Source organism: Carassius auratus, chromosome 34, assembly GCF_003368295.1.
Source record: "Carassius auratus strain Wakin chromosome 34, ASM336829v1, whole genome shotgun sequence".
In the NCBI taxonomy this organism is placed as follows: Eukaryota; Metazoa; Chordata; class Actinopteri; order Cypriniformes; family Cyprinidae; genus Carassius; species Carassius auratus.
In genome coordinates this window covers 2,284,719-2,428,897 of record NC_039276.1, presented here as the reverse complement: position 1 = coordinate 2,428,897, position 144,179 = coordinate 2,284,719, and the positions used below count along the sequence as shown (strand labels likewise).

Below are 144,179 nucleotides of genomic sequence, written 5' to 3'. Positions count from 1 at the left end.
ATATTAGGACACATTTTTACATTTAACTGATGTGTGAATATATTGGCTCTTTTAATGGATTTAATCTCTCATCCAATCAGATGTTTCAGTCTGAACTGTTTTTTAGACAAAGAAATGCAAGATAGTGTTTACTGTGGCTGGACTGTTGATACATTTGCTGTGTATTTTTCCTTCTTTTACTTCAGATTCATTTAAACTCGCTGCTGACACTGAATTCAGTCATCAATGATGCTGCACTGTGGAAGTGTTTAGAAAAATCATAGTAAAGATGGAGTCGGGCTGTTGACCTTAGAAGCTTTCATGATCTGACCAGGTCACATTCTTGCAGGTAATGGAGTTTAGACTCTGGGTGTGTGGGGTTTTAATGGGCAAAAAAGGAAACATGGACACACAACAGACACATGCCATTGAGGGAATGTTTGAAGAAAACTGTCACACATTCTTTATATCAACAGAGAAACAGCATTTACAGCATTTATGGTATAATTACATGGTAACATTGTTTTCTGTGGTGTAAGCCTCACAAATGCTGTCAATAGAGCACGAACAGAACCAGAACATTCCTTTAAAACAAATGTGTCCCATTTGCTGAATTATATTTTCTGTTTGGATGAAGCACAAGGTTAAGTGTTGTTATTGTTAACTAAAACTATTTAAAATGTATTTTTTTTTTTCATAAAGCTGAAATAAAATAAAATGTAAACATTAGATGAAAGACTTAAATGGAAATGAGAAATGTTGCCTTGGTATCAAACTGAAATGAAGTGCTGAAATTACTAAAACCAGAACTGAGATAAAAATACAGTCTAAATAAAAAATCTAAAATTAATACAAATAATGGAAAAATATATATATAAATAAATACTAACACATACTAAAATGAAAATGTAAACTGAAAATGTAAACATAAAAGCCAATTAAAATATTAATACATTTAATAACAGTATAGAAAAGCTAAAATAACACTGGAATTTATTTAATTTTCTGGTAACACTTTAGAATAAGGTTCCATTAGTTAATGTTAGTTAACTACTTTCGTTAACATGAACTAAGCAAGAACAATCCTTCTACAGCATTTATAAGTCTTAGTTCATGTTAATTTCAACATTTACTAATGCATTATTTAAATCAAAAGTTGTGCTTGTTAACATTAGTTAATGCACTGTGAATAACCATGAACTAACAATGAATAACTGTATTTTCATTAACTAACATTAACGAAGATGAATAAATACAGTAATAAATGTATTATTCATTGTTTGTTCATGTTAATTAATACATTAACTAACATTAACTAATGGAACCTTATTCTAAAGTGTTACCAATTTTCTTTATCACATGGCTTTGAAGTAGTTCCAGGTTTGTGACCGTGGTATTAATTTAGAATTTACTATTACACCAGACATTTTTTCACTAACCTACTGTTACATAATCATAATAACTTAATAATACTTAATGCTTTAGTCCCAGATTCTGAATCAGATTTTTATTTTTTTATGCAATTTTATTAAGGTAAAGGTCCATGTAAGTGTTGAACAGCCAGCTTGACAGGACTGTAAAGAAACCTGTTACATGGTGGTGAAAATTTGAGGGAGTTTCAGTTGTGTGAGTTTCTTTCGTAAATGTCTGCAGCATTCATCTCGTGGATTTTCTGATGGGTTGAACTGAACCCAGTGACAAGCAGGAGTGATTTACACATTGATTCAAGATTCAAGATTTTTATTCATCACATACACAGTTATATAGCGCATATATAACCAGCAGTGAAATGTGAGTCAGGGCCGCTCCATGGACAGTGCAATTATTAAAGAATAAAACAAAGATGAAAATATAGCTATGAAAGAATGAAATAAAAGTAAACAATAAAAATCTAAGAATAAAATTTAAAAAAGGTTGAGACTGTCAGTGTGTCAATGTGAGGTAGTGAATGATGAATATCTTACTGATACAGAGAATATTAAGTGGAGACATGAAGATGTTAAGAGGCTGGTTTGAGTTTAGGAGCCGAAGTCTCTCGGTTTTTGCCATCAGGCTACAGAAGCGCTAACCAGATGGCAGCAAAGTGAAAAGATGGTTACTGGGGTGGATGGAGTCCTTGATGATTTTAACACTCTCTGCAGGGCTTTGCAGTCTTGACTGGAGCTGTTCCCATACCACACTGAGATATACTGAGTCAAAACATTGTCCTGCTCCTCTTAACTGCTCTTTTTTTCAGGATTATGCACCATTTAGAGCTGAATTGTAAATTTTAAATTCAAAATAAATTCTTATTGCAGATGTAGAATTTCTATTCAAATTTGAATGTAAGTAGAATTGAAATATAAATTAACTAATTTTGAACTAGAACAGTGTTTGTCAAGAGAAACTTTGAATGAGTACAGTAGATGAAGGAACACATCATCTTGAAGTCCACATTTAATCTCATTGCAGTCTAAGCAAAACAACTGAAACAAGCCCTGGTTTGTTTTTGTTTTTTTTCCCCAGGTGAGTTTTACTAAACATCTGCCCGGCTGATGTCTCACAGACAATAGCTGACGTACGACGAATAAGCGTCAGGCTTAAATCGATCGTGCTAGTGCATGCCAGGACCAGTTGCGTTTCCACTGTCACTTTCGGGGCTTGATCGTGCCTCGCCGGGGCTTCCTCGGGGGCAACGGCCAGGGTTTTTTGGTCCGATTAAAACCTTGGGCCAGAGCGGGCAAGCTGGGGCTAGAGGAGTGGTTCTGAAAAAAGGCGGAGTTTCTCCGTGTCTAGAGAGCGTCAGCGCGGATCATTTCAGAAAGATAACAGCTTTAACACCAGCATTAAAGACTTTTTAAAATAAGTTGAGCTCAAAACTCACTCTTAGTCAGCAGCAAGTGTTTGAAATAACTCGATCCGATGTGGATTACAATCACTTAACAAGGCAGAAATATTTATAAGCGATGTAAAAGACTATGAACACTAAACATTAACGTTACCATAGTAAACATGGTAAATGCAACCACTTGGAGAAATCAGACGTCAGCTTCTTATTCTCTATCACAATTGTGTATTTATTTAGTAACATATTTTATCTGTCGCCTTGTCTGAGAGTTTAGCTCCACGTAGCCTATCATAGAAATATAATAATATTTTATGTTCGGGAGCTCTTATAAAAATAGAGATATTACCATTCATTCTAAATGTGACTACAAATAAACAGAAACAGACTCAACTGAATAAGCAGGCTATTTTCATAAGCGTTAAAAATAAATCAATAAAATATAAATACATTTATTTCTGTGTTAATAATTTTGAGTCCTGATAAATTAATTCATTATGCTCAATGTATCACGTATTCTATAGTAAAACATTGATACTTTTGAATTTAAATGTTTAACAAAGCATGCAAACAAACGGCCACTTTTATCATTTTTGTTTTGTGATCGTGCATGTTTCAGTGATTTATTTCTAAGTTTTCTGATAACTACTTTTTGTTGGTGAAATGATGGGGTTTCTTGACATTGTTCCTGAGAAGCGTAAAGGGCGTGTTTTAGTTTTAGTTTCAGCAAGGCTTCACAAAGCCAGTGGCACTTAGTTCAGAAACACACATTCTTCAACCACTGCAGTCTGATACTGGGAGGCCTGTAGGTACACACACACAAACACACAAACACACACACAGACACACACACACGCACACTCACACACACACACACACACACACAAACCAGGAGTAGGCAAAACTCAGAATTTAAGAACTGGGTCCTTTTGAATTCATGAGTGTGAATTTGAATTGAATTGACCACATTATACAGCATGAATTGTTATTTGAGTAGGATTAGAATGACAGAAAGAGGAATACATATATATATATATATTTTTGCAACTGAAAAAAAATAAAATAAAATGTTTGGCTCACTTTTGAAGATTTCAAAGTTATTTGGAGCATTCTAGGCAATAAAGTGTTCCTCATGGTGCAAAAAAGTTATCTTGTGCTCACCAAAGTTGCAATAATTTGATCAAAAAATAATGGAAAAACAGTAATATTGTGAAATATTATTACAATTTAAAATACCTGTTTTCTATTCGTATATATTTTAAGATGTAATTTATTCCTTTGATCGAAGCTGAATTTTCAGCATCATTACTCACATGATCCTTCAGAAATCATTCTAATATGCTGATTTGCTAATCAAGAGAAAAAAAAATCTGATTATTATTGATGCTTAAAACAGTTGTGCTGTGTTATATTTTTGTGGAAACTGTGATTAATTTTATTGTTCAGGATTCTTTGATGAATATAAACTGTTTTACTAAAATAAATTAATAAATAAATAAAACAGCACATTGTTATTTCATTGTAATTCCCTCTGTTTTTTAAATTGGAGTTGTGCATATTGTTTTCCCGACTCAGTTAAATTCACAAATTAAACAGGAATTTAAAAAAAGGTTCTCAATTGAGTTGTGAATGGCTCACGACCCGTCACACACACACTCACACTCACACTGAGCCATTTAATGCCATCAGATGGTGTGTTAAGTGAGCCTGTGCTAATCACACACGGCTGGCATAAAGGGGACTGTGTCTATGCTGAGAGACATACTGCTGCTGATGTTACTGCCAACTGCTCTCTTTCCCTCCCTCCGTCTCTCTCTATATTCTCCTGATTTTCCCAAGGGACACCCTGCTGAGAAAACGACGGGGCATCATCTCTCACTCTCTCTCTCTCTCTCTCTCTCTCTCTCTGGCTGGAGCCCATCCAGCTCCCTCTCGCTCCTGGAGGAGGTCAGACATGACCATCAGCAACAGATCTTCAGTCTCCCAACACCAAATCAGTCATTTGATTGTTCTTTACAACACACCAGCCAGGTTAACATAATTTAAATATTTCCTCCTACACTTTGAGGTATGAAATCTGACATTATAAGACAAACAAAATTGCCCTCTCCTTTCAAATCTCCTTCTCTATTCCACCAAGGATTAATGCATGGAAAGTTGGATGTGCATGTGATATAAAAAAAAAAAAACATAATAAGGATGCTTAAGCAGCAAAAACTGTTTTCAACATTACTATTAATCAGATATGTTTCTTGAGCAACAAATCTGCATATTTGTAATGATGCAGAATAATTGTGACTAATGCAACTGCCAAAGCATGTAATGATATCAGTTAAAGTATGTAATTGATTCACACCCCTTATATATTAATTTGATTTATGTTTATTTAAATACAAATTATTCATGGTATTTCAGACATTACTATCATCTAATGTTTCTGGAAGTACCCATATATGTATGATAAAATGTTAATGCAATTCATACTGAAAAAAAATAAATTATGGACAGTTTTATTTCATTTGCAATTCTCTCTCGTTAAAATTGGAATTTGTATATATGGTTTACGGGTTCATTTTAAATTACAGACTAAATTTTTTTTTTAGAAAATAAAATATTATTGTTATATTATTATATATAATTAAAACAATCAAAAGCAGTGCCGTTTCTAGGCAAAGGCAAGTTAGGTGTTCGTCTAGTGTGCCACCAGCTGAAGGAGCACCAATGAACGCTCACACTGGCACTACATTGCTACATTCGAGCATGGTTGTGATAAAGAGTGGCATGGTCACACTGAAATATTACTGGCATCCCCACTGGATCCACCAACATCACTGGGCTAGATGTATGCATGTATGCCATTGGATCAGAGCACTGTCAATTGCTGCCTGATTGTTGCATGCAAAGTTTGCATTTGGAGTGCTTATCAATGCCATTAGATCAATGGGCTCTGTCGGTGCTTTTCGGTGGACGGCACGACACTCCTCCGCCATCCGGTGGACTGTGACGGCTCCTCCGGTTTTGGGCAGCCGGCAGGAGTCCCCCGTTCCCTTCTCCTCCGGATTCGTTCACTGATGGCAGCAGGCTCCGCCCCCCTGGCGAACGGCGGCGACTCCTCCGCTCTTTCACGGACCGCAGCCACCCCTCCACATCACGGGCGGCTGGCAACGGCTCGTCCGTCCCCGGCAACTCACTCCAGCCCACCGCCTCGAGCGTCCATGGCGGCACACTTCCTCGCCTGCTCGATGGCACTGTGGGTTCACCCCAGTGGCGAGGGATCTTCAGCAGCGCGTCCCTCCTTCCTCCCGGGCTTTTGGCACCAATGTAACAATAAAAACTCCATAATTATTGGAAAGAAGGAGGCGGGAACCGGCGGACAATCAAATTAGACTTTAATAACAAAATAAAGACAACACAGCATGACAGCCCCTCACTGTCGCGCAGAAACAAAAACCAAACACCACTAAAATCCAGGCCTGGTCCTCTCTCGTCCTTCACTGTCGACGTCCCTGTTTTAAATCCTTCCATCTCCTCCGTGGGACTCGAGACCGGTGGGTCGAGCAGGTGTTGCTCATTTCCAATCACTCCACCTGCCTCGCCCCGTTCCCACAGTTCTCGGCCCGCCCCACTCGCCACATATTGGTACAGTAAATAAAGTGCACAAAATCTGTATTTTGTTTAAAAATAACGGTTCGGTAAGTACCTCGGTTTTAAATTCACGGTTTGGTTCATTTTCGGTACAGAAAGGGAAAGAAATGCAAACATTATACTATAGGATGTTTATTAATATAAACTTTTTTTACAATTTGTTAACATTTTTTTAAATACTTTTTAATAAAATATATATAAAATAACAAAAGAATAAGAAATAAAATATTGCTGCAAAGTTCTCCACTAAATAAAATACTCATATAATAAAATATAGTGAAAAATATAAATAAATAACTATGATTACAGTGCAGCATTACCAATCCCAGCTTGTAGGCCTGCTCATATTTAAATATATATATACATTTTTCCAGTGTAAAGTGCAGCATCAACAGTTTGAGTTTTTAGACCTGCTCAGATTTCGTTATTGCGTTTTACCGATCGGAATTAAGAGCAAAGGTCTGTTTAAATGCCAACGGGAGCTGCGTTTGAATTACAATCGTTTTTTTCCTAGTTGTAGTGATGTTCACACTCGCGTGATGCCTTTTGAAAACTTTAGAATCAGCTGCAGGGCTGGATTTGCGCTGAATGTGGAGACTTCCGCCACTTAATATTTTTTTGGGGAAACACTAAAATGTACCTATGTTCCGCACACAAAATATTGCATTCGGTCATTCAGTACACACGTGCACCGTACCGAAAGCCCCGTCGAAACGGTCCGGTACAAATACACACACCGTTACACCCCTAATATATAAATATATATAAATAGGGATTTTGACTAGGGCATCAAATTGGCTCAAAACGACCCTGATCAAACGCATCTGATTGTTTTAAGACTTTAGCATTACATCTGACTCTTGTTGCAGCATTTGCATTATCACAGACATGATTAAGTCTGTAAATAATCATGTTTCTTTTCACTAACTGGCAGTGTAGAAGTTTCTGGAAGCCAGCCAGGTCCTGTTCTCAGTCCAAATCAAATGTTATCGTCCTGTTATTGTTAGCAGAAGATGTCTCACTTTTGTGTGGCATGTTTAATTCCCAGCTAATTACCGTCTGCATGAGAAGATCCGCACTCATAGGAAGAGACAAAAGATTCATGTTTTTAACTGATGCCACACAGAAACGACTAGCTTTTGGCAGAATAGCACACAGAATCATCATTGAACAGCGGTGAATACGAACCACTGCATGTGTGATGGTGAAAATAATTAGCTATTTAAAGACAAAAGCATGATTAAATGTGTCTGATCTGAGATATTAGCCTTTACAATATGCCTCAAGAGCAGCTTAACATTCCCTTTGGCTGGGATTGCTGTCGCAGGCTCAGGTTTGCTTGTCAGTGAGAGTAGAGGTGAACCTCACCAATAAATATGTATGTGAGTTTGGAATCCAGCACTCACTGAGGTCATTGGGGCCCTTGTTCCTCTCTGCTGTCTTTGACAGCTAAGTACATATGCTAACTCTATTTATATGCCTCCTTTTTGCCACCACCTCACAAACAGCAAGTAAATGAAGAGGATTAACTGCTAATTTATCACAAATCTTTCGATTAGAGAAGTCAGAAGGGGTAGTTTAATAGTAATTTTGGTGCTGGAAGCTTCTCTGTAGCGTTAACTTCCTGAGCTACTCATACTGTAATTAATCTACTGACAAGCTGCTACTCTTTGAGAAAACATTAAAGTTAACAGAGAACAAAAGCAGCTAACTACTTTTGTTGATTTTATTCTCAGGATGACAATACCTGTTTAACATGGAAACATATTATTTGCAAGTTTTTATCTCAGAATTAGTTTTTTTTTTTTATAACTCGCAGTTCTAACCTTTTTTTGGAATTCTGAGTTTATCACAGAACTTTTTTTTATTTCTCGCAGTTCTAACTAATTCTAAGTTTACATTTCACAATTATGACTTTTTCAAATGAATCAGTGAATATTTTCTTCAAATTAATCAAAAGGAATCAAATGAATCACTGAATTGTTTCTTTGACTGTTAATCGTTATTTTGATCACTGAATCATTGTTGATCTGAGCAAAATTGTATTAAAATGAACAGGTTTTTGGGTTTGAGCTGGAGTTTAATTTTAACAGTAAAAATGTTGTTACTTAAAATAAATGTAAAATAAATAATAAAATAAATTATATATAGGCTGTGTGTGTATGTGTGTTAAATTCAAGTTTTTAAATTAATTTAAACATTTAATTTCAGTTATTTTATTTCAACATACATTACATTTGCATTTTATTTCAAAATAATTTTGCTACTTGATAACTGACTGGTACTAAAATAACTAAAGCTAAAATAAATATTAATAAAAATATATGCGTGTTTAAAAATAATACAAATAAAATTACTTAAACTAAAATCTGTAATAGTATCTCAATTAAAGTAAAATATCTGCCTGAAACTCTACGGCTGTTTTAATATCAAATTGTGGTCATATTTTTCCAGACTGAAGAAAATGTTGAAAGAATTCACTTTAAAAATGTTTAACTTGTTTATTGCTAGTAAATTTAACAAATTGTGAAGAAATGGCAAGTAAAACTTAATTAAATTTTGAAGTAAAAATACTGAAATAGTGTAATCTATTTACAATCTCATGACTAGATGTTGCGTTAGCTAAACAGAAGAATATATGAGCATCAATATGCAGGAGAATAGGCCTGTGCAATTAATCGCATGTGATTGTCATGTGCATGTGCATCTTGTAGTTTTCTGACAAGCTACACAATATCGTGTTCATTATTGCAGACTCGATATGCGATAATGAACGCGATATTGCCTAACTTTCAGTGAAGTACGGCTCTGTGTATTAAATGCCACTCTATCTGAAAGCAGGTGATGGAGATTTACTACTAATCATGGAACCGGCTTTGTTGACAAAATGCACTTGACAATCACATGCAATTAATTGCACAGGCCTATTCTCCTGCATATTGATGCTCATATATTTTCAGGTGCATATGGTGCCGTGGCTTCAGGTTTCATGTCTTAGGACATGTCATTTCCTAAAACGCTGCTGGAACCGCTGTCATTTATAAACACGTGTGTTATTGAGACACCACTTGCTAGCTAACGTGTCCTCGTAGCGCTGACATCAAGGCCCTGAATCATCCCTCACCAGTGTTGTGGGTAACGCGTTACAAAGTAACGCGTTAGAGTACTCTAATTACTTTTTTCCTGAAATGTGTAATTTAACGCGTTAGTTTCGTGCGTAAGTAATCAGTAACTTCGTTATTTTTTTAAAAAAGTAATCCGTTATTTTAAGGAAAGGAAAATCCCGACTGCAGCCTGCTTTTTGTCAGACAGTAGGCCTAGGTCTACTGTGCCACCTGCGGATGTATCAGCGGAGCCGAAGCTCTGTAATCGTAAAGTCAATGGCTGTGATACGTCTGTGCCCTGCGCCTGACCCTGTGTGTGTGTGGGTTTTTTTTTTTTTTTCGAACTCCCGGCAAGATAGCAGAGAGGACAGCGTTTGGTTTATGGAAGTACGCACATTATTTTCAATTTGTCAACGAAAAAGAAAAGAACATAACGGTAAAATGCACACTCTGCTTTGGTGAAAAGCTTCTGTCGACCGCCAAAAATTCTACCTCAAATTAAACGCTACGTTTTAATCACTACTTTGAAGAGTAAATGTAAGAGGACTGTGTTAAAGCGAATTTAGGCTTTTGACTGTGAGTGACACTTTAATAATAATTAGTTCGGCTATTAAGCGATTTGTCATTTGCCTGTGTGGCAGTGAAGGATTTAATTCGGTTTGTTTTCATTTTTGTCTGACAGGCAGCTGTTAATTTCTGTTAGATCATTGGCTGGCTGGTTGTTCATCATTTCTAAATGGATTTAAATCTGCAAGCCTGTTTAAGGTTGTGTTTACAAGTAAGCATACTTGTACTTTGATAACTGCATTATTTAAAGTTAAAGAAAAATCAGGAGTTATCTTGTGGTGCTCATAATATACAGTAGCCTCGGCTACCCGGGCTGGGTAATGTTAGGTGCGAATTTTGATTAATAATATGTTCTGTGATAATAAATAAATAAAACGCCATGTGGAATAGCCGATTGCTGACTGTCTTTCCTGTTATTGTTATCCTGCTGTGTTAATTTAGTCGGATGACTGACGTTATTCATTGTCGGGAGTCACGACTTCTAGGTGCATTTAAAGGGGCCGGGGGCTGTGTCTGTCATGTGTGAGCCGCTGCGAACTGCTTTTAATTTTTGGTAACGCATGAGTACTCTAACGCATTACTTTTATGAATAGGTAACGCTGTATCATAACTGATTACTTTTAATTGATGGTAACGTTGTAACCTAACTAACTACTTTCCAAAGTAACTATACCCAACACTGTCCCTCACATAGACAATACTGCTACTAATTTGCACAAACTGTCCTGCAGAGCTTTCTCCCTTTCCATTTCTTTTTTCTCTTTCTTCACGTTTATGATGAAGAGCATAGCAGACGCTTATAAAGATGTGGAAACTAAAGGGGGTGAATGGACTCGATCTTCTTCCGGAGCTGTTTAGAGCTCTGGAAACAAGGTGAAACGTCCAGCGGCTGTCCACTGAGATATTTATTATAGGCAGCTCTGGGAAAGCATTAAAAGTGTTGGATCTGAAGTTGTGACAGTTCAAGGGAACCCTGGTGTGTTAACATATTCAAAATGGCCCATGACAAGGTCAGGCCTAAAATATGTTGTCAGTCTAGGCAGCCGTACAGGACTACTGCACATTTTATTTGATTCGATCATGACACTGTGGCTTTCTTTTCATCTCTTTTTTTTTTTCTGAGATAGATTCAGAGAAGCTTTTTAGAAATATACATACACTTATATACATACACATCAAGGACAGCATTAGCAGCTCTAGTGGTGCTAAAGTAAAATTATGTATTAACAAGACTAGGTGGACTTCAGATATAGCAAATAGGAAATACAATAATATTTATGCCAGTACAAAATATAGCCATTTTGAGATTATCAGCATTATTTAATTATACATTAGCTGTCTATAGTGGATGGATTATGCAAAATGTCTTTTCTTTTTTTTATATACATATTTTAAGGGAATTTCATTTTTTAAATGGTATTTTTATTAGATTTTGATGTACTATTTGAAAAATAACATAAAATAATATATAAATAAATTTATAATAACACTACTACTGCTACTACTATTAATAATAATAATAATAATAATAATAGTAATAATAATAATAATAATAATAATAATAATAATAATAATAATAATAAACATAAAATATGTTTTAGTTTAATTACAACGTATACATGTACTTCTCAACAACGATAATTAATTTCAAAGCTTATATCTCGTGTACATATATGATCAAAATTAAATACACATGATTTAATAAATAAATAAATAACTTCAGGTCAAACAATATATTTTTTCCACAAAAAAAAATAAAATAAAATAATACAAATACATAATTAAATAATAATAATAAATTAAAATAATGAAATAATAGAAAAAAATAAAAATTTGGCGTTCATTTTTATATTTAATAAAGATAATACGTAAGTGGAAACTGTGAAAATGGAAATAGCAAAAAAAAAGTTTCATTAAAAAAAGTTAGAATTTTGTGCAATAAACTGTTTACTTCACTAAAATGTCATACTACAGCAATAGTTATATTTTACATTGTCGATTTTATTTTTATTTGACATGCTCATGTTTATTCAAATCACAGATTCTTTATCCAAAGCGACATTCAAGCTGTAGTATACCTTTTATCAGTTCATGCACTCCCAGAGAACTAAACCCATGACTTTGACGTTGCTAGTGGAGGATAAGTAGTTCACTTCCCAGAAAAGATTGCAACCACAGTCTTATAATTTTATCTTTTTTTTTCTGATGTGCTTCAGATCAGCATTTGTAATGCTATTAATGCTAGTGCTGGTTAAATTCAAGGCTTCAAGTTCTTCATTGAAATATATTTATGTTTTTTTTATATGGACAAGAAAAAATGTGTACTTTTGGACCAAGACCGCTTAAAAAGAATGTCTGATCACTACTGTCTGTATGTTCACCGCCATTGCTTTGTCTTTCATTCTCATTTCACAGGAAAACACAGCATTCACCTCCAGCGTGCAGATAAATCTACGGCGTCTACATCAAAGCCTCATGATTTAGCCAGTCTTTCCTTGCCTGTCTTTCCCGCAAAGCTTAGACTTGATCTCGCGACATAATGCATCCAGCATCCTATATATTGAGAACTACTATTGGCTCGGGCTGGTGCTGATTGACCTGCATTCTGGAATGGCCTCTCTCTGGGCGTCTCCACCTGGGGCCTGCTGCTGTCAGAGAGGACGGCCGCCGCGCTGGATTGATGACAGTCATTCAGTGATGAAGCTGTATTCATCATCCCTGTCCAGAGCTGCACTGGCCAGATGGAGTGTGACCATCCATCCACTGCCAGGGACACATCTGTTCCTCGTGTTGCTTAGAGTACTAACAAGTCACTGGCTCCCTCAAAAGCCAGCCGATGTCAGGCTCAGAGAGAAGGGGTGGAGGAGGGAGCCAGAAAGAAATCCGACCTGGTTTCTCAATGCTTTTTCATCTTGCTTGAGCTCTGATTGCTCAATCAGATTCTACTGGCTTTATTGGCATGGCTGGAAAAGCTTTAGTATGCACTCTTAGGCTACACAAGCATTTCAAAGTTTGGGGTTGCTGAGGTTTTTAATGTTTTTGAAAGAAGTCTCCAAGGCTGCTTTTATTTGATCAAAAAAGCAGTAAAATTATTGTAATATTATTGTAATTTAAAATAGCTGTTTTCTATTTGCATATATTTTAAAATCTAATGTATTGCTGGGATGCATTACTCAAGTCTTCAGTGTCACATGATCCTTCAGAAATAATTATAATATGCTAATTTGCTAATAATTACTATTATTTATTTATTTACTTTTTTAATTAATATTAAGCAGCAAACTAACATATTGGAATGATTTAAATAATGATGGAATAAATCACCATGTCATTTTTTCCCCTCTTTTTTTTCCAGATTTTATTATTTTGTTTCAATTTGATTTAATTTGTATTTATATTTTTGTACAGACTATATAAATAAATAATCAAACATATATATTTCATAATATTTAAGCAATTATATGCACACAAACACACATCATTCAGTTTGATTTTCAGTGAAAAAAAAAGCAAAGTTAATTTTTTTAATTTCTGATACATTTTAGTAGAAAATATAGAAATAAACAAACATAATTTCAATGAATAGGACATATATATATATATATATATATACACAGTGCTTTAAGTGGGCCGTACGGGTACGTTCATTTTGGACATCTGTTTTAATAGAAGTTTTAATCCTTTGCCTTCACTGCCGCTTTTGGAGTATGGAGCGTGAATCATTTGAACCAGTTTGGAAGTTCGGAGGGGGAACACGAATCATTTGAATCAATTCGAGAGTTCGGAGCGGGTTCGCGAATCATTTGAGTCAGTTTGGGAGTTCGGAGCGGGATCGCGAATCATTTGAATCAGTTCGGGAGTGCGGAGCGGGTTCGCGAATCATTGAGTCAGTTTGGGGATCGCAAATCATTTGAATCAATTTGGGAGTTCAGAGCGGCTTCACGGATCATTTGAATCAATTCGAAAGTTCGTATAGGGTTCGCGAATCATTTGAATCAGTTTGGGAGTTAGTAGCGGGTTTGCGAGTCATTTGAGTCAGTTCGGGAGTTCGGAGCTGCTTCACGGATCATTTGAATCAATTCGAGAGTTCGGAGCGGGTTCGCGAATCATTTGAGTCAGTTTGGGAGTTCGGAGCGGGATCGCGAATCATTTGAATCAGTTCGGGAGTTCGTGGCGGGTTCGCGAATCATTTGAGTCAGTTTGGGAGTTCGGAGCGGGATCGCGAATCATTTGAATCAGTTCGGGAGTTCGTGGCGGGTTCGCGAATCATTTGAGTCAGTTTGGGGATCGCGAATTATTTGAATCAGTTCGGGAGTTCGGTGTGTGATTCATTTGAGTCAGTTCGGGAGTTCGGAGCTGGTTCGCGAATCATTTGAGTTAGTTTGGAAGTTTGAATGCAGTAATGCAGTAGCTCTTTCTTAAGGGTATTTTTTTCAAAATCCTTTTGCACATTTTATTTATGTTCAGTAATTCTTTCTAGCTCAAGAAAATCCATATATATATGATTTTTACTAGATTTTGGTTTCTTTTTTATAAATCTATAGGCCTATATGTTTATATTTAAAGATGTGTATAAAAATCCTTCAATTAAACACTGTTTAGTCAAAATTCACTTAAAATGTTTGCAAACAGAAACTGTAACTGCACTATTGGTATGGATTTATTTATTTATTTTCAGCTATGTATTTTTTTTATAAACCGTACAAACACGTACAGTATGTGTATTTGCATCCATCTTTTAATGTGTTTTGTGGTATCCGCCTTTGTAATCACTGGCACACAATGAGGCGTTTCTGGCACAGAGTACTTCTTTTTTAAGGCTGACAAGGACAAGATCAGTACTTGGAGAGACAGACAGAGCAGCGTTTTCTTCTTCTTTTCTTGGCTGACAGACAGGCACCACACAAAGAGACAGCAGCAGAGTCCACCTCTAATCTCTGTCAATCTGTCTCTCTCTCTCTCTCTCTCTCTCTCTCGCTCTCTCTCTCTCTCTCTCCACTAGATACTCTACACTAATTCCCACACAGTGATTACAGTTATTATCATACCGAAGCAACACAATAAACACAGCCACATCAAGAGATACGTTGACTGTCTGCGTAAGCGAGAGTCAGACAGAGTTTGTTTTGCTTTCTGTTTTTTTCCTCCTTCTTTTTTTTCTACAGAAGGGAAGGTCAAGGATTTTCTGCTTAACAATTTCAATATGCCTCTTCAGCTTTGCTCATTAGAATTCAGACTATTGCTGGAAGAAAAATGTAAACAAACCATTCATACCTGCGTATGCTGCTTGTTTTTGCTGCAGAATTGTAGATTTTATCCGTCTATTCCTGAACGTACATATATAAACACACCATTTAGCAGACAATGTAAAGTGCAATTCAACCAGATAACTTTTCTAATTTGAGTTTTCTAATTATTATGTTTTGATTAAAGTTCATGATTTGTACCTTTTTTTTTTTTTGGAATAAAGTGCAATCATGCAAACTTATAATAATCCAGAAATGTGTGTTAAGTTTGCAAATATGAATGTGACTGTATGTTGACTTCAGATGATGATGAATGGCAGGGCTTCTGTTTGTTTTAATACATTTTATTTCAAATTATTATTATTATTATTATTATTATTAATACCCTGACAGCCACTGTTACTATGAACTGTCATTTTATTGACAAAAACTTGGTAAAGTTTGTGTAAAAGTTTGTGTCTCACTGGAAAGATAAGCGCAAATGTTTTTGAAACAACATGAGGGTGAGCCTACAGTTTAAACTTTATGTATTTTTGTTTTAGGGTCACCTATTCCTTACTAATATTAGAAATGATCAGAACTTTCCTGCACGTAATATAGTCATAGGATGTTTATGTTTGCAACGGGGTGCATTAATTGTGAAGTCACAGGTTATATATGTGTGCAATGTCTTTGTACTCAGAATTTAGAGTCAGAGCATTACATACAAGAACAATATCCTTGTTGATCCTGGAACAACATTCATATCAACCAATCAGAACTGAGGGTAACTTTCCAGCAAATATCTGTTTTAGGCTTGGGCTCAGGGTTATGTGCTTCCACTCCCTTGTTAATCGACTATCATTTCCCACTGATTTTGGGAGTACATTATGGGTAAGTTTGGTTTAGGGCTAGGGATTGGGTTAAGTCTATATTTTTGGACAGTTATGTTGATCCAGGATCAACAAAAGATGTTGATCCAGGAAAATGTCTTATTGGCAAAATCACACGACCATAATGTGTGATATCTCTACTTTGGTCTGATTCCGTGCAGGATCATTGCAGACAGAAGACCGTGTGAGTTCATTAGGTGCCCAGGAAACTGAAGGAGGCTCTGGAGAGAGCAGCAGGAACTTCTTCACTGTCTTAAGACTCAATCCTAATCACCTCACTATAGTGTGACGGACAGAAACGCTCTTCAGCGTGATTGAAAGTATTGATTGCTCCATCGCTCACTTGCGCCGGCTCTGTAGCCGCGTGTGGGATGCACAATCACAGGCCGAGCTTTCAAAAAAAGATCTCTTCATCTGCCCTAATCATCCGATCAATAATTAGTGTCAGAACAGCAGCGCTCTGACAGGGTTCAGTTAGACTGCTCCACTTCACACTTTTCTACATCTCTGTCTTTCTCTGAGCACCGGGGAAGGAATGTGCTGATTCAAGGTATTGCGTTTGACTATGTCGAGTTGTAAATGCTGTAACACAGTTGATATTGAGATTCACGGACCCCTCAGTGTGTGTGTGTGTGTGTGTGTCCTGCCGTGAAATGTCGGCACTATTGCTGTCACCTTCAGGAATGGCAGAGAGCCGGTGTGAGCAGCCATCCACCTCATGGACTTGCAGAAGTTGTTCATCTTTAGTAAGATCTTACTTTGTCATGTTTTTATATACATGGTGTTTCTTAAAGGTTCTGCAATTTTTTGACTGTACTAAAGCATAAAAATACCATAAAATATTTACAGGAACAGGCTTAGTTCACATACGTGTTTCTAAGAAAAGCAAGGCTAAAGCTAGTTATTCAACTTTGAAATGTGCATTCCACAGGGTTGCCAGGTCTGTGAAACAAAACCAGCCAGAACCTGTTGAACAAAACTATCCCAGTTGCCTTTCTTTTCAAAAAAGTTTTTGATTCTGTCAAAGTTGCTTTACCCTTTGGACAAAAAAAAAAAAAAAAAAAAAAAAACCCGGGGCAACAGTGTAAAAGTAGCCCAATTCCCCTGGAAAACCGAGGACTTGGTAACACTGCGGTTCCTTGTCAGAATGTCTCTGTTTGTCTGTGTGATTCCACCCACTGTCAATTTACTCAACAGGATTTCAAAACCTTGGGGTGCCAGACAGTGGAAAACACAGCATTTTACAGCCATGGTTGCCAGAAAAGGAATTAGGCCAGAGATTGCAGATTCTACCCAGCCTAAAGCCTCTGCATCCATCTACAAAGACCAGGATCTAAATGACTGAGGTATATTAAAACATGGATGAATCAACTCTGTAACCACACAATAAGTTGTGAAACACTCAGAATGCTTTAGAAACTGCACAGTAACGCCTTGATAACCACCCAGAATAACATAGTAACTGCACATCAAAGAGTTAAACGCTCAGCGTGTTTTATAAATAGTGTGTAAAATAACGTCCAGTGTGTATCGCTCATTATAATGGAATGCAGTATGTCATTTTATTTGCAGTTTATATCTAGTTTACTTGCTCCAAGTGCCTCAAAACAGAAGTCTGGATATCTTTCAGAGATTTTATGCACTAACCCGACCACCTTTTGGCAAATCCAGTGCTAGTGATTCAGCACACCAGTGAGCGGCTTCATCTCATATCACAAACAGGTGATCTGCACTGGGAATTAAGCATCAAACGGTCTGGGAATAAGAGGCTTCAAACAGTGAGCAAAGTCTCTTTGAGTTTCCTGGAGTGTGTGTTGTGTGCATTAGTGAAATCAGAGGGTTTGATTAGCGTCTGTGTGTGTTTGAGAGGAGCGCTGTGAAGAAGCCTGCAGCAAGCTGTTTTGTTGCTGCTTTGGCTCTCTGGATGCCTGCAGGCAAGACCTCTGTGAGCAGAACGAGTGAAGCTAAGTCCCTGCAGGCAAACAGACCGAGATAGAGAGACAGAGATGGATAAACTATATTATAAAATGATACTAAAATAGCACTGGTATTGTCAAGCAGTTACACACACACACACAAACACAATTAAGTTCTTAACACAGGCTGGGGAGGAGCCTAATCATTCAGTCCTGTCAAATATCATTACGACCTTCTCCCCATTTTATTCCTTTTCTTTTCCCTTCACACTGTACCATCACAGGGAGTTCTTACTCGAAGCTCGAGCTGAGCCTCGGGTTTCTAGCCTCCTTCACAGACAGCAAGCCAAGCTAGTTTACCATTTCCTGGCAGGGCTGAATGGACAGGCTGTGTTCTCTGCCAAAGATATTTTGCCCTAAAATTAAAATAAACAGCCATTATATTTTGCTCAAAGAATATGAAGTATTTTAAGATGTTTAAAGAGTTTTCCACTGACTCTATTTTTTATGATATAAAATTCATATATCATATATATATAAAAAAATAAAAATAATAATAATAATCTCTTCCTTTTCACTGTAATGCAGGTAATTTAAAATTGATTTACTATTTGAGATTTAATACTTGTGTATTTATTCATTAAAGTATTTGGATATAAAGTATTCATATATTATTGTTATTCATGCAAAATACAAAAAAAATACATAGAGAGATTTTAGGGTGAAACGAGATTTTAACATGTTTTTGCAAGATTCTCCCATCAGTTCAGACTGTATTTATTTCTGAGCATTCCTATAGATGTTGTTTATATATGCTGTTGGGTTTGATATTTTGCGAGACTCTCTAAGGAAATCCTTCTTTCCTTCACATGCAGGTTTCTGTCTGTCTTGTATCAGAAGTACAGTGAGCTCAGTGGTAACAGCATTACAGTTCTGACCCAAAGCCTCCAGCAGCCATCAGCTAATTGGTGCAGGTCTGAGGCCGGGTCACCCGATAATTAACCAAAATTGGTTGTAGCTTTAAAAATCTTCCTTTATATAAAACCCCATATACAGGGTGAAATGAGGTAAAAACCTGGTGATGTGTGAAGAAAGGTTTCAGCAGTTGCATGCTTTTATTTTATGTGCACTAGCTTACTTTTAGAGTAGTTGGTTCATTGGTGTTGACTACTGACATTTTAATATTTGACAACCTCAATGAACCGGATCAAGCAAGCAAGCAAGTGCAAGGTTGGGGGTTCGATTCCCCGGGAGCACATGATATGTAAAAATTGATAGCCTGAATGCACTGTAAGTTGCGTCTGCTAAATGCATAAGTTTAAATTTAATTTAATTTAATATATATACAATGCATAATGCCTTAAGAATACCGTTATAGTGTTTTATAAATAGGGGCTTCATAGAAAGTGTTACCAAAGCTTTTTAGTATAATTATACAAATATTCATGATTAACATATAGACAGCATTTAAAATGTCAACACTTTTACATATGTACAGTTTTAGGAACATATACATCTGAAATTGTTTTGACTTTTGAACATTGATTTACCGAAACTGATGGAGAAAATATTGTGCACGCAAGCACCTCTTTATGCCGAATTATTTACCGATAGAAACATAATGATTAAATGATAAAGAATGAACTATTAACTACTAAAACGAATAATAAAATAAATCTGCATTCTTTGTATAGATAAATTAAATAACTCAAATATGAAATTAAATGCTGGTTATACTCATTTAAATCTTTGTGTGCATGTGTTTCTAAAGGTAGAAATTACACATAGAATCATTATAATCAGTTCAGTACATTTTATGATAAGATGTCTTAAATGTTTTTATTAATTTATATAATGTATCTCATTTATATGAATATTACAAAATCGTAGGAATTCAATGTGCACCTCAAACTCTCGACTTAAAAGAATTGATGGTCATAGTTTGGTGGTCATGGTCATCAAAATGCATGAAAAAAAAGTATACATATTTTTGGTATGTATAAATGCACTTACGGTATGAGCACTTGTGAGCTCATTTTAGTAAATGACACATTTTCCATTAGATGGATGTTTTTTTTTAATTTTTTTGTGTGTGAAATATTTACATTATCTCTTATCCGCAGAGTGGACAAACACGTTCTCACCGTCAGTGATAGATGCCGCCACATTTGCATTCAGAACTGCAATTTGCAATTTGCCAGAAATGAATATTCAGGTACTGTTTAGCACATCTCTACAGAAGTATATTTTGAGGATGCATTTACTGGAGAGAAAATGGACATCAATTTGCCAAAATAGAGCCCATTTTCCAACTCTTGTCTTCCAGTCACAGATTTGAAGATGAGTCTCTAGCTGTGAAGTGTTGTTCTTTTAACCTCCCTTCATTTGCCAAAGTAGCTCAATTTGCTAAGGGCCTGTTGGAAAAGAAGCATACTACAGAAACAATCGCTTATGTAATGTTGAAGTGTAGCTTTCTGTAGACACTCCACTGGAGCCCACAGAAAGCACCAAACTTTGTGCTGAGGAATCCCTCACCTCATCCAGTCAACCAGTCACAGATAATGTACAGTCAGACGCTCATTATCACAAAATAAACCCTGGCTGGATGATCTGTATCATCCTGAAGAGCTTTATTTTGTGTAATGAACTTGTAATTACAAGGAAACGCAACAAATAGTAAATTGATATAAAATGCTTCGAACGATTATTTTTTAAGTGAGAACAAATATAGTACAGAGTGACAAGAAATTTGAGAATATGTTATGAAATAATATGAATGAAGGAAAGTTGCTTGGATTAATGGATAATATCAGTATACAAAAATGTTCACAGAATCAATCAGAATTATTGTTATAGTTAACTAAAACTAAAACCATAAAAAAAACATTTAAAAAAAAAACATTAACTGAAATAAAATAAAAATTCAACTTTTTTAAACTAAATGAAAATGAGAAATTTTTAACTGAAATTAACTTGATGTATAAATGTAAATGAATAAAAAATATGTAGACATATTAAAAAAAAAAACAATAATAAAAATGTCAAATAAAAACATACAACAAAAATACTAAAACTAAAATTTTAATTAGTACAAAAATAAAAATATTATATATTTTATAATATATCAATGATGACAAGAATCATAATCAGTTATTATGTGAGAATTATGTACTATTATGTGAACATGACAAATATGAACTAAATTAATATAAGTCTGTAAATGTACATTTATTTTATACATTACAATCGTTATATATATATATATATATATATATATATATATATATATATATATATATTATGAATATGTTGTTATATGTTGAATATGTTGTTTGCAATAATCTGAAAATGATGTGCAGGTGGACACTGAGTAATTGTAATTTCAGTATCTGCATCTGTCCTGTTTTCTATCACTGCCAACAGACAGGTTTTTCTTTTTCTTCAAATCAAACATATAAGTCTTTTTTTAATTGGCGAATGACAGAGAGAAAGGGAAGTGAAGGAGCATGTGTGAATTGAGTTTGGTTTTGGTTGAGGGGATCTGAGTTAAGGTGCTTTCATATTACTGTGCATGACAAACAATGAGCAGGGGAACCAATTAGTCTGTTGAGCTGAGAAAAAAAAAAGAGAAAAAAAAAAAACACCTCACGTCTCATAAATCCCAGCAGATCTGTTATGATTCATATCCAGGAAGCATTTAGCTGACTATTTCTTTGTTTGCCAATGGCTTAATTATGGAACCACTGTAGCGTTGTGTCTCCCTGGAGGGCGACTTGTTGGAAAAGAGCCAAGTGTAGTCTTTAATGCACCAAGTGTGTGTTTGGATGGAAAGTATGAGTGAGTGTGTGTGTGTGTGTGTGTGTGTGTGTGTGAGTGTGTGTGTATGTGTGTGTGTTGCAGACAGTTTCTAGGGAAAAGCAGAATGCTGTTGACGGAGTCAGTGTGTGAGTTGTAGTACTTTGTCTATAGGCATAAAGTTGTTTTTCGTTTACAGTATGAGTTGATGATGTGATATCATGATTTGAACTCTTTTTTATTTTTCATTTTTTTTTACAACAATTGTATGTTTGTAATGAAATAGAAATGCTGCATGCCACATTTGTAGGGCCCAAGCCACTAGGTGTGCGGGGCCCTATTTTTTAAATGTATTATTAGAATTTATTTATTATTATTTATTATTAAGTATTATTAGGGCCAGAGCACCGAGAACAGGAAGTCGGCTATTCTGGGTTTTGTGAAAAACGCATACTGTGGAATTTGCGATACTCCTATTTTTACCCAATTTATTCTGACTTCATCAGAATATTGTCAGTGCATCAAACTTTAACATTTGTTTCCAGTATTTTTTAGGTACTTAACATGCTTAGAATTTCATGAAACTCGACACACACATCAATATTAATGATAGTAAGACACTGGCAAAAGCTCAGAAATGTGCGTGGAGCAGTCACTCTATGGCGATACTTTTTGACAAACATTAGGGGATTAGTTTTAGCCCATCTGGTTGAAATGAGAGATATAGCTGTGTGTCAACAGCATATCAATGGTAGGAGAAGCCATCTATCTGTATGATGGCACCCAGTGATGTAGTGTATATGGAGAAGAGGAGAGGTCCAAGAACTGATCCCTGAGGAACCCCAGTGACCAGTTGATGTGCTTTGGATATAGTAAATGTTAACAAATAAAACCTTTTTGTAAAGTGTTTACACTTTGCTGAAAAACCTGTTGCACACAACCTACTACATGCCTACTGTCATCTGATTGATAGTTTAGACTGTTTTAGCAAGTAAAAGACCTTTTAGTTTTATCGTACAAATGTCCACCATCAGCTTGTGCTTTTCATGTCTTTTTACTGTGAAATCTTTACTGATTTTTAAAGTATAGCTCTGATATTGCTAGTAATATTTCAAGATGAACAATTACTGGACTGAAGCAGCTTAGGTTTATTTTTTTTAAACATCCTTTTCAAATGTGTCAAATATGATCATCAGGATTTTGAGGAACGTTTATTTGTTCATTTCTAAATAATCATTGTATTGCAATGCCTTATTATATTTTGATCATAAAACTGAACATTTAAATATCATCTTACTAAGACATAGTATTGGAGATATAATCTGTTTCACTGTGTAATATGTGAGAATACAGAATTAAATGGCTGTTTGTATCATGTTGACTTCAGTGTGAATGCTGTAGTGAGGTAATAGGAGAGACTTTATTCACTTGTCAAGTCCAGTATGTCCACAAAACACTGATTTCTGCCTTGTAATGTGTATGATGTGTGTTGGAGGGCCGTGTAATGATCACAATAGTCTGGTCTTCCTTAACAAATGCTCTCTTTTATCAACCAGTCAAACAATGGCAGCGCAAAGTGGAACTACAAAGTCAATAAGAACGGAATGTGGTGTGACTTAATTCCTCCCTTCACTCTCCATTTGATTCTTTTCTCTGCTTTGTGTCTGTGAATACAGATATGTTCCTTTTTTCTTTCTTTATTTATTTGTGTCCTTTACCACAGTGGAGTGTGCTTTACCTGCATGTGTGTGTGTGTGTGGTGTGTATGAGTGCGGTCTTTGATAGCGGGTCTGATCGCTTCCGCCTCAGGCAAGACGCCAGTGTTTCTGAGCAGGTACAGGCCAGATCCGTTTACACACACATGCGCACACACACACACACTCACAGTCATGGTCATGTTCTTTGTGTGCTATATACCCCCTGGCTCTACCCAGCCCAAAACATGATCATTGAGCTTCACAATGGCTCTGACAGCGCTTCTTTTACAATGTTGCCAGTTGCCCATTTCCAGAGAAGAAAAGCAACACTTTCTCTCTGTTTGTGAATACACTTGGATCTGAATCCCCTGAATTTTGCATGTTTTGTACATCTTTCCGTTTATTTCCATAGAAAAAAGGAGGAGTGCATGTGCTGGATTCTGTGTCTTAAGTTTGTCATTTATTTGTCTTTTCAAATGTGTTTTTATTTAGTTTTATACGGAGCTTAAAATATGACAAAACTATTTGAATTTGAATAGTGTCACAATCAATCAATAGTCAATAATTAAATAAAAGTTTTTAATACAAGTCAAGCTGCGATACCAAACAGAACCACAGGGAAACGCCAAAGACCACTAAAGCTAATGCTGTGCCCTGACTGTAACTAGATTCAAGATTCAAGATTTTCATTTGTCACATACAAAATTATATATAGCATATATAACCAGCAGTGAAATGTGAGTAATAAAATAACGCTACATCCATGAACTCGCTGACGTCAGATGAACTTGCACGAAACTATATGGATCCATTCAGAAACATTAAACCTCTGACCAGCGTATAAACTAAAACTCCTTCAGCCAGCTTTCAGTATAAAAAAACTACTGCTTTTTAGCCAAATATACGCTGAAAAGAAAAATTTGGTAATCTGGTCTTAAGTCACTATTTTCTCATCAGTCTCTGATGAAATCGGCCCTGTTTTCTCTAAATTAGCGCTGTTTTAAACCTACTGTTTTAATTCACTTACTGGATCCTTGTTCTTTCCAGGAGTTTAGCGGTTTGAAATGATATGATCACAAAAAACCCTGCTTATTTTTATGTTAAAGGTATTTTTCCGTTATGGAATATATTATAACTATATTATATTACGGCCCACCACTAATATATATATGTATATGAAATAATCGTTGCAGCAAATATCCAACTGATGTACTGAAAGTTGGATCGCAAACTTATCCAATTAAAATTTTGAAGCCATCCATAATTCCCTCGACCGTAAAATGAAAACAACCAGGCAAACGAACAAACACAAAGCCAATTGCATGAGTTTCGACGCAACGATACAACTAACTTTTTTGAGATGAGCCCCCAATTTCTATTATAACCTCTAGGGGTTAGCTGTAACAGAAAAAGAGAACAGAGTTCACACCAGAGAGATGCCAAATAAACAATTTTATTTTCTTTCAACAGGAATTTCTTCAGGGGCAGATGAGGCCAAAACAATAAACAAAAACTTTTCTTTGAAAACTAAATTACCTCAAATGGAAATAAAGAAAACAGAATACAGACCAACTTACCTACTTCCCTCAACCATAAACAAAGTGAAAAAAAGAAACATAAATGAAATGGCATCTAACCTCCTAGCAGAACCTGATTTTACCAAGTGAGACATGTTCCTGGGACAACATCTTTGTTGTCACTGGAACAACATTGTGATTAACCAATCAGATTTGAAGAACCAGTTTATAGATTTTGTGAAGTTTACCCTTAAAATTACTGTTTGGTGCTTGTACATCAGTGTCATTCATCTATCATTTCCTCTGATTAACAGTTAACAAATGCATAGCGTATCTCAAGGTCTTAACAATATAACAATAACAAAACACATAAAAACTGATTATAATTTTCTAACAATAATAAATAATTCATAATAATATCATAAGTATTTTTCACAGAATCATGTTTTTAATCAATATTATTTTGCTAAAAATATCTAAATGTCATTAAAATAAGATGCATTTACCTGAGAAGCTTATTTGTGTATTAAGTTTGCTTTACTAACCCTATACTTTGGGCTTAAACCGGTTTGTTAAGGTTTGTGTGTTTTTTTTATTTCTTTATCTGTTTATTTATTATTATATTATATTCTAGTTACCACTTTTCACAAGTGCAGTTTTTTTTGTTGTTGTTTTTTTCTGTATGCATCATAAAGTTTGTCTATTTAGGCTGACACAACCATCCGTATGCATCTGAATTACCTGTTGCAATGCTGTAAATGTTTCTCAAAGCCGACGGTGAGCGTTAAGTCCCTGTGTGAGACAGCTAAAGTCTGTGATTACCCTAGATAGAGACTGAGATGGAGAAATGTTGAAAGTGATAGACGGAGACACAGGTGCTAAGGGATGCATGCAGCTTGGCTCGGCTCGCCGGCCGATAATGGAAGCAGCGGTGGCTGTGGTCATATTGATTGCTCAGGCCACTAGTTTATTGTTCTAAGGAGTGACTAACAACAACCTGCTGGGCTGCAGCTTCTCCTGGCTCGACCGCTCCAGCCACTTGGGCCAGAAGAGGTGTGTGTTTAATTGTTTGCTGTGTTGGTCAGGCCGCAGCAGGATGTCTACTGGGAGACAGGCCGATCAAGCCTCTGACCTCTCTTTCTCCACAGCATGCACTGATTGAGAGAAAGAACCTATCAGTTGTGCTCCATCCGCTCTGCTCTCCAATTAACTGGCAAAAACCCAGGTTTAGTCCTCACTGAAGGACCGCTGGAGCTGCAGCACAATGGAAATCTAATAGATGATCATGGTTCTGCCAGCACCGATCAGGGAGATTCATGTTTGGACTGCCTGTTCTTAATTAGATTGAAGCATTCAGGTGTAGTTAGTAAAGCTGAAACATGTGCTGCACAAAACCATGCTCTAAATCAATATTATTGTCTTTCAGAAAACAAAAAAGCAAAACAACAACAACAACAAAAGAACATCTTCTGAATATGATGCATTCACCTGAGAAGCAAAATCATTAATTATGTTTAGTTCACCCTTTATTTGGCTAGTTATATTCTTAGAAAGAGACTCAGTAAAAAGTAAAAGCTATTATGATCTGTTCTTTAAATCTTGAATGGTTTTAATAGCCTTTTTCTTGTTTACTTGTAACACTTCACTTAAGTATTTATGCATCATGAAATATAAAAGGTATTAATGATCTAGGTTGTAATACATAATATATTTTCATAAATAATTGTAAGCAAAGTTATTATAATATTTGAAGGAGAGATTGTCATGTATTTTAATGCATTGTACGGAGATTGTCACGTATTTTAATGCATTGTATTTTCTAAATGTGTAACCATGAATAGCATTATTATGTGATGGGTGTCTGAGGCTAGACTTGAAATCGGGTCTTTTAGTCAATTTAACTCTTTACCACTGAGCTATGGTGGGTGACAAATGACAGATGGACCCCAAGGGCAAAAGAATAACATGTAGGCTTAGATGACTGAACAAAAAGTGCTTTACTGAGGAGTCAAAGTTAAAAAGTACAACAAAGGAAGCTGTGCTTCCAAAAAACAAAACAAAAAAAAGAAGAACAAAAGATGAGCAAAAGGCAAATCCAAAAACCCAGACTAAACACAACTGAAACAAATTGGCATGCTTAAATAGGCAAATACAAACAATATAATGACCCACAGGTGGGAGAAATCAAGTCCTATTGAGTAGCAATACAAATAATTATACAGAAGCTGGGGCCACCTAGTGGCTTGGAGAGTCATTACACGGCATAAGTATCAGTGGCAGTTAATGGTTGGGAGAATCATTACAATTCAGCACCATCAGAAGCTGGGAGAGTCATTACTAGCTGGAGCCCTTCTCCAGGAATGGCTTCTGACGTTCCCCTAGCCGTGTTGTCCACAGTGGTAGAACTCCCTGATGAGATCTGGGTCTAGAATATCTCGAGCTGGCACCCAAGATCACTCCTCTGGGCCATAACCCTCCAAGTTCACAATATACTGGGTTCTCCCACAGACCTGGCGAGAGTCAAGCAGTTGGCGCACAGTGAAGGCTGGTTGACGACCAATGATGCAAGGAACTGGAGGGTGTTTCCTAGCTGGGGACGAAGGAGAATATTGAACAGGTTTCAAACAGAAGATGTGAAAGGTGGGATGAATATGCATGGACCTGGGTAGAAGTTGGTAGGACACTGGGTTGATCCTTTTGAGGACTTTGAAGGGCCCAATAAAGTGAGGTGCTAGTTTCTGTGTCTCAACATGCCGAGGGAGATCCCTAGTAGACAGCCACACCCTCTGTCCTGGTCTAAATGATGGTCCAATTCTACAGTGCTGGTTTGCATGCCTCTCCTGTTGAGTGACTCTTAGTAGCCCTACTCGGGCTCTATGCCACACCTGTTGACACCTCTGGACAAGCTGAGCAGTAGCTGGTACAGGACCTTGGGGTCCTGTTAAGGGAACAGAGGGGGAGGAAAACCAAACTGGCATTCAAAGAGGGACATGCCTAAAGAAGAGTGGTGTAGAATGTTGGTGCAAATTCTTCCCAGGTCAACTGAGAGCTCCAAGCAGTCTGATCGTTATAAACCAGGCATCTGAGAGTCTTTTCAATCTCCTGGTTGACTATCTCTGTCTGTCCACTTGATTGGGGGTAAAATCCAGAGTACAGGCTAATGGATGCCCCAATTAGGCATCCGAAAGACTTCCAGAACCGGGAGGTGAATAGTGATCCCCGGTCATACACTATATCTTGGGGAAAGCCGTGGATTCCGAAGACATGTTACATCAACAAGTCCGCTGTCTGACCTGCTGTGGGAATCATGGTAATGGTATAAGATGACAAGCTTTACAAAATTGGTCAACCACCACAAGAAATACAGTGTTACCTTGAGATCTTGGTAGACCCGTTACAAAATCCAATGAAATGTAGGACCAGGGGCGTTTAGCGATGGGTAGTGAGTGCATTAGGTCATGAGGGTGAGTTGCAGTTCTTTACCATGATGCGATTAAGGCCCCAGTAGTCGATGCATTGCAGAAGACCGCCATCCTTCCCCACAAAGAAGAAGCCAGCTCCTGCCAGTGACGTAGATGGACAGACACTGTTAAGAGTGTCATTTATATATTCCTAGATGGCAACTCTTTCTGGGGCAGAGAGGGAAGTCTCTTTTGAGAAGGGCAGGTACCCAGTAACTGATCAATTGCACAGTCATACAGTCTGTGGGGTGGCAGAGAAGTGGTGCGGGTCTTGCTAAAAACTTTTTTTTCTTGCTAAAAAAAAAAGTTTTACAACATTAAAAACAGAATGCCATCATTTTCACTCAGAAACTGTTACTACATTTTATAAATAATTAAAAATTAAACCCTATTATATTTTTTAGTGTAACTAAAGATAGTAATGCTGGTCCAAATTACTTTTATTATAATAAATACATTTGCATTTAATATAGCCTTCTCTGACAGTTTCTCCATCATGTACTGATAAATGTTGTGCTATGCGATTCTGTATCGGTATTAATTTAATTTATATGTTTGATGCTGTCAAGACATTGCTATTGCACGATTCAGCATGCTAAACATGCAAAAATGTACAGTATGTGTACGTTTACCTACGAATGAATGAATGACATTCCAGCACCGCATGCATATAATACAGTCAGAAAAAAGTAAACAGACAACAAATATTTCAATGGTACACAACAAATGTCATTGACCGCCACCGCCGCACTGCATAAGAAAAGTCAGATTTGGGATTGATTGTCACACTTGTATCGCTAGTGGAGTTAATCTCAGGTGACATTTCCACCATGGTTTCATGTGCTGAGATGATCAGCCTCCCCTAACAACCCCCCCCCCCCCCCAAAAAAAATCAAGCATTGGTAGTCAATCACAAAACTAAATGTAGATATCCAACCGTCTTCAGATGAACAAACACAATTTGGCAAATAGTACAAAATGAAATTGAGCATTGTGGACTTTCCAATCCATTGCAAGACTCTCCGGAGGTCCCTCCCCAGGGCCTTCTGAACGGCTCACAAACATTATCTGTGAGCGAGTGAACTCTATTTGGGAATTGGTAAAGCGCACGGTGAGAGAAATGCACTCGGAATAGAACAGGCCAGCAAATTCCATTTCACATCTGAAGCGGCAGAGCTGCAGAGAGATCATTTGGTTTGGAGTGAGTAAACACTGAGGAGTCCATCGCTCACCGTGACTTATGAGTGTGTGTGTGTGTGTGTGTGTGTGTGTGTGGTGGGGGGGGGGGCAAAGACTACAAACATCAGGACGTACTTCAACTGTGTGTGGAAACTCAACGTGGCATAAAACAGAAGAGTTTTTTTTTTCAGCACATATAGATCTTTTAGCCTCTAACTATCTCCCATCTGTCTAAAATGCTTGGCTGAAAGAATATTTAACAGTGCTTGCAATGCAGCAGTATTGATATTTCTCAGAAATTCTGGTTAATTGTGAATTGTGAAAATACACACAAACCAATAAATGAGTGAATCACTCTTTATAGACAATAATATATCATTCTTTAGCTTTTATAATAATGCAACCCAGCCATACATAGAGTAAAAACCAGTGTTACTTTAGCATTATTGATATACTACCATAGATTTTGTTAAAAGGGTCATACGTATGATGCATTTTCATGTTTTCCTTTTTCTTTAGTCTGTTTTGTAGCTGTTTGTGTAGATCTGCAAAGTTAAAAAGCTCAAAGTCTCCCACAATATATATTTTTTTAAAAGAGAAAGCTGACTGAGACCTACCGAAATGCCTTGATCAGATTCTCCCTTACATGTACATCTATGCCATTACTGTAAGTGGAAACATCTGCATAATGTATACACAATTAACTATCAATTTCAGGGAAAAGAAAATCCTCTCTGAGTCAAAATTATCAATCAAATTTCAATTTTGGGGTGAATTATTTATTTAATGTAACCACTTACGCACTTCTATACTGATTTGAGACTCTCCAGACCAAATGGTAAGTGAAAGCAACATCCGAGCAGAATAAAGATGTCTTTAGAGACGTATTAAAGGTTTTTCAACCCCAAAACAAACAAGAATCAAATTAAACGATGGAAGAAATCCATATAGAACACATTCATAAAGAAACTGAAAAACATTGCAGATAGACCTTAAAAAAACTGCATTCCACTTGCAAGTGAAATATTAAACTAATGCAAAGTTGCATGAAACTTTAACACTATTCTTGTTCTGCCTTGCTACTTTCCTTTATTTTTCATAATAAGCAGGTGATTTGTAAGCCTTGCACATGCTTCCAAATCTTTCTCTGGGCTGTTCAGATCTATAATGTAAAATATCTGCATCAGAAGTCTGGCCCGCTTGTTGTTTTGACATTGAAAACATGCATTTTCTATCAGCTCGCCCTCACAGCTGTAGCCCATATATTGAGCAAGAGTATATATGTGTAATAGAGGTATTAGTAGAGGCTGCTGTAGGGGAGATGTAGCCTCTATCTATAGCTTTTTATTTAAATTAATATTTACACTAATCAGTGGCATGGTAAATACTAAGAAACGGAGGGAAGAAAGAACACATTTAATATTCTGCTGGTTCCAACTTCACATTTACTGATGATTTTGTAAAAAGAAAACAACAACTAAAAAGTGTCTGGTGTCTGTTATCATAGCGCTGTTGCTGCTGTTTTGTTAAAGCAATAAGCCATGAGTGGCATTATCCTATTTTTACAATGGGAAATGGGTTGAGATGTAAAATGCAATGGTTAACTCTGGTATCGGTTTAATATAAAGACCATTCTAATAATTAAAAATATATATTCCTATTTAGATTGAATCTCATTTTGTGATTACAGTGATTCATTTATCAAATGTAGCATTGTTTGTTTACATATTAATAGCTATTTTTGCTACTATATAATGAGAAGTCTCTTTATAAATATCTCACTTTGTTTCCCCTGCTGTCTCTTCATTAGGTTGGAGTTCTTTTAGATAAAATCAGAGGTGAAGTGAAGCTCTGACATCATTCAGCCAGTATCAAACGTTTCTATTGGCATATGCTAATGGTTTTAATTGACGGACCAGAGACTTATCTTTATGCTGGGAATTAAGTTATTTAATTAGATACAGAAACCAAATGACAAATTGACACATATTTACATGGTGACACTAACAGACATTCAGTCTTGGGCAATAATTAACTCAAAGTAATGACTAACTTAACTACATTTATCAGTAGCATAACAGTGCTTAGCTGGTTTCTATACAGTGTAGCTTGTCTAGAATCAAGTTATGTTTTCCAGTTAGTGGTGTAGTGTGATAAAATGCTTCACTGATAAAAAAAAAAAAAAAAAAAAAAAAAAAAAAAAAATCCTCTTATTTTTTATTTAATGTGATTTATGGTTAAAATTAAATTAAAGCAGTGCCAAATTATCAAAATAAAATTACAAGTAAAATGTGTTTACTCTTTCATATGTAACAATGATTCCTTTTAGTGAATCAGTTCATTCAGACGGTTCATGTAAATGACCTGCTTCAAATAACAAGTCATAGCAATATTTTATTAAATGCTGGTGTTTAATGATTTGTTTTATGTAAACTAGTGTGTTTTTAGTTTTTATTAGTCATCATATGTAATAATGAATTATTTTATTGAATCAGTTCATTCAGACGGTTCATGAACTGGCATAAATAACAACTCACTGATTCATTTGAGTCACAGCAGAGAAGTCCTTGTGAGGCAAATGTCTTCTGTTCATTTCTTTGTTTTATATATACATCAGTGTGTATTAGTTGTAATCAATGCAGTAAACAATTAGCTCATGCTCTCATCTAACATTGGGCTATTCGTATTGCAAGGAGCAAGTCTCACATTTACAGGCAAACTATTTCAAAGTTTAGGAGCTGCAACTGAAAAAGCCTGACCACCCTTTGTTTTACAGCAACAATGTGGGACAGATTACTAGAGGAGCGTAAGGAATCAGAAGGTCACTGGTATATTTTGGTGCAAGACCAGATAAAGCCTTGTACACAAAGACAGCTATTTTAAAATCAATTCTAAACTTTACAGGGAGTCAATGTAAAGACGATAAAATTTGAGTAATGTGATCCATCTTTTTTATTAGGAGCTAGGAGCCGAGGTGGAGCCGCTGGGTTTCTGAACAGGGCGACGCTGGAGGATGGCAGTCCCTTGGGGCTCGCACCGCAATGGTGGTGGGCTGAGGGTGAGCAGAGGGGCAAGGGGCTGCCAGAGAACAGAGGTGGAGGAGGCTGGAGAGGGCGGAGGAGCACCTCTCTGCACTCACATCGTCAGTGGCTCCCTCATGATGGGCTCTTTCGCCTGCTCTCATACCTGGTGTGACCACATGGGCACTCCGTCCGGGGCGATCCTCCACACAGTCACTCGGTATTGCATTGGCTCGCAGATTGTGGCAGGAATTGGCTCTCCGTCATTGGTGGGCTCAAATTTAAGCTCCACGCAGCAGGGAGACGGTGGGCTGGGCTCTGGGTCGGGAGTGGCACCACTCCTGAAAACTGACAGGGAACAGAGATCCATTTCTCACCAGTGTCCACTCCACAAAGGCGGCGAAACTCGCTCAGGGACTGTCCTCTACACAAACGAAGCCAGTAATGAGGAGACAAGCAATTCACGAAGCAAGAGTCTCTAATAATCCAAATGTGGGACATAGAGCACATGAAAGAAGTTCAAGAACCAACAAACACAAACAGAAAGGACTAGGGCTCATAAAGACAGTATAACTGGGGAAACACAGGTTCATGGAATAACTAATTAACACGGACACAGAACACATGTGAAGAAAAAAAAAAAACATAATCCAGGAGCATGACAACAGTTTGATTGTCATAATTATTAAAGTTTTTTGGGAGTGAATTTAAGAATGTGAATGACCTTGCTACAGATAAAGTAAGAAATCTCTAAATATTTGAACTAGAATCTCTTTGTGCCTTTTAATTTTGATATATTTCAAGCCCTGTTATTCACTCATACTGATTATTAGACCCTTTCACAGCATATCAGGCATTTCCTGTAATATTCCAGCTGTGAAAAGGATGTTGGGTCGCCGCGGCTACAGACGCAGCACTTTAGCGCGATAGACAGAGAAACTGACTCTCTCTCTCTCTCTCTCTCTCTCCCTCTCCATCACACTCCTGGCGGTCATGAAAGGGAGAGGCGTTAATTGAACGACCTTGGCATGGGTGGGTTTTTCAGGAGTTCCACTTCAATATCAAATGCAGCGACAGGAAGGAAAAATTGTGTTTTAGTTGGTATTTTAAAACCATGTGCTTTGACCATGTCTCCCTGAACACTGACCATTGTTGCTGAAAATGACTTTTTATGGTTAACAGTTGTGACCTTCTTCAGGAAACCTCAATGAGGCTTTTAAATATAATAGGTCCCAGTGATCATCATTTGTGAATGTAGCAAAGAAACATGGTTATAAGGCACATACGGAGTGAGAGATGACACAATAAGTTTAATTTACACAACGACAGTCCTTCAGGGAGACAAAAACACATCTGCCGGTTGATATCCATTATCCTAAACATTTTCCTCTTCACAAGCCTCAAAAGAGCATTTGTTTAGTCTGTTTGTGACGTGTTTGTGCAGTAAATTAGCAAGACATTTACAAAATTGTACACCATCGACCTCTTGAGTGTTTGCATAGCTAATATTTTTGCTGGATTAAACAAGCAAATTTACCTTACTGTGTAAATGCATTTTTTTTTATTTTTCATTGGTGAAAACATTTGCAGTTCAGCTGTCTAATTGTGCAAAACATTGGCATTAGTATTTGATCTGTTATGCAGTGAGAAAGCAACCAAAAGATTCAAGTAATGTAAATGTACCAATATCAGTGACAAACATCAGGCTTCTTCTATTGCAGAGATCCTAGAATTTTCTTTTTATTAAATTTTTTTACGACTGCTCTTCATGTTGGTCATTTCTGATCAGGCTGACACATCAGCTGCGTCTAATAGTGCAAAACATTAACATTAGCAAATCATCCAGCAGTAGAAATGCCAACGACAACAAAAACAATTTGGCAACCTGTATGAAAATCATGTATTTGTGAACACCCACTTTTTTTATTATTCTTTGCAATCAACCATCACAATCAATTCTGTTACATAACATCCATTTTCCACAATCCATTTAATTTCAAATGATAAAATGAAGTACAGGGTTGCCAGGCGTTCAAAACCAAACCCACCCAGTTGCTACTTAAAACTACCCCAGATGCATTCTGGGGGGTAACATAAATGCAAAATACACCTTTTTGGTAGGGTTCCCCTGGTAAAATTCACATTCCAGGGGTTAAATATCATGTTATTGTGGTCGCTTTAACCCGCGGACATGAAAAATAACCCGCAGCAACAGTGTTAACGTAGCCCAATTCTGCACACTGATAAAAATACTACATGAAAAGAAATGTAATTTCTACATTAAATAATTTAGTTCTGACAAGAATAAAAAAATAATAATAATAAGTAAATTCTATATTACTACTCAATTTAAGCTTGTAGAAATTAAAGTTTGAAATTATAAGCGTATTTTACTTGGAATTGTCGGGTATGTTGTAGTAAATATCAAAGTTATGATCACGTTTTTCCCATCATGCACTGGGGCATGCATGATTAAAAAGTTTACAATTTTCACTGTTTTCTAGTATTTATAGTGTGTTATGGTCGATTTTGTCGTTAGGTTTATTAACTTACTGTTTTGTGATATCTAATGTTAATTTTCTACCCATTCATACTCAAACACTATCCACGGATTGTCACCATCATTGTGTATGGTCTAACAAGTATTGAGGTCTCTGTGTTCATTTGGGTAACAATTATATTAAGTGGACACAATATCTTCAAAGGATAACAGGGAGTCTACATGTTTGCAACTGAACCACATGCTTTAATAGCATGGTTGTTTTCTTGTTCTACATTGAGTAAATTATATAAACAGAATTGTAGTTGACTATTGCATGTTTTACAAAATAATTAGGTAGAAATTAAATTACTCATCAAACCCTAACTGGGTATGTTAAATTTACTTATTTTCTTTTGTTAAATTTAACTAACTTAGGTAATTAGATATTACTTTGAATATTGTGTTAACTCAAAAATTGGCAACATTACACTGTAAAAAAAATGACTTCCAGTTTGAATTAGATTTGTGCAAATTTACATTGTAAAAAAAAGATTATTGGAGTATGTTTTACAAGAAAATTTTATTTCAGTCTTTCTACTTCAAAATGTCATGTTAAGTTTAGTTATTTGTCATTATGTATGGATTTTGCTAGCAATTTCTGAATGAAAACTGTTTTTGCACCAGTCTTTTCAATGAATGAATCCAAGTTAAACGTCTGCAGTTTCTTGACTGTTTTGACTAATTGCCTCAAACTCTCATGCATTTCACTCACTGCCTACATCTCATGTCTGCATTCTGCCATTTGTTTCTTCCTGCTTCTCTCTGTCAGTGCATTAAATAAATAATAGCATGTTGGTCTGTATTCCAGATGAGTGCTGTTCCAGCCGGCTCAGGGGGATGTATCTGTGAGATATAGGATATATATTTTCTCTCTCAGATTAAGAGATGAGCGGGCGGGGGAAAGAGGGAGAGGGTGAAGGCCTGGGCTCCTGCTGTCGGACAGAGCAGGGCTGAAATGGCAGATCCATCAAAGCAGCTGAGCTTGTCTCACCTGGGGTGGGCTCAGACCCCGGCACCGCAACGAAGTGCACCGCGTGCCGCCAACGGATCGAGAGAGAAAGAGAGAGACAGCGTTTAGGTGTGTAAGGGAAAATGACCTGTGAATATGTGCATGTGTAACAGAAAGACAGAGATGGCGAGAGAGAGAGAAAAGCTGCAGGACGGATGGAGAGAGAGAGAGAGAGAGAGAGAGAGCGCATGCTGCCCACTGGCTCAGAGCCAGAATGAACACCATTGTCCTTCACCTTCCACAGCATCCGCCTGACACGCAATTACAATAACTTTACACTCTTCAATCTTCACTTGTAGCCAGTCTCTTACACGCTTCTGTATTTACCCATAACTAACTTCACACTCTTCACTTTCTTCTTGCATTCAGTGTCGACACTGAATTCTTACATCTGATCATGTATTTCATAAAGTTCTCTTCTAGGTACTAATAGACTGATATATTGGCCAGGCATATTAATCAACAGATATTTGGCCTGAACATCAGTACTGACAATTTGCAGCTTTCAAATATTTTTTAAGAAGGGTTTGAATCAAAATTCAAAATGTTTAATCAAATAAATGATATTAGTAATCGGGCGATTATGATTATTATTATTTGCTTAACCACTTTAAAATGACTCTTTGGTGGCTTTTAGTCAGAAAATGTAAAGAAAATGCAGACTTTTAGCAAGATAATATAATTTCACTTACCTGCCCTATCACATAATTTAATTTATGCATTTAGCAGACATTTTTATCCAAAGCGACTTACAGTGCATTCAAGCTAACATTTTTTTTTTAATAAATTCAATGCACACAGACTGAAGAAGTATAAGTCTTTGGTTCTTTTTATTGTGATGATTTTGGCTCTCGTTTAACAAAAAAACACTAATTCACTATCTCAACAATTTAGAATACTTCATAAGACCAATTATAAAAAAAAAGAATTGTGAACTGTTGGCCTTCTGAAAAGTATGTTCATTTTTTGTACAATTACTGCCTCAGTTTGGCGTGGTATGGAGGTGATCAGTTTGTGGCTCTGCTGAGGTGGTCTGGAAGCCCAGGTTTCTTTGACAGTGCTCTTCAGCTCATCTGCATTCAATCGTTAAGTGCACCAAAATTTCTTGGTAAACGGTAGTGACCAACACCAGCAGATGACATTGCACCCCAAATCATCACAGACTGAGGAAACTTAACACTGGACTTCAAGCAACTTGGGCTATGAGCTTCTCCACCCTTCCTCCAGACTCTAGGACCTTGGTTTCCAATTAAATACAAAACTTGCTCTCATCTGAAAAGAGGACTTTGGACCATTGGGCAACCATCCAGTTCTTCTTCTCCTTACCTCAGGTGAGACGCCTCTGACTTTGTCTGTGGTTCAAAAAATTCTCAACATGTCTGTGTGTGGTGGCTCTTGATTCCTTGATCCAGCCCCAGTCCATTCCTTGTGAAGTTTACTCAAATTCTTGAATCGATTTTGCTTGACAATCCTCATAAGGCTGTGGTTCTCTCAGTTGGTTGTGCATCTTTTTCTTCCACACTTTCCTTTCAGTCAACTTCCTGTTAACATGCTTGGATACAGCACTCTGTGAACAGCCAGCTTCTTTGGCAATGAATGTTTGTGTGTTACCCTCCTTGTGAAGGGTGTCAATGATTGTCTTCTGGACAACTGTCAGATCAGCAGTCTTGCCCATGATTGTGTAGCCTAGTGAATTAAACTGAGAGACCATTCTGAAGGCTCAGGAAAACTTTTTAGATTTTGTATTTATATATTCATAATATGGAAAGAAAGAAACATTTATTTGTCTGTCTGTCTATCTATAAATATCTATTTATGGGATTTCATGTATATTTCCTCTTTGGCCCCTCATTGTTTTAAACATGTAGGTGTGAAAACAGTTAAAATCTGATACACAATTACGTTCTAACACGTAACACAATACATATTGGTGCTGTCTCTAGGTTACCAAATTATCTCATATTATGCACTTTTCTGAAAATAGTCATGCATATTGCTCAATTTAACTATGTCAGCAAACATCACTCTTTGCAAGCACTGACTTAATCATCCACTGAATGAGTACAGCACTCATAAAATGTACGCTGTTGTGCACCTGTGTTACTGATGGTGCAGAACTACTTACAGTAGTGCACTTCCATTGTGTCATTTGCATTTTCTGTATCCCGTTTAAAGTGATGTCAGCGCACCTTTCACATTAGCACAAAAGCGGCATGAAGAGGGTCACGTGACCTTTGCACAATAACCAAAAGTGCAGTTTACGCCGGACACACATTAATATTTTACACAAAGCGCATTCTGTCACTCAGTAAAATGGAAGTAAAAAAAGCAACAGACAAAAGGTGTGTGGGGGGTGAAGATCGTTCCACTGTATTTAACATTCACACACAATGTTGCGGTAAAGTGACAATTGCTTATCTCCATGGCAATCAATAATGGCTACGGGTTTAGTTCGGCGAGCGTGTGTCTCTAATGTGGAGAGGATGTCATTATTATTTTCTGTCTCCTAATGATGGTCATTATGCATAGCCACTGATTGAATTCCATTTGTTACCTGCGTTAGACTCTGAGTAGAATAATTACCATTTAAGTGTATCCATTAAAATTCATACACGAAGACCTCCTGTTAAAAATAACTAAAGGATTCTTTGAATGTGAAATGAATTGCGTTTCAGCCCAGCCCTGATTTAAATACTTGATTAAAGAATAGGGCCGTCTGCACAGATTGTGATTTCTTAGAAGATGCTCAATGATCAGCTGAAAACAACTTGTAGTCCTTGTGTCCTGCATTCGTATTTAATATTTAATTCAAATGGATCGGCTGCTGGTAAAACACAATCAATATCCGGCTCTCCGTTTGTTCATGGTCAATCTTGGTGCTGTTTTAGCTCAATACATGCATGAGTTGATTTTTAGTCATGTATATATCGGATTCCCTCAATAAACACTTAAGACCATTATTGAATAGATAGAGAGATTAATTTTGAACTTGAATGCCTGTTGCATGTTTTTCTGCATTAACTAAACTGCTGCTCAGTATAAAAACTACAGCTGAAACACTGATGACTATTATAAAATTGATTGTTTCGGATTAGAATCTGAATTCTGCTGCACTCAAAGTTGCTGTAAAATGCTAAAAAATAAAAATAAAAACACATGTGATGCATATATTAAATTAATGTGCAAAGATGCAACTTTAAAACAGCCTAAAGCTTAGCTAACAACCTGTTTATTAAATCCTGCATCTATATTGTTTCTAGTTCATGATTACAATTACGAACAGCCCTACCTGTGGTAAAATCATGGTAAAATATATTGTGTTCTTTTATAACAGTTGATTTTGATTGGAATATGTAACCGTTATAAAATATTCAAATGCACTGTAAAGAAGCCTAAAGTTAGCTAAAAAACTGTAAAAAACTAAACTAAATATTGCATCTATATTGTGTATATTTAGCTTTGCTTCATCCTTACAATTATGAACAGCCCTACCTGTGGTAAAATCATGGTAAAACATGTTTTGCAGTTTATATAACAGATGATTGTGATTGGAAAGAAACATACATTTTATTTAAATCCATAATTGTTGTAAAATATTTAAATAAATAAATGTTTTGTAGATTTTATATAAATTTTCCAAGTTGCAATTGTAAATATATATATATATATATATATATATATATATATATATATATATATATATATATATATATATATATATATATAATTATATATTATATCCAATAATATACTGTGCATCCAACTTCACTGTGTGATAATATAGTTGCAATTTGCGATAAAATAAAAAATAAAGCATTAAAGATTTTCTGTATCCTACAGTATGAATCGCTTTACGTGAGTGTAATTTATGAATGCATACAAAAATTTTATATATATTCAAATTCATATTTTGAGCTGTGTGATAATATAGTGCAAATAAATATATATATAATTATTATTATTATTATTTGTTTTTTTATTGAACATTTGTATCTTTTATGCTGTGGTAGTGCTAAGAAACAGCCCTCACCGGTGGCTACTGTTTTAATAGACTTGAGAAACTTCATTGCATTTGCAGTAAACCGCATCTATTCTGTCTCTTTAGCGGCTGCCAGCTACAGCTTTATGAATCCATGGTTGTTTTCCTCTTCACTAGATATCTCGAGCGCCAACGAAAACATGTCACATCTCGTTTGTTGTTTTCCTGGAGTCCACCCTCCGTCCGTCCACCCAAGTGGAATTAACTGTGTTTGTGTTGCAGGTAAATAAGGCGTGTAGGGCCCTAATACAGCCATCGCTCGGTAAGAGCCCGCACAGCTGTGGCCGGCCGTCTATTTCCAGAGAGGAGGCGGGGTGGGAGCCGTACTGAGACCTAATCAATCAATGCCAGATTACGGCTAAAGCCACTTCCATACCCATTAAAGGAGGACAAATGCAGAATTGCAACTGAACAACTTCTAGTTTTAAGCCAACAGTGGGACTTCCTGGTTATTTATCAAAGTCATTGGTGGTGAGCCAGAACGCCTGGCTGCACAATTGTACTTCTCAGTGAGAGAAGGAGCTCTGTTGAAAGGAGCGTGTTTATGCCCTCAGCTGTGGCGCTGTCAGCCTGCTGGAATTTACTGTAAATCACATTGCTTTTATTGCGAGATTTAGTATCTCATCCTCTGTGGGCTTCATCCACTGCGAGCTTGTCCCCATTAGGACGTTAGCCCGAGACCATAAAGGGACTTGGCTACACATCATCATATAATGTGAAACCAAACCTTTCACTTCTCTCGCTTTCGTTCGGCCGCTCTTGTCTTATTTTCTATTTTCAATGTTACTTAAACAATTTTGTAATTTTGTTGTGTGTTTTTGTCATTTTTAATTAACCAATGATTATTATTATTATTAATAATAATAATATTAATATGTTTTTTAAAGTTACAATAAATTAAAATGATAAATGTTGCCTTGGCAAAAGTGGCTTTAGTTTTAGTATATCTATAATAATCTATTGTAAAATTATCTATAATAATCCTTGAAGCTAACTGAAATTTAGGCTATTTAGTAAAATGTAAAAAAGAGATTTTTAGGCTAAAGTTGTAAAAGTTGTAATGTTGTAAAAATACAATTATTGCTACAAAGACATAAAATTAAGTTCTCATGATATAAATAGATTATACTTGATGTCTGAGATTAGTAATGTGGAAGCCCTCATCTTCACATGCACATCAACAATTAAATCAAGAGAATATAATAACAAAAACAATAGATGAAAATGAGATGTACTCATGAGTAGCCAGTTAGTATTAGGTTCAGGGAGAAAGTACAGCTAGCAAATATTTTCAGTGATGTTGCTGTGATTTAAAGCATTACAGACCACATTAAGTGTATTATATCAAACACAATACTTCATGAACTGTGCTTTCAGAGTTTTCTCCAAAACACGTGTTTCCATAGAGGAAAAATGAATGTAAGAAAAAAAGAAATCTCTGCCAAGCTCAGTTGAAATGATGGAAGCTGACAGCGAAGTCTGCAGGCAGAAGGTTAAAAAACAGCACGTCACGTGACTGGACAAAGCCCTAACCCCAGTCCTGAGGAACCAGACAATCTCACTCTTCATGCGTGTCTACGTAAACAACCCTAGAAACACATTGCTATCAAATTAGCGGCTAATGCAGAGTCTGCACTGCCCTGATCATTATTACTTAAATGGTTAATCAGTTGAAATCCATTTAGATAAATGGCTGTTGTTAACCACAGCAGGGATGAGTGGCTGAAGTGAGGAAAACACATTTAAGGTGTAATGTCATGCGTTTAAGGACTATTTCATCACCATCTTTAATGAGTACTTCTATAGTTCATGCTGATTTGCATGTTTATGATTGAACGTGCATGTTTAAGACAAGCAGAATAAAATGCAATTCAATGCAATTACGGGCACAATATTGATAGGCTGACAAAATGATGATTGCTTGCTTGCTTAGAATAGTGATCATGATACTCTCACTATTTTGATGGAAAATGTTTATTTCAGGGATTTAATCTCTCTCTCTCTCTCTCTCTCTCTATATATATATATACAATAAACAAAAAGTAGAAAAGTCAATATTTATGTAAATAGAAAATATGAAAGTAAATTTGCATAAACATTTATTTTATATTATTATACAATATTTCTTTTTCATAAATTTGATTAGGCATAGCAGAGTTGTTATTTAGGAATTAAATCGCATGGGTGTTTAATTTGAGTTCATAGTCTTTTAACAATAAATTGTGCAGCTCTTTTATTCTGTTGTTTAGCATATTGATGTCGCCGCTTTTTTTTTAGTAAAAGCAATACAGCAATTGGGTTTACAACAGGGTTGTTCACACTTACAGCGGTTTGTAGAAACATACCGGATGTCATTCATTTTCATCAAAAGTTGGCAAGTTCAGCTATACGATATGCAAATAAGTAGTGATGCAATGTGAAAACAACCAATCAGAGCACAGATAAAAATCCACCACCTGATAAAAATGGATAATGCATTCAAGTAGCAACCTCTGAGTATTTTATCACTTTAAGGGTTTTAAAAACATCCCTTTGTAAAATCACTGTGAGTGGCTTGTTGGTTTAACAATGTACAGCCAATTATGTCAATATGCATTGTTATATCTCATCAGAATATTTTGATTTAACAAGCTCAAATGACTAAATATGTTATCAAAATGTCCCTACAACAAGGGAATGGTGTGCACTTGAACAGTAATTACCAATTAAATGACTAATCAATACACTAACAAGTAACCGGAGCTGTGCTCCAGCGTTAGACAATGTTGTGCTAGTGTGTTATGTGTGTGTGGATTAGTGTTTTTGAGGGTTTGTGCTAGATGTTAGGGCAGTGCAGGCACACACTCACGTCTCCGATGTGTGTGTGTGTGTGTGTATGTGTGTGTCTGGATGATGTGTGTGTTGACGTGCCGTAGCAAGAGTTCAGGGAGGCAGCTGAGCAAAATAATTTAGAATGTCCTGCCTGCTGACACAAGGACAAAAGGCGCAGAGAGAACTTTCTCATACGCGGCTGGGAGACAATGGCGGCCGCTCCGGCTGGAGTCTACACAGCGGTTGTTTTCTCTCTGACCTCTCGTCCTTAGAGTGATGGTGGAAGGCAGCAGACAGCCAGGTTCTCCTGCATTACTCCTGCATCGTGCCCGTGCGGCGCGCAGGTAGAGAAACACCAATACTAATGGGCGGCTTTTCTTCTGCTGTTTCTTACACTGTCAACCTGGAGATTAATAACCCTCCTGATTGCCTCTACAGTACTGACAGAGGTTACTGTCTCTCACTCTCTCACTCAAACACTGTGTTACAAACCCTAGTGAGCTGTCTAGATAGTAGGCAGCAATTCAGAGCAGCGCAAGTGCACTTCTGATGTGAAGACTTTCTAAAAGGAGGAAACATTACAGTAAATAAAGTTGCCCTAAATGCAATGCACTTGCAAAGCACCAAAAATGCACCCCCCCCCTCCTAAAAGAGAGAGAGAGAGAGAGAGCTGAGGATGAGTATACATGCATATAATTTAATATTGAAGTATAAAAATAATTAAATAAAAAGTATATAAAAAAATATCATACATAAGAATGTTCTGTTTTATCCAATATTTGTTTTAGCTTAGCAACATTTTAAAATTTCATGAGCAGTCTTCTTGTTTGAAACTGTGAAAAAAATTGCTATTTTGTTCCTTGTTGTGATGTATACCCAAGTGAAATGGCTTCTTGAATCGAAAAAAAAACATGTACGGCGGGAATGGATTTTGTCACATGCACGGAAATCATTTCTAATTTGCACTGCGATATTAAATATTAATTTTCATGACCTTATCATCTCTGTCTGTAGTTTCCTTTTTAGATAAACATAATCGTTCTTCAACATAAGTAACACATAATGTAAATCTCAATGTGTGCTTTAAAGATGCATGAGCTTACAAGTTGCAAAAAGTATTATGAATGTGAGTTTACATGCTTACAGAGAAACTTGTTCTAAATCAATCACTTATGAGGTTCTATTACAGTTAGTATGCTGTCATGTATGTAAGGTTTCAAAAGGTTTTGAAACAGAGCCATTTTATTTCTCTCTCTTTCTTTGTTCTTTCTTGTCTGGTCCAGTTTACCATTTACGTCTGCATTATTTAATCAGATGCACCCCCCACACCTCCAAAACTGCACGCTTCCTCTACCCTCATCACATACATATTGTTCAGGCATAATGAGGACTGCAAGGTGTGGTGGGACTCAATCAAATCAAAATCTGAGACGCAACAAAAGAAAGAGAGACTCAATTGGTCTCCACCGATCAGAGTCTGAAGTAGTACAGTAATTATTACCTTGGAGTGCGGCGAGCAGTCATTTGTTAGAAAGACTGAATGGAGTGGAGAAGACTCCAATCCTCCAAAGGCTTTGGGGCTGTACTGGAAATGGCCTGCAAACTCATCAGGGAACGCTCAGGGCCAGATCGATGCATCAACCCAAGGCCCCAGCGCACCAATCCGAGAGGCCATGCTGGGACTCTGGGCTCCACAGTACACATCATGTGTCTAAACTCCAGGTCCTCAGCCAGGTCCCTCCGGACTGTCAAAAGAGCGCTGGGACACGACAGGCAAGAGGTGTGGAGTGGTTTTGTCATGGTGTGATATACGACATGATATCAAAGTCAGATGTGATTCCACTAAGAAGGCACATCAAGATTTGCCCTTCATTTTTATAAAAACCCAGACAGGTTTCAAAAAGACCCATACACAATAAAGGTATATAATATCAATATCAATTATTCCAGCTAATAAGATAAAGATAAATAAGATAAACTATTATTTAATTTAATTGTATTAATGGTTCATTCATAATTAAACTCCACAGATTATTCTTTTAACTAACTTTTTTAATGTGTCTGACACTCCCTCTGAGTTCAAACAAACCAATATCCCGGAGTAATTCATGTACTCAAACAGTACACTGACTGAACTGCTGTGAAGAGAGAACTGAAGATGAACACCGACACCTGACTCATTCACGAGTGAAGAACCGTTTCTGTCAGACGCGCCCGATTCGAGAACCGAGGAGCTGATGATACTGCGCATGTGTGATTCAGTGTGAAGCAGAATGAGACACAGAGCATCTGAATCGAACTGGTTCTTTTGGCGATTGATTCTGAAGTATATATATGTTTCTTGCTAAAAAAAAATGTTTGAATCACTATATATATATATATATATATATATATATATATATATATATATATATATATATATATATATATATATAGTGATTCAAACATTTTTTTTTTGCAAGAAACAAACATTAAATGCGTGAGCGTCCTTGTAAGCTCATGCATCTTTAAAGCACGCACTAAGATTTACAATATGTGTTACTTATGTTGAAGAACAATTATGTTTATCTAAAAGGAAACTACAGAAAGATGTCAAGGTCATCATAACATGAAAATGTATATTTAAAGGGGGGGTGAAATGCTATTTCATGCATACTGAGTTTTTTACACTGTTAAAGAGTTGGATTCCCATGCTAAACATGGACAAAGTTAAAAAAAAAAAAATACTCCTTCCGGTTTGTCACAAGTTTCGGAAAGTTTTTTTCGAGTATGGCTCTGTGTGACGTTAGATGGAGCGGAATTTCCTTATATGGGTCCTGAGGCACGTCTGCCGGAAGAGCGCGCGCTCCCGTATAGCACAGCACTGAGAGCACAAACTTCACTGATCAGAGCGAGAGCGTCGCCAAATGTCACAAAAGGAGTGTGTTTTTGGTTGCCAGGGCAAGACAACCCTGCACAGATTACCAAAAAAAAAAAAAAAAACAGCATTAAGGGACCAGTGGATGGAGTTTATTTTTACAGAGCATCAACGGAGTTGTGCAAGTGTTTGTGTTTGTTCCCTGCATTTCGAAGATGCTTGTTTTACAAACAAGGTCCAGTTTGACGCCGGATTTGCACATAGTTTATTTCTTAAGGATGATGCAATCCCAACGAAAAAGGGTCACGATCGTGTGTTGGAACCGCAGGCGGTGAGTAAAACTGCTTCAAATATCTCTGTATTGTTAACTTAGCTATCAGCGCGTAAGCACATCAAGTAAACAACATGCGATGTTGTCATCAAACTGCACTTTCCACATGTACAGCTTAAAAAATAAAATAAAAAAAGACGACAAAGTGGAACTTAGTCATTTTCCAAAACCGCTAAGCAAATATATACAGTTTCAGTACATACCACATAGAGATGTTGTTGTTGCTGCTGCTCTTGTTAAATTTCAGCCTCGGGATCTGATTCTGGATCATAAATATACGCTGAATCTGACTGTTAGCCATGGTTTGTTTTGGTTGGTTTTGTCCTCATGGTAATGTCACAGCTTCCAAACGCTCTCAAAGCAAAAGCCTACTCGCGCTAGTGATTCTTTAGCTCCGCCCACACGTCACGCCTCCAGCCGCTCGTGTTTTTCCGGGAAAAATCGGTGCAGACTATCTTTCTCTTATGAATATAATAAAACTAAATACTTTTTGGAGTTATGAAGGATGCAGTACTACTCTATAGGTACTCAAGATTAACAGGATATTGAGTGAAAACGAGCATTTCACCCCCCCCCTTTAATATTGCAGTTTATTAGAACTGATTTTCGTGCATGTGACAAAATCAACAGAAATGGCCATCGCTACAGGCGCGATATGCAAATATTTACATTTCTGTAATTATTTTAGTTTTAGTCTATTTATATGAATGTAGTTCTGAATACACTGTAGCCCTACTTTACTGAAATTCAGTTAAAAATAATTACCGCTGTACGGCTGCGGTGCGAAAAGTTTTTCTCGCTTACTATATCGTGCATTTCAGTAGTATATCAATAATATTGCATGCTATTTTACCTCGTGTGTTATTTGGAAATATTGTATAGAGAAACAAACATCTCATAAATTAATAATTCCTGTCAGTAGTGTAAGTGACAAGACACCATGTGTTTAAGCAAATCCAGTGCGCTGCGCTGCTTTGAATTTGGCTCTCCAACAGCGCGCATGCGCAATCTGCGGCACGCTGTGCTTCTCTAGAGCAGCTGTTTGGGGTTTGAAATTCCAACATGGCAGAGGCAGTGGTCAGTCTTCCACACACTAACTTGGAATGGTTTCAAGTCGCTTAACCCGCACACGCATTCAGCACGAGCCCGTCGGATCGATGCCGTTCTAACCCGAGAGGTTATCCTGTCATACTAACAGGTAAGAGTCAACCCGGCTATTTCCACCGAGGTTAGGAATTTAACTGGACTACAGGAGAGGAGCGCCTGCCTTTATCGCAACGAATGTCCAGTCCACGCATCACCGGGTTGAAATGAAGCGCTCGCGCTGTCTGTATCTAAATACACAGACTGGGTTTAATGCGGGATGTGATCGCGCGTGCAGCGGGATGTTAAAAGCTCGGGCGGATGTTGAAGTTGGTCAGTAACAGTTGAATATGATTAATTGTGTCAGTGTTAGATTTAGCATTCGAAAGTGAGAGTGGGTGGGGTTGAAATTCTTGCAAAGTAACTTTCTGCAGCACAGAAACCGCGTTATACACGATTATAGTCTGGAAAAGTTTTTTTTGCGGCTTTTCTTTTTCGCGTGTCATGCATTTTTTTAAATCCTTGACTCTTCAGCATTGGAAATGTGTTTTGAAGTAAATGGGCATGCGATGCATGTCTCCATGTGGAGAATCTCGTTTCTTTGAAACCCAGGGAGGTTTATCTCAGCCTTGGAGGAAAAGTGACATGAGCTCGTTGTCGTGGTCATGTGTTTTTCCCTCCTTCCCATCGCTCCCTTTCTCTCCTCCTCCTCTCTCTCTTCCTCTCTCATGTTGTCCAAGAGCTTTTGTTGGTTTTGCCTTCCTAATTGTATGCATGTAGGTTAAACGAGTACCTGACGAAAAGGCCCCTGGTTTTCACAGCGTAATTCGATAGCTGAGAGGAAAAAGTGACTGTAAGCAACCTTTGGAATTCACGTTTTCCATTCTCCTGATTTCGCCTTTGAGAAGATGATCACTAGCTCCAGTGTACATGGTACGTTGATTTATTGTTTATATTTTGCCATACACGTTTACAAAGTGTGCTTGTCCGTGCATGATGTGCTTTGTTTTAGTCCTGCGATCCACACTAGACTTTGAACAGGGGCAATATAGCCTATTCATGTAACCTGTTGTTAGATTGTATGTTAATAATAATTTATTATTATGCAGTTTCACTCTCATAGAGCACTCCTAATGCATATATCTTGATTTAACCGATGCGTTTTTAAAGAAATGTTTCGTAAATTGGCATATTGACAAGGTAAATAGGTAAGTGTCCGATGTGTTTACCTCAGTCGCCGATGTCTGTCAGAACTAAGATGACACAATGTCAAAATGATGATTAGCGACTCAAAGTGAACTTACTTTTTAATAAAACGCGAGGACTTTAAATATTTATTAGGGGTTCAAGCACGCAGTGCTGAAACCCTATTGTATTTGTTAGGATTTTTATTATTATTATTATTATTATTATTATTATTATTCTTCCGCCTTAAAACTGAACGTGCAGCCCAAACCGTAAGGCCTAGAGAGCTGAAACTTGGTCAGATGGTAGTAGTCTTGCTCGCTACTCAGATACAAAGAACCGGCCCAATCGGCCTAACGGGGGCGCTACAGCGCAAAAAACAAAAATTTTGGACAATTTTGGCCGTAAAGTGTAAACCGTTAGCCATAGACTCAAAAACATGGCATTGTTGCAATCCTTGGGTTAGCCCGAACAAAAGTGCACGGCGCCTTTTTGGGGTCTACGACGCACCGTTTTCTCGCAAAATCGAGCTATATCCGAAACCTACTTTTGCGAACTAGTCCTAGGATTTTCAACCAATCAGAACCAAACCACTTCATGAATATTCCCTGGACACTCAATATCAATAATTATCAAAAAAAAGTTGAAATTTCAATTCTTACGCGAAACAGTACACCAAAAAGCGTCTATGCTAACGTTAGCCAAATGCTATTTTAACTATAACTCTTGAACGGAATGAGATATCTTCACCAAACTCGGTACGCATATGTAAGAGCTCAATCTTTGGTGAAATAAAAAAAATTGCGCATCTCTGCCACTTGGGGGCGCTATAAGATAGAAAAAACACATAAATGGCTATAACTAGGCAACCGTTGGCTCGATCGACTTGAAAATCGGTATGCAGTGTCTTGGTCTGAAGGGGCACAAGTACCTATGAGGACATTTGCATATCTCAAAAAAACATGGCCGCCATTGGCCAAACAAATTTAAGCACCTATTTGAAAGGGTTAACGGATGTTGATCGGAACGAAACTCGCTGGGTACGTTCGACTCATGAACCTTAAGGACTGTAAGAATTTTGAAAGAAATCGGCCACTAGTTGGCGCTAACGAGTTTTATGGCTCTGTAATCACGTGGTGTTTCACATATCAACACAATATGCATATCATTTGATAGATCTCCTCATATTGCACAACTTTGCCTCAAGAACCATTGCTGTCAATCAAATCGTTCAATTGTTATTCACAAATATGTTAAAAACCTACTTTTGCGAACTAGTCCTAGGTTTTTTGCCCGATCGGAACCAAACCACTGCAGTAATATTCTGTGGACTCTCTAGATCAATAATTATTAAAAAAATGTTGAATTTTGTCCTTTGGTCAGCTGTAAAGGGGTAATTTAGAAAAAGGGGTGTGGCCAAACATACCCCAAAGCCTATAAAACCTTAACGAAAACTCAATACTTTATGAAACTCAGTGAAATCATGTAACAGATGACTCTTAACAAGCATGCAAAGTTTCATGGAGATCAGACCATAGGTGGCGCTATAACAGTAGAAAAGGTCTCAAAACACAAGATTTATATGGTAAATGGCCTCAAATTGTTTGTAAATGCTCATATATTCACTCAAAAACACTAAATCTTTATATCATTTGATAAATATCCTCATTCTGAACAACTTTGCCTCTGGGACCAACGTTGTCAATAAAGCTGTTAATTAAACATTCAAGATTATTTTAAAAAGGTACTTTGGCAAACTAGTGATCGGGTATAAGATGAAAATCAATAAAACCACTGAAGTACAATTCTCTAGACTCTGAAGGTCAATAATTATCAAAAACATGTTGAACAATTGCATTTAGACAACTATAAACCAGTAATTTTATATTATGTTATTTGCATAGTGTACACAAAGGCCTATTAATACAAACAGAAATCCCACAAATGATCAAAACTGTGTAAAATAATGCATGATTTCATTCTAAACAAGCATGCAAAATTTAAGAGAGATTGGGCAAAAATAAAAAAAATAACAACACTATAACAGTTATGTTTAGAAACACAGTGTTGTTTCAGTAAATGCAATTTATAACCACTAGATGGCAGCGGAAGACCACTAATGGGCTCATTCAGTTAAAATGAACAGTACTGTAGAAAGGATTCATGAATTCATGCCAAAACATTAATAAATTAACTGTTATAACATGTTACATCTTATTGAATCAATGTTTTCCATTTTGTTCATACAGACACATCATTTTTTACAATTTTGCCACATTGTGATTACAGTGAAACCTGAATGACATCTAAACTCTTAAAAACTAGTTTAATCATTTAATTTCAGTGTGTGTGTGTCTGTCTTTTGGATGTATTTAAATGTCATCCATACATCCTGGTTGGCCGAGACCACCCCAGAGGCACAAAGACCTATTAATACAAACAGAAATCCCACAAATTATCAAAACTGTGTAAAGTAATGCATAATTTCATTCTAAACAAGCATGCAACATTTAAGAGAGATAGGGCAAAAAAACCCAACAACAACACTTTAACAGTTATGTTTAAAAACACAGTGTTGTTTGAGTAAATGCAATTTATAACCACTAGATGGCAGCGGAAGACCACTAATGGGCTCTTTCAGCTAGTACTGTTTTTATGAATTCATGCCAAAACATTAATAAATTAACTGTTATAACATTTTGTATCTCATTGAATTGATGTTTTCCATTTTGTTCATACAGATGTATCAGTTTTAACAATTTTGCCACATTATGATTACAGTTTAATCTGAAAATGACATCTAAACTCTAAAAAAAGAGAAGACTTGCAATAAGCTTATTGTCACCTATCACTTTTTATCAAATACCTATATCTGCAACAAAATGTTTGTGCATATATATGTGTATCTTTGTGTGTCTTTGTGTGTGTGTGTGTGTGTGTGTGTGTGTGTGCATATGCTTATAGAGTATACATATATTAGTCTAATCATTTACTTTCAGTGTGCGTGTCTGTCTGTTAGCCTGTTCTCCATTTTGGATGTGTTTAACTGTCATCCATACATCCAGGTTGGCTCTGACCACCTCAGAGGCCTTAATGTGCTTGAACCCCGGTAAATGCTGCTTGCAGCTTTAATTATAATTAATGCTTTTAAAGATAAAGTCTAATTTAATGTTTAGTATTTGACTATATCGTCTTATGTCATATACGAGCCACTTTTCTGACCAAAATTAAAGTTTTATATTTGTAGATAGCGCTTTATTTATTTATTTTCCTAGGCTATAATTGATTTGGCTTGCATTTGTATCTAAACGTAATTATATTCAGATAAAAAATCCTTTAGATTTGAGTTTATTAGCGGATTATGGAGTTGTATTAGCATAACTGTATTTACATAACTTCAGTCTGCAGTAATTTACATTCACATTATTCAAAATCTCTGTTTTCAATACACCCAAAATCTTTTTGTGTGATTTATGTAGTAACTTATACAAAACCTGCTTTTTTATGAGTCAATTATGTTATTTAGTGGACTAAATCAATCTGAATACACTCAGTTTAAAGTCATTTTAAGGGCAAGATTAGCTCCATGTACATATTCACTTTTTAGTATCAAATACTAAGCGGGCATAAAGACGTTACCAGAAGGAATGATTTTGTGGTCGCATACATTTTTCAGCCATAATATTGAACTTCATCCATCAGTTGGGGTTGTATATTACTACATTTTATGTAGTTCTTGAGCACATATTTGCATGAATTTTTGATATGTGCCTAGCATTATGCACATTTTTCTATACACGTTTTTTTCTTCTTTATACTTGTGGATTTTTTCTTTTAGTACTGACTCTTATAATTCTGTGGTCAGGAATTTTGTTGAATGTTATGCCAGCGTCATTTCCAATTTGTAGTGCTTGTTTTTTTTTTATAATCTCTTAAGGCAGTTGCATGTTGATTTGTTTGAAATGTATTGCATCTTCATATTCAAACATTTGGTTCTCATTCTCGACCAACTAACTAAAAAACTAAACACAAACACCCCCATCTCTCATCCATTTTTCATTTATAACATTATAATGTTCTTTTCAGAAAACCCCTTGCATTTGCATTTTGTTATTTCAAAACACAATCAAAATTGCCTGGGAAGACTGAAGTGTGTTTTCCAAGCCTCTTCAATTCTATCAATAGAAAGATTCACTACATGTTGAGTGATTTCATTGCTGTAGAGTGTTTTTTTTTGTGTGTGTGTTTTAATCAAAGTGGACATTGAGCATGTGTTTTTTGAAGTTTAATAAACCATTAGATGTGTAAGCAGAAGTATATTAACAAAACAGGCATCGGTGACCTGAGTTAGCTTTGCAGATATGAGTTTGAGTTGTTAATGTTATGAATAAGTATTACTTTAAGCTTTTAATATGATACTGTTTTGACAAACTGATGTGGTCGGAGTGATTCCTTGTGGGTGCAGCAAGCGGTTTATGTGTGAAAGTGCTGTTCTCGTTAACTTGGACCTGATTTAACCCCAGGCTAGGCTTTATGTGCATGTTAAACGACACGACAGCTTCACACACTCCTGATTGCATGGTATGTCAGTTGGCGTGAACCCGCGTGTGTGTGTGTGTAACTGCGCGTGTGAGTCCGCAGGGTTGACATGAAACCTCATGTTGAGTTTTGTGGTGTGCGTGATGACAGATGCTGACCCCTCCCCTTTTCAGCACCCTCTTTGCTTGATGTATCTGGTGTTGACATTCTAGCACAGGGCTACAGGCGGATCGCTGTATACACAGACCTATTGAAGATGCTTAGAATCGCACGGCTGATGCGGCAATTAGCAGATGTGTGCGTGCAATTAGATTGAGGCTTACGTTTGGGCAATATTTTGACAAGATGCAAACGTACAATTGTAGTGTCAGCTTTAATGTTGATTAGTTTGTATTTTTTAACATTTGAATGAAATGTTATTTGTATTTAGCTGCATGGATCATGCAGTTAATTGGCTTTAACACATAATGTTTTGGCAATTTTTGCACAAACGTGCTGCATGCAGTATAAACATATTTTGAATTAGACAGTGTCATACAGTAAAAATGCATCCAAAATGATGTCAATCAAGCTTTTTTGTCCAAATTTTCTGTGATTTATTTTACATGCATGGTTAAATAATCTCATTATTTGAGTTTTTGCGTTTTGAAAAAAAAAAAAATATTTGCATTAGTGAAAGCAAGTATTTTGTAGCATTGCACACTGCATCATCTAAGATGTAAATGTACACACTACACAGACAGAGATCAAATTACACAGCTTTTTATTAGAAAAAATCGTTTATTGTGCATTAAGTGGAATGCAATGAAAATGCATCTAAAATTGTTCAGTGATTTGTATTTTTTTTCCCAATAATTCTGTGATTTATTTTATATGCATTTAATCATCTCATTTTTTTGCACTCAAATTAATTTGTTCTAGTGAAATCAAATATTTTGCAGCATTAACTGCATATAAAATATAATATACAGTAGCTTTAATACAAATGAATCAAACTTGCATTCAGTTGGAACAAGTCAAAAGGCATTTTTTTAAGACTTGCTTGTTGGTCTGATGTATTAATATTGGAAACAGTAAACAGTGGCTGAATTCTCAAATCTGACATGACCAGTAGTATCTGTTGTAAATATAATATTTTTCAATATGCAGATTTCAATTTCCTTCTGTTCAGATGGGGTTACAGATGCTCTTTTACATATTCATGTGTGGTCATTAACGTTTGGAGGGTTTGTGTGAAATGCACTGTAGTTTTTAAACAGACCATCAGTCATGTACATTGTGAAAAGGATTTGACAAATAAGCTAAAACATTTGATCTGGATTTATTCAGGTCAATTACTCCTATATTATTTAATAAGCTTAAATCGAGCTGGTTAGTCTAACAAAATGAATTTTTAAATAAAGCAAATGAGTGAGTTGCATGGATTCACATTGAGTTGTTCTATTGATCCATATTTGACATGCTGAGGTTTTTGAAACAAATGCATCAGACTAGGATTGTGAGCTATTACTCATCATGGCATGATCTAGAGAATCTTGTGCTCATCATAAAATGTTCCTAAAGACCCATAGTTATAACATGTGAAAAGTGCAAGAAAGACATTTTAACCTGTATTTGAATCTTTAGCAAGTTATGTACAGTTTAATGTTGGGTGGTATATGGACAAAAGCCTAAATTATTATATGAGCAATTTTAGAGCACAGTAACTGTATATATCACACTATAGATATTTTAGCTTGAAATGCTAAAAAATATATATGAAATAGCCATGTGTTAATGCAAATGCTTGGATAATCTATTAAATGAAACAAAACTTACAAACATAACTTTTTATTTGGAAGTTCATGGACACAAAATATAATGTCTATACATTTGGCTGTAGTGCAAGAACGCATGTCACACTTAGAGGAACAAAAAATGTGAAACTAAAATATTTGAGACTCTAAGTTCCATATTTTATAATAAATAATATGCATAAAAGATAGAGTAGGATTTATAGGAATTGCTAATAACTTTCAAACTTAATTACATAGAAAAGCCATTGAATTGTAAAATGATGAAGTGAAAAGACAGAACTTGTATTTTTTTTGTAAATTGTACTTCAAGAAGCTTTGTTTTGGCTTTGAAAACTCACTTTTTTTATAACGTAAACAAACATGTGGCATGCATCAGTAAATGGGAAAGCGCTCAATGTATATTTTCACATTGCAATTTTTCTTCATGTAAATAGTGTACAGTAGTCCATATATACACTATGATATAACAAAGTCTCTATCATGAGATTTCGAAGCCCAGTGTTTGCAGAAAGTGATGCCGTTGGTGCGTTACTCATGTAAGTGGCCCGGGCCTCCTGGGATTGTTTGTATAAATGAGAATGACAGGTTTTATCTCAATCTAATGGTGACAATTAAAGGGAACCTTCAGACTAACTCGGCTTGCTGGCGGATGAGCACCTTGGGGGATCTCGGGGGCTGTTTCAAATTGATGAAACACTCATCCGTACAGACGGATACATTTGTCAGTCTGTGTAACAAATCTTATTCACTACCCCTGTCTCCATTACAGACAAAAGCCCAGCTCAAATGAAATCAGTAGCGACTTGTCATCTTTAAGCAAATATGTTAAGCGTCGTCTTGCAAGCTTTTCATCCGAACGCAGAGGAGGACCCCAAGGGAGATGGACGTGTGTAAAACGCAACAAATTTCATTTCCACGCAGGGATCGCTCTCTCTCGTGGCAGCTGGCTGTGTTATCTTTGTATGATTCGCTGTGCGCTGACAATTCTTTCCCTGATCTGAGTTAGAGTGCATTTGAAGCTGTCTGTTGCTATACTGAGAGATGTGTTTGCACCACTGCAAAGATGAAGGACCGTGAATCCTTGACATCCCCCTCCCGCTCTTCTCCATCAGCTCATTTAGACACTTTCTGTCTGTCGGCCTCTCTCTACTTCCCTGGCAATGGCTGACAGCATACGGGATGTATGTTTTTATTTTATTTTTAAATGCACAGCGAATTCGCTCTGAGATTATCCTCCAGTACTGTAGCGTAAATCAAAAATTTCAAGCCCTTAAATGTTGAGATACTGGACAAAAAGACTGTCAGATGATGTAACAGATGTGGCGGTTCATCATGAACCTGAATGGAGGTGAAGTGCCCTCATCTCTCGCGAGTTTATCGGCCTCTCCATGAGGTAAATCTACAAATGAGGACTTGAACGCGCCACACGTATTGATTTGCAGATTGCTTGATTTGATTTATTTAGCACGCAGTGGGTTCTTTTTAGTCAATAATCGTGTAAGAAAAGACACTGAAAGGTGTTTGTCTTTAATCTTTCGTCAGGGTCACGCCGACTGGCTCAGTGTAAATTCTGTGTTTTTAACATTTGTCAGGTTTGATCTGTACTTAGCTGGCGATGTGATCTGATCAATGGAGCGCCGCTGCGTAACTGTGATTGACAGTCAGCACTTAGGACGCCAGCGGACTCCTGTTTATTATGATACATCACACACACACACACACTCTTTCTCTTTCGCTCGGAATAATAACAACCAAAACCAAACAAAATCCCATTCCGTGGACAGTTAGCTCGGTGTTGAAAAGGTTTCATTCTATAAGGACGGATGATAACTCAGAACAGTGTTTTGTTAGAACTTGATAGAACGTCATTGAAATTGATTGGGGGAGAAATGCATGATTGCATGAATGATTTCTCTGTTTGTAGAGTTAGACAAAAATATCTGAAAATATTACCCTTTTTTGAACCTTAGCAATAACAAAAAATACATGGTATTGGTCAAACTTATTGATTTTTCTTTTAAATGCCAAAAGTGATTGGGATATTAAGTAAATATCATGTTACATGAATATATTTTGTATAAAACTTTATTTTTGACTAGTAATATGCATTTCTAATAACTTCATTTGGACAACTTTAAAGGTGATTTTCTCAATATTTAGATTTTTTTTTTTTTTTTTTTTTTTTTGCACCCTCAGTTTCCCAGATGTTTACTGAATGAACACTACAAAGGATGATGGTTATTTTCATTTAAATGCACTAATATCATTCCATAATCATAAACTGTAGTTTACTTATATTTATCATTTATTTAAACTTTTTTTTTTTTTTTTTTTTTACTAAATATTTTGATGCATTAAAAAACACTTCTGTAAACAATGTGACATTGCAAGTAAATTGTTGAGTCCGACTTTGAATCAGTTCATTGAAAGTGACAGTTTGGACGGATTCACTGAAATTATTAAAAATGATTTATGCTAGAGGTAAAATACAGTAAAGATCTAGTTAAAAATAACCAGTGTTTTCCTTGTTTTCCAGTGTTTTTTTTTTTTAGTTCACCACAGCACTTAGGAAAAAGCAAAAGCTCCTTTAATGCAGCACCCACGTTTCAAACAAACGATGTGAATTATTAGAACGGAAAATAAGCGACTCTCTCATCCTTTCTTTTTTTTCTGCCACTTCAAACAATGAGTCGGAGCTTTTGTTTTCACTGTCCCTGGTCACTAAAGGTGTTTGGACACACAAAGTGAAGTGGCAGCGCACTGCCTGCTGGGGATTGGTTGCGAACACTCAATCCCCCGGTGGGAAAAACCAGTTTTAGCAGCAGAACTGTTAATCTAGGCAGCGCGCTGATTCTCCTGCGTTCCCACATTTGCTAGAGTAATTATCATACCCCCAGTGGCAAGGAGAGAGACATTGCCTTAAATCACTGATGTCTTCATTACTCTGTTTACATTTTAATTAGACATACTAAACTTTTAGATTTTTAATGGGCTTCGCAGAACAAGAAACATTCTCCTCTTTAGTTGAAGGAGACATGCTGAGAGCGAACCTTGCACCTCGCCATGAAAGACAATCTGCACTTTTCAGAATATTTAACGTGCCACAATAATTATTTCTGCTTTGACCTTTGATGCGAGACTGTCTGGTTTTAAAGCGCAGCCTACTTTTGATGCATCATAAGTGTTGTGAGTTGCATGTACCTGCGACATCTTGTTTTGGTCTGAATTGGCGGATGGTTGGGGGATTCAGTGCCAAGAGATGCTTTGGCAAAAAAAGCTTGGCCGTTTTAAACAATGGGTCCTTTATTTTCTCAGATACTTGGCATTTGAAGTTCTTAGATGCATTTCTGTTGCTGCAATCGGTCTAAATTGTGAATTTAAATAACTGTTAATCAATGGAAATACTGATTTTAGTATAGCAGGGGCACACAACAATTGTCCACACCTTCCTTCCGACCGAGAAATACATCCTTTATCATTGAACAACCTTGAGAAATGAGAAGAGCAATTTCAGTCCCACTGAACAGTTGCCTGTTGTGTGTTCGGAGAGGTGAAGTGTCTGTAAATGCATAAAGATTGGACACATTAGAGAATTGAATGTGACTAAGAAATTGTCATTGAACTGAAACAAAAAGAAGCTCTTGTAAAATATAGGACAAAGGTTTTATTTTTTCTGTTTAACGCTGCGTATTCAACAAGTTCACTGTTGACTGCATGTTGAGAATCCAAGGCTTTAGCCAACCCACATTGGATCACCTTTTTTAGTGTCTTTTATAAAAGTTATGTATAATATCCTTGAGTTTGCTTGCTCTAAAATTTCAGAGGTTTTTAACTGATGTAAAGCACAAAGTGGTTCGTTCCTACTATTACAGCCTTGATGGAAAAGCCACCCGGGTTCATTCTCATAAGCATCACTTTCTTTTATTGTAGGGTGCTGAATTCTCTCTTTAATTCATGTATTTGATGCTTCCTGACATTTCAATTCATGTGAATTACCCTAAGCTGGGGAAAACACGGCGAGTGGAGATCACAGTCAGTTGAAGCTCGACTTGGAGAGGGAATTATATCATCTAATGAGAACATAAAATTGTAATTAATGTCTTGAAATTAGTCTCTGAGAGAAAAGAAAAAGAAAAAAAGAACATGTCCATTGATATGCATGGCAGAAAACAATCAGTGATTTGAATGTGAGAGCCAATATTTTGGCCCTTTTTTATTTTTATTTTTTCTGTGCCTGTGAAAGGTTGAATGAAAAAAATCCTTCAGGAATGATGAATTGAGTTATCACGTTCAGCAGCTAATTGTCTCAAATTGATATTTTGATGTACTACTTAAGATCACATAAAAGCAGTCAGATCTTAATTAGGCTGATGATCATGGGGAGACGTGAGCGTTGGTGCTGAATCTTCCCGCCGCTCTATTTGTCCTCTGCGGAGCGCGGCTGGCTGACAGGTTGGCGGTGTGCCAAGGATTGATGGGAGGAACCTTGAGTGTGGCGGAGAGGAGCCGTGTGAGGCCTGCCGGCAGGAGCGGACACAGATGGGGAAAGTGCTGTGGAGGTTTGAGGCAATGACACTAGATTTTGCATTGCAGCTGTACCGATTCTTGGTGGCTAAGATTTAGGGTGGGCGATATGAACAAAATCTGATATGATGCTATCAGTCATTAATATGTCATAGGTACAGTTTTTGCAGGAATGCAACACAAATTATTTATAAATGAATGCCTGTTTGAGGATAATCCAGTGCTTTACAAATAAATAAATAAAAAATTTATTAGATTGTTTATTATTTGATACTGAATGTTGTATATTTGTATGTATATATGTGTTTTTTAATTGTCAAGTGTGTACATATGGTAAGACATTACAAGCAAAACCATTTATTTTATGCATTGGTCAATTTTATTATTGGTCAAAGTTATATTGCGTCCATAACTTGACCTCTTTCAGATTAGTGTAATCTTTTTTTCTCTTTCTTTTGTGTGTGTGTGAAAGCTTAACATTTGACAAAATGTGTGAAAAAATACACAAATATATAAAAGCAACAGTATGAAATATGTAGTTCTCACTCTAAATTCCGTTTTGGTTCATTGTGTTGATGCCAAAGTTACGTTGTATGTGAATTGAATTATATATACATTCTGCAGGTTGTGTCATTGAACCTTAAATTATATATATATATACTATATATATATATATATATATATATATATTATATATTACTGCACAAAATGTATTGCACTGTACATTAAAAATGATATACAAGTGAAACTGGAATACTACAGATTGTAATCAGTTACAGAATCTTAAAATCGTACATAACAAGAATAAGATTCTAATTTTGCTCTCCAGTGCCTCGCTTTTTCAAATGCGCGTTGTATCTACGGTAGGCGATATGTACCAAAAAGCTTTGACAGGATGTCTTCTAATAGCACTTCGTCGAGTTTTCCTTCAGGTGAACAGGTGTGTTATTTCAAACGAATGTTACAGTATGAATTACTGACTGTGGAAAACATGAAATATTGTAATTAGTAGTTATGTCTAATTTATTTGTTATATTTTCTGAATTATATGCATTGTTAGATATAAAAAAAAATTATAATATAGATTGTAACACTGACTTACCTGTCGAGAAGAAAACTGGCCACTTCAGCGTCTCTTTTGAAATCTTTATCCAGCATTAGCTCTTTCCACCTAGAAAAAGCTTCCCTGACATTAACTCTTGTTTTCTGTAATCTACGGTCACGTTTCCTTTTACGTTCTATTTTTGACTGTTTTGGCGACGATGTTTTCTTCTCCTGTGGTGCGGCATATGTATGGTCCATAATAAGAATGCAATCCAGACTTTTAAACTTGCCGGTGCAGTTTCAAGCGCCTCTCACTGCTCTGCACCTGCGTTTCTGGCTCTGACCGAAAACGCGCTGTGGAAACGCGTTGGCTTAGTACTTTTTGTCCCTCTCTGCTATTATAGTTTTGCAAGATGGCGGAACTACATGGAAGCCTCCGTCGACCTACCCGTCCCATGTATATAAAGATAATAAATTCTTCATTTACGAGGATTAGTTTAAACATTGGCATAGGTATTTGTACACCATTGAGGGCATATTTATGAATAAAAATATTGATTTTAGATAATAAAATACCTAAAAAGTTACTTATTGTCCCTTTAATAGTTAGTTAATAATGAGAATTTGTCCTTAACTAAAGTGTGTCCAAGTTGTGTATGTAGGTTAGGAAAGATAGCAGCAATTCACAAAACCATTGCCTACAAACCGACTTAATGAGCTGTTTATTTCTATGGCATAGTCTTGGATGGGTTAAACAAACTGGACAGCTGCCTGGAGAGGTCCATCATGTCCGGGATCTCCATTAGGAGTGGGTTTCAGGTAGTAAAGCCACCAGAATGCTGTACGAGTGCTGGCTGCTGAGGTGGCAGGCTGGCTGTGCTAATGATGGGTGCTAATGTAATTAGCTCATCCCAGCAGTCTGCAGAGCTGCGCTTTTCAGCTGTCGCGCTCACCACTGACCCCGACTCACCCCAGCCTTTCACGGCCTACCTCTCTCTCATAGCCATTACCCTGCATTTAGTGCCCTGAAGGGCTGACAGCCTCGCCATTTGTTGATTTTTGGCTCCAAAACCTGTGCATTTTCTTGTTAAAGTCAACGAGAGATCTAAATTTAACTATTTACTTTCTAATTGGACATGCCTGCATGATTCATCGGCTCACATGCTCCAAATAATATTCTTTGTTATATTTTATCAGTGTCATATATTGGTGCTTTATTCAAATTGAATATCCAGTTTTCACCCTGAAATGTTTGATGTTACACAAGCAAAATGGATTGAGCACAGCGCTTGAAATATCGTTTTTTTTATATAATCAAAACATAGATACTTTGGGAATATGGAGCTGAAAATGTAAATGTGTACCTTGAATGCAATTGATAAAAGCCTCTGCAAAAGGCATAAATGCAAATGTAATCATATATATATATATATATATATATATATATATATATATATATATATATATATATATATATATATATATATGATTGTTATGCTATCAATCACAATTTTTTCAAAGTATTGATGTTTATTGATAATTTCAGTCATTTTGTAATATTACATACACATTAACCACAAAATTACCGGTCATCTGCTTAAACACCCATAAATTATTAAACCGCAAATTAGCATAAAATGACATCACTGAATCTGCTGGTGGCATGGATTGTGTGAAGTGGCCTTCATTCATGCCCTTCAACATAAATAATTGTGTAATAGATTTAAGTTTCATAAATTTAATTGTAGAAATTGTATTGTAAGCTAATGTGTATGTTAATACTGAGCTAAGACACGCACGTTAAAGAATGGAAGTTTTTAAGTGAGCACTCTCAACATGAGCATGAAGATCAAATCAAGCCTATTATAAGCAGAACAAGATCAAACTGTAGATGTTTTTAATTGTATTTTCAGTGGTGTAATTGCTACTAAACAAAAGACTTCCCTTTTTTTCTCTTGCTTTAGTTGATTAATATGTGGAGCGTTTAGTGTTTAGAGGCCTAGCAGGAGTGGATTATAATGATCATTCCCTTGGGCTTAGGCTCGGTTTTATTTTTTAGGATGTCTGAACAAACCCCCCCCCCCCCCCTCCTTCCTTTTTCACCCCGTTCAGCAGGCGTTAAGGGTGACCCTGTTTCCTCACTCCTAAGTAGAACCAATTTGGTTCGGAATGAGCCTGAAGGTTTCTCTTAATGAGATTCCCATATGAACCGCCACATTTCCACAGAGAGTTTTCCAGATCATCTCTATGGCATTTGTTTGTGAAAAGCTGACGTTCACAGCTCCCTTCTTCAGTTTTTATTTTTTAATTTTTTTTTGGAGACGTTCATCTTAAGTTTGGTTGTCTATTTTACAGATTTGTCATCTTATGTGCTTTTTATCTACTTGTCATAATTTTGTTTATACTAGGGATTGATTGATCTACACACATTAATTATTTTGACCGATGATCAATATGATGTTCAGTCTTGTAAGTCTATATTGTTTTTTCCCCATTGTTTTAAAATTACTCATGAAATTTCCCATCTTGATTGTGCTTTAGGACGTAAAGCCATTAGACATGGGAGTTGTTTTTATGTGCAGTAGAAAATATAATACTGGAAATATAATACTGATCATTACTGATCACATTATATAAAATATAATATATTTGGAAAATATTTACATGTATATGCATTTATATTGTAATGTTATATGATATATAAATATGTTTAATATATAAACAACATATTTTTCTTAAATATATGCATGCATGTTTTTGTATTTATATATAGCTTAATAAATATGAACAGTACACACACACACATTATGTAAACAAAAACTATAATTTTTTATGCGATGAATCACGATTAATCATTTAACAGCACTAATATATATGCATGTGTTTGTGTATTTTTATAATATTTATGTGTACAATTTTTGCAAAAACTAACTGATATTGTTAATTTTTTAACTTTCGTTATTCATCTCTGCAAAGCCATTTAAGTCATCACCACTGCATTCGAAAATTATGTATTAATTATTCAGAGATTTTATTTTTATATGAACAAAGATGCCAAATCTAGGTGAGCTGTCCCCTTTAAGAGAGCAGTTGCTATGTAAAGCATGTTTAGGATCTGGCCCATTTGACGATCCCTTTAAATGTCCGCATGGAATTGTGTTAATTTAAAAGAGAAAGAGCTCATATAGAGTTCAGCATCATCCGTGAGCTTTATGAGGGCTGGCACCTCTTTTATGTTCATTATCGTGAAATCACCTCAGGGAGGAATGTTGACTTTTACTTTTCACCATCCAGAATAGCTGCTAATGTGCTGTGTAACACTCTCGTGTGAGACCATAGACACTTCTTTTAATTGAGGAATTATCAGTGGTTTGATCGCTGGTCACTCGGCTTCGCACAAGTACTCAGGTACTTGGAAAAAGCAGCGGTGATCGATTATGAAATCATTGATTGCATTGTTTGATTCATTTTATGGTTATGATTTAGGGATGTCACAATTCTTAATATAATATCAAACTTGTCGGTGCAGCATTCACAGTTCAATAAGCGCTTGTGAATTGCAGTTTCTCAGTTTTGCGTTGAAATATTTTCTGTATGTTTTATTTCTCTCAGAATTGCCTCTGTTTATGTGTGCCTGTGAGTCCATGTGATGAATTGAGGAAATGCCCACCCATGACGTGCATTTGAAAAAGCAAAACAGGCCAAACATCTTCCACTGTAATGACATCAGTTGAGTGTTTGAAAACACTTTCTTTTGCCATCTGATGTGGGGTTTTTTCACAGAATGTGGCAGAAAATATATTCTGTACTGTTAATCATTATGAAAATAGCCGAGATGGCTTGGAAAAACACAGAAAACTATTGTCTTAGATGAGAATCTTTTTATTCAGTCACAGCAATAGCCTTTGTCCATATTAGGGATTTCCTGGAACATCATCAGTTCTATTACTTCTGTGATGCATCTGTGGATTTTCTGTATGAATGTTCCCCTCTGGCTAGGAGTATAAAATGGAATGGACTTTACATATTTGTGGCGCTTCATAATGGCCGATCCATCCTATTTTGGGTAAAAATAGGAAGAATAATACAAAACAATACAAAATCAATTTTAAGTGGACATATAATAATCCACGTCTTTCTCCATTGTACAGAACCTAAACATAAAGCATGAGCGGAGTAGTCTGATTCATGAACCAATGACTCTTACGAGCCTATTCTTTTAATAATTCAGACACAAAGGGTTTGGTTTCTTTGTTCGTTTCAAATCAGCTTTACAGAAAATCATTGTTAATGTTTATAACAGAGCTGATCCTCCCTAAACGCAAAATCCGCAAGCTGCGTAGGGCCCTGAAACACCAGATATTTTATTGGATGAATGAAACACTTTGCATCTTTGTTTTATTCACACCAAAATTATTTGATTTTAACATTTTGGAATCATTTATTTATATAGCATACTTTTTAGTCTCACTGGTAAACACATTTTTTTAAAACTAAAACAAATACTGAATGCTGATTAAGAAACCTCTTATTGAATATGTGTTGATTTGTGTGTTTTTTTCTAGTTGTTGCCTTTAAATTCACATGGTTACAGTTAATATTTTCATTTAAGGCCAGTTCTATGTAGTTTCAACCCAATTCAAAAACAAAAGCTAAATGCTGATTTCTGTACCATCTATGTTTGTATTGAATGTAGGCTACTTACTGTGCAGATACTGCTGTTAATTTCAGATGGTTATGGTTTTGTTTTCAGTAGCCAAAAGCCAGTTTGGCCTATTAAATACCAAATAAACATCTTGTTTATCCATTCTTTCCTTCTTTCTTGTTTGATGCTTAAAGATAAAAAAAAAAAATCGGAAATCGTTATCGGAATCGGCCAGTTTGCTCGTAAAAAAAAAAAAAACGTTATCAGAAGCGGCCATGAAAAATCATGATCGTGCATCTCTACTGATTAGAACTGGGTAATGATGATATAGTTTACATGATGTCTATGAACATAATGATTAACTGCAAGTCGGTAGATTAAAATCGGTAGAGATGCCAAACATATCATGATACGATTGAGGTAGGAGTTTATATGACTGTATCCCTGAAGAGAACTGACTATCTTTAGAAAAGTTTACGTGGATGTATGCTGCATCTTTGTTTGGATCATGATTGAAATTCTCAAATTGTGGATGGAAAGAGCACAGACAAAGCCTTGGTTTTTTCATATCAAGATATTTATTCATGTAACTTGCTAATTTGGGATTTGTTTTAAAATTTAAATTGAGTTTTGTTATTTCCATTTTATTAAGAAACGTGCAACAATGGGAAAATAAAACCTTTAGTTGACTGTACAGTATAATGTCTGAAGTGTCTGTGTTTAAAAAATAAAATAAAAAATAATAAATCGAATTGTATAATCAAAATCATCAATGGATTCGAATCGTGAGTTGAGTGAATTGTTACATCCCTAATTAGTAGCGTTCAACAGACAGCAAACCAGACAGACCCTGCAGCATGTTAACATGTTAATCTCTTTGAACAAAAAAAACTGAATACTAATTTTTAATTTAAAGTGCAAAGTCAGAAGTATATTGTGTATATTTGTAAAATTATGTAAAATGTATATTTATACTGCAGTGAAAAAGGAATTACGAATTTAAAGGGTCTGTCTGTATGTACTTATGTTAATTATTAATAGATTGTTAGTTTGAATGAAAATCTATTATGTAAATCTCTTGCATATAAAGCTGTGCAATCTGTTGCTGATTTGTCAAATATTTGAGTTGTCCTTAGTGGTCACGTCCACTCAAGTACAAGCTCTGTGTAGCTCTTTTGAGAGAATGCATTACATCTTTAGCTTTTTTTAATGATGCAATATTTATATCTTTGTACAAATTATATTTCACCCCAATATCTAGAGAAATGCCTCAAGTTCTATTTAACATTTGTTAAAGTCTCTTTTTTTTCAGCCTGTTTGACTCATACAGGCATTGTTTTTATATATATTTGTTGTTTTTATTCCATACCCTGACAAAATTTTCGCCCAAAGCCTTTCGCCTCTTTGTTTCCATTATTCAATCCAACAAGTTCTGCATTTGGAGGCCAGGAGGGGGGCTGAAAAATAATTTTGGGTCTGACAAAATTTATGTGGCGCTAAGTCAGCGCTTTATGCAAAAACTATGCTTTATCCAAAAACTATGCTTTATGCAACTGGGGTTGTGTAGGAGGCCTGAGCAACCCAGGCTTTGTGTGTGTGTGTGTGTGTGTGTGTGTGTGTGTGTGTTGTGAAAGGAAAGAAACAGAGAAAAATTTGTGTGTGTGGGCCTGTCATGCTGTCACCAAGGCCTAATGTCTCTCCCGAGGGGTACCTGGAGGAGAGCCGTACCCACCCAGACAGCCTTTAGCTGGGGTGCGCGATGACACTGCCTTCCCACGGAGACTGGAGGTGTCACTGTATGCATGTAAACCAGTGACAGATGACTGGAGACAAGCAGACTGGAGAGACCAGTCCAGAGAAACTGATTTTCCTTTCATCTCTCCTTCACAGCTCAGACACAGACGAATAAAACAGAACAACAGAGCCTTTGCGTTTGTGAGACACCCTTATGTTTGTCTACAGCGTGACACCCTAATAAGAGACGTTTTGTTTATTTTGTGGGTTTCTTTAGAGCTAAATGTTTCTAACACTAGAACGGGAAGCAATCCATTTTTTCTTTTAAATAGGATTTCATGGCGTTAGATTTTGTTAACAGTATTTATTTGGTACCATTTCTTTTAAACATGATTTAAACCTACAAAGTCTACTTTATCTCATTTATAGGGCCTCTATATGAACAAAATGAACATTTTAACAAGCAAAAGGCCTTTTAGTATAATTGCAAAAACATCCCCCCTCAGGTTGTGGTTCACTTGTCTTTTTTTCTTGTGAAATCATTACTGATCTGTTTAAAGTGAAGGCAACACTTACTGGACAAAAACTACTTAGGTTTATGTACTTATCCATATACAATTTTTTTAAGAAAAATCATGTTCAAATGTGAGTAATATGATCAAACTTTTGAGGAGCATTTATTTGTTCTTCTCTCAATTAGGGCTAAATAATAAATAAGAATATAATAAATGCTCTTTGTGGTGCAGTTCAAATAAACATTATATTGAACATATCGAACTTTTGCTATTGTTTTATCGTGGGAAATTATATTGCAATAATTATCTTTGTTTTTATTGCTCTGCTTTACTCTCAATCATCACTGTATTGCATTGCATTATGATTTGATCATAAAACTAAGCATTTAAAAATCTCACTAAGACATATTTTTGGGAGGTATGAAGTGGAGACTGATATTTATATGCATTTTATGTATGCATCTGCTAAACTGTTATAAAGCTGTCAGAATCAGAATTTTCAAATCACTTTTTGGCCATATAAATATCAGCATCTGCACCAAATTGCATGTTCGATCAGTTTGGGCATTTGAAGAAGATTAAGCTTTTCATTTTGTTCATTTATTTCCTCTCCAAATCATCATAATATATAAGCCATAAAAGCCTGATGTGAGCCAAAACAAATAGTACATACACATTTTCTTCATTATTTTTTTTTTTTTTTTTTTTATGATTTTGTCTAAAGAATCCCAAAAAAAGGCAACGATAAATGCAGTACCACAGTGTCAAGTTTACATTACACTAAACACACACACACACACACACGTTTGTTTTTGTGGAAAGTGGGTTCATCCCATAGGTCTAATGGTTTTTATACTGTATAAACTGTATATTCTATGGCCCTTCACTAACCCTAACCCTCACAGGAAACTCTGTGCATTTTTACTTTCTCAAAAAAAAAAAAAAAAAAAATCATTCTGTATGATTTATAAGCGTTTTGAAAAATGGGCACATGGGTTATGTCCTCATAAGACACACTCTCCTTGTAATACCTGTGTCATACCCAGGTCAATATACAGAGTTGTGTCCTGATATGTCACAAAAGCAAGAGCACACACACACACACAATATAAAAAAAAAAAAAAAGAAAGAAATGGAAGTGTTTGCAGTTGGGCTTTTTTGGGGGTGGTGCTCTCATTAATGGATTCATTAAAAGCAACTTGAATCGTTAAATTCCAAACGCTTTCCATCCTGTCCCCGCTGTTGAAGGTTTAGGTAGTGCACTCGTCAGGAAAGGGCACAGGCGGTAATTGCAGACGAATGAGGATTTGCCGGCCAGGAGCCTTGGGCCGCTTTACTAGGTCAGAGGTCACTCAGGTCAGTGTTACACACCGCAGCCTCACTGCAACCCCGTCTCTATGAAAATCGAACCTGCAGCGTCATGCGCCGATGGATTCCAGCCCTAATCTTCAGCTCAAGTCTTTAACCTGAGCGTTTAGGAAAGCCGGGAATGCACTCAGCTGTCGTAATTTCATGCCTTTCACAGATGGGGAAAGAGACTCTTGAGGCGATAGTATTGTACTTGTGCAAAGAGGTGTCTGAAAGAGCCAGCTGTTTTGTGATATCACATGATTGTATCGTTTTGGAATGCTTCAATTTCCTCTTTAACATTCATAAAGGAAGCCCGAGTCACATCTGCTCAAAACCGAGAGAAGAGGCTGTGCTGTCAACCAGCTCTCGACTGCAGCTACCACTTGTCGATTGATTAAAGATAGCATTTGGAAAGAAAGCGTGAGTTTTCCTTCTCGTTTTGTAGTAGCACACTGACCCGAAGCATTTTGTTACTCCTAACAATTCGCAGCCAGAACAGTGAAGCCATATTTTAGATCAGCGCCCACATGCTGGAAGTAGTTTTGAGATAAATTGTCCGTCTTTCGAGTTGTTTATAAAGCATTTTCACATTTTCTCCCCGAATGGCACTTTCTCAGGCTGAGGTGTCTGAAGCTGGCACAGTAACAACAGATTAATAACAAACGTGTTGTTTTACTGCAGAGAGTTGTGGGGGAAAAAAATGGCAAACGCTGTTCAAGGACAAGTATTGAACTCCTCTTGCAATACTGAAAAATACAGCAATGAACACAATGAGGGAAAAAGTCATATAATCCTAGCTGAAAAGGCAATGTTACATACACATACAGTATGTTATTATTATTGTTGTATAATTGAACACAGCGGTTTTGATAATATTATAATAATTTTACACTTAATTTATGTTTGTTATTGGTCTTTTCCAATGTTTATAATTTATTCTAAACATAAAAATTCTAAACGTAAAGTATTTTCCATTTGTTTATATATTATTTCCTTTTGAACTTTGACATTTTTATTGACATTCTAAACTATTAACCTTTTAATTTAGCAGTTAATACATGTACGTGTGTATGTGTGTGTGTGTGTGTGCGCGTATTACATTTGCTTAATAAATATATATATATATATTTACATCGGAACTCAATTTTTAGTTGAAAGAAGCAGCAGCAAGCCCTTTTATTTCCTCTCTACTTCCCTTTCAGTGTGCAAATCTCATTGAAACCAAGAATTAATAATGAATTCTCAAAGTGTGTGAATGTGTACATGCACACACATCTGTATCTCATGCTTTACTCTTTCATATATGTTATGTGAACAGATTGCTCTGTCCTTACTCCAGAGCGCATCTTATTCAAGACGTCTCCAAGTTCCTGCTCTGAGCTTGTTATATGTTCCAATGTCAAAAACACGTACTATATTTAGATTCACACCATGCAATAAAAGACAAGCTTTTCACATTTCAGCACTGGCTGACCTCAGGTGGTGTATATTGAAGAATGGGATTTGTTCTTTAACAGAATTGTCTAATTAGCTTTAAATTGGAAGAATACAGAACATGCAAATAAAATAACACATTCAGATGCAACCATTACTTAACTGCATGAATAATTGTACATTAATTTACATTTAATGGAAGGTGGAAACAAAAGGATTGTTGTCATTTAACCGGTGACTGGTGATCAGAGCAACTCTTTCACTTTATGCCAAAGACACTCTCGCTCATGTCGAGGACTTGCTATTGTCTGAGAATTAAGTGAACGTGCACGCTAGAGTTCACACTTGTAGCTATTGATTTCAGTGAGAATGGCACAGCACAAGGGAAGCAGAGGGGGAAATGCAAGGGTTGGCAAAAGTAATGCTCTATTTTGCAGCCAGAAATTAAGTTTTAAAGCAAATATTGGCCAATGTATAATTTAATTACTAGTATAATTTTTACTTTTGTGGATTATGCTGATTGACAGAAATATCAGGGAGCTTTTTGTGTGAAATAGAAGATGCCAAACACAGAGGCCTTTGAAATCTGTTTTATTTTTCACAAGTTCATACAACTTTAACTGTAACTGTACAGCTTTTTTATTAATTTTTTTTTAACTTCTTTGTTCTGTGTTTTATGATTTAAATGTTTTATCAAAAACAGTGGTAGTCAAATTAATATCTAAAACTTTAACTATTTGATTAGTCTTGTAAAATGTAATCTAATAATACAATTCAAAATCAAATTTCATTTTTTGGCGAGCGAAGTGCTGCACAACAGAGCATTTCGGTTTAAATTAAATAAAAATTGTGTAACTTCCTTGAACTGTATTTAAAGGGGGGGTGAAATGCTATTATGAGTTTTTTACACTGTTAAAGAGTTGGATTCCCATGCTAAACATGGACAAAGTTTCAAAAATTAAGTTGTACGTTTGAAGGAGTATTTTTGTTCCAAAAAAACCTTCTTACGGTTTGTCACAAGTTTCGGAAAGTTTTTTTCGAGTATGGCTCTGTGTGACGTTAGATGGAGCGGAATTTCCTTATATGGGTCCTGACGCACTTCTGCCGGAAGAGCGCGCGCTCCCGTATAGCAGAGCACTGAGAGCACAACAGACTTCACTGATCAGAGCGAGAGCGTCGCCAAATGTCACAGTGGATGGAGTTTATTTTTACAGAGCATCAACGGAGTTGTGCAAGTGTTTGTGTTTGTTCCCTGCATTTCGAAAATGCTTGTTTTACAAACAAGGTCCAGTTTGACGACGGATTTGCGTATCGTTTATTTCTTAAGGATGATGCAATCCCAACGAAAAAGGGTCACGATCGTGTGTTGTTTTGGATGATGTTTTTTCCTCACGGTAATGTCACAGCTTCCAAACGCTCTCAACACGAAAGCTTACTGGCGCTCGTGATTCTTTAGCTCTGCCCACACGTCACGCCTCCAGTCGGTCGTGTTTTTCTGGGAAAAATTGGAAAAATTCTCTTATGAATATAATAAAACTAAAGACTTTTTGGAGTTATGGAGGATGCAGTACTACTCTATAGGTACTCAAGATTAACAGGATATTGAGTGAAAACGAGCATTTCACCCCCTTTTAATAAGCTTGATTATTATTTTTATTTCTTATTATTTAGTACATACTACTGTACAATATTATATTTCTGTCATTATTTCTTCAAGTTAAACCAGACTTTTATTTTGACAGGTTGTATAGAAGTTAATTGAGTTTTTGCATGTATTTTATGGTAGTTTTTCTCAAATGAAATGCTAGTGAAGTGACTCTCAGAGTAGCTCTGGAGATGAAGTTCATGTGTTCATGTTCTCATATAGTGAGACGAGAGACACTGAAATCACTACAAGCATCACACAAGCTTCGGTAACAAAACTTTGAAACTGCATTCACACAGAGAGACAAATAGCATGCAGACTTCGTATTTCAGTAGAAGTCTTTTTGTACTTTGATAATTACACACCAGTCCTTATTTGATTACGTGTACAGCCCTGTATGTATGTATGTATGTGTGTGTGTGTGTGTGTGTGTGTGTGTGTGTGTGTGTGTGTGTGTGTATGTATATATATATATATATATATATATATATATATATATATATATATATATATGTGTGTATATATATATATATATATATATATGTGTGTATATATATGTGTGTATATATGTATATGTGTATGTATGTATGTGTAGTTGTTGTTATTAAATACAACAGATTATTGGAGTACATTTGACAAAAAAAAAAGAAGTTTGCAGTTCTTCAGAATTTCATGTTTCATTCAATGTGGGGCTTGCCTTTTTAAATTACTTTCACTAGCAATTTCTGAGTGAAAAACAGATTTAGTTAAATGTGTTACTTGCCATTTTCATGTGTAATTGTTTATGAAATTTACCAGCATTTTCGTAGTTAAAATAATTTTTTCAGTGTATTTGGAACAACATTTGAGAATATTAATAGCCTGTGAAGTGATTTAAAATGTAGCACTGGAAATCTTGTTCTCTGAGTGCATATCTTCATCATGTCCTGCAGATCTGCTTTTAAATTTACTACCATTAAGATGACAGGCCATCTCTAGTTAATCGGCATGGCTGTGGTTATTTAGATGGAAAGAACAACTATAATGAGGCTTTGTATTTGCAATCCTTCGCAGACTTGTAAAGGAAAACTGTGGTTGATCAGAGGCTTTCTGTAAATGTCAATTCAATATTCCTCCACTTAGATCCTCAGTATTCCTGTCAAACAGCTTTTACAGCTGACAGCCATGATCTGAATGCAGTGCGCACCGACGCTGCCTTTATAGCTTTTAAATAAAGGTAAAAGTGGTGTGCAAATGAAAGCTATTAATATTTATTAACACTGATGCATAAGGTTAAAAGCAGCCTCTCAATGTGTTGCATTCAGCGGTTTGATTAATCGTGTGTTGATGGTCTTCACATCCATGACATTAGAGGGTTACAGGCATTGATTCTTGTCCTGACACATCGGCCCGTTGAACTGAAAGTCAGGGAACTTCAATGGATGTTGCACAAAATCCAATTTCCATGTTTGATGCACATTCAGCACATCTTGAGCATTTTTTTATTCAGAACTGGTTATATTTTAATGGCAACTACCAGTTGAAGTGAAACAGCCGCTGTCTGTGTAAATAGAGCATTTAACATTTCTTTCAGCTAAGTGTTTTATTTGCTGTCTGCAAATACATTGCACCTTTTCATGCGTATATGCCACTTTTGTTGTGCCTTCAAAGTGCAAATACTTATTTTTTTTGCATATGTAATACACATAAAAAAACATCAGTAAGAAAATAAAAAAATCCTGTGTAAATGTGTTTTCATATGTTCCACTTTTGTATTGCCTTTACAGTGGAATGACTCCTTTTAGATGTAATTTATTTATTTATTTATTTTTCTCTAGTTGACGTTATTTAGTTAAACTTTTTTTTTTTTTACAATCAGCTTATTCTCTTATTTGCAACTGTTTTATTTGCGATGCATGAAACAAACTTTTTGGTATGTGATACATTGCTTGTTACTAAAAAGCCCAGCTTTTAATGCATATATGCTACTTTTGTTTTGACTTCACAGTGGACTAATTACACAGAACCCAAGAAAAATTTAATTAAACTTAAAAATACAATGTTTTTTAAATCATTTTCTTTGTGTATAGAGCTGATCTGATGATTGATTTGCATCTTAGTGTTTTTTTTGCAGTGCACGAAAGTAAACAGACTTTTGAGCATGTTGCATAGTTTCCAGTGAGCCTAAAAACAGATTAAATGCAGTCTTTTATGCGTATGTGACTCCTTTATTCAATACTTTTACAGTGAATTGAATACTTCTTGATTAGTTTATTAAATTTGTAGTGCATATGAAATGTTTTTAAAAAGTTTTCAAAATTATGCATTTAAATTAACTGTTTCAATAGTGTAGTTGGCTTGTGATCAGCTTGTATTGTTTTATAATTTTATTTTCTTTATTTACAACTTTTCCATGCATAAATGCTTTCACAGTGGACTCCTTATAGAATTTTTTTTTATTTATTTTTTTAATTCGTTTACTTAAATTAGTTTGAATTATCATCTGACTACTGTGGCTGGATGTTTGCGTCATGAAAACACATGAAAACCTGAAGGTGTTAAAACACAGCATACATGCGTTTTTAGACACCCTGACTGTGATACAGTGGAAAAATTCATGTGATCTTTTCTGACCCGAACCAGAGCCGTCGGGGCTCCCTCCCGTTGTTTATCAGAGTTTGTCGGTTGGCAACCCTCCTCATCCCATCTCCTCTCCCTCTTTCTTTCTTCTTTCTCTCTCTCTCTTTTTTTGCTCAGCAGAACATTTGTCTTCACAATTGCATTAGCTCTGAGTTATACCTTTTGTCTCTCTTGTCAAATCAATACGTGGATGACAAGAGAAGCCTAGCCGTGAGGTATCGCTCTCACAGAGAGAGACAGATCTGTCTGTGTCAGGGCCCCGGCAGAGCGCCGAGGCTGCTGGGAACACAGCGCGAGCTGGGAAACTCTATACTGATGGAGACGGGGTGATTTGGTTTTGTTTAACCTGCCAAAAAGTGTACCGAGTGCATCTCCTCTCACTTTGTTCTGTCAGAACTGCAGTCTAGTCCCAGACCTCGCAGGACAAATCAACACTCAGAATCAACATGATATGTGGGCAGAAAATCCAAACCGCTCACAAGCGTAGCAGACTTCCTTGTCAAAATCTGTTACTCTGATATTACTATAAATAAACAAGCTAGCAGTCGAAAGTTAGGATGCTCTGAATTGAACTGATGTTTCTTGTAATGCTAAAACTGTTTGATATCGAAGTTTCCATAAACATGATCATCAAGTGCATGTTCCCAGAATGCATCTCATCAAGATAAATGACAGAGACTTGTCTGAGTTAAGGTCACTGCATCATTCAGTTTTTATAATTTAATATTATTCCTAAATGTGTAAAATACACTAGTAGTGTAGTGCTTTGGTTTAATCATAGCATATTTTGACACAGAGGTCTACTTTATATTTATATATAATCCAAGGAACGTTTAACCATATGGCCGAAATTTATATGGTTATATATTGTGTAAATTCAGTTTAATTGTATTAATATTGCCTATTGTTTAAATAATATTGTAGCATTGTAATGTATTATATATATATATATAGAGAGAGAGAGAGAGAGAGAGAGAGAGAAAGAGAGAGCTCAAAAACCTCAACATTTAAAACATTTATATGAATGATAATAAAGTCAAAGTTTTTTTTATAAATGGCATACCTGTACAAGTGGCAAAGCAACATAGTAGACTGTGTCATGATTTGAGAGGAAATCTCTGTTAACTGCATGCACTTCTGACTAATGGTTAGAGAAATATTAATAACACATAACTTATTATTTAACTGGGTAAATAAACCAGCTGTAAATGACCATTAACAGAAGAAGAGATGAAAGCAAAGAGTAGAAAATACTGTAGCAGGCAGAGCAAACTCAGGGTTCACGATGCACAAAATATTGGAAGAAAATCCTAACTGACTGTCTTCAGAAAATGTTAGATGTTTGTTTTGTTTGTTTGTTTTCAATATGCATATTAATGTAGTATTTATAAGCATAGTGCAGCTTAGTTTGCAGCGGTAACCCATGAAAAGCCATATTGCTGCTGTTCTAGAAGCACCACCTGCTGTCCGAAAGTGAACTTGCGTCTCATTCAGCCCGTCTGCTGTTTCTGTTTCGTACACGTTTTAAGTAGCATTATTTTACAAAGCTATGGTCAGACCATTCTTTTGTGCCTTGCTTTGTTTTATAATAAATCCATTCTAATTTACATCCAACACTGCTCAAATGTAGCATGTGATTTTGATTAAAATGCAGTGTTTCTGCAACTGCTTCATGCAATATGAGTCATGTAAAGACACAGTCAGGGAAAAACCGCCATAAACTGCGCAACTGCCAGAATCCTATGAATTTTGCTCAAACCGCCCAGCACTATAGTATCTTTGGTTACTATAAGTAGTATGATAATTTGTATTTTGTACTGTAAATTAATATGCAATATTAAATAAATATTGTATATTCTAAAATAAACTATTTATTTGTTTTGTTGTATGCATTGTTATTCCGGGTGAAGAGAGAATTGAATGAATGCAACAAGTCAACAAAATGAATTGAATGTCCAATTATGGAAAATGATTGCTTTTAATATTTAGCGTTATAAATCCTAAGCAGAATGCTGCCTTGCAAATTCGCCGATATTAAATCTGGAAGGCTGATGCATGAACTGTAATGAGTGCTGATGGTGTTGTGTTTTATAGATATCTGGATGAGCGAGGCACAATTGCTCCAGCAGGCTCCTTTCATTTGTAAAAGTTTGCTGTAGAGCAAGGCTACCTCACTTCAGTAACTTTGTAACACAGTATAGCCCTGAGATTTCTATTTCATACTGACCAAAGATTGCTTCAGTTGCCTCATTCAACCTTTTGTGCAGCCTGTATTCTGCGTCTGACCTTTCCTAGCGGCTGCAGTCAATAGTGACTGCGAGTTCTGCGGGCTCCAGACACAACGCTGCAATTTACAGCAGGGACCGCAAGCGTCTGGGCTTTGTTTCTCTTCCTCCATGGCTCTTTTTTTAATTAAAGCATTATTGAGATTCTTAATTGCTGTTTATTCGGTCTGCAATGATAGAGACGCCTTTGATTTTTGTGTTTCTTTTCTTTTAAGCCACGCTCTGTTTCTTTTCTTTCTTGAGTCTCGCTTCACTCTGTCTGACCTACATGAATTATTTTTTAAAGATGTCTGCTACTTCAACATCACGTTCGCCTCGATGCCGGAGACCCGCGGGTCACTCAATGGACGTTTTGTAGCAGACACGCTCTGATTGTTTTTCTACTGTACGCAGGGATACTGTAAAATGCTAGAAGAGTTGTTATTTTCTTATATTAAGCCATTAATAGTTACTGTTAGCAATAGACTGATTGCTCAGCTTTAACTGCCCTGAAAAATAATTAACAAGGAGTAGAAACATTTTGTTTTAATTGCTATTAAAATTCACGATTACAAAAATTGATTGAAACAAAAATTTGAAGCAGAAAAAAAACAACTAAATTGTGTTTTCTTGTTAAAAAATGTAAAATGTTTTAATTAATATTTTTAATTAATAAAAATATTAATATTTGCTCAAAAAATATAAATATTTAGTCATTTTTTGAAATTATGCATGTATTAAAAATTATGTATTTTTAGTAATATGAGTAAATTTTACACAATATGAGTAAATATTGTGTAAAATAAGTTTGCTTGCATACTTTTATCTTTCTGAGTTATTTATGTGCTCCTGTTTCAAACTGCACAGCAATTTGATGAAAATGATTTGGAGGGTGATCCCGCTTATGAATCATGGAGATAATGTTTTTGGAATCACTTTATAAATATATGTTAACAAAAAAAAAAAAATAGTTTTAAGGTTTCATGACATTTTCATTTCTGTGATTTTTGTGTTTTAGATACGCTTGTGATCTGGTTAAATCTAAAACCTTGTAGACAAATATACAATGTGCCCTTCACATGAATTTTTAATATATATATATATACAACTATCAATACATTTGCTAGAGTATTTAATAATGTGTTAACTGTTTATTGTTAGTTTGTATGAATTAAATAATATCTACAACTTTTGATTTTAATGATATGTTAGTAAATGTTAAAATCAATTGACATTAATAAATGCTTTAGTACTTTTCTTTAGCTCTTGTTAACCAATGTTAACAAATATAATCTTAGTTTAAATTGCCAGTTAATCTTTTGATTTGATGCTATTATTAATCTAAAATATGAAAAATAATAAGTAATGAGCAGATGTGTGTGTGTGTGTGTGTGTGTGTGTGTGTGTGTGTGTGTGTGATTTGTGACTAGTGTAGCCTAAACATTAGTATTATATCAGTCATTTAAGATGTCTTTCATTAAAAACTCAAATTATAAAGCAAGAGATGGATACCTACAGTATATGGCAATAGAGTGTAAGTTTGATTTGGCAGCGTGAGGTGTGATGTCTGAAATGCAGGAAGGATTTTAAAACTGAATTTCATCCAGACTGATAGTCTATGTTTCGTCCTTCTCGCAGGCGGTTTTAAGGGCTATCGATCTCCTCTGCCTAAGGGCCGAGTGATGTTTCGGAGCTCCGCTGTGGTGCTGAGGCTATTTCTATTCCATTCAGATATCCAATAGCCACTTGGCTGTACATATTTCATAAGCCAGAGACGCTTTAGCCACAACATGCTTCAGTTTTTATTAGTCTCTAAGAGCAAGAAACCAAATGTTAAGCAATCAAACAGAAGGACTGTGGAGAGGCTTTATAGAAATACATATTTATGAATGACACGGCACGTCACAGACAGACAGGGATTTATAGAGCCGATCATAGTTATTATGGTTATAAAAATATCATTCGTTTTAATTAAATATGCAATATACATGTGTGTGTGTGTTTTTTTTTTTTTTTTCTTGGTTTGCACCTTTGAAAAAAATAATGTAATTATAGTCATTATTAATATTAAAGTAAATGCATATTAAATTAAAGTTTTTATAGAAAATATTGTTATTATATTATTTATTATTTCTTCATTATTTTATAGATTTATTTATTTATTTAAAAACCTGGCAGTGACCAATGGCTTGTTTTATATTTAATTTAATTTATATTAATGTTATAAATTGAGGTTTAGGCTACAATTACTTTAACTGCTACGATGTAAAAGGAACACTGCTGTAAAAAGCTCTTTATTTGTTTAAAGTGTTTGCACACCAAATGTTCTTGCACTTTAGTTCATACAGCAGTACTTTTAAATTAAAAAAGGGACCAATACACCACTTTTGAATGCATTATTAGTTTTGTGCGTAACAATGCAATTAATTGCGATTAATCATGTGATTAATCACAATTAAAAATAAATAAATATATATGAAAAAAATTGGAAACAAATCTCAGTTTTGCTACCTATTTTTGCATTCATAATTGTTTTTATTAATGCTAATAATGTTTGTGCTGCTTGATTCTCTGTTGCATGAGCAGGTAATCCAGTCTTCATGTGGTCCTGTAGAGACTGTCCCGTTTACCTGCCCTGCTCAGAACAGAGGGTTTCTCTGGGCTAAATTTAGACTGGCATTAAGATCTCCTTCAGTGGCCCAGGACACAGAGCGTGAGACAGAGAAGTGTAGTGTTTCAGTGGAGGGTGTTGAAGAGAGAGAGAGAGAGAGAGAGGTGATTGAGTTTCACTCCTGCGACCTGCATCTCAACACTGAAACACACACTACTACTTCTGCTGTATTGCAGATGCTTTTTGCAGCCTTTTGACAATATTCAGTATCTTGATGTATGTATTTGCTCAGAAATGGCTCAATGTTTTGACAAAAGGAACCATCATTTCAACCAACCAGTCATTGTAGCAAAACAGAATCATCTCCTCTCGAAGATTTGTGTGTTTGGTGTACTGTACTTTATTTATTTTTACCTTATAGGAATTTAAGTATATATTTAAAAATGAATGACTGTACATTCTCACTTGCATAAAAAACATTGTAAAATGTTGTTATTATTAATAAAAAAAACACTTAAAGAATTTTTAAATGTTATTTTAAGATGCTATTATTTTGTCACTATTAATAATAATAATAATAATAATAATATTTTAACATTTAACATAACTTATATATATATCATATTTCTAATGGTGTGGTGTAAGAATAATAATAATAATAATAATAAAATGTATGTATAGATTTATTTAATGTAAAAAAAAAGTTATTATAAAAACAAATTATAACATTTTATGAAAGTAAGGCAGTTATTGATTAATATTATAATTGCTATCATTATTCAATAATAATAATAACAACAATACTGTACCAATAATAATAAAATAAAGTGTGTTTTTTAATACGATAGATAAAATACAGTAGACCAATCACACTCATATTCAAGATTTTTTTTATATAAATAAAAAAATAATAATATATAATTATTTTATATTTAATTAATTCTTGATTGTTTTATTTCACCGTTTTCCAGTTAATAGTTTACACCAAAATCATAGTTTCAACAGTTACTATTACAATAGAACGTAAATATTTGGTATTAGCCACAACTGTCATCATACACCTTAAAAAGACGGATTTATATTTTTCAGTCCAGTATTACTTGAAAATCATATAACTGTACCCAAAGCTTTAACACAAACCGGAAGTAACTGGTGTATTTAGGGGAAACAGCAGCATTTATCATTTCAGATATTTTTCCTGCGGTGTCTAATGTTTAGTTGTAAATGCACTGAGCTGCTGTTAACAGAAGCCGAGTGAACATCGGCAGACACAGATGTTTATTAATTTAATCAGCGGCGTGTTAACAGCAATCTGATTATTCCGATCAGGCTTTTTCTGTTCGCTGTGGCATTCCTGTGTGTGTAATGAGGGGAGAGTGTGAAGTAATCACAATCTTGCGTCGGACCACTGAACAAGGTAATCTGTTCATTTGCAGCGGGCCGGGCCTATTGGTTTCTAATTCCAATAACGGCCCACTGCCGCTATTAAATTTGCAGAAGAGAAGCGCTAAGCATCTAAACAGCAGCTAGAACACGAGATCTGCTCTTCCTTCCTGCCTGGCTTTCCTGCTTTTTGTGCTGGCAGCTGCGTGTGAACATCCTCGTGGAGATTACGGCGAGCTCTGAGGATGTGCATGTTTGGAGGAAGTAGATTTTGGTCAAGGGGGCTTGGTGTAGCAAGGTCACAGGCTTGGGAAGCTCATTTTTGAAGTGTGCAAGTAATCTCGGGAGAGAGACAACTGAGCCGGAGCTCTAAGACAGTCTGTCTGCTTTATATCTTCACAGCGAGCACGCCAGAGCTCTCCTGCAGTGCCTTCAGGATGAAATATAGATTTTAGCTTTGTTGCATTGCTGTTAATAGCTATATCAATATCAGTTGTGTTGTACAGTCAAATTCAAATTGTTTCATTGGTCCTGGATTTGAGTTTAGTGAAAGTTAAGAACTTTTTTTTTTTTTCTTATTTTCAAACCTAAGAATAAAGTAAAAAATATTTTGTATTCCCCAAAACAAGACTGAACTTTCCATAAAATGTATAATATAAAAATTGGTAATCTTTTTTTTTCACACACACAGACACACACATGCATAATTTTATATAAAAATAATGTATTATTTTTAATAATATATATATATATATATATATATATATATATATATATATATATATATATATATATATATATATATATATATATATATATATATATACATATATATACATATATATATATATATATATATATATACATATATATATATATATATATATACATATATATACATATATATATATATATATATATAAGTTTTTAATTTGTTTTTATTAAAATGCCTTTTCAATAAAAGTAATAATACAAATATTCACTTTATAATTTAAATATTTATGTAAAAAAAAAATTGTGCTTTTTAACATTTTTGAAATTAAATTAAATTTTAATAACTACAGTAATAATAAAATATCAATAATGAATCAATGCATGAATGAATGTAATATGAAAGCATAGTAAAAGTTTTTTTTTTTTTTTTTTTACATCAGTTTTGTTTTAATTCAACAACTTTGCAACATTCTGCAATTGTACACAACTAAACCCTGAAACGTCTTAAAGGGGTAGTTCACCCCAAAATTAAAATTCTGTCCTCATTTACTCAATCCTAAAATTGTGTGAGTTTTTTTTTTTTTTTTGTGGAACGTAAAGTAATGCAGGATTGTGTTGAACAGAAGCAAGAAATTTCTACAGGTTTGGAACAACTTCAGGGTGAGTAAATGACAAAAGTGTTCATCATCTCCTCTTCCTCATCTTGCATAGTTTGGGTCCCATAATGCCCCTTTTTTTCTTTTTTGGCATAACCTGCGGAGGAAAATCTGTACTGACTCTTTATATTTGCACAGCACAAATGATCATAGCACGCAGTCATAGTTGATCATTTCTCTCGGTGAGTTCTGCAACTTTTCCTGTAGGCTGCACTGATGTGATGCTCGGAGGTGTTTACAGATGACAGTATTTGGCTGAAATCTCTCCATTGCGTTGAAACATCTCTGGCTCAGTGCTCACGTGTTCTTTGGAGTAAAGTGATGGGCTCAGCTCTTTTGACCTCCGGTGGCGTGTCTTAATGAGCGTTACTTGGACAGAATAGCAACGCCCCACGTATGTGCAGGACCCTGTCAATTATTGCTTTGCATAAGAAAATGCCAAATGTGAAACTGTTGTCTCTTTTCATGGCAAATCGCTAGTCAGGCAGAACCCCATCATGAGCTATTAGGCCGCGCATATGCGCCGTCAACAGCGCGCAACTCGTCAGCTATAAAATCGTCTGTAATTATGTGGAAAAGGTTGGAGAATTTAAATTAGCATTTGAATGATGACGTGCGAGTACGTTTTAAGCATGCCATGATGAATTTCGCCAGAGATGTGTTATGGATTGTTTCGCTTTCTCACTTTACATCTCGCCTGAGGGGTTTTCTCTCGCGGATCTGTTTGCGGTTCGTGTTTAGTGAACCATTTGAATGTTTCTCCCAGTGTGAGCTAATTGTTTAACTCAGATTTGAGATGAAATGGTACATGTGTGTTGGTTTAATTCAAGATAAATAGCACTTCTGTATGACTGCAAGGCCTACACGCTGCCTGGTTATTGAAATATTAAAGCATTTTACATTTACATTCATGCATTTAATTGGATTTTGTCCGAAATGACTTTCAAAAGAGAATCAAAAATAACTTGTCAAAGAGCGCTCATCAATATTCATACAGTAGTATGTAATTTCCAGGTTTTTTTTAGACATCTAGATTAAGTAGCAAGCAAGAGGAGAGGACAAATTTGGATTTCGACTTGAACAAGGGGCTGCAAAATTTGGGGAAAAATCTAATTGTGATTTGAAATGATATTATAAAAACAATAAAATTTTGTAAAATAAAAAAAATAATAATTATATATATATATATATATATCACTGTAACATAAAATGTAATATTTAAGAAAATAATAATAATAATCACTATGAAAATATATAATATTTCACTGTAAAAAAAAACAAATATATTTATATATATTTATCACTATATTTGAGAATATTTTTTATAATTCAGCTTTTTGGGATTTTTATATATATATATATATATATATATATATATATATATATATATATATATATATATATATATATAGGTTTATAAAATATTATTATTAAATATAAAAATTACTTATTAAAATTAAGAAATATTTCTATTATAATATCTGACTGTGAAGAAAAAAAAACCCTGAAATTAAGAAAAAAATATATATTTACTGTACAACTCTAAGATTACTCAATTATATATAAACTGTCTTAATTTCTTAATTTTCAAATGTTAAACCATCAATCTTGTATTTTGGTGGAAAAAGCTGCTCTGATACAGATGCACGCAGCACATATTTAAATTTGGTAAATGCACAATATCGAGCCATATCAAAATCCAGCCATATCGCAATTTTCCGATTATTCGTGAAGCCCTAGTGTTTGCTGTAGAGCAAAGCAATCATACATGCAATTAAAAAGAAGGCAAACCATTTTATCACTCTGCACACGAGACATTTTTCTTCTTCAGTCAGGAAAGCATTGTTAATGTGCCAACGTTTGTTTTTCACCAGTCAAGGAGGTGTTCAATTGTGTGTGGAGTGCGTTTTTAGTTTTATTGTCTTAAGACTTGTAAGCGTTGTAATATTTGGCAAGAAAGCATCTGCAAAGACTATGATCATAAATGTTTTTTTTTTTTGGCTGTAGACAGTAATCACATCCCAAATGCGAAACATCCTGTGAAAAACAGCCCTCGGGTGTTGTAAGTCTTCTTTGTTTAACTTGTCTTACATCTGTGTTTGTTTCTGATCTATATTAAATCCCAGTGAGAGTATCATAAAACCATGTTCAGGTGGGACGTAGATGATGAGTGTGTGTGTGTGTGTGTGTGTGTTGAAGCGAGTCTATGTATCATAGCTGGACTCAATTGAGTGTGAACATTTAAATCTAGCTTAGAAATAGCTGCAGAGGGTCTCTTCTGACACGCGGGATGCATTATTCAACACGTGCACTGCTCCGAGTTTGAGTCAGGGCCAGCTTACCTCCACATTCAGCAGCCGAACATGATCGGCCTGCTCTGATCTGAGGACAGACGTCCAGGTGGCTACCGAAACGCCTTGCTAGCCACCACAGGCTTACAAACACACCCAGACAATACGCACTGAATAACAGTGAAGGGTTTACTTTGAAATGATTTTCACTCAGAAATCACTTGCTGATTTCAAAAGTAATTACTAAGGACGTGCAAGTAACGAATTGAATTTCCATTGGAAAATGAACTACAGATAACATGGGGTGGCTTTACTAGACATGACCCAGACTTTTGTGTTAAATTCAGTGAACCAGTTGAATCCATAAAGCTTTATTATGGATTGAGAAACGACGGTTTGAAGTAAAAATGTCTTAATGATGGATTTGTTTCTTACAAAAATGCAGCTTTTGGCTTCTTAAGACATTAACTGATGGACTGGTGTGGATAACTGTGATGTTTTTATCATGTGTTTGGACTCTTCTGACGGCACCCATTCACTGCAGAGGATCCATTGGTGAGCAATGGTGATTTCTCCAAATCAGTTCCCATGAAGAAACAAACTCTTTATAGATGACTTTTAATATTTGTCTGAACTAATACTGTTTTAGAGTTAGTGGAAGGAAGTTTTCGACAGCAGGAGAGCAGCTCTTCTGTAGTGTGGAGCTGGAGGATGAGTGGTGTAATGCCATGGTTATCTGTATAATGTGGATGATTTCTGTAATGCAGAGGTGTTTCTACAGAGGTTATTCATGAGCTAAAGACTAATGCAGACACCTACTCTCAGGACCTATACCTATACTTGGAAATAGAGAATAGAGTTTGACTACAGAGTAGTATAGTTAAACATCTCTTTGATTTGTCTTATTTTATTTTATTCTGATCAATTTTATTTTATTATTTCATTTTTTATATATTTATAATAATATAATAATATTTATTTATGTGTTTGGCCTGAATCTATATTAATGTTTGAATGGTCTTGTTTTATTTTATTTTATTTTGTTTTTATTTTATTTTATTTTATTTTATTTTCAAATGCGACTTCCTACAGCAGTTGCTCTCTTTTAAGCTTTTTATTAGTTTATACTTTATAGTAAATAAGAAAGTGAATTAAACAATATTTAAAGGCATAGTGCATCAGTTTTATGTGACCCTATTTTAATAACTTGATGACATAAAATATAGTGCACATGTTGCTTATATACAGTGCATATATATATATATGGAATCCGTAATACTGACACAAGTAATACATAATGTCACAAATGTGTTTTTAGTTGTTGCTTTAAGGCAATCATGAGCAGTAAATGAGTTCGTTATTGATTTTGTTCTCGACATTTATTTTTCCTGTTAAGCAGGCAAAGCTGAAGTGGATTGTTTAAATGGTTTAGAGATTTATGAAGGATAAATCAACATCTAAAACATCTTCACACTAATTACATTTGCATTGCTGAACTAAATGAAAGTATTTTTGATTAATCAGTCATTATGTTATTGTAAAAGGTTGTTATTCATATGCCATTTTTATTGAAATATTTTTAATTGAATTTGATTCTATCAAAATTATACCACCACTCCAAAAAGTGCAAGTATTAACAACATCCCCTTCTTCTGAACAGTGTTGCCCTATTCGCCGTCCTTGGGCCGCATTCTTCCATTTGACATCTCTATGGGAAATTAAATGATTAAAGTTTGAGGGAGTTATGTTATAAAGTGCTAAACTCATCCAGAATTTTCAAATGTCTATATCCATTTAATTAATTTTTTCTGAAGTAACAAAAAGACACTTTGTGATGAAGCTTTTGCAAGGGCACGACACCCTTCACAAGACTCTCCATCCGACCTGAACCATTCAGCAAAGCTCTTTTTTTTTAAGGTTTTTAAGCTTGCTGTCTCTACAAGTGTCTGTTATAGTTTAGTTAATGTAGTGATGAACAAATGAATGCTATTATCAGTGCTTATGTGTTTATGATCTTGGGACAATGTCAGAATTATGCATATATTTAATTAGAGCTATATAGCTACAATAATAATAATAATAATAATAATAATAATAATAATAATAATAATAATAATAATAAACAAATTCAGCCATTGGATCATATTTAATATACCTATTTATTAAATAGTTTTTAGTATGTGTATTTTATAAATAATCAATTTCCAGGGGCCTTTTTTACACTAAATGTTTTACCTGAAAATATGTGTAGTCAATTCCTGCAACAGACATAGCTTTTATCATTTGTTTTAATAATATTATTAAAAAATAAATATATATATTTTTTATATATGCATTTATTTATTTAGCAAATATCTTATTTTTAAGTCATTGCATGTTTTCATATTAACTTTGAGTATATGATTTTTCCTTTTCATCTATTTCTGAAACATATACTACAGTTATTAGTTTATGAATTATATTGTCAGAAGTGTATAAAAGATTATACTAAAGCAATGTATAAAATATTATTTCTTTTTTGCTTTAGTAAATATTAATTTAATTTACTTTAAAATGATCAGTGCATGTTTTCCAGTTTTTTTTCCCCTTAATGTATTGCCAGAAAAATATTTATATATATATATATATATATATGTGTGTGTGTGTGTGTGTGTGTGTATGTGTGTCTATATTTATAACTGCACATGATGTGCTGTCATCAATAGTGTTTTAGATGTAAAAATAACCTCCCCAGGGTTTTATCCATGTCTTCATTTAATGACCTTTAAAAAGCCATTTTTGGATTACGTAGGAAAGTCTTTGTCCCAAACATCTGATGGACCACCTTTCACCAAACGAATCTCTTTCAAAATTATTATGGCAAGCAATATAAGATAATGGCTGGTCATTACTCTGGCTGCCGTCACGTCTGTGTATATTGTCTGCTCTTGAAATATGATGCATCCACTGTACTTACAAGCCACTTAATATCAGAAAGACTGTGTAATGATTTATCTTTCAGCCGATGTAATGTGCATCGCGTCTGGGTTATGGGCTAAATAATTAGCTCACTGGACGAGACCCAAGCAGATGAGATGATGTCAGCGTAAGAACAGGCAAACCCAGCTGGAAATGTTTCTATCATACACTACAGCTGGAGAGAATCTGATCAGAAGCACTCTCTGACTGTCAATCATTTTCAGTGTCAAGCATCATTTACTGAAGATTGGTTGGCATGACTTTGGCATTAAGGGTTTTAGAGGATGTGTAAGTCCATACTGAAAAGAAACGGAATGTAGTGGAACTTTTGTTTTATTTACATTATAACTAACAGAAGCAGTTTTATGGGTGCATTATTAATGCATTGCGTTATTTGAAGATTTGCTTGGAAAGTAAGCATTAAAGTTGTTTTTGTTGCAGAAAAAAAGCAAATGAATCCAAAAAGATCTTTTTTATTTATATGTAATCTTTTATAATTTGTATTTTATTTACAGTATCACTCTAAAAGTTTATATTTATTGATGCATTTTGAGATTGCATTGCGGTATTTGATGATTTGCCTGAAAATGAAGCATCAGACTGGCATTTTAATTGCATTCTGGAGTCGTTTAAAAATATTGATTATCTGACTATCTTTGTGGATTAACTTTTGTTTTTATTGATTTATTTTTATTTACAGCATAACTCTAAAAGCAGGTTTATTGAGTATTTATTTCTTCTTCTTCTCAGGTTTTGGCCTGAAGCTCCTTGCCGTAAATTCAATATTTAATTTACAGCGTCACTCTAACTGAAGCACAGTTTTATGGATCAATTTTGATTATATACATTGCATTATTTGAAGATTAGCATAAACGAAGCATGAAACTGTAGTTTTAGTCACAGCCTTGGAGCCCTCGAAAGATACAATTCTTGATTTGACTTCATACTGATGGATTCATTTACTATTTTATTATTTTATTTGAATTTATTTACAGTATTGCTCTCACAGAAGCACAATATTATAAATAAATTTTGATAATGCATTGCATTATTTAAAGATTTGCATGTAGTTCCAGTCGCAGCCTGGAGCCTTTGAATGATAAAATGATTGCTTTGACTTCATATCTGTGAATTCATTCACTAATTCTCACCTGTATATTGCATCAGAAACCTTGCAGGATGAATTTCCCACCTGATGAACGTCGGGGAAGTTGCCAGATTGATTGAAACCCATGCCGTGTGTCTGGTTTCCCAGAGCGTGCGAGAGGAGAGACGAGTCTAGCGTATCAGTTGAACAGCCAGACGCTTTGAGAAGCATAATCGCTGTTTACCAGATTGAAATGATTACAGCTCTGTCACAGTGAGTCCACGCCGTCGGCGCTTCGTCTTCTCAGAATAGAAGCGTGAATATTACACTGATTTACAAAGAGTGGCCTTGTCTGTGGAAATTGACTGCTTGACTGACAGGCCAACTACATTAAAGATAAGTACACCGTGTACATTTCTCACAGCTCTGGCAGGTAGGCTTGGATTTGGGCCTGTGGTTTGTCTGTAAGGCGGTGTTGTTCGGTGTTTGGCAGACGTCGCTGAAAGCCTCTGAGAGCATCAGGCTACAGACGGAAAGCAAAGCTGCTTCATGCTAACGCTGACATTGATACAATAGCAGATGGTACATTAGAGAGAAATTATCACATTATCCGCCTCCAGTTTCTTCAGTGTGGCTTCGCCTCCCGCCGCACATATGCAAGACTCGCAAACATATTGACGGATTGACCACTTCAGGTTGTTGGTGTGTTATTGTGGTCAAGCGCACCAACTGTTCCTGTGTGAAAGACTCATTCGGAGAAGGTTACGGAAAGGCAGAGTTGTGTTGGCAGTGTGATAGGCCGATATATCGGATGATTTTCAGGCAGTTTTAGGTTATTGCATCGTTCAATAACTGTTCATTTTGCAGATTAGTTACCTAAACAGATTCTGTAGTCAAGCGTTTTCAATTTTTTTATATAATTTGCTGTATTTTGTGTATCTGAGTCAATGTGCGTGTGTGATATAGAGATTATATATATATATATATATATATATATATATATATATATATTAGTACATTATTTATATATAGTACATTATTTATATATAGTACATTATTTATATATAAAGAGATTGTTTTATTAATATAAAAATGTATTATATTTCACATATTAATATTAAAAAGTATTCATGTCCACTTTGCTATGTGTTACTGAAAACATAATTTCTTTAAGCTTATTAAAATTATTAATTTGTAAATCTCCTTTGCCAGTATTTAAAATGTATTTTATGTGCAAGCATATATTTTATTTATATATAAAAAAATATATATATAATAATAATAAGGTAAATCTACTATTATTATTTAAATAAAATATTCAAAAAAAACACACAACATTAATTATTTATTATTGTTCTTATTATTATTACTTGAATAAATGAGTATATACTTTATCTAAATAATAATAATTATAATAACAATAATTAATAATTATAGTAATGTATTTTTTTTGTTGGAGAATATTTTATTTAAATAACAATAATAGTATCTCATATTTCTATTTTTTTTTTTTTATTGCCGTTCTTTAATGTTTATTTTGCGTGTATTATGCTAAATAAATAATAATAATAAAATAAATAATAATTCTAAATAAATTTATAACCAATTGTGTTTTTGCATTACCAATTAGTGACGATGGTGATAGTATTGACATCTACAGAAATTGACATTTAGAGAATTGAATGTTTAGTGGATATTTCAGTCTGAAAACATGCATCTTTAGAAATGAGCGCATAACATGAATACTCACCGAATAGATCTGCTTTTCTGATTTCAGATGCTGTTGATGTTGAATGTTTACAGGTGATCATACTGACATTGTGCTCATTTTTCTGGTGTCGTTGAGTAAAAGGTCTATTGCTGTTTTCAGCTCTAGGAGTTTGGAGTCAGATGCACAAATCTGCGGAGATCTGCAGAAGAGAGGTCAGTCTGAAAATTTAAACAGACATGCTGGAAAAAGCCCGAAGGCCTGAGTGTCAGTGGGAATGAGAGTTCAGCTGCACTGCCGAAAGTGAAAAAAGAGTTTAGTGCTTTAGCTATTCAGTCCCAGCACACGGCTCAGCGTGACAATGTCCTCTCTGAAGCAGCTTGATTGAGGTGAAATGCTTTCAGCATTAACACACACTTAGTTGTCAGCAGTCTGGCTTTCATAGAAGAGACGCCTGCACAGTGAACACTACAATATAGCAGTCAGTGTGATGTGATATTACCCTCTCAAATCTGTTAATTCAAAAATACAACAATGCAGATTTTTTTATTTAATTACAATTATATTATTTTTTTTATTTGTAATATATTATATTTTTATATTCTTATTATATTTTTATGTAGTTTATGTAATATAACCAAAATGCAGTAAGTATTTTTGGTGTCATGTGGCATTTGTTTTTTTATTAAACATTTATTTATTTATGTATTTACCTACTTTCGTGTCAAAGCAAGGTAAATGTCATGTTTTCAAAATAAATAACTCAAGTGAACCTATTTGTTTGTTATTCTGGATATTGAAAGAAAGAAAGAGAGAGAGAGAGAGAGAGAAATTTAGATTTTATATGATATAGCCACAATGTGGGAAGCCTTTTTGTTGTCACATGACAAGTATTAAATTTATTTAAAGGCAAGGTACATTTTATATTTTCTAGGGATATAACTCAAGAAAGCTTGGGGATATTTGAAAAAAAAAAAAACACACACACAAAAAAACTAAATTTTATTTATTGATTTGTTGAATATATATATATTAGGATAAAATATATTAGGAATATATAATTTTTTTGGAAAATAATTGTGATGTGTATTGAAGGTCTTTTTAAAATATTTGTATTACTTGATGGATATGCCACCTGACATTTTTAGAATTGTTATGTCAAGTATTTGGTATAAATGCTTTTAATTGACATGAATGCAAAAATTGCATTTTCAAGAACTCGACACAAATGCTTGTAGAATGTTTTTAATTATTCAGATTTTTAGTTTTTTTATTCAGCTCTTCTGGTTGTCATTGTATCAGACATGGCTGTTTGTCATTGACCCAGTTATTTTCCTGTCATGTCTCTGCTCTCACTCCTACAATTAACCAAATCACTAAATGATGGACTGCGGTGTCTGACATGCATTTAAGAATAATTAATTGATTAATTGTGTTTAGACGGCTTGATTAAATTAGAGCACCCAGAAGGCAGTGTGAGTCTGCAGGTGTTACTTCATTAGATGATGTTCCTCATTAACTGATTAGCAAAGACTGTGTGTGGAAAGTCTTTATCTGTCTGTCTGTCATTTTATCTATATCCTTAATTTAAATTATTCTATCATTTATATATTGAACATCTATCTATATTTGGACTGTTTGATTAATCAAAGTAACTTTAATTACTACTCACAATGTTGATTAATTAAGTTTAGAATATCATAAATAGATGCTCATTATGTCATCCAGCCCAACTGGAAATGCAACTATACAAAAAAAATAATAATCTTTTTCTTCCGTCAGTGTCCTTCTCCATCGTGGTCAGAAAAATCATGTGCTCCACGGCAGTTAAAGGGCCTTGACTAAATTTCTTGAGTAAATTAGGGGCTAAACGTTGACCTCTGTTCTCCGGCAGCGTTTGAACGGGGACGACATGGATTTTTAAATTACCTTTTAAGTTGATATGTAAGATGAATTGCCATAATGATTTCTAGTAGCGATTGAATTAGAAGCACATCCCAGACTCGCTCCGAAAGAAGAGAAAGGGAAAAGGCGTGCACGCGGGAGAGATCAGTAGAGCGCTGAAACAAAAACACGAGCTTGTTTTTATTTATAAATGTAATTAATGTGTGTCCACACTATTTGCACGCTTGTCATATCGAGTCCTCTGTTTGAGGCACATGAAAGCAAGAGGCTCTCATAATTGTGTTTACATCCGCAGATAAAAATCCCTGGGCTGTAATGATCAGTAATTATAAATATTTTCCCGGGTTTTACAGGCCGCAGCCGCATCCATTGTGAGGCAGTGAAAGCAGGCTGCATGTCTTAATTATGACATTGCACAAGACTAAATGTAGCAGTCTGTGCGCGGCAGGCTAAACACTTCCACTGGCATAATCACACTCCGAGCTGACTTTAAAGAGCTCATTACTGTTAGCTTTCTAAAGAGCGCTTTATTAAACACAGTTACCTAATAAGCATCTTTGGTGGTGCAAATTGCCCAAAATGGTAATGAGTCTGATTAGGCCACGTTTCAATTATGACAGCTTCCTCCGAGGGCAACCACATCCATCCACCCAGCACCAAACACTAGAGTGAGAACCAGCCAAAACAGGCCTTTAATGTCACAGAATTCTGCAGAAAACGGTTGCATGTCGATGCTAAGAAAGTGCTTGAATTTATGCATTTAGTGACTTTGTACTGGTTTATTTATCCATTATTGGTTTATTTTCAAAAGTTTAATGAAGATTGTGGTTTGTTATAGTGACATTTTGGGCAGTGCCTTGCAGTCTGATTGTTTTTAAAATTGGGACAGAAATCAATAAACCGTATCTAATTCCTGTAGCTCAATTGGTAGAGCACTTCCTTATCAAGCGCAAGGTTGGGGGTTCGATTCCCCGGGAACACATGATAGGTAAAAATTGATAGCCTGAATGCACTGTAAGTCGCTTTGGATAAATCGTCTGCTAAATGCATACATTTAATTTAATTTAAGGATGAATTAACCTTTTTTTTTTTAAGATGCTGAAAATAAAACAGCAAAGCATCATGCAATCTTGGCTGTATAACATTTTATATAACAATATTAACATTAATATTTTTTTATATAAAGTGCAATCTAAATTAAACTAATTACAGTGTGATTTTGAAATTTGAAGCAAAACAGAATAATCTGACTAGTTTTTTGAAACTATACTACATAAACCATCTGGACTAAACAAACAGCAGATGGATTGAATGAGACGCATATTCCCTCTCTGACAGCAGGTGGCGCTTATGGAACAGCAGAAATACTGCGTTTCCTTGGTTACCGCTGTAAACAAACCAGAACTCTACATTAATATGCATTTACAGAGGCAAGATGAGGTTTAAAAGTTATCTAAAGACAGTCAGTGCCCTCCAACTGCAACGTCTCAGCTGATCTGAATCATCACATATTTGTATCGATTTTCAGCCGGCTCAAGGTGCATCATTACATCCCTGAAAAATTCCCATTTCATTAGTATTTTAGAGCAAGACATCATGCAATCTGATGCATATCAATAAATATCACATTGCAAAAAAATGGCTGTTTTCTCTGGCTGTTGCATCATGTCTAATTAATTTTAGAAATTTGAATTCTCTGTAGTTTTGTCTTGTTTTCCGTGCAGAACAAATATCTAAACACCCCTAAAACAAGATTTATTTGCTTCTAGAATGTCATGTCTTACAGAATTGTATCAAACAATGTTTATTTTTACTAGCCCATTGTCCAGTTTTCTTTGTGTCTGTGTGTGTGTGTATGAATGTGTGTATGAATGTGTGTATTAAGCCTACTATAAATCTATATGCCAATCTAATGCCAGAAAAATAAATCACAACGTATGTGTATTTAAATAATGTTGTGTTCAATTGATTTAGTTTTTTTATGAATATTTAGATTTTTTTTTTTTTACATGAAAACAAGACAAAAATAACTGGTATGTGCAGGAATTAACTATTTAAATACAGTTCAGATGGAACGGAGGTGCTCGTCTGATTTATCTAAGAGTGTTCGAGCAGTCAGGATGACCAAACTGCACAACTCTAGTCAATACACACACACACACACACACAGACCTCTCCATCACCTCGTAGCTTCCTTTCAGCAGCACAGTAATGAATTGAGAATTGTGTGAGCGGCTGTCCAATTTACGTGCTGGGAAATTGGACCGACAGAGCACAAGCTCGCCGCTGTTTGCTTAAAATCGTCCGAGGCTAGCCAGATTAATAGATCCGAAAAAGGTCAGCTTCTCTGTCTCATTGGCCATGATCACAGTGTCTGAAATGACACACTGCAGTGTATCGCTGTGCGTTCGCTCCCCCCTCGCCATCCAAACTCAGTGTGCTAATCAGTCGCAGGACTAACAGAGGCATTAGACGAGCACCGATGATCAGTAATTACTGTCAGGTTTCAGCTTGTAATAGGTGAGGAAGTATGCAGATCTTTAATCAGTCAGATCAACTAATGGTTGGAAGTTCAGAAGAGAAAGTTGACCATTATCTTTTTGAAACCCGTTTTTTGGCATTGTGTTTGTGTTATAGTGGAATTTGTACAAAATTATCCAAAAAGTCACTATTTAAAAAATTTATTTCAAATCATAGACAAAAAACTTGACAGACGAAGAAGAATAAAAGTAAGTTTTGTATTGAACGGCTGTAATATGTCTGAATGGCCATTAATTCATTGCACTCCACAAACTTTATTTAGTTTTACTTTAAATTAACCCTGTGTCATATTTTCTTTGACTTGGTGTAATCATTTTGAGGATGTCTGTGTTTGACAAGCTTCTGCTAAGTAACAGTGTTTTTTTATTAACAGCAAGATACTGTTATAACATTTTATGTCAAACAATATTTTCAAGACCGAATCTTTCTGATATTCGACTGAAAGTCGAATCATATATTTGGGGGAGGGGCAAAATACATTGAGTCAAGCCAGACATTCACCAGCCATAATTACTGATGTTGACACAGGGAAAATTAGTAACAAATGTCTTGCAGATACAAACAGGGTAAATAATGTTTTCATGTTTTGATTAAATAGTTAACACTAAACGTCAGCGAAACCCTAACAATTCACCATTTTTACAGTAGTGCTCTCATTATAAAGTTATATGACAGTAGTTATATTAATATTCAGCATTTTTGTTTTGAGCTGCGCGCGCTGAAGATGACCAATTAGAGTGAGGCATTTGATTTTGTGTTTTTAGTCAGTGGGATTAAACTCATAATTTCATGTAGAATATGCTTCGCTATTTATACAACATAACGTTAATATTAGGATTTATAGGCTATCAAAAAGAGCCTGAATGCAAATGAACATATCTGTGCGGCTGTGAATGTGAACTCATTTTTCTAAACAAAGTCCTCAAAAGTTCGATGTGGTCATCAACAGATGATATCTGAAGTGTTATCTCCACACTACAAAATTGTATTTCATTTACTTCTCATAACTGTGAATTTAGTATTTTATTCTATGCATTTAACATTTTTTTTTCTTGCTATTGTGACATTCAGAAAAGACCTGCGACCCACCAGCACTAGACCACGAGCTAAACCTTCAATACACCTTAAGAATATCTCGTCTGATGAAGTCCAGCTAGCGATCAATCAGTCTAGTCGGTTTTTGTTTGCCATCTCACCCAAATGAGTGACAATGGTCAGCATAATCTAAGATTTTCCAGGCGTAAAGTAGACCAGCAGACTGGTGAATTAAACAAAAGGGGGTTTTGTGTGAGGTCAATCAGTGGGAATTGAGCTTTGAGGCCTCAGGCTGGCTCCAGACATGCCTTTAGTACAAACACAAGTAATTGTATGACTCTTCAGATTACATAGAGGAGAATTAATGCTTCTTAGGGCTGACGTTTGCTCTGTGCCTAAATCTGCTGAGCTGCCATGCTGTCTTCTAAGATAGCAACTAACTGGAACCTCACAAGTCCGCTATTTGGTGTACCCTACATAGGCAACTCTAAGCATAATACAATTTTTAAGATTTTTTTATTTTTTTTATGAGAACTTATTATAAAGTGTTATAAATTTATTTTTTATACAAAAATAAAAATCATTATGTGTGTGTATAAATATTCATTTGTTAATATTAGTTAATGCATTATTTGTAAGCTGTTTAATCAGTGCTTTCAAACTTTATAAATATTTACTAAAACAATAAAAAATTTCTTTTTTCATTGAAATTAAGCTTAAATATAGCAAAATATAAGATATAATAGTTAAATTAAAAGAAATGCTGCCTTAGCAACTACCTTAAATACTTTTAAGAATTACTAACAGGAAATAAATAATTAAAAAATTAAACCTAAATAGTAAATATAAAAAAGGCTAATTCATAGATTTAATAAAAACTATAACTGTAGGCCTATATAAATAATACTAAAATAACACGGATAACTAAAAAAAAAAAGAGATTTTGTAAATGTTGAAATCAACATTGTTTAATAAATGCAGTAAAGTATGTAAAGCATACATTTTTAGTTCATGTTATTTAATGTTAACAAATGAGACCTTATTTAAATTATTTATTTGGGTATTTTGGTAGCACTTAATAATATGGTGGTTGCTTTTGTTAACATTAGTAAACTACATAAGCATTTATTAATCTTAATGTTCACTTGAACTTTTTCTAATAGATTATTAAGATCGTATCTATTAATATTATTCAGTTGACCTGAGCTGACTTGAACTAACAATGATTAGTTGTATTTTTATTAACAAACATTAACAAAGATGAATAAATACTGTAGCAAATGTGTTGCTTTTTGTTGCATGAAATAATTTTAACTAATAGCACCTTGTTGTAAAGTGTTAACTTTATTTGATTTATGTCTGGCCAATTAATTACTTTATCATCAAGGCCTTATGAACTAGAGCATAACATGGTAAACTAAGCACATTGTTAATCAGATTGCTAGTCGGCATGTTCCCTAAGAAGTTAGCAAGCTCACCGATGACAGATTAGAAAGGCTTGACTGATACTTTTATACCTCTAGTAGCAATAAGTATGTGTTTTTTGTGTTATTAATGTTTGTCACAGCGCTAACTGAAACTTGAGCACCGAGATGATTTAGTGAAGTATAAATTCAGACTACACATGATTCATTTTCTGCTTCTCTCTCTATCTCTCTTTCTGCCTCTCGTTTTCCTCCTCCATCGTTCAGTTATAATCCTCAAATCTTTCTCAAACGGTGACATTGCACAAAGCTCTCAATTTAGGTTTGAACAAGCTATAGGGACGAGACTGTCTGAAGGGTCAACGTAAGCATATTGAATAAAAATAGAAAAAAGCCATTTACAAATACTGGAACATGCATGAGGTGAGCACTTGAATTCAAAGTGTCCAGATCAACTCCCTGTTCTCCTGTAAAATAAATCCTTGATGCCTCATTTCCAACTGCTTTAATCTTGTTGAGAAAGGTTTTATTTTTGTAATGGCTTGGTAATAGTGACGGGAAGTGAATTTGTTCTTTTGTTTGGGCTTAGTACGTTTCATAAAACCCATCTAACTGCGAGAAGAGAGCATTGTTTGAAATCTGTCTGTGTGTGCAGCGCAGGATTTCAACCTCTTGAAATGTCTGTCTTTGTTGTAGAGCAAGTTAACACCCACATTCCTCACAAAGACCTGCCTGTGAGAGAAGCCATATATATAAATATATATATACCAAAGTGGAACATGAAAGAAGAGTAATAAATGCATTAACAAGTGGATGTACAGAGGCAGGGAGATAGTCGAACCGCTGAATTCCCAAGGTAATATTCGCCGGCACAGCAGCCGCACGCTTTTTGCATGATAAAAAATGAAAAGCTTGTCCTTGGATGATGGCAATTATGCTTCCAGTGTTTAATAGGTTATTAAAGGAGAACAATCAATATTAGCAAGCAGATATTTTTATTAAAAATACTATAATCTGATATAAGAAATATTATTGCAGGTATATTTTATAGTCAAAATTCATGTCAGTGAATGTTTCATATTTTTAGTTAACCTGACATTTGTGCTATACAGGAGTAAACACACTTGAAAAAAATAAATACATAAAAAAATAAATCAATTTTGTAACCTGAAAAGAAAATCATGAACTGAAGAAAAATGTAGAAAAAGAGATAAATAAATCAACATCAGCAAGTTGCCAATGCAACACTTCTCCTTTTAATTCAGTTTAAATTTATGTACTAATACAACTAAAACCAAAATAAATTAATTTAAAAAATCATAGTCGTATATAAAAAAAAACAACTACTAAAACACCCCAAATTAACTAAAATTGAACATGTAAAATATAAAAATAAAAACTAAATTCAAAATATTACTAAAAACACTATTATAGTGTCTCAAGGATACTGCTATTAAACTGCAACATGTTGAATGAAGTAGAAAGACTGAAGTAGAATTTTCTTGTAAAAAGTAATCCAATAATCTTTTATTCATTTACCTATTCGAAAAATCTGGTTTTACTCTGCACTTTTTCTTCTTTAATGCAAAGCAACAACAAACAAAAAAAAGCTAACCGCAGTGTGTAAAATTTAATTTGTTGGCACAGTTAAATGCATGGGGATCTGTTGAAAAAATGTGTTTCAGATGTCACTTGCATTGGCATAATTGCATCAAATAATTTTATTTTCCACAATTGCATGCAGCAATTTTAGATTTTCAAATGCTCACTCTGGGACCTGCTTTTGTAAATTGATTAAGGGAAAGTCTGGCTCGGATAATGAAATGTATTTATCGCTAGCAAGTCTTACATAGGCATTGCATTGCTTATCAGTTGATAATCATACTAGAACTGACATCTGTCTAGATTTGGACTTTATTAATGGGCTTGCTGGCATGTCTGCCATGTTCTTGCCAGCTTTCTTTTGTCTTCAGCCTTTCTTAGTCATTAACTTGTGGGCCTGACAGCCTTGCCAGCCAAAGCAGTGATCCCTTTGACTAAAACCTTGTAAATTAACACAATTAGCTCAGCATCATCCTGCTAATTAGCTGTGTGTGTGTGTGTGTGTGTGGTGTCTGTCCAGGCTGCTGGGGGATTCAGGCGAAGGAAAACCACATGCCCATCTTCTAATGTAGAGAAAGTGCTCTGATACACACACAATACACTGAAGGGGTAACAAAGGGGATTTCTTTATAGAGACGTAGTAAGTAGACATCACCGACTCTGGAAATACGAGTAGGGCTAGGTGATATAATGTTATGTATTTGTCATTTTGCTGCCGATGCGTAATTAAGTAATTTTGTAATGCAGGGATTTCTTTGTGTCCTGCACTGCGTTTTCATATATTAAAATGTTCTATTAAAAATATAGGCATATTTTGCATTTACAAATGTTATTAATTAGCTGAATGTACTGTATATCGATCATCTGTATCATTTATGATCACATGCTACAAGAAGTGATCATCTGTTTATATCATGTTTTGAGAGGTATGTTGAGTTTGCCATTGAATACAGGGACAGTGGCAGTCTTTAGGTAATTTGACAGGTTTTAGAAATGGACACATCACTAAACGCTTATAAATGGTGTCTTTTTCTGTGCCGTGAATAGTGTTTGTGAGCGCTTAGGCCCAGTAAGCTCAGATAAGCAGGAGGCGTGAGCACAATAACACGCCTGCTGGACACTGCAGCCAAACACTGTTGTCATCAGAAGTCTATCTACAGACGGCGAGAGTGCGTGTGCGACCACCCCCGTCATCTCGTCGGCTCTTGAGTAAATGTCTCTTTGATAATCCCATGCTGTGTCTAAGATGACAGCGTATGTAACTGCTTGTGTTTGCAAATGGAGTTTGGGATTAAACTTGATGGTGGCTTTTGAGCCCCGGAGCCAATAAAAGACAGAGCCTGCGGAGAGAAAAGACAGAGAGAAAGAGACAGAGCCCAATGCGTCAGCGTGAAAGGGAGAGAGAGAAAGGGGAGCATTACAGTGAACTAGAGGGAGGCAGGCATGTTTTTTTTCTTTCCCCTTTCCAGTTCCCTGTGCTCCAGGAGGCGGACGGCAGACAGAAAGCTGTTGTAATTCATGCCGTGCTGTGAGTTTGTGTGATGAAAGCAGTAGAGCGCTGCCTGGGAGATTGCTTTGCTGCACTCCTCCAAGCAGATTCGAAACTGTCTGGGACTGCTTTAGATGAGAGTTGGATTATAGAGTGACCTGCGATGTCTGTGTCACTCGGCTGTGTGCAGGGTGCATTATACTGTTCTAACCAGGTGTTGGAGGCCCAAATCTGCACTTTTCCAGCGATACCAACTGTAAGCAGTGCCTGCGATATGAAGCCAAGGCTCTCCGAGAGTTAGATGGGGGGGGGGGAATGGAAATAATATGTTACTTTTGTTGTTTCTTTTTAAAAGCAGTTGCTTATTGGATCATTAATTCCTAAGTGTCACAAAAGGAAAACCCTGAAAACCCCAGTGGTCGACCAATGTGTTTTTAATGACAAACACTTATTTCTGTATAACACTGAAATTTTACAATATTTATATTCACAGTTCTATAAAATTATTTGAAAATAATTTTTATAAAATTATATGCATGATAAAATGTCTTTAAACATTATGCAATTAACATTTGCAAGCCATAACTGTTCAACAAAAACTACATTTTCTACTCAGTTATCAGATAAATTTCAGCCATTTCAGATGAATCAACATGGCAGATCTATCAGTCTCTATTCATGAGTCCAAGTTTCTCACACCTGATTGTTTTTGTTTGTTGTTTAGGCTTAAAGATGCAGTGGACCCCAGAGCATGTGCAGTGGGCCGAGCAACATTTCGACATCTCATCCACAACACGTTCCCCTGCACATAAAGCAGAGGCATACCGTGGACACCTGCAGAGGACCTACCAGTATGCCTGGGCCAATGACGATATATCAGCACTGACGGCCTCCAACCTTCTGAAGAAATATGCAGAGAAGTATTCTGGTATCCTAGAGGGTCCCAGTGAGCGGGCGCTCCTGTGCTCGTACTCCGAGAGTGCCCCAGGACTCTTAAATGGACGCAAGTCAGAGAGTGAAGCATGGCAGGAGGGGATCTACCCAATGAGCTGTGCTGCAGATGTGGTTTCTGTAAGTAAGAATGGCATGACTCCCGCCCTGCCTCCTCCAGATGTGACGGCAAGTGTTGGCACCTCCTCTGGTGTGGCAAGTACCTTGAGTGAGCCCAGCTACTCCAGTAGTAACTGCGGGAATCATGCGTCTACTACACTGCATTCGGGGATCTCCTCTCAGGAATTCGCGAGCAGTTACAATGGCTCGTACTTGCATTCCACTTACAGCGGTGGGCAAAGCACACCAGCTCTCCCGTCCCCACATCCCTCACCTTTGCACAGTGCTGGGCTCCTTCAGCCTCCACCCCCGCCACCTCCTACCCTAGTGCCCAGCTATAATGCAAGTTCCCCCAATCTCTCCAGTTACAATTACCCTCCAGCAGGTTATCCCCCACAGACTGCTGTTGCCCCAGGCTACAGCCCAGGAGGAGCACCCCCTCCCTCAGCTTACTTGCCCTCAGGCATTGCTGCCCCCACTCCCCTACCCCCTTCCACCCTTCCCGGTTACTCCTACCAATCCCACAACCATGCACCAATTGCACCAACACCTTTGAATGGCAGCTCGGCCAACACACTGAAAAGAAAAGCATTTTACATGACGGGCCAGGGAGATATGGACTCTAGTTATGGAAATTTCAACTACAGCCAGCAGCATTCTGCTCAAAGCCCCATGTACAGAATGCCAGACAACAGTCTTGTTGACTCAACCAGAGGGAATGGATTTGACAGGAATGCTGACACATCATCTTTGGCGTTTAAGCCCACGAAGCAGTCAGTGCCACAGGATCAGCAGCGGAAATTCGGCAGCCAGTCCAGCAGGGCACTAACCCCTCCTTCTTACGGATCCTCCAAAGGTTCCTTGGGATCCCTGCGCTCAGGCCAGTCATTTGGAAAGTTTGGATCCCCTGTCTTGAGTGACCATGGTGACGACAGCAGACAGCATCACCCTCATTCCATTGGTACGGCCACTTCATCCAGCCACCCCGCTGAGGAGCAGTTAAAAAATAGCGATGCTAGTTTGGTAGAGATAGTCACTACTGAGATTCTGCAGCAGGTACCCCCTGTTGACTGGAGTGACATTGCTGGACTGGAGATGGCAAAAGCTACCATCAAGGATGAAGTCCTGTGGCCTATTCTGAGGCCAGACATGTTCAGCGGTATGGCCACATTACCTCGCAGCATCCTTCTCTTTGGACCTCAGGGCACAGGCAGAACACTGCTCGGCCGGTGTATGGCCAGTCAGCTTGGCGCAGCTTTCCTCATCCTTAGTGGCTCTGCTCTGGTCACAAAATGGCTTGGAGAGGGCGAGAAGATCGTCCAGGCCTCATTCCTTGTTGCTCGTTGTCGGCAGCCTTCTGTGGTTTTTATCAGTGATATAGATCTGCTGTTGTCTGCCCAGTTGAATGAAGAAAGTCCAGTGAACCGAATCAAGAGTGAACTCCTCCTCCAGCTCGATGGAGTTCTGAGCTCACCAGAGGAACATGTTCTAGTAGTATGTTCCACCAGCAAACCTGAAGAGATTGACGAGACTCTACGAAGGTACTTTGTAAAACGGTTGCTTGTCCCCTTACCGGATGCTGCCGCACGACACCAGATATTCAGCCAGCTGCTCTCACAGCATAACTACTGCCTCAGTGACAAAGAGGTTGCACTGCTTGTTCAGCGGACAGAAGGCTTCTCCGGGTTGGATGTGGTCCGACTTTGCCAGGAGGCCATAGTTGGTCCTCTCCACGGCATGTCCAGCACAGACCTTTCCAGAATGATGCCAGGTCAGATGAGACCGGTGTCATACCAAGACTTTGAGAATGTGTTTTGCAAAATCCAGCCCAGCATATCACAAAAAGAACTTGATACATACACTGAATGGAATAAGATGTTTGGTTGTAGTCAGTAAAGAGTGAGGGTGTAATGAAATCTGAGGGGTGACCTCCTTTGCTCTAAGAGGGGATTACAATTCAGCATTCTTTGCGTGACACATGCAATTAAATAGTGTGGTTATTACAAATGTAGACCCCTAAAGAAGAACCTGAAGGACTGTCAGATACAGTTGAATGATGCATGGCTGTACTTAAGTCAAGGTCTGGCCCTTTGCACATAATCCAGACAGAGAGATACTGTTTTCTGGGCTCAGTACTGCAGACGCAGAGCTCCACTTACCGAGGAACTCTGTAAGTCAGGACCAACTTCTTTGTGTGTAAATATCATTCTGCTGTTTTTGAAATTTTGTTGCTATGAAGTGCCTGAAGTGGTGCTTTATTGATTTGTATTTGTTTGCCTCACCATCTACATTGGTGGCATGTGCTAATATAGAGAGCTTTAACATGAAACTAAATCAGACATGTTCTGCTTTTCATTCATTTTCTTGTTTTTGACACTTCTCTCAAAATAACAACAGTATTCCTCAATCAAGTCTTACCTGTAGTCCCCAGGAAGGGCAGGATAAGGTCCATGATGTGCTTTGAATCCGGATCCTAATTTATGAAATTCACTTGTTTGATTTTCTTCAAAACCTCAGGAAAGTGATTGTGATTTGTACAGTACCTCAAAAAGGATTATGCGATAGCACTACATACTGCTGACTACATTTGGTTTGGTTTCTAATTTGCTTCTTCAAAAACTCTAGGTTTACCTCAACCATTAAAAAAATCAAAAGGATATGACTATGAATGTAACCAGAACATTTCTGGGTTGTTTGGAAGAACAATTTGGGGAGTTTCTTTTTTATTCTTATTGTTCCTTCTAAATTATGTTTAAATTCCTTTGCGGACATTGCTTTAAGTTTCGAAAGCAGAATTGTGTTCCAGTATTGACAACAGCACCTGTTCCTCCCTGCATAGCACAGTTCAGACTCTACAACGAACACTCGAGTCAGAGATGGGCACTATCTGTTGTGTTGATTAGATTTGTCCAAAACCAGGTCAGTGCCAGAGAATGCAGTGGACTTCAACATTTGCGTGTTTGTCTCCTCTCTGCAGAATAGAGTTGGGGTAAATCACAACTTTACAAAGAGACTACAAGATTCTTAAAGTGGAAATATTTTCACATTCTTCATAACACATTTACGTATGGTTCGTTTTTGTTTCGAACTCTGTCCTGCTGCTGTGTTGGTTGGTGTAAAGATATCTAAAGGATCATGTGTACCCTGCATTCTGTTCTACCTCAGTTTCACACTATTTTCTCTGCAACTAGAACAGAAAGATGAGAGCTTGGTTTCTTCAACCTCTTTAGGTTTGCTCTGCTCTGAAGCCTCCATAAAGAACAAGCTGCCTTTTTTCCAAGAAAGAAACAAGAAACGTTTGTCTCAAACTACCTGTGCAATTCCTCTGCTCTGAGTACCCAGACGACTGTAAACACCCCTTTGTGTTAACACACACATTATTGATGGGGTCTCTTTGGGGCCACTTACTGGGGCCATGTTCCCTAAAGCCAGAAATGTACTCTACGCAAGTATGCAAGTGCTTATAGCAATGCAGGTTAGAAGAATGCTAGTGTTGTTGCTTTCCAAAATGCATCAGACTGCAAACTAGACTATTGCTAAAAATATACCCCAGCGACTTAAGACTGGATTTGTGGTCCAAGGTCACATATACATATGTTATTCACATTATTACATAACATTGTGAACTTTTGTAAAGCGTTTGGTCATTAACTTTTAAATGCATCATGTTAAAGATGCAATTATGATGTTGTATGTCCCAAAGAGTACATACTTTAAAGGCTTGGTATAAGGCGGCAAATTAAGATGCAGCATCAAGACAACTACTGTAACAGTTTATTGTGATATTATTGCTGAGCAAGTTAGTCAAACTCTTTATATTTTTATGTTTGTACACCCAGTTTCCTGGTGTAGACATTTAAAGGAAACTCTATTGCCCCTTTGAGAATGGAGGTATGTTACTTCCACAATATTGCAAGTACGCACAACATGCTCTTGCAGTACTTTAACTAAACTTTTGCATTTGTGTACTTGCATACAGTATGTTTCTAGTTCAAGGTAGCACAGGATGTTGGTAAGCATAAGAGGAAACATTATGTTTGAATGTATTTTTTGTTTGTTTCTTGCTATGTTTACTTTCTCTGATCCTTTGAGTCAGCTTTTTTTGTCTAGCACTAGAGCTGGTGAAGCGATGTGTCCCTTTTTCTCACGAATCAGTTTTTCTCTGGCCTTTATATAATGTGTCTCAAATGTTGGAGAGGATGCACACTCGGTTTCAAGTTTTTTTGTTTTTTTTTTACGTCCACTGTAGTGTAATTTGACTCCATTTTAAGGTGCTTATTTAGCAGTCGGAGGCTTCGTTCATCCAATACATGTGTATATATATATATGACATCCTTAAAGAAATATCTACTTTTCTGGCAGACATCCAGATAGTCTTTTCTGTAGCTGTGAGACACCACTTTCTTCACAATGTTCGTAAAGTGATATGTACACCCAAAGGACTATGATTTCTAACCTTGTTTTGTCGTCTAAAATGGAAACATTATTTTTCTTAAATGGTATTTTCATTCTGCTTTCTTGTTTTTGTTTTGATGTTTTGAAGAAAAGTTACTATTGTGCAATTTGTCAAATGCACTTTTTATGTTTTGTGTGTTAAAGCCTATCCCACGTAATTGTCAAAACCAAAGCGAACAAAGCTTTTTAAGATCAACAGCTGATCTGTATCTCTGACGATTTGAATTCATCCACACTTTTAGGGAAATGTATATGGGACTTCACATTGATTTTACCATGTGGCCAAATAGCACTGATGAACAAATCCCGCACTGACCCTGAAAAGAAAAATGATCTTTTAGTGTTTCTGCAGGTGTTGTTTTTTTAATGTTTGTGGCCTAAATGCCCTTGAACAAAACGGATTCCTAATTTTATTTTTGAAAGCTCTTTGTAATTGGTTAAAGGAATGTTCTTGACAACATAACATAAATTAGGACAGAAAACATTTTTGGTCATGTCACTTCTTTTAAGACAAACCAGTACCAAAAAAATGTTTAATATTTACAGTCATTTACAAGAACAAGTACAAGGCCAGTTATTTTTGTTTCAAAATTATAGCCAATATTATTGCATTTACTTGTTAACATAAGACTAGTTTGATTTAAACTAATTTACTTTGCTAAAGCTGTATGCAGTCTTTTAACCTCAATGTCATAATGCACAGTAAAGCCAATACATAACAGGAATCATTGTGATATTCAGGCATTCATCCACTAGAAAAGTATTCCCACTTCAGAAAAGTCATTTCAAACACATTTACAGCTTTGTGCTGCATAATTCATGTAAGTGCTTTAACAAAAATGCTTCTGAACCCTCCAGCACTCTTTACTTCCATCGTAAGTGTTACTTTAACTATGAATTTTGATTTGTTTGTTTTTTTAACTGATGGATTAGTCCAAATTATTTTCAGTGGTAATCAATATTATGCTGTCAATAGAGCTTAACTTATATTGAACCGGATCATTCCTTTAGCTGATGGCAAAGGAAATGTGGGAACATCCAAAAAGTACCATGTTTTAAAGCACATCTCCTCTATGGATATACATACAAAAAGATCACTTGATTTTGTTAATTTGCTGTATTAATTTCCTTTAGCGCTATTGTTGATGGTTGTTTCCTTCAAGTGGTCACCAGTGTTTGTTTTTCAACCATTTTTCTTTATGACCATTTCTACCTCATTGCTACATATTGACATGTAGTACCTATGTTCTGTCTTTTTTGAATGTCACACATTTGTATTAAAGAAAATAAAAATAAAAACTTATAAAAACAATAAAAATAATAAAAAAAAGGCTTGTTCTTTGATTTGAGCAGTCTACCTCAGAAAGACTGTGTCCGTACACTGAGCAGTGGAGTAGCTGCACAAACTGAAAACACACATTAGGCAGAGACGATGCACACTGACCACATGAACTCGAAGATTCGTTATGCCGCCGCAATCTGGAATATTGTGGATTGTATAGGTCTTCTCTACATGCAGTTTTTTTCCTTTCATTTTTCAATTGAAATAAATCACTTTCCCCCCTTTGTGCACTGTAGTGTGCATGTGGATATGTGTGCACTTATGAAGTGTGTAAGTGTGCATTTTTATATATGAAAATCCTATATGAAATGTAGTTACATTTCATATCCCATATTTGTACATTAGATACACTTCATGTACATTTGTTATTAGTATAACATTTTAAAACGCACCACATACGTGTGTGTGTGTGTACAATATTGCCATAATTTCAACGTAAATGTATTTATGTATGCATAGGGACAAAGGACAATAAAAGATCATTCAAATGCTTTTAAAACGTTGTTTTTCATTTTTCTTTGTTGCATTCCAGATAAATTACAATCTCTGTTTTAGCTTTTCTGTATTGAAATTAAATTACATGGTAAATGAAAAGACATATTTGAGAGAGACCTATACACTGCACAATATAGCAAACTTTTTTTTTTTTGACTTTGTAAGAATGAAAGAAAAAAAATCAAATTATAACTGGGCACCAGTATAGACATCCAGTAGTGACCATTTTTACATTTATATTTGTCTATCAGTTTGTTTGGAAATGCACAATGTCATTCTCATGCATGAATGTGCAAATTTAAAAAGCTAATGGATTTCTTTTCAGGAGCCAGCCAATAAAATCGAATCTAATATTGTGTACAAAACTATTAACTCCCTCAGATGGTAGAAAACTAAAAGTTCTTAATCTGCTTAGTTTTCCATCCTGTTTTCAACATTCAATACAAATTTTTATATTTATATATGTGCTCTGAATTGGTATACATGTGTAAAAAAAAAAAAACGAATCTTAAGTTCCTTCAGAAGTCTGTTCGTGCACTATTTGGGACGGAGCCTTTGAAAAAAAAAATGAATGAATTTATAGTAAAAGACTGATTAGTGGAAATGATTTTTTGCGACAAATTGAAACTTGAAAATCATCCCAACGTTTAACGTTGCTAAATGTTATATCATAACCATAGGCAATTTTTACTACTCAGTCAAGGCTGTGCACTTTTGCGTTTAACAAAACTGAAGCTTTTTAAGGACAATACCTGGAGTTTAAGCATGCACGCCTTAAAACGAGTCGTCCCGATGCTACTCAGTAATTACGCTTCTGAAAGATGACCATTAGCATCTAGTTCCAAAACCATTTGCTGCATTTCTTAAATACAGTTTCCATTGTTTGTGATATTTCATTATTCATCATTTCGAATAAGACATTCCATTAATGCCCTGGATACCCCCCCACCACCTCCTTTTTTTTTTTTTTTTGATGGCATAATTATGTAGTTGGATGGTCTATGCGTGGGAAGCTGCAGTACAATTAACATTGGGAAGTTGGTGCATTTGGTGCCCATGGCTGTTTCATTTGTAAAGAGCTGTGTGTCATTTCCATGGCTGTACATGTTAAAATACTCTCTCTTAATGGATGCAATTCAACAGGGCCCTCCACACAAACGCAGGGAATGTGCTCGCAATGAGGGGACGAGAAGTATTTTTTATTGAGGTGATTATATTTGTAATTTACGTCTTAAATACAGAGAGAAGGTGAATGTCACATGAAGTTTGTGTTTATGGACTCTTAGTGGGAAGATAAATTAATCGGACACTAATGAGAGAATCATTGTAATTTCTTTCTCTTTTGACTGTACATTTCCATTTTATTTCAAATACCTGGAAGGTTGCCTCAGTGTTCATTAAAATGCAATTAATTCTGCAACTCTGCTGTTGAGAGCATGGTGTCTGCAAGTCTCCTTTACTTCAATATAGGTCACAGTGTGGCAGCCAATACCGGCTAGTGTTGCTGAGTCATGCATCGACTGATGCTAAAGGAGGCTTTAGCATCCTTAAGCTCGTCCTTAACGTCACACCTCAGGTATCACACATTTATATTGCTCGCCACTGTGTGCATTACTTTTAGTGCTTTATATTTTATTTATTCATATGATTAGGCTAATGAACATGTCCAACAGAAATGAGTCCATACATAAAAGGTAAGACGCCACAGGTGAACCGGGTAAAACTTTTTTTTTTTTTTTTTTTCCAGAGAATAAATTTACAGCCAATTTAAAAATCGTTGCTTCTTTTTGTAATCATACAAAATTAAATTAATTTAAATTTTTCCTCCATAAATCAAAAAATACTGATAATAATTTGGGAATAAAATCAGGCAAATTATGCATAAACTCTAATGTAGAATATCCAGAATATAGACTGGAATAAAACTAAAGTTTGATGTGTGTACAGTATGTGCTAATGACGAAAAAAACTTTTCAAGAAATGTTATAAATTCAATCTACAGGCAAATAGATTGAATGCAATACACACTTTGTATTTTGGATGTTTTCTGTCCACTGGTCTGAAACGTTATGAAAATCCAAATTATTCAAAGTCTCAAAATTTAACAGAGCAAGAAAAAACAATGGTATAACTTACTGTGTTATGCCTTAAATTATTAAACAGACTTCAAGGTAATTTAAGTACAATAAACAGACATCAAAACTACAATTTATAGCATCACTCAAATGCACTCAAAAGGTCATGCGTTTTAAACATTTATTGTTGCATATTTCATATTTTTTGCCTATTTATAAAAAACTACTAATAGGCTGAATACTGCACTTTATATATTGTTGATAGATAGATAGATACACATGTAACACCTGTGTCGATTGACAGGCACTGACAATATATCAATTTCAATTGGCCAATAGAGCATCACAGTCCCGCCCACAGCCCGAGAGAGCTCTGGTGCCGGAAGTAAATTTCCCATTCATTTCTCCAATTGACTTTCAGAAAAATCCGTATCTAAAGAGATTTAGAGCATGTGTGAGGATAACCAGCTACGGCTGAACTCATAAGCATATAACATATCATTTCAAGTAAAGACAAAATCCAAAAAAAGTCAAAGGTACAAGACTGTGTACATATTTTCATTTCGAGCGCAGGAAATACTCATCCCATAAACCACCGCGCCTCACTGAATTCGACTGAAGCCACAACCGCGAACGAGCCTTTTGAGCGACTTCCAAATCTGATGACGGCCGCTCACGCGAACTTTTTCCTCCAGTGAATTTTCTCATGGCAGCCATGGAGATCATGATTGCACTGATAAGTCTACCGTGCAAAAACGCAACACAGATTTTTATTTTATTTTATTAATGATCTTCAGTCTTCACGGACCTTCGCGGGGTTTAACCAGGCGGTTACACGAGCTCCACCAATCAGATTCATCACTGTGGGATTGTTCAGGATTGTGGGTAATGAAGTACTTAGCCAAGACATCGTGAATAAAAGGCATTTATATCAAGACAAGGTTAGTGCCCCATGATCCTTTTGCGTTTATATGAGCATATACTGTTGCTTAGTACAGCCGTAGCTGGTTTTAAGTGTACCACATATGGTTACGTTTTTATGGCTTATACCCCAAATGTCAATGCAGAAATTGCATTGAATTTTTACTTCCGGCACCAGCTGTGGGCGGGACTGTGATGCTATAGGTTCAGCTCGGAAGGCATAAATTAAACAGCTTAACTTTGTGGGGAAATAAATCTGTATTGAAAATAAATTGGTTGTTTGTAGAGAATAAAGTGAAAGGAAAAAACTATTTCACAGTATTCACAGATTCAATTGTATTGACACTTCGTAATGACAAAAAAAAACCTCAATCAAATTACAATATATGAATTATGCATGGATTAATCTGGGTGCACCCAATAACTATATAGTTTAGTTAGACTGCACCCGTATAAAAAGTTCACTATTATAACTTTTGACAACATGTTTCAGGACCTACTCATTGTCGAAATCATACTCTAGATTTAATACTGTCACATGGAATTGATGTTGATAGTGTTGAAATTATTCAGCCAAGTGATGATATCTCAGATCATTATTTAGTTCTGTGCAAACTTCATATAGCCAAAATTGTAAATTCTACTTCTTGTTACAAGTATCGAGGAACCATCACTTCTACCACAAAAGACTGCTTTTTAAAGGGGGGGTGAAATGCTCGTTTTCACTCAATATCCTGTTAACCTTGAGTACCTATAAAGTAGTACTGCATCCTTCATAACTCCAAAAAGTCTTTAGTTTTATTATATTCATAAGAGAAAGATAATCTGTACCAATTTTTCCCGGAAAAACACGACCGCCTGGAGGCGTGACGTGTGGGCGGAGCTAAAGAATCACGAGCGCGAGTAGGCTTTTGTGTTGAGAGCGTCTGGAAACTGTGACATTACCGTGAGGAAAAAAACATCCAAAACAAACCATGGCTAACAGTCAGATTCAGCGTATATTTATGATCCAGAATCAGATCCAGAGGCTGAAATTTAACAAGAGGAGCATCAGCAACAACGTCTCTATGTGGTATGTACTAAAACTGTATATATTTGCTTAGCGGTTTTGGAAAATGACTAAGTTCCACTTTATGTCGTCTTTTTTTTTTTTTTTTTTTTAAGCTGTATATGTGGAAAGTGCAGTTTGATGACAACATCCCCCCTTTAAGTTATCTTCCTGATGTATCCAAATTCCTTAGCATATCCAAAACCTCAGAACAACTTGATGATGTAACAGAAACTATGGACTCTCTCTTTTAAGGAAAACAGTTTGACACAATCAGGGATGTAGTGGAGGCTAAACGCACGTAAACGCCGTTTACGCACATCCCAAAATTCGGAAATAATGTTTACCCACCTCCAAAGGGCGTTTATCCACCTCTAAATTGAGTGTACCTCCTCTAAATAGCCTACAGTTCCTATGACATTTTAAATTAAGCTTATGTCATTTTAGTTTCATATTGTTCATTATTAGTTTCATCGTTTGTTTGTTATTAAAGACGAAGTCTTTCATATTGCGCTGCAACTTGTCAGTAGTAGAGGGAAGTTCGGATCATTTTACTGACTCGGATATTTGAGTCACGTTCAGCAAAAAGAACTAATCTTTTCTCTTCCCGTCTTTATGGGACTGACATGAAGAATAAAAGACTCGGACCTCACCTGTCGATTCAGAACCCATATGTTGTGTAATCTGCATGTGCAGTCAACAGAAAATGAACGAATCACTCTCTGAGACAACTCTGTAGTCCTAAGTCATATTAAAGATTCGTTCAAAATGAACGACACGCAACAGACTGCATCAAGATTCAAAAATGGATATCCGGCAATTAATAATAATAATAATAATAATAATAACGTTCGTTATTTTGAATAGAAATCATCACTCATACAGTAGCCATTCATCTCATCTCCGTTTTATTTGTGTTCGTACACATACAATATCCACGATCCGCCAAAAGTCCAATGGTGCGCACATTTGAAGAGATAATTTGATGACATGTTTGTCAAATATTTCGTCATACAGAATAACATTTCTATTTATTTTACACTGATTTATGCTATCTGAAGAGCTAAAACAGCTAACATTATGATTACTCTCCTCTTTTTGATTTGCGTCAGCTATGACATCAGTGCAATATCATTAGTTTGTCAAGCTGTCAATCATCTCAAGTGAAGCATGTGACCAAAAGGATGTCCTTCTGCAATGAAGCTGTCTGTGTCATTGCAGTCTGTGTCATTGATAAAATATATGAAAGACAAAAGTAAAAAAATATTTGATTCCAGCTTGTTAAATGTGAATATGTTCTAGTGTCTTCTCTCCTCTCAACTGTGAGTTGTGGACAAAACAAGACATTTGAGGACCATTCCTGGGCTTTTGGGGAAACACTGATCCACATTTTTCTGAGACCAAACAACTAATCGATTAATTGAGAAAATATTCAACAGATTAATCGACTATGAAAATAATCCCTAATCACTCTCTATTTCCTCTTTAAAAAAAAAAAAGTGTTCTCTCTGTTGTCATTTAGTAAACTTTATAGAGTTCAACCTTATTATGCCTTCTTGAGTCTCGTTAACAAGAACTAAGATAAATGTATGAATTGAATAGTGATTGTGTGACCTATATGAGGGTACAACCAGTGATACCCTTGGTAGTAATATCAAATGATAGCCTATAGCGATGTCATCATGATACACATACACCGGTAGGCAGTGGCCCACCTTAACGTGAATTTATAGTTTTCCCACCTCTTTTTTTACCACTACACCTCTGGACACCATGGTATAATGAGCATACTCGCACCCTAAAGAGAGCAGCCCGAAAAATGGAGCGCAGCTGGAGGAAAAAAAAATAGAGGTATTTCGTATTGCTTGGCGGGAAAGTAACATATCCTACAGAAAAGCATTAAAAACCGCAAGATCTGATTACTTTTTTTCTCTTTTAGAAGAAAAACATAACCCCAGGTATTTATTCAATACAGTGGCTAAATTAACGAAAAATAAAGCATCAACAAGTGTTGACATTTCCCAACACCACAACAGTAATGACTATAAACGACTTTACTTCTAAAATCGATACTATTAGAGATAAAATTGCAACCATTCAGCCGTCAGCTACAGTATCACATCAGACAGTGCACTATAGACCCCCTGAGGAACAGTTCCACTCATTCTCTACTATAGGAGAGGAAGAATTGTATAAACTTGTTAAATCATCTAAACCAACAACATGTATGTTAGACCCTATACCATCTAAGCTCTTAAAAGAGGTGCTTCCAGAAGTCATAGGTCCTCTTCTGGCTATTATTAATTCCTCATTGTCATTAGGATATGTCCCCAAAACCTTCAAACTGGCTGTTATTAAGCCTCTCATAAAAAAAAAAAAAAACACACAACTTGACCCCAAAGAACTTGTTAATTATAGACCAATCTCAAATCTCCCTTTTCTGTCCAAAATACTAGAAAAGATGTTATCCTCACAATTATATTCCTTCTTAGAGAAAAATGGTATATGTGAGGATTTCCAGTCAGGATTTAGACCGTATAATAGTATTGAGACTGCTCTCCTTAGAGTTACAAATGATCTGCTCTTATCATCTGATCGTGGGTGTATCTCTCTATTAGTTTTATTGGATCTTAGTAGAGGTGTGAACCTACACTGGTCTCACGGTTCCGTTCGATTACGATTATCAAGTCATCGATTCAGTTCGATTCAATTATCTCGATGCATCACGATGCATTGATGATGCACTGCATCCTTATTTTTCAATTTTGCTTCACATGTATACAATTTTGTCAATAAATACAAGCAGTCAGATATATGCACTGAACCTTTCATTTTACCTGATACACGCTTCTTGAATGAATCAAACATCAAATAAAACTCAAGTCTGGGCACAGAAGACAACAGCAGCATTAGATTAGAACACACAAATGTAAGTACTAAAAGTGCATAATGCAGGGAGTGTACTTAAATACTTATATAGTGCAGTGTACTTTCTTGTAAAACATTTAAATATTGACAAATGTATAAACATGAAATTAAATTACTGCACTGTGATTCAGCCCAATTCTGCCCAAAATCCTGGAGAGCGCGCCCACTTTAAGCGCGCGCTGGGATGCCAGATTCAGCGTATGCGCGAAGCATGTTACGTGAGGGAATTTTCCGAATTGAGCTGCGGCGATCATGTTCGACGCATTATCTGTTACAAGCACTACATCCTTATGTGATAGCTGCCATTCATCCACGACATGAGACAGTAGCTCTGCCAGATGAGCACCCGTGTGAGACTCATAAACGGCCCTCGTTTGCAGCACATGAGACAAAATCTTCCAGTCATCGCTAATGTAATGAGCCGTTTTCCACTACAGAAAAGGGCCGTATATCCTTTGCAATAAAAGATGCCACTGCTCTGGTAATTCTCTGCCCTCTCACTGAGTTTGGCGGCAACGTTGATATAAGTTGATCAATTTTTGGCTGAGCTGGATCCACAATGGCACTGACAGGCGTTTGCAGCTCGGGGTGAAGACGACTGACGTGGTTTCTCATGTTGGTGGTATTACCCCCTGCATATTTTATTTTTGCGTGATATAATTTGCACACAGCGTGTGTCTTGTCAAGGTCGTGCTTAACGCGTTGTTGATAAAAGCCGAAATGTGCCCAAATGTCGGCTTTTAAAGTGGTTGGAGCATTTTTTATTGCACGCTCAGGCGTTTCGCCTCCCTCTGCCATTGTATGCCGCGACTGAGCACGCGGTGCTGACGTCAGAAATGCGTCAGTAGTACATTATAACCGGTTATGGGCTATTACTGAACCGAAACCGAATCGTCCTCGTCTGCATCGCGATGCACCGTAGAAACGATTAATTTTGACACCCCTAGATCTTAGTGCTGCGTTTGACACAATTGACCACAGCATTCTTTTGCAGAGACTTGAACACTTTGTTGGCATCAGTGGAAGTGCATTAGCATGGTTTAAATCGTACTTAAATGACCGCCATCAGTTCGTAGCAGTGAATGAAGATATATCATATCAATCACAAGTGCAGAATGGAGTACCTCAAGGCTCAGTACTAGGGCCGCTACTCTTCACGCTTTATATGTTACCCTTGGGAGATATCATCAGGAAACATGGTGTTAGCTTTCACGGTTATGCTGATGATACTCAGCTCTATATTTCCTCGCGGCCCGATGAAACACACCAATTTGAAAAACTAATGGAATGCATAGTCGATATAAAAAATTGGATGACGAGTAATTTCTTACTGCTAAATTCAGAAAAAACAGAGGTATTAATTATAGGACCTAAACACTCTGCTTGTAATAACCTAGAACACTGTCTAAGACTTGATGGTTGCTCTGTCAATTGTTCGTCATCAGTTAGGAACCTAGGTGTGCTATTTGATCGCAATCTTTCCTTAGAAAGCCACGTTTCTAGCATTTGTAAAACTGCATTTTTCCATCTCAAAAATATATCTAAATTACGGCCTATGCTCTCAATGTCAAATGCAGAAATGTTAATCCATGCAGTTATGACTTCAAGGTTAGATTATTGTAATGTTTTATTGGGTGGTTGTTCTGCACACTTAGTAAAACAAGAGTTCTTACTAGAACCAGGAAGTATGACCATATTAGCCCGGTCCTATCATCGCTGCACTGGCTCCCTATGAAACATCGTATAGATTTTAAAATATTGCTTATTACTTATAAAGCCCTGAATGGTTTAACACCACAGTATTTGAATGAGCTCCTTTTTCATTATACTCCTCTACGTCTTCAAAACTCAGGCAATTTGATAATACCTAGAATATCAAAATCAACTGCGGGCGGCAGATCCTTTTCCTATTTGGCGCCTAAACTCTGGAATAACCTACCTAACATTGTTCGGGAGGCAGACACACTCTTGCAGTTTAAATCTAGATTAAAGACCCATCTCTTTAACCTGGCATACACATAACATACTAATATGCTTTTGATATCCAAATCCGTTAAAGAGCCACACAGATTGTAAATAAAAAATTACCTGTATTACAGTGTATGATGTAGCTGTCCATCAGTGTAAACAATGTGCAAAGTAATTAAACCAAAAAGTACATGATTTATAAAGTTATTGGCTTCTAAAGTAAGGAGTCGACTCTGAATCGCTGAAACGCGTCGTTATAGATTTCAAATCTTTTGCCCATCTCTATGTACGTCACTAGGAGCACTTTGCATAATAATCTCCGCCTACCGTCTGGAGAGAAACGAAACTCTGACCTGCCCCACCCCCTCACACAGACGCTCTGTTTGGTGTGATAGCATCATGTCGAGGAGACCGTTTGTTTTATTTTCACTGCCAAAGAATGAAGATCAGAAGAACCAATGGCTAAAATTCATTTTCACCACAATACCAGAGCAGTACAACAAATCCCTTTTGTTGTGTTCACAACATTTCACTGATGACTGCTTTTCTAATCTCGGTGAGTACAGCAGGATTTTCAAAGCGTTTGGCCATAAAAGATGGTTCATTACCAACTTTATTTAGACCAACGAGCATCTCCGAATCACAACGCGAAGTTTGATTATGAAGTTATGTGTTTGTTTTCTCCCAAGCGTCTTATCAGTATGTGCTGTCTGCGCTGATTGTCATGTACAAACACATCATTAAAATGAAGTGCAACTCCGTGAATACTCAACGAAGAGACATGAGAGATATATATAGAAAGCTTGACATGTCTACTTTAAAACTAAACAAGTGCTGCCGAAAACAGATATTCTGTGATAAAGTAATTCATATGAAAACAATGCAATGTCTGTTTTTCATGTCTCCCTTCATTATATCTAATGTGACCACGCCCCCGCCGCGCTGAACGTGCTATTCAGATTCAAACTGAAGCGCGCAGCTTGAATACGCACACACAGAAGAAAAAGCAGCCAGACTGTTCAAGTTTTTTTTATTTTACCGTTTCCTTCGCGGTGAGAGGAATAAGACATAATTCACCCCAAACAGATGCTAACGCATAGTTTATTGTGGAGGTGTGTGCGGAACAACCAATAAAACCTGACTATGTTAGTTGACCAATCAGAACACAGTATGCTACCGAAAGGTGGGGTTTAAGGAAACTGAATCTTTTGAACAGCTTCGCGCAACCGTTTGGGGATCTCTGAGAATTTAGGTAATTTTAAAATGATATTTTGACAAAATGACAATGTTTTTTAACCTTGGATGGATTTAAACCTAATGTACAGGACTTATAAACAGTGATAGGAAGCTTAGAATTTTCATCTTACTGGCTCTTTAAAGAATTTTTAGGCTGCATTAATTAGGTAAACCGGAACCGGAAACACTTCACATAACACCCTATGTACTTGCTACATCATTAGAAGAATGGCATCTAAGCTAATATTTGTCTGTTTCTCTCTTGATCCGAGGTCACCGTGGCCACGAGATCCAGTCTGTATCCAGATCAGAGGGTCACTGCAGTCACCCGGATCCAGTACGTATCCAGACATGATGGTGGACAGGCACCTAGAAAGGACCTCTACTGCCCTGAAAGACTGCGGAGACCAGGACAACTAGAGCCCCAGATACAGATCCCCTGTAAATACCTTGTCCCAGAGGACCACCAGGACAAGACCACAGGAAACAGATGATTCTTCTGCACAATCTGACTTTGCTGCAGCCTGGAATTGAACTACTGGTTTTGTCTGGTCAGAGGAGAACTGGCCCCCCAACTGAGCCTGGTTTCTCTCAAGGTTTTTATCTCCATTCTGTCACCGATGGAGTTTCGGTTCCTTGCCGCTGTCGCCTCTGCCTTGCTTAGTTGGGGTCACTTCATCTACAGCGATATCATTGACTTGATTGCAAATAAATGCACAGACACTATTTAAACTGAACAGAGATGACATACCTGAATTCAATGATGAACTGCCTTTAACTATCATTTTGCATTATTGAGACACTGTTTTCCAAATGAATGTTGTTCAGTTCTTTGACTCAATGTATTTTGTTTAAAGCACTATATAAATAAAGTTGATTGATTGACAAGATCAGTTAACTCAAAACAGGAAAAGAAAACGTTTTGAAAATCAAAATGTTACAAGAGCAATTCAGGATATTTTGATACAATGGATTCTGTTCAATTACTCTGTAAAAGTACAATTCAATTTGGTAAATAAAATCCAAAAAGGTTTGATTCAATAAATTCAATTCAAAAGATTTCAGTGCAAAGATTCAAATTGGTTCGATTCAGTAATCTCAGTTCAAAAAGATTCAGTTCCAGTGACTCGGTTCAATATGGTTCAGTTCGATAGATTCAAAAGAAAAAAGATTCGATTCTCCGGTTCTGCAAAAACTCAGTGTGGTACGAAAAAATAATAATTTCCGTCTTCACAAAAACACTAATTTGAGCGGTCTCCGTTTGTGTGAATTAGCAGGTAATTGGAATTTTCCTACCCGTTTCCTGGGTTAGATTCAACTGTTCAGAGTTCGTCTCGTGTGGGTTGACTCGCCATCTCGCATCGTCCTCAAAATTGAAATGATCGGAGTTACAGCACATAAAAAAAACCTGACCTGTATATATACACAGGCAACATTAAGTGCAGATAGCATTTGTTGGCCTGCTAAACAGTTAACAGTAACACTTTGCACCGTAATTCAACAACTCAGTCGACATTACTCCATCTAATTAAACAATAAATATCATCATCATCATATAGTATGAACACTTGCAACTCATACACGTTACTGATTAGCCAACAAACCTCTTCTAACTTGTAATAAACCAGAACAAATCAGTATCACATTATCTCTCACTCAAATACATCTTTGCACATATCTGATTGCATATGACTGTTTACACAGTACAAAATGTGTACTCACCAAAATTCAAAGAAATAAAAGCATATACCTTTATCTTCTTTAACTCCTCTTTTTAGCTCTTGCTCAAAGTTATTCTGCTGCTAATATCATTAGTCTCTTTGAAAAGAAAATGGCTTCTCGCATACTGCAACTAACGTGGTGGGGCGGGACTTAAACATAAACCTCACTTAATTGGACAGTTATTAAAATGTCAATCATCACACTAACATACGTTTCACTTTGATTTTATAATTTCTTGCACTTTTATTATTAGTATTCTTTCTGGTGAGTTTATTATTTTAACACTCTTAACTTTATTACTCATTTTATAATAATTTTAAATTATGCAGGGTTACACACAGGGTTAGAACACAGCGATTTTTATACAATACAGCATGCTTTAAATCCATGAAGGCCTCAGTTTGCTGTCATCAGTTTTAGTATGATGAATGAGATATTCACTTTCCTTTGTTTCTCAGTTTCAAACAAACAGAGCCGGATATGAAACTCTTCCTTCCTCATATTGATCGTCTGGTGTGTGTTTTTCTGCAAGTGGGCCTGTAGAATATCATGTGCATATATGTATGTGTGCACTTAATATTCTGCCTTATTTTATATACATATGCTAGAATCTGAAGTTATGTAAAATTACACAATTATTAGGGCCTGTTTTGTGAATATCAATATCAGCTTCCTGATTAGAATGATTAATGTATAAAGTCTGTGAACGTTTACACACACATACACACAAACAGTGGTGAGAAAACATTCTTCATTAGCATTCTGATGAAAATAAGTGTGAAAGTCTGTAGACTTAATTCCTGGGCAAAACAAATGACAAAACACACATAAAAACATAATAGGAAATAAGTGGTGATAAGAAAATAGGAAAAACAAAGTTGTGTAAATAAATTAGACTCCAGTTACTAGAGGCTATTCTGTAAATTATTGGAAATCCACTTATAATAACATCTTCATTTTGACTTAACTGAAAAAGAAAAAGTATGTATATATTTTGGACAGTACCAAGTGACCAAACACAAACACATTTGAAAAATAAAATAAAAAAGTTGATAAAAATAAATTAAAAAGGTGATTAAAAAAGGGGATTTTTTCTTTTTTTTTTTTTTTTTTTTTGTGTAAATATCAAACATCCACTACTAATATTAATATCTTCATTAGCGTTCAAATGAAGCAGAAAGTCTGTAGATTTTATTTCTGGACACAACCAGTTTGTGACTATATACCATACCATACTATACTATACTATACTACACTATACTATACTATACTATACTATACTATATATATATATATATATATATATATATATATATATATATATATATATATATATATATATATATATATATATATATATATACACACACACAAATAAAAAAATAAGTGGAGATAAAAAGAGAAAATAAAGACTTCAGTTATTAGGACCTAAATTTGGTAAATATTCATTAGCATTAGTGTATTCATTACCATTGTGATGTAATACAAATAAACAGGAAAATAAAGTAGCTAGGACTTAATTGTAGTAAATAGCCTATCAGAGCACCACTAGCACTAGCGTCCTCATTAGCATTCTGATGAAATAGAAGTGGAAAGTCTGTGAACTATATTCTGTTTTATTTCTGGCTAAAACCTATTGAGCCAAAAAAATAAATAAATAAAATAAAAAAATAAGGAAGAAGAAATAAAATACAAACGGTGATAAGAAAGAAGGGCAAAAACTAAAGTTGTGTGAAAGGCATTACACTCCAGTTATTAGGGCCTATTTTGTAAATATCAAAGATCCACTTGTCCTAGCGTTAGCTTCCTCATTAGCATTCTGATGAAAGTGGAGTGGAAAGTCTGTGAACTCGGGGGTTATCTGACGCCACAGCGCTCGCGCCGCGCGTCTCGCTCTGTCTCCCGCGCACACGCGCCGCTCAAGAGGATGAGGCGCGGACCTCTCTCAAATCACTTCCTTCATAACAATTAAAATATGCAAAGTGATAATTTTCTTTAAGTAGCCTTAAATGTGCAATCGATTTAAATGTGAGGGAAATTGCCTAAAGCTCCGAGCGAGGAGGGGGGAGAAAAAGAATAAATTATGCAAATCGCAGAAAGGACTCTTGAAAGCCTAATTTTTCTGTAATAAGCATACTGTTTCATTTAATTTTTTGCCTCTTATTAAAAGTGACAGTTCTTTTGCACCGTCTGATGGCTACTTCTGACACAAGCCGGCGGAAATGACCGGCCAACTAAACGCTAAGCGTTTTCTCTGGCTTTTAGATGATGGTTACATTCACAAAGTAATTATGCGCCGAAGAGTCCAGAAATAAGCTTTAATTACATAGTAATCGCCTCTGATGGACACTGGGAAGTGTGAGAGCTGCCAGACTGCAATCCATCAATGCCAAACCCCTGGCCACTTTTAATTCTCCTTCATTTGCATCATAACCTCGGCACCAAGTTGCACAAATGCTGTTAAATGTTAATAGGACCTGTCTCTCTACTCAGAATGAATGCTTAAGCCGTTTTCATCTCTCTCTCTTTCTCTCTCCCTCTTTCCCCCCACGACCCTCTTTTCTTCCACTATCTCTCTCTCTCACCCTCCGCGCACGTCTGCGCGCTCCGTCTCCTGCGTGCCGTCAGGAAAGCGCGTGTTAGTCCGAGACAGCGCGTGGTCACTGCTGCACTAATTGGGAGCACTATGCTAAGTTTTATCTCCTCATTTCTAACAAGCCATACACACATTCCCTGACGCCTCTCTCTCTCTTTTTGTGTGTCTGTGCCGGGGAAAAAAGTGTAGGATTTGTTAATGGTTTGTGTGTATGAAGTGTGTAAGTGCATGATATAAAAAAGAAGAGCATGCTTTTCACGTGTAGCTACTTTGCCTTACCGCATCTGAGTACTACTGCAATTACTTGATAAAATCTGACAATGTGCCCCTAATCGCTCTCTTGCTCTCCAACACGTTTGCAAACACGCGCATGTGTTTTTCTATCACTTGCCAGTTTTTTTTTTGCTAATTCAGAAAAATGTCATAAGGTTTATGCTTCATATTATTAGCACAGTGTGTGGATAAAACTACACATACAATTGTACAGAATTGTAAAACTGGAAGAAGGATAAATATTGGGTGAAAGTCAACCTGTCAAGAAAATGTCCTGAACATTTCACATCAAGGACTGGGGAAAAGTGTGTGTGTGTGTGTGTGTGTGTGTGTGTGTGAATACATTTATGATATATATAGAATTTTTTTTTATTATTGCAAATATCTGATAGTAGTATTTGTTGTAGTAGTATACTGCCTTTATGCTGGTTTTACAAAATGTTTCACAGTTTCTTACTGTAATTACAGTACAATATTGTATTACACTAATGAAAATCAAGACTAATAATGAAAATGACAAAAATAATGCAAATAATGCCATTCTTATTAGAAAGATAATTCTGTTATTCAAAATATCTCAACACATTATGTATTTATTTAAAAAAAAAATACTTAAATACAGGACGATTTAAATAAAACATTTTTTTTAATATATATAATTATTTCCTCCAAGTTTTGGGAAGGTTGGAAATCTGAGAAATGATAGCTTGCATTCTTGATTGATTGTTTTGACCTGTAAATGTTCTCCAGAGATTTCCTAATAATCACCTAAATGCATTTATTTCAAGTGAGGAGATATTTAAATCTGCTGTTTTTTATATATATATATATATATATATATATATATGTGTGTGTGTGTGTGTGTGTGTGTGTGTGTGTGTGTATGGTTAGTCACACATAAAGAAAGAGAGAAACAAAGAAAGTGTCTGTGGACTGCCAAGAGAAGCAGACTACACTCTCACACTTGTGCATTTATAAACGCATTTAAAGAGCTTCCAAAAAATCGATATGGAATAGTTGCTCGGTCCAAACAGGGATGTGAGACCACAGAGGCTGCTGTGTAGCTGCAGGCAGGACTGACTGTGTGAGTAAAGGCGTAAGTGCATGCAGAACATGAGAGATGCATGTTTGTGTGTGTGTGTGTGTGTGTGTGTGTGTTTGCAGAGAGAGAGAGCGAGAGCAGGTGGCTGTGGCCTCCAGTCAAACCACCAAACTGCCCACCTCCAATTAGCACTTGACTTCGCTGCATAGAGTTAAAAACGCAAAACCTTCACTCCTCCATCACGGAAGAGAAGAGGTGTCTGGTTAAGGGTCGAAAAGTCAACCTGCTGAATATTGTGAGAGCTGAGATGGCAGCGGTTGCGATGTGTATAAATGTGTTTGATGTCAACCTCGCTTAGCCTTGCCGATCGGCCAGAATACCTGCCGGTTGTATTCAGGGGAGGAGTTTAAAATAGAGATAATTTCTGCTTCCTGAGTCTACAGGAACAGCACTTGATATGAACATGAACAGCATGTTGTACACGAGTTGACTTGGTGCCAGTGTTATTTTTATCACTGAGGTACTATTGTAGATTTCATGTATATATTTATATGTTTTATATCCATTTCATTTCATTTCGTATGTTTTTTGTGTCATTTTTTAAAATACAGTTTTATTAATTTAGTTTGTTATTTTAGAACATGAAATAAAAATAAATGACAATAAAGAATGTTCTCTAGCTGAAGTAAAATGTGTTTTTTTACACATTTTATTTAATTTATTTCACAATGAAAATGTTTTTGTTTTATGGTTTTAGTTTAAGTTAATAACTATATATGGAAGCCATATAATAAAATTATCTCACAATTCAGACTTTGTTCTCAGAATTGATAGAATTTGTGAGGTATAGAATTATTTTTTAAGTTTTTTTTCTTCTCGATATTGCAATACTTAAAATTTTTTTTTTAAAGGTAATTGCCTTTTTTCTCACAATTAAAACTTTTTTCTTTTAATTGCAAAGAAATGCTGTGATAAAAAATCTAAATTGTGATATAAGTAAACTCATAAGAGCAAGAAAATAAAATACAAAATTGAGATAAAAAGAACATATTTATCGAAATTGTGAGATAAAAAGTCACAATTACTATTTGTATTATTTTAATCTGGTGGAAACTGGCTTTCATGGTAATAACCATATACTGGGCGAGGGACATTCTCGTTCAAAACAGCACTTGATTGGACAAATACGTGAGCAGTGCAGGAGGAATCATAAGAATTTTTGGTTTGTTTTCTGGAAAGAACTGTATGAATTTTAAATGTATTAAAAAATCTTGTGAACACTAACATATAGATGAACTTAAATGGCTTAATGATGGATTTGTTTCTTACAAACACACAGCTTTTCTCTTCACAAAATGTTAAATGATGGACTGAAGTGTTTTTATCAGCTGTTTGGACTCTCATTCTGACGCCACCCATTCACTGCACGGCATCCTTTGGTGAGCATGCGATTCTCCAAATCTGTTACCACGAAGAAACTATCTCGTCTATATCTTGGAGATAGATTTTGGAATAGATTTTCAACTGATTCTCACTCATTTTGTCCCCAAAACGGATCATCCCCATCTCACACCAATAAGAGCCCAGCAATGATATCCATCCAAACGCCAATGGCTTGAGGTCAGCTTCCTCTCCCTGTCATTTCACATATATATTTATACAAGGACAACCCCCACCGCATAAAATGGAACATGCCAGATAATCATACCATCATCCCTCATTGGCTTCACATTTTCACAAAGTGGCCAAAGTGTCATGTAGTTCTCCTTTAGTGTGTTGAGAACGGCAGCTCTGGAGGAACTTAATGATGTGCTGATAACAGCTGATACCTGTTCTTCTGCCACAGCGCAATAAATATCCTCATTAATGTCAAGAAACCAAAGAGTGGCCCATTATTTAAAAGTTATGGCTTAATAAAGACGTTTTTTCTTGATCTGTAGAGTGACACAATTTTCTTTTCTAATTCAGTGGCAATTATCCATTTATATGTATGTGTATATATATATATATATATATATATATATATATATATATATATATATATATATATATATATATATATATATATATATATACACACACACTTGAATATCCAAGTAAAATTTTAATTACAACAAGAAATGAAGTTGTTATCCGACTCAAACTCTGATAGCAACGGTTTTTATTAATATCTTAATTACAATTTGGAAATCCCTAATTGACTACTTAGCACTTCTATTAATTGTAGGTCATTTCAAATATAGAAATTTGTGTAAGAGAGCAAACAAATCTCTAGTTATTGATTTCCCGCTGTTTAATTATTAATAATTATTCCCTTCTTTTTCTATAAAGCAAGACAGAGATGTTCCAGAAGACACAATTCCAGTCATTTTCCTCAAAGTCGAATTGATTTTAGAGATAAAATATAATCCTTTCAAGCCAGACCAACTGTGAGCATGATTTTAAGTTACGTTTCTGCATTTGATCCGGCAGACGCTTTTATTCAATGTAACTTACATTATGCATGACAAGTTTCATTTATTTCAGGAATATATGGCCTCTCGGCCCATAGTTCCACAAATGTCATGACATGGCAGATAATCTCTTTTTCGTTCCTTGATATATATACAGTGCTAACCGCCATGCATTCTCAGAATCACAAATACTTGGCACATCTTTGCAGACATCACCCACAAGGACAAGTTCACTAAAATATTTCTTGCGTAAATCTCTATACAAAGGACAAACATACAAAAAGTGCATCTCATCTTCAATCACAGAAATATTTGTTAAATTACAATAATGACAGATTCTTTCTGCAACTGGTGTATTACTCCATCTACCCGTTTCTATAGCTAACTGATGGCTTGAACATCTGAACAAGAATAATGATCGTACCAGTTGCCTATTATACACAGACGTAATGTAGCTCTCTTGTATTAACAAAGACTTGCATTGTGAGTATATGTTTAGTTTGTTATTTTCTAAAACTGATGCATACCATGCCTCATGTGCTTTTTCTTTCAATCTTTGATTTAGAACAGCTGTAAATGTTCTTATATCACCTACACTTTGAGCCTCCCAAGTAGCTAAAAAGCCATAAAAATTCAATAATACTCTAATATTCGTAACCCAAGTTTTTCTACCTACTTTATCTAATTCTAAAAGCATATTGTAGCATTTTCTTGGATAGCGATGATCAGGCATTGACACTAATTTTATCCAATACATAATACATCTTTTCATATAGGAGGTCGACAATGCAAATCTTCCCAGGTCACCCAAAACCGCTACATTACTTACACTTGTGCTGACACACAAAAGTTTTTTACAAAAAGACACTTGAACATTCTCAATACATTCAACTGGTTCGAAGCCCCATATTTCACAACCATAATACAGTATAGGTGCAACCATGCGATCAAACAAAAACAGAGCTTGCGTGTAGCTAATTTTTTGTTTACGGATAAACTTTAGCAAGGAAAACATTGCTTTCTTGCCTTGGCTTGCTAAATGCTGACGGGTTTTCCACCATGACAATTTTGGTGTAAACCACATACCAAGATACTTGTAACAATTAACTACTTCTATCTGTTCTTCAGCAAAATACCATTTTTCATTTTTGTTCAAATGTCCCCCTCTTCTAAAGACCATAATTTTTGTTTTACTCAAGTTCACTCTCATACCATAGAACTTACAGAATTTTTCCAACTGTTCAATCTGTCTCTGTAACCCTCCAATTGTATCTGCTACAGTGGCCATATCATCAGCATACAACAATGTTTGCACTTCTGTCATCATTTCAATCTGAATACCTTTACAATTTTTCTTTAGCATTGTTATGTATTCATTTAGAAAAAGAACAAACAAAAAAGGGCTCACCGTGCAACCCTGTCTCACCCCAATGGTACAATCAAAATATTCTGTTAAACCTTCATTTCCTTTCACACATGACTTAAGTTTGGAATACATAGATTTTAATACATTAAATACTTTCCCACCAATACCATTCTTAATGAGAATAAAATACAAAAGAGTATGTTGAACACTATCGAAAGCTTTAGAAAAATCAATAAATATACAATACATCTTTCCTTTTTGCTTTGTAATATATTTCTGAACCATTGACTGTAAAATAAAAATATTATCTATTGTGGAATAACCAGACCTTGGTGCTGTAAGCACATGAATGTTAAGTGATGATATTTGCTTAGAAGCCACATGTTATTGTTTTAAATTTGTTTAATTTGCAAAATTGAAGAGAAATCCTGCAAATGTGTGAATATAGTAATTGAGTCTCCCTACACTCTCAGATTACTCTTAAATATTTGTGTATGTGTGTGTGTTTTAAATCATTATTGTATCCATCTAGCTGCTATATAGGTAAATAACTATAACAATACAATGCATCTATTTTATGCTATAAACCAATGTTTTTATGATTATTTTTATATGATTTTAAGATTAAGATTATTTCATATGCCATCAGACAAAAAAAAAAATGCATGGGGAAAGCCCTTCCAGAACAAAAGCCATCCACTGTTGCGCTTTAAAGAGCTACAGCTGCCATATTCATCTCTTAGCTCTAATGCATCTTTTCCTGCTAGTCTTAACCAGGAGCAAAGAACAAGAGGAGCTAATAGGGTGCGCTATGCTAGCGTGTCCAATAACCGCACACACACAAACACTCGGCTCACAGGGAAATCATTTGAAACATATAGCATCAGTCTTTCAATTTGATCCCTCTCCCCTCTGCAAACCTCTTCCGTAACATCATTATTGATGGCGGATCGAAATCCTCCTCTGACAGGCCTGTGTTATCTGGGCTCGGGGGACATGCAAATTGATTCCAGATCTGAAGTGGCATTTTTTGAGGGCCTGAACATATTAGGCACTCTGTCATTTCAGGCCCGACTGGAAGAATCACAGGTAAATGTCAGTCTCTGACAAACCCCCAACCCCCCGCTGAGTGTTTCGCACAACGATCGCGACGCAAACAGGCGGGCATCTGTTTGATATGGGAAGCGTCTCTCGTTTTCACACGCTGCTCTGTTTATCACACATGAAAATCAGATATTGCTGCCTCAGATGAGTGATTGACTCATACCAAACCCGAGCTAATACAGTCCCACACACACTTGAAATGACAATTCATGAAGAAAAATATAACATTTGTTCTGCCAATATTGAGATCTAAAACCTGGGCTGCCTTGCTGTCGATGGCCTACAAAGGCAGCTTAAACCAGTTTTTTAATTTACTTTAGTAGATTTAACAACCCAGAAACTAATTGCATATTAGCACTTCTGGGTCTATCGTCCTGAAATCAATGTTTTTTTCTGTTAAATTATTGAAATAACATTACATTTTACTGTATGACATAAAATACATCAAGAATACCCAACTCGTGATTTTTTAAGCTTTTATGTGTCTTGAAATTAGGTTGTTGCTAACAAGTGCAAAAATGAGAATCCAGAGGTTGTCTGGGATATTAAATTAAACTCATCTATACACACCAGTCACTTTCACAGCCTTGTGTATATAATCGCACTCTTGCAAACTATTTTAACTTAAACTTTCTCAGATAGATTTTAATTTGTATGATTTAAATGATTGCATGATTTGACTGTCCAACTTTAGCGTTTTACTTCCGCCTAGAATTATTCTAGTATCATTTATATACTTTTCTATTTGTATTAATATTTTTAATTATATTTTTACTTTTTTCATTTTTATATTTTTTCAGTAATTTTTTGATTGTTTTTAATTGTATTTTCTATACATTGTTTTATTACGTTTTCAATTTCAGTTTGAGTTATTTTCATTCTTCAACTTAAAATATACAAAAATGAGAAATGTCTAAGCAACTAGACGAAATAAAATAAGGTTAAGAGATTTTATATATATAATTTCAGTTAACTTGTAATTTAATTCAAGTAATAAACATGTTTTATAATGTTTATTTATTTATTTATTTTTACCTTAATAACCCTACTTCAAAATTCATAATTCTTGTGTCCATTTGTGAAAATTATCTGGATAAACAAAACATGCAAGAAACATAAACATGTGCTGGTCACAGAACTTCTTTTCTGCAATAACCCAAAAGCCAAAGGAGAAAATGATGTTTTCATGTTTTTTCTGAAGGCTCAAGTAAACCAGGGTGATTCTAACTTTCAAATGCATTACTTCAGCACTTTGTAAACTCAAAAAAATAAAGCACCAATTCTGGGTAAAATGTCTAATTGCATTAAAGGATCACTGTATCCTCAAAGATGCATGCAATGTCAAGGCAAAGTCTATTTGATAAGCTGCTAACCTTTTGTAGTTACCTTGAGAACGCCTTAAAATAGATCTTGTGTGTCTGCTAGAGCTCTTCACAGTTGTGGCTCAGTGGTAGAGCATTGTGTTAGCAGTGCAAAAGGTTGTGGGTTCAATTCCCAGGGAACACGTTAGGTAAAAAATGTTAGCCTGAATGCTCTGTAATTGCATTGGATAAAAGCATCTGCCAAATGCACTAATGTAATTTAAAATGTTTGCCATCGGAAATCACACCTGTACTAAAAAATAATAAAAATGCAGCATTAATTTGAGAGCAATATCTTCAACATCTTAAGTATAATGTTCAATCAAATAGGTTTTTGGTCTAAAGACACTACATTCAGCTCTTGAAATTGTGATGGTTGACATTAAGTGATAACTACTGCAGCGTTTTGGTCTCCAAACATGAAACATGGATGCCAACAATTCAATCCATTTGCCAATAGAGTAGCTACACTTCAAATAATGAATAAATCATTGAACCATCATCTCTACAGATCTCAAGACTCTGAAAACTGAACATTACCTTCATGAACATGTGTATATGAGACATGAGAGGCTATGGAAACAAAATTAGGTTTACTGACAAGAAAGGGAGGAATTAAAATGGAACGATTGAATGACAGGAAGGGAAATCTAGAGAAATAGCAAGAAAAAGACTGCTGGAACGGTGAAATGAAGGGGAAGCAGATGGGTGAAAATGAAGGTCAAATTGGATTGGGAGGTTTGTCAAAATGTGATGACATAAGCAATCTGTGCACTGTTATTGCACTTTGCTGGAGGTGGAGGGAAACATTTTAAAATTACAAGAAAAAAAAAAAACGGGAAAGAAAGCACAGGAGCTGCCAGCTCTCTGCCAGGGATGATCGCCTCAAGTGTTTTCTCTTTGTTCTCTCGTCGATTCACTTTCCTCCATCTCTGGCTCACTTGTGCTTGCTCTCTTCCTACTGTAAGAAATAAAAAAACAAATCACAATTGAGATCTCTTCAATATCTCAGTCGTTTCTCTTTAACCAGGGGTCGCAGGGGATCAGAGGGTCGAGGACTGCAGCACTAAATGCAAAAACCAAAAGAAAGCCAAATGCAAATAAATGACTTCTGCTTCTCCTAAGAAAATGGTTCCATAAAGAAATCTTAAATTCCTTCCAGTTTCCGCAGGGCTTTTCTAAGTGTGGTCAGATTTACCAAGAAAGTCTGCAATAAAGTCAGATTACTCAATATGAGCTCAAACATTTCTCATCAAATTCAACCTCAAACTGCATGATCTGAGGAGCTATCCACATTAATTGTGCAGCTCTATCCACCTTTTTTTTTCAATGCAGAAGTAAGCTGTTTTCTGTGTATATCCGAGACATCTGGTTCAGAATAATAACAAAGTGCAGTAAATGGTAAAACTGTTTGCACTACAAACCACCAATGTTATTAAGATACTACTTTACAATAGCATGGTAAGAAACACCAGTTTGCAATATCAAGCAGCAAAAGGAGTTTTGTGTAGCTAAAATAGCTGCGAGCAGATGACACCGGAAACCAGGAACAGTAAATTTACAAAACAGGTGGCTAGGCCTTAGTCCGGTTAGTAGCCATATTGAATTTAACGTGGATGAAAACACTGTGAGGGACCAACTAACATAGATCTCACGAATTAAACAACTTACCACTTTCAAAACTGGAGGTTTTGTCCTCTTAAAATATTATTATTATTATTATTTTATCTTTTCTGAACTGCACAGTTAAGGGCTTTGTACATATATCCCTCACAGTCTCATTTTTATTCAGAAATTAAATATTTCATTACCTTGATACTGTATGTCAAAGCTTGATTCTATTTTAGGAGAAACACCTGAGACAAAGTTGATACTTCTGCTGAGAACTCCATTAAGTCCCCCAAGTTTTGAGCATCACCCGCTCACTTCTCTTTTTTTCTCTCGTCTCTGCCTCCTACCAGCCCTCACACACACACACACACACACACACACACACACACACACACACGTGCGTGGATGGATGCCAGATGAAGAGGAGGATGTAATGTCATTATGAACACTTCCCTTAAAGCTCAATCATAACTGCATTATGAGCGACACAGCTCTTTATATGACACAAATGAAGTCGTCCATCTTCCCCTGGATTGAGTCATCAATTTCCCCTGGCGATAAGGCTCGTTTGCAGTACCTAATCATCTGTCTGCTCCATGCTTTCCTGCAGGCTGATCGGATGGTGCTTTTGAATACTGCTACAACAACCATGACAATCGTAGCCGTCCATTAAGATTGAAAGGCCTCCAGTATGGTGCCTGCCTGTGGGGGGGACTCTGTGTGTGAAACACGGGGCCACGTAAATCACTCCACTCGGCTGGGTGTTTATTGATTACAGCCACTTGTGTGCCGAATAAAGGAGGGGATTTATTTTCCTCACTGTCAGGAGAGTTTTACGGCTCAAGGTGCGACAGGCATATGGGTGAGATTTCTATATGAGCACGCTTGTACGCTCTTGTATACTCTGTGATAGCAACCCCGCTGGGCCATTGATTTCTTTGATGCTCTGTAATGAAGCAATGCAGAGACATAAATTATGTATTAACCAGCAGACAGGCGATGACCTCTGATTCATTCACAACCTGTTATGTTTATACAGTCATAAAGAAGGCCTGCTATGCTTCATTTATTCATACCACCATTTCGCTGAACGAGCCACTTCGGGTCACAAATTTTCTGGCCACCATTCAACATGGCCTCTTTTGTAGCAACCAAAAAAAATCTGATACTGTATGACAATACAGACATAGACCAACGCTACTTTTGCGTCATCGAAGGTTAACGCCCCTTTTTGGGGGAAAACAAACGGATTCCCCTGATACAGAACTCGCTCTAATTTCTTGATAGCTAAAATCGCAGAAACATACACACTCTCTTTGCCGACCGAGGACCGTGAGAGGTATTTAATTAAGCTACTGGATACGGTGTTTCCAGCGGTTTCCCTTCGAAATGGTCGAAAACTGGATTAATAACCCCACGCAGTGGCCAAATATGGACATCTAACGTTACCATTTTCTCGTGGAATCACCATTTAGCCTATTATTGACATTAACATACTCACAGTATGATAAACTAGACGATGAGGCCATGTCAAGAGGAGTCGGTGGTTTACTTGGATCATATTTCACTTGATTTAAGCTGTTTTGTTGACAGTAGTTAGAAATACGAAGCTGCTAGTAGCTACGTGATTAACGTTAGCTCTCATTAGCCATGGTACCTTGGCTGTTTACTGATTTTAAGTTTGAAATATTCGCAGGCTAGGACTAAACAATATAAATATTATACAATATCTGTTTATAATTGTGTCTGACAGGCCTGTACACATCAGAAACAATGAAAAACAAAAGGTCCCTGGAGCAAGTTCTGTAACAGGAATCCATTTGTTTTCCCCCAAAAAGGGGCGTTACCCTTCGATGACGCCAAAGTAGCGTTGGTCTATACATTGAGTCATCTTATGATAAATACAAATTTCCAAAATGTTCATAAGAACAATTTATATGCTACTGTCATGATGCTGAAAAAAAATTAGTTCCCCGTTTGAATCAATCACTGTTGAATCCATCAGAGCGGCTACTGAATCAATGTTTGACTCACTTACTGCATGCCAATTTATTATTTTCAGTGGTGTAGGTTTTGTGTCAGTACCATTATTGACTCTTATTGTTAAGGATTTACAGTTCTTAGATTTGTAACAAAGAAATTATAATGTTAAATTACCTTTAACATTACCTAATTGTCATGTTTTTCTCCATATGCCCAAAAAGACTCATCATGATTTGACCCTAATGTAGCACGGTTCCATTTATTTCTGTAAAGGGAGAACAGTTCTCTTTTAAAAGTCTCCCAGCAGAGCAACAAATTAGACTCACTTCTATTTGAGAGAGTGTAGCTTTTCAATGCCTCCCCAAACCGTAAATCTGCACTGAATCTCCCTGTTTATGGTCAAACCTCCCAAGAGCCCTGCTGGGATTCTCTCCGACTGTAAAGTGCTTCCTGAGTAATCATTACTCACAGTTTTGGAGCAGCGCTGGCTGGCAGCATGTTGATATTTTCTCCATATTTTCATTAATTGAGTATTGACGGAGATTGGAGAGTCATTACACCATATTGATCTCTCTTGGTTCTGCGGCCCTGCACTGCCAAACTGTTGAACATAGTGAGAGCTTGAGGGAATCAGTTTAAAGTGTATAACTCAACAACAAATCATAACCAGGATGTCAGTGTGAGCGCTAAGATAGCTAAAGAAACCATCGTCTGCCTCCTCGTGCTTTTCACCACATTTTGAGATTTTATCTCAGAATTCAGACTTTTTTTTTCTTGCAATTGCAAGTTATATCTCAAAATATTTATACGTTCACACTTTTTCAGAAAAAGCCACAATTACCTTTTAGTTTTTTTATTCCCTAGCAGAAACAGGCTACAATAAAATGCCTACTTTATAAAAACATTTTGACTATAGATGTTTTGCATCTCATCAAATTCTCCTCAAACCGCATAAATACTGTATAAATAGTACGAGTAGTCTGCTATATCTAACCCGTCCTCAGTCATGTTTTATAATGCCAGGAATTCCTCTTTCTAGGAAGCTGATCGAACCAATTGCAGGTCATTATTTTTGCAATTTAGAGATGCTTTGCTTTGGGTAAAGCTGCAGGCACATAAAATGCACACTTCTGCATTAAAAGCATTGACGCAAATGTAAAAAGTCTAGCTTAAAAAAGAGGAGAAATAGCAACTGCTAGAAACATCTGCAAAGAACAAAGGTCACTGACAAAAATGTTCTCAATTGCATGTTAAATGTGCTGCTGTTGCCGATTTATGGCAGTTGCTTCCTTGACATTTTTACAAAGTTTCTTAAAGCTTAGGTCAGATTTCAGTGATATACAGGCTCATGAGCTCAGGGGTTCTGAGAGCACTTTCATGGCCTGTTGTGAACTTAAAGAACATCGTTTATGATAAAAACATTTGTTTCCACTCTATATCCTGTTCACAACTGAAGAAATGAACCAACTCACTCCTGTGTGCCTGGAAAAAATGTGCCATTTCAATCCATAAATGTAAATATGGTGCTGCTCATCTCTGATGATAATGTACCACTTTTGTGTAGGTTGGTGTTAGCAGAAAGAGAGAAGATCTTTCTGCTAGTGGGTAAAATCTATTGATTGAGAATTCCTACAGCTCCAGAGTGATAAATATTCATTGCAGAATCTGATTGTGAAATGGTGATCAGCATCTGAACTGATCGCTTTCCATGCCTCAACATCAGCGGATGTGATTGCTTGACCACAGCTGCTACCGCGCGAGCTCACCCACCGCTTTAAATTCACACGGGAAGCCTGAAAAAAAAAACCTGAACATGCTTGAACGCTTAAAGGAGTACTGTAGTTCAACCAAAAATGGAAATTCTGTCAGTATTTACTCACCCATATGCTGATTTTCTTTTTCTTCTGTAGAATACAAATGGATAATTTTTGAAGAATATTCACGTTTATATTCCACACGGCAAAAGTTTACATTGACCAAGCTCCTAAAATGACAGAAAAATATTATAAAAGTAGTTTGTGCAACACAAAAAGTGTTCTGAAGTACACAATACAGTTTTCTTTTTCATACAGGAACCTATTAAATATAATATACCTTCCGTCAGGCACCATTTTGAAAAGTTAACAAATGCAAATGAGACTTAAAAGGGAAGCAAAAGGAAGGATTATCAGTTTTTCAGATTATAGACCGAAATTTCGGTTTGTTCCTCACTCCAACCTAGTTCAAAGAACTTGGAATAGTCAAGTCAAAACATTTTTATGGTAGTTTTCTCAAATTTTATGTTAATGCAAGCTGTGCATCGTATAAGTAAATATGCACTAATTTGCAGACATTTTCTGAGCATAAATCTGAAAATGACCTTTAAATATATGTACTGTAACTGAAATATACTGTTGCAAGTAGAGTATAATAAAATTAGCACTTAAATGTGTATTTCGGATGCTTTCTTTTTACTAGTCTGAAAGAAAACAAGTTATGGAAGCAAAATTGACTAGTATAAAACACACACAAACACTGGTTTTGCCTGTAGTGTTTAGCCGTAAATGGATAGTTCACCCAAAAACGACATGTCTGTCATCATTTCCTTAACTTCAAGTTGTTCCACACCCGTATGGGTTTCTTTCTTCTGTTGAACACAAAATAAGATATTCTGATGGATATGGATACTGGTAACCAGTTGATGGTAGCCATTGACTTCCATAGTATGAAAATATCAATGTCAATGGCTACTGTTAATGGTTTGGTTACCAAATGTCCTTGGTTACAAAATATCTTATTTTATGTTTAACAGAAGAAATAAACTTTATGGTGATTAAATGATGACAGAAATTTCATTTTTGGGTGAACTAACATTGAGCAGTTTTGAGGATGGGCAATATGACAGTATATGTTGATGATATGAACGATAAATATAATGTCATATTTTTAATTTTTAGGTGAGCTACGCCTTTAAAACCTCTCGTATATTCTCTCTTCAGGATATCTTATAACAGATACTAATGAGATTTGTTTCTCCTTGTGAAGATTCAAAGAGAAAGACTCCCCCGATCCATTCCAGGCACATTCAAAGGCAGGGGACTCTTCCCAAACTCCCTCGTCTTCATTATCATTCTCAGGTTATCCGCCGCCAAGAGAATCTGGACCGCAAATGAATTAGTGAGAATTAAGGAGCCTCTGTGGTGTGAACCCTCTCCAAATCTCTGCTAAGATGAAAGGTACACATCCACCGTCTCATGCACCTAAGCTCCGAGGGATCAAGCACCTTCATGAGTCTCCTACTCTTTCTCTGAAATAGCAGCGGCACAGGCAGTTAATGTAGCCTAACGTCTGCTGACCGTGGGCTGGGCCTCTTGGGAGACGAGCAGCTTTTCATACCAGAGCACCACACCTCTGATCGCTGCCGATTAATTACAGACTGAGAGCCATGCAGTGACGATCTTCTTTCTCCAGGCTTGCCTTCCGCTCATCTGAGCCCCTTACAGGAAATCAAAGACCACAATGTCACCTAAAGAGCTCAACGGCGGCCTGTTCGGCCCGATACCTGGCAGTCATGGAGGAAAACTCAGTGTTGGCATTTAGCAGCAACATTTGAGTGGATATTCACACTAAGGTTCAGTTTCCTCCTTCTTGAAACAAACATAAAAGAGTTACTGGAGATACCATATGATACACCGAAGCTGATGGTATGACATGAATTATTTTACACTTTATATTAAAGGAACAATTATAGGTTAAGCATAATACATATTGATTCTTACAGAAAAACACCAAGAACAAAAACTATAAAGACAACTATAACAATACCTATCCAGCTTACAGTATTTTTTCTAAGAACGTTTCACTAATGTTCCCATTCATGTCCAGTTGTTAAATGTTTTACAACTTTAAGGGAACATTCCATTTGGCAAACATTTAGGTAACGTTACTTTTGAATGCACTCTGAACATTCTGAAACAAGTAGTAATATGTATACTAAAATGTTTCATAAAAAAAGATCCATGCACAATGTTTTAAAAATGTTTAATATTTTGAGAACATCATTAAAGACCAGACTTTTGAACAAACAGTCTATTAATGTTACGTGAGGCATGGCTGTTGAATCTTGATATTATCCAGATTTCTGAGAAAATATTACCTGTTAGCTGTTAGCTGTTAGTGTCCTACCAATGGATGATCATGTAATGCTTATTATTGCAAACAGTTTTGTTGCCTGACCCTTTAAATGAGCAAACTTCTTAAAGTCAGATTCTGATTGGCTGTCAATATTTTTTGTTCATCAGCTGGAAAAAAGAAAAAAAAATGTTCTAAAAGTGATTCCAACAATATTTTTCCTGTGTGTCTTTATTGTTATAGTTGTGGTGTGGACTTTTCCTATTCTAATTGAATTAGATCGATTATTAACATTTTATAAAATGATTAAAAACAAGAATATTAAGCTAGCTTTGAAAGCATAATATCTCACCCTTCCTGCATAATCCCACTCCAAAGCCACACCTTCTCCAGAACACATGACAATCGATAATAGAGACGGCGTTGGTGGAGGATTGAATGCCACGCTGTCAAATTAGCTCATGTCTCATTCACTGGTGAGAAAAACATTACATTACAAAGGGCATAGTTTTACAATAATAACATTATCGCTCGATCTGCAGTAGTGTAATGGTTAAATACATATGTTGACAAACTGGCAGGACAGCCTATCTTAGCTCTGGAACTGAGGGATATGATTGGACGAACATTTTATGGTCCAACGCCTTCCAGAGATGATATACACTCACTGGACACTTTATTAGGTGCACCTTGCCAGTACCGAGTTGGACCCCCTTTTGCCTTCAGAACTGCTACTGGTTGTAACGAGTGGTTATTTGAGTTACTGTTGCCTTTCTATCACCTCTAACCAGTCTGCCCATTCTCCTCTGACATCACACGGCATTTTCGTCCACACAACGGCTGCTCACTGGATATGTTTTCTTTTTCTCTCCATTCTCTGTAAACACTAGGGACGGTTGTGGTCAAAATCCCAGCAGATCAGCAGTTTTTGAGATACTCAGACCAGCCCGTCTGGCACAAACAACCATTCCATGTTCAAAGTCAATTAAATCCCCTTTCTTCCCTATTCTGGTACTCGAATTTAACTTCAGCAAGTCGTCTTCACCACATCTAGATGCCTAAATGCATTGAGTTGCTGCCATGTGATTGGCTGATTAGCCATTTGTGTTACCAAGCTATTAAACAGGTGTAGTGTAAATACATACAAACACATTCATAGCACTTGACTGCAATCAGGATGTGAAGAGACTTTCAACCAGCACAACAAAAAGTGTTTTAAAACCAAATCACCTACTCTGCCTTTAAATGCTCAAGGTCTGTAAAGTCAGGTGGATACTGTTTGTTTCTCAATGTTTTTTTCTGTTCATCAGCTAAAAAAAAAACATTCTGAAAATGATTCCATCCATATTCTTTGTGTCATTGTCATTTGTGCAATATATGTATTATTGTGTGGGAAAAATCTGTTTCTAAGACTTAACCTCTCCTTCTTTGCATCTGCATTTCAAACCTTTATATAAATACTATAGTATATAAATAGTAATATAAAAATATTGATATAAAGTAATTTACTTAATATTAAGTAAAGAAACATTCTGTTAATTTACAAACTCTGCAAAATATTACAGATAATATTTTAAATATTTGTTGTAGCTTTAGCACAATACTTTAAGAGCCAATTATGCATCTCCTTTATAATATGACATTGAACATTTTTCCCCAAACAGTATAAATGTGATATGCATTAATTAGCTTCATATTTTATGGAGGGGGGTTCCTCCCATGGGGTGGAATAGCATTAAACAGTCTGCAAGAGTGAAGTCATGCGTGTGCATATCTGTCAAAATAAAAAAGACTAAAAGTAAATAAAAAAAAAAAAAAACATGCAATGAAGTCTGTCTATGTTTTGCTCTCTGCCCCCCGTCCATCTCGCCCTCCTGCCAGCCCATTTTTACAGCAGATCCACGCCCGGCTCTTTCTCCATCACACGCTGCCCTTGTGCCGGACATCAAATGACCACTCAACCCCCCGAGGAGCGCTCAAGTTCCCACCTCCTCATTCGAGCAGCCGCCCGCTCTCCCGTGGCTCGCCCCGCACGGGGACGCACGACATCTGCCTGTCTGAGAGAGGGAGGCGTTCACGGACCCCTCTGCCCGTCTGTCAGTGGATCATATTGGCCTGTCATGCCATCCAGCACTTATTATTCAATACAGGGAGAGCAAAGGAGAAAAAAAAACAAAAGAGTGTGGAAAACATTTCCATGGATTTCAGATGCTTTATTGTTTGTGCCAGATTGCCCCACAGATACATGTAACCGGTTTTATCCACCAATGTTTACGCTGTAATCATTATCACATAATCTAATTACTGATGCGTTCCACAAACCCCCAGTCAGTCAATGAGAGGCGCTGCAATCGATAGAAAGGAATTTGCATAAAAATCTATTTGGCAGCACAGGATCAAGATGGGAGCTGTGTGGATGAAGACGCCATTGGGCCGCCGAACACCTCCACAGCAGACAGAGGTGAATGGCAATGCCTTCACAAAGAGTCAGGCTGGAATAAATCATGCGCTATACATCATTTCTGTTAAAGCTGCGGTAGGGAACTTTTGATGCTCTAGCGGTTAATAAACAGAACTGCTTGCATCTTGCGGAAGAACATCGTAGCCGGAGCTACTTCTCTCTGTTTATGTCTATGAAGAATCACAAAGTTACTGGGTTACTCCGCCGCGGTACCCCCGAAGCAATCTAAAATAGTCCGAATATAAACACTTATTATAGGTGCACCCTAGTGATTCAGGACAGGCTAAAACACGGTTTGAAAAATGGATTCATGGTGTACTCACTTATTATATACATTTTTTTTAAAATTTTGAACACAAACAAAGTTACGGACCGCAGCTCTGATTGGTTGTTTTTTACCGGGAGCAATGGATTTTCTGCAAATGGCAATAGGACACTGGGAGGAGCCAGAGGAGCTTGATTTTTTTCACAGATTATCTGTCTCATATTCTACTGTCAGGACATAATGACAGGTTTAATAAATATGTAAAAAATATTTTTTTACAAAAGTTCCCTACAGCACCTTTAATGCTCATTAGGGCTGGACCATATTGAATGTGTTCATGTTTATATTTTACCGTGTTTTTTATTCAACCATTAAATTTCCTAAAGGCTGCATCATTAAACTTATTTCGATCCAAATATGAGTGTTTTACCATAAATAGCAAAAACAGTTATAGATGCTTTTTTCTGTGAGTCAGCTCAGACTGTCGGTTTTAATGTTTCTATTCGCTACAACACAGCAGCATCGCCTCAACCAATGGCATGGGTTTGGGGGAGGGACTATCGGTTTCATGCAGCCAACCAACTACAGATGGGGAAGTGTTTGGGAAACCCGTTTGTCAATAGTCATTTTGCATATATATATATATATATATATATATAGAGAGAGAGAGAGAGAGAGAACTAAAAGTGTTTTTTTTTTTTTTTTTTTACATGCTCTTCTTTATAGTTATTTACTGTGGGAATGTTTTAATTAAGCTGAATTAATAGTCTTTTAGGGAAAGCCTGAAACAGCCCAGTTAATTAATTAATATCTCCAAGATAGCAAGCTAATATTGCTGTGCTGTTCACACACAATTCCCATTCTCAGCACAAAGCAAGTGGCCATATATTGGGGTTCTGGTTGTTCCCTGTTCCCAGCTGTGGTAAGTCAAGTGATCTTGCAGGACTGGCTTCTGGCTCAGATCCATGTGTATGTTTCACTGCCTGGGACCTCAGCCTCCTGCTCAGGGTGCAGGGTGAAGGAGAAACTATCACAGTCTCCTTGTCAGCTGCAAGGGTAATTACTGCTGGCTGAAATTACTCAACATTTGTTTATTAGTTCCCAAGAGCCTCCTGTAAATAGATTGTCTGTTACAGTCCGATCGCATTAGAGACCACGCAGCCCCTCAGAAGTCCCCCAGCCTCCTGTTGGCTGTGCGTCTGCTTTCTTACAGAGCGAACCGTGTTCCAGCAGAGCGTTCTCTATCAGCGACGCTGTGCTATGTCTAAAGCCAAACTATGCCCAATGTAATTGCTGAATTCTGTCACATAGCCTCAAGCTTTATTACCAGTGCCGAGGAGATAAAGCAGAGGAGCAGAGACATCAAAAACACCACTACATTTGCACTTCCTAGAGAAAGATTTAAGTTTTAAGTAAGTTTGTGTTCTTTTTTTTTCTTTTCTTTTTTTTAAATTAACATCACTTTGCATCATCTTGTTTGCTGTCAGATGCACACAATAATCAAAATATAATCACTATGCAATGTAAAGGTGGCTGCAAATGGTTAAATATGTGCAAAAAAGAAGACAGTTCAATAGGCAAATATATTATTATGTCATCGCTTTTGGTTTCATTTTGAAACCTGAACATTTGTCAGTGGAAGTCAAATGAAAATGTTGGAGTGATTGTAAAAAATAAATAAATAAAAAATAAATATTGTATAAGGCAAACATTTTTATTAAATCAATTAGAATGATTTCAACCCAAGTTGCAATAAATTCATTTTATAGAGCTGCCTTATATATATATATATGTGTGTGTGTGTGTGTGTGTGCATAAATTAAATTTGTTAAGCACTTCCAAATTAATTATGTTATTAATAATTAAGTGTCTGTATAAGTATATATACAGTCAACAGAGACAGTGAGAGATTTCTGCTGTAGAATTAATAATGCAATATATGTATTTATACTAGTTATCCTCACTGACTTGTCAGTTGCTGTATCATGACACATTCCTAATCAATAGTGCTGGTTTGAAGCTACTATATAAAAATAATACTAATAATAACAAAAAAGCGCACATGAAAATTATATAAATTAAAATTAATTTTTCATTAAAAACTGTTCTTCTCAAAACTGGTCAATATAACACAAAGGCGAGGTTGAAATGTGACAGTCGTTCTCTACATATGAATTCTCCCTGCTTTGTGGTATTATATTATGGATATTTTCTGCATGCTGCCCACCATCTCGTGGACGTCTTGGTGGCAGAGGCCTTGTATTTGTGTATTCTGTGATGGGAGGATGAGGCGAGCCAAGGTCTGTCCCTGTATTCATCGTGTTGGATGGTTCCTGTCAGAGATGACATTCTGAAACACTTGACCCACAAAAATGAATTCTCGGCCAGAGCCCAGTGACAGCGATGGGCAATTCATTCTCCTAAAATGTGAGCAGATAAAAAGGAGGAGAATGCGATAGTGCTGTTAAAGTGGGAGAGAGCACAGTCAGGGAGTAAATCTATGTTTGAGGATGTGAAAACCATACATAAAAAGCGTTTTACAGGGAAATGGCTTTAGTTCAGGAGACTGTCTGATATGACTCATGCTTTGATCAAGAAGGAGAACCGTAACGTGCCGATAAGACAGGCTTTTGGAAAAAAAGCTGCACTCTAACAGTGTGTCTCAACTGGTGTCACAACAGAGCAAAAACGCATTTTTCATACAAAACAATATATATATATATATATATATATATATATATATATATATATATATATATATATATATATATATATATCATTTTTTTATCATGTTAATAATAACTTACATTTCATAAGCTGAATAACATGCAAAATGATAATCTGCACTCTTAAAAATAAAGGTTATATTGGCCATTGTGGGTTGCATAAAGAACCTTTGACATCCATTAAATCTTTTTAATGCATAAAGGGTTCTTTATAGTGGAAAAATATTCTGTAACACTTTCTATGAAGCACATATTATAATACATTATGAGGGTATTCTTAAGGCATTATAATGAATGCCTAATGCATTATAAAAAAAAACATATAATATGTTGCATCATCTCGTGAATATTCATAAGAACAGTTTTAATATATATTATAACATTTACTTATTTGTGGTTATAGCTTTTAAGAGTATGATGGTTTATAACACAATACACAAGTTGCATCAACTTTTACAATGAATAATACTTTTCATAGTTATAATGTATTATATGTCTAATATCTTGCCATTTCTCTGATACTACTTTACTGAAAGCGGTCAAAGTCCACTTATAAGTATTAATAATAAAATTAATTAAAAAAATTTTTTCTCAAACAGCCATAAGATCAGATATCAGATCAGATGAATGTGTAATATGACAGAGAGAGAGAGAGAGAGAGAGAGAGAGAGAGAACATTGCTTCTGAACAAACGATCTTCCAGTAACATTATTAGGAAGTGTGTTCAACATTTTTAAATATTATTTCTAGAATTTTGAGAGAACATTTTAAAATTAACAGTCCCATGATGTTTGCAAAATTATACAATTAAACATTTCCTTAATGTTTTCTCTAACATTTGCATTTGCACTGTTGTCATGTGCGAGATGCTGCAAAAGATGCGAGAAGTGAGTGTCAAGTTCATACACGTCCATCTAGTGCTTTCACACAGAAAAACAATAGAAAAGTAGTGTACTGGAATGGAGAAGTGTGTTCTGTGTGCATGGGCTCTGAGAACATGTTTGTTAGCTTGATATCATTGCTGCGAAAACCCCTTTTGGAACACCTATGATTATTTGGTCATTTGCATTATATTATTTATATTAGCATTGTTTTTATATGTCTCTCTCTGTGACAGACATACAGCCATTACTGGATGGAGAAGCAGCAGTTGAGAAGTGGCGCTGGGAAGCGTGGTGTCGTTAGTGATGGGTTGTGTCCACATCTGTGGACGTTTCACTAATAAAAACCCATCTTTCCCTTCTTCTGCCTCCAGCGCTGGCCTAATAACAGCCTGTGTGCAAATAAGGCCCTCGAGCTGCTGGACATCCATCATGTCCCTCCTGAGTCACATTACCGGACCCTAATGGCCACTCTGTGTGCGCTTATGATATTAATTTTTAGTGTTATCTGAAGA

The 144,179-nt window shown here is 36.0% G+C and overlaps 1 protein-coding gene across 3 annotated transcripts; it reads left to right on the top strand.

Annotated features, from left to right (window-relative positions):
* The first annotated feature begins 47,438 nt into the window (after positions 1-47,438).
* Positions 47,439-107,429, top strand: LOC113052933 (fidgetin-like). Of its 3 annotated transcripts, none has more exons than XM_026217422.1 (3): positions 47,439-47,609; positions 48,316-48,427; positions 100,917-107,429. In XM_026217422.1, exons 2-3 carry the CDS (start codon positions 48,403-48,405, stop codon positions 103,136-103,138), a joined length of 2,247 nt encoding a protein of 748 aa, XP_026073207.1. In that variant the 5' UTR covers positions 47,439-47,609; positions 48,316-48,402; the 3' UTR covers positions 103,139-107,429. The 3 variants fall into 3 exon arrangements, with proteins under 3 accessions (XP_026073207.1, XP_026073206.1, XP_026073208.1); XM_026217421.1 differs by having other exon boundaries at positions 48,275-48,427; XM_026217423.1 differs by lacking the exon at positions 48,316-48,427 and having other exon boundaries at positions 100,917-107,428.
* The last annotated feature ends 36,750 nt before the right edge of the window (positions 107,430-144,179 follow it).

What these genes read in the sequence shown, in the direction of transcription:
- LOC113052933 (XM_026217422.1), top strand. Translation starts at nt 48,403, where the DNA reads ATGATCACTAGCTCCAGTGTACATG. An exon ending in CACTAGCTCCAGTGTACATG is followed by an intron (nt 48,428 to 100,916) that starts GTACGTTGATTT and finishes TTTGTTGTTTAG; the next exon opens with GCTTAAAGATGCAGTGGACC.